This window comes from Panicum virgatum, chromosome 3K (assembly GCF_016808335.1).
Source record: "Panicum virgatum strain AP13 chromosome 3K, P.virgatum_v5, whole genome shotgun sequence".
In the NCBI taxonomy this organism is placed as follows: Eukaryota; Viridiplantae; Streptophyta; class Magnoliopsida; order Poales; family Poaceae; genus Panicum; species Panicum virgatum.
The window spans coordinates 3,595,965-3,730,268 of record NC_053138.1 but is presented as its reverse complement, the minus strand read 5'-3'; the positions used below and the strand labels follow the sequence as shown (position 1 = coordinate 3,730,268).

Sequence of the window (134,304 nt, the reverse complement as noted above, 5' to 3'; positions counted from 1 at the left end):
GTCGCCGATCCATGCATATCCTTGACAATTAATCAGCGGATAGAGTGGATCGGGTGCACCCGTCTCTTTCGATCACAGTACTAGTGCTATCTCGATACTGCTACTGCCTACTGTAGAGCTTGGCAGTGCTTCCTTTCCCTTTCCCCCTACCTTTGCCTTTGGTTTGGATCCAATCACCTCTCCGCACAGTGATCGATCACCACCCACTTGCATTTGCATCAACTAGCTTTAGCGAGCCCGCGGACCGGCCGTAACACACGGTTAAGCCTGGTCTCCGGGTCTCGTCATTAGACACTAGCAGTGCTGCTGTAGTGCTGTAGCTAGCTAACGGATCATCTATCGATGGTCGGGCGCTCGTGCCTCACGTGTGGCTAGGGACGCGTTATATACATCATTATCATATACTTACAAGCTATTTGGCCCGTTTTTAGGCCCGTGCGATCGCATAAGGTCTTCAAATTTCAGGGCCCCCAGACTATAATGAGTATAATAGATATAGTTATTTAGTAGTTTTTATTTTAGTTATTTTTTGTTTCAATACGAAGCTAACTATGGCCCAATTATGTCAAGGAAGAGGTCGTCGTTGTCTATCGATCCAATCCACAAACCGTTGCGCGATCGTTTTCTTTTCCGCCGTCACCGCTCGTCAAGCACAATGCGAGTCGCAATGTTTGCACTTCCGCCTTCCGGACTTTGCTGGCGCGGCACAGCCTCCAGAATTTTTAGTACGGCCCTGCTTACAAGCATATGCTGGGCACGCGCGGTGACCTGCCTCTGCCTGCACTACAGCGCGTATACAATACTACTACTCACTACAGAATATATAAGACGACTCTGGCTTTGACTCCAGGTCTAGGTTGACTTTGACACGGCTACTGGGTTGACCTGCCCTTTGTTTTGCCATTTCCGTTACGATTTTCGGCGCCAACTAACTTTATACCTACACGGATCTAGATCTTCACTTCAATTTTTTGGGTCTTATACTTTTGATTTTTTTCAAGATAAAGCTTGATTCATATCAGGCTACGAGTTTCGACAAGTTACTATTATGTTACTTCCTTTATCCATCACTGTATTTCTCTTTTTTTAGGGGGATCTATCACTGTATAATAAAGCTCATGAAGCGAGCGCTCGCCAAATATCAAATATTCCGAGCGAAACACGCACGTATTTTTCTGTGACATATCAGTGGGCCGAATTAGGCAAGCCAACAGGCCCACCAGGATCTGGAGCATGGGCCGTATAACAGGCCCACCAGAATCTGGAGCATGGGCCGGAAGGAGCCCATGACATCCTCCCAAGTCCCACATGCTACAAACTCCGTGTGCTGCTCTGTTCAGAGACTGCGAGAGTGACAGGCCTCCAGGGGCCTACCTACGTCAGGACTCAGGACTTGAAACTTTCTTTTTCTTGACATCTGTAGTTCAATTTTCATTTTTTAACCCAAAATCACATTTTATTTCTATCCAAATTACATGACTGAGCAATTGTCTCCAGTTTCTACATAAACGAATTTTATCCAAATGAGTTTTTAATCGGATGGTCTGTCTCTCTTTCAAGTTTTAGAAAGTAAAAGGAAATATATATACACTGCGTTCGGCAGGCTGGAGCTGGAGGTTAGAGTGGTGTGAGAGAAAAACACTATTACCTGGTTGGTGGCTGGAGGCTGGAGCTGGAGCGATGTGAGAGGGAGAAACTGTAGCGCTGGAGGGCTAGAGACCAGCCGAATGCAGTGATAGTTTGGTGAAGACTGTCCTTTTAGGCTGCAGGCTGCAGCAGCCTCAAGATTCCAAGTCTGGTAAATAAACCCATGACTTCACCTAGAGCGGCATAAACTAGAAGAAAAAAATAGGTCAATCCTTTGACTCCATTCTAGACGAATGCACACGTCAAAGGCAGGGGTTTAGTCAAAGTTTTTCACCTCAACTCGTTAAACAACTGTAGTTTAGTTGCAACGGCACGGCAGATTCTACAATTCACTGCCTATCTAGCTCAGAAAGTTAGAAATCTTTTTTTTTTCTTGTGGAGCACGGGACTGCATAATATTGTGGGCTTCACAATACTGCGCCGCCAGCTCTCTCAATTGATTTTTTTTTACATTACCAACTATCTTTTTCCAGAGCTCTTACTACACGATCGAAATGCTGCCTATCTTTTCAACGGGAAATTATTACAGTTTTGTTCCTGAAAAGTAAGTCATTTTCTGTAATCTATTAAATAGCTAAGAAGAAACATTACCACGAACGTTGACGCATATGCCTTTTTTACAATGCACAATACTGTCATTTAGCAGTATGTAGTATAGAAAAGATCCAACCGTCCATTAGAAGGAGTAAGGTAGTAGATTATGCGCCATAAAAGTTCTCCAGATTTAAACTTGATAGTTATTCAAAACCGACACATGGAGCTGAAACGAGATCGAAACCAAGAACAAAGCCCTCCAGATTTAAACTGGATAGCTTTTTTTCACTAAGAAGATGACACAAGTCGAGCCGAAGAGAAGTTTGAATTTGGATGCCGGAGAAACCCCATCAACCGAGACAAATGATGCAGTTGATCACTTCCTGTGTGTGTCTTTTGGAGGGCACTGCAGTGGATCTCTTTAGAAAGCACCATTTGGTCATGAAGAGCAGTAATCTCTAACTAATTGTTATCTCTCCTGTGAGAAAGAAGGTCAACCACTCAAATTGTGCGATCTAGGATAACGGGTATAATCAACTATTCAACTGTACTGCGATCCGTGCCTTTTGGAATTTATAAAATAACGAGACACGGTGCCGTCAGTGTAGTCCTGAGATCGGGCGGCTGGAGCGTCAGGTCGCGCGCGGCGGCACCGCTGGATGCGACCGCCCGCAAGCCCGCGCAGCGCAGCCCGCGTCGTCCCGACTCCAAACACCAGGAGCCAGCAGCGGCAGCGATTTTAAAATTCCGGCGCCCGCGCAGCCAGCTTCGATGCCACGGCGCAGCGGCCACGAGCGGCCTCCCTCCCATACTTCTCCCACCTCCTCCCCCAGCCCGCATATAACGCAACCGCCACCGCCCGTCCTCCTCCACTCATCCAGCGAAGCAGCAGCGCGGTGCGGAGCAGAGCAGCGCGCCGGGCTGCAGGAGCAGAGGAACCAGACAGCGCGAGGGATCGACCGCGACCGACCAGCCATGAAGCTCAAGCCGCTCTCCTTCGCGCGCTTCGCGCCGTCGCCGCTGGGGTGCGCGGGCCTGGGCGGCGGGAGGAGGAGGACGGTGCTCGTGGCGCTGCGCCGGGACGCCGCCGGCAGGGAGCTGCTCACCTGGGCGCTCGTCAAGGCCGCCGCCGCCGGCGACCGCGTCATCGCACTCCACGTCTCCGCCACCCACTCCGCCGCCGACGCCGCGCCGGAGGAGAAGCTCAGGGCCCGCGACTCGCTCGCCTCCGTGCTCGGCGCCTACAGGGGCTACTGCGAGCGGAACCAGATCGACCTCGAGCTCAGGCTCTGCGAGGGGCCCTCCATCAAGAGGGCCCTGGTCGCCGAGGCCACCTCCTCCGCCGCCGCGCACCTCGTCCTCGGCGTCACCAACACCTCCAGGCCTTCCGGGTGGGTACCTACCAAACCTCCACGCCCTTCCCCGATCAGGAGTTCGTTTCCCTGAAACATCCTCTTCTCCAGTAATCAGTAACGCTACCTGTTGGTGATCATCCACAGATCGTCCGCCACCGCCGTCGCGAGGTACTGCGCCAAGAGAGTGCCGCCGAGCTGCATGGTCACCGCGGTCAGCAACGGCGCCGTCGTCTACCGCAAGGACGCCGTGCACCACCACCAGCTGCTCAGCCCCTACACCGCAAGTACGCACCTATCACATTGTTCCATTTCATCTGAATTTAGCCGCCTCTTTCAGTTTAAGCTCATCGAAAATTCGCTTCAACGAAACGATGCAGTGGTGGAGACGCCGCGGCGGCTGTACCGCAAGATACTCGACGCGAGGAGGACGACGGGAGACAAGTCCCAGGACGACATGCTCATCGGCGACGGCCGGTCTCTGCGCCGGAACATGTCCGTCACGATGAGGGCCCTCGTCTCGCCGAGGGTCACCTTAGCGCCGGGCCCGGGGAGGTGTCACGCGCTGGAGTCGCCCAAATTGGCTGCCGGCTGTCCTCTCCTAAACAAGGCTTATTATTCAGACAAGGCTTCCGATGAAGGGGACGAGGAGAAGCAACTTCCAGAAGAGCTGGTTTCACTCAGAGACAAGTACTCATCCAAGTACACAATTTTCAGTTACAGGGAGCTAGCCAAGATCACCAATGGCTTCTCTCCAGGTATATCTCCATTTTATTCTGAAAATTTCTCACAGATCACGACCGATCTTTTTTTTTTGTTTCTGATGAAATCCTATTAATTAGCTAAATGACGATGACGAATTGATTGTGCTGTGCAGATCGACTGGTCGGGAAAGGCGGTGCGGGCCGGGTTTACAGGGGCTGTACTGAAGAGGGCAAGGAGCTCGCAGTGAAGGTCCTGAAATCTTCGGACGACGTGACCAAGGATTTCATCTCGGAGATCGAGATCCTCAGCTGCGTTGAGCACAGGAACGCCGTGTCCCTCGTCGGGCTCTGCATCGACGGCGGCAAGCTCATGCTCGTGTACGACTACATGCCGCGTGGCAGCCTGGAGGAGATGCTGCACGCCGAGAAGAAAGGCAAGGGCGCCTTGGGCTGGCCGGAGAGGTTCAAGGTCGCCGTCGGCGCCGCGCGCGCCCTCGAGTCCCTCCACGGCGGCGGAGACCACCGCCCAGCCGTGATCCACAGGGACATCAAGTCCTCGAACATCCTCGTCGCTGACGACTTCGAACCGAAGGTGACGACAACGTCATTTCCCACATTTCAGTAGTAGCAAAAATTCTTCAGTATTCAGTATATATGGTCCTCTGACGGCGGAAGAGTTGTGAATTTGACATCGACTGAGCTCCCTCTTCTCTGTGCAGCTGTGTGACTTCGGCCTCGCGATGTGGGCAGACGAAGCGGCGGCGCAGGTCACCGGCGACGACGTCGCCGGAACATTCGGGTGCGTTTCCGCTCTTGTTTGATCATGTCGCCGAGAGGACGTTTTTTTGACGCTATCGCCTGACAAATTTGGTGACCTCTATCTATCCTGTTTCGTGGCAGATACCTGGCTCCGGAGTACTTCATGCACGGAAAGGTGAGCGACAAGCTCGACGTGTACGCGTTCGGCGTGGTCCTCCTCGAACTCATCTCTGGGAAGAAGCCGGTGAGCGCCGGCGGGCCCAAGGGCAGCCGCAAGGAGAGCCGCAAGGAGAGCCTCGTGATGTGGGCGAGCTCCGTCATACAAGGAGGCAAGCTCATGGATCTCGTCGACCCGAGCCTGCCGCTAGCCGACGGCGACGCCGGCGAGGTCGAGCGGATGGCCCTCGCCGCCGCCCTCTGCATCCGGCGAGAGCATCAACACCGGCCGAGCATGATCAACGTAACCACCTCTCCACTCTCTGAACAAACCGAACATATGCATTGTCCATTACTCCATTTATGAACTAACGCGCCGCTCCTGAACGTCAGGTGGTGAAGCTGCTCGCCGGCGACGGCGACGCCGTCAGGTGGGCGAGGTCGCAGGTCGGCGTGCCAGGCGACGACGACCATGATGGCTGCGGCGTGGCGACTTCGCCGGACAAGAAGGACATCGAGTCGTACATCAACCTTGCGCTGCGTGACGTCATCGACGACGACGCCTCGTCCGTCGGCAGCGCCGACTTCATCGGCGCCAACATGTCCTTGGAGGAGTACCTCAAGGGGAGATGGAGCCGGTCCTCCAGCTTCGAGGGCTGAAGGCTCCACAAGTGCGGCGATCGCCATTTTTGTGTGCATAGAGCATTCTTTTTATTCATTGTTTTTTAGCAACAGATTCATTGGTGTATACTAAGGAGTAAGTTTTATCTTTGTTTGTTAGATGGGAGGTTGCACATGAAAATATTCAAAAGCAATGCAATCCTACAGTTTTGACCTAGCAACTATCACCTCCATCAAGATTCATAAAGGTTTTAGAATTTTCACCAGACGATGAGATTCAAAGTTTTCTTTCTTCATGCGGGAGGGTGAAGTTCTTTAACTGGAGCACTAACCTTGATCGTAGGGATTGAATATAGCCTACTCAGATTGACGATTGCAGCTGCGCCATCTCTACCGTTCGTAGGGATTGAATATAGCCTACTTTAAGATATAGAAACGTAAAAAAAAAAAAGGATGTCCCGTCCGCGCACGATGCGATTGAAAAGTACAATTGATGTCAACAGGTGCAGGCGTGAAGTACAACAATGGGGAATCTGAACAGGCCAGTCCCAGAAAACTCATCACAAGTCAACGGAAATGGGAGGCAAATTGTTGTCTGATTAGGCCTTGGAGGTGCAAGTTGCACAAGCACATGCAGCAGAATGATGTGGGTACAATCATACAGCAAGCACGACCTTCAAGCACATGGATGGCAGTTGCATATCTTGCGAAGCAGAGGCCATCTTCGTAGATTGATTTGGCCTACAGTATTTTTGAAGCACAGCGCACGCTGACAGGAGGCCATCTTCATAGTTTGATTTCAGGCGAGGGGCAACCTGGGTGAGCTGGAAGGAGACATACACAGAGGAACATGCATGTGTAGTGCGTTCTCTATGAAAAAGGCAGTAGTAAGAGACATACAATCATGCACCGCTAGATGAAATCTAACAAAAAATTTGAAACAAAAACATTATAGATCCAATCCACACCAACGTACTAGTTTTTGGTCAACAGTTATATCGCTTCAAATATCTGACAGCATCACAAGTTCATAGCATAGATGCAACATGCACGGCACATCAAACGTCCTTTGTTCATGAGCAAACTAAATTAACATTATCTCACAACCAGCTTCTCCCGGTACAGAAGAAACAGCATACCACACACTATCATACTAAGAAACAGGTGATTGTGGAGCATGGCGTGTTCTCTTTAGTTTGTATCAGTCTTCTCCAATGCTGAAAAAAAAAATTGAGCCATTTATGCATGATGTATGGTAAATGAAAATTTTAACTTGAATAGAAGCTCAAAAATCAACTTACTGTTGTAGTTGAGCAACTTTTCAATGAGATCAACATGGGTCATGAGCATTCGCCTGCAGCAGTAGCGGACCAATTCCAAAGCATCCAGAGCATCTCTGGCAATAGAAATCACCAAAGAAAAGCATGCTAGTGAGTAATAACTTTCCAAATAATAACATATGTTGATACAGGCTAGAAAGTACAAATTGATCAGTTTGTTCATAAAGAAGGACAATAAGCCCTTCAATGCTCATAATTTTCAGGAAACTGAGCAGCTTAAAAAAAAATTCCTCAAAAAACACAGGAGAGCTGCGCATCATCATATTAAGAAGATGAAAAAAGGGAAGAGATCCCAGCCAACACGAAACACTCACAAAACACGCCAACACACACAAACAGAAAAACCTCAAGAAGCAGACACACCCATGTATAATTTAAAGACGACCCTAAACTAAAACTAGGAAACTATTCCTGTCAAGAAGGAAATTCCTCGAGCCCCTGCCAACGACCATAACTTTCGCTCTTCACTGGATATGATCAGGGCGTCATCCATATGAGGTGCACCTCCATCAAAAACACACCTGTTTCGTTGAGTCCATAGCGTCCAAGCCCCGAGGATTATGAGAGAGTTGAGTCCTTGTAATATGAGGCCACTAGCACCATTACTCACCCTTTCCCACCAATCATAGAAGGAGATTTCTGTGGACTGAGGGGAGAGGGACTGAAGGCCAACCAGTGAGAGAAATCGGTAAGTATTCCCTTGCAAAGATACAGTGGACAAGGAGGTGATCAATGGTTTCTGTTGCTTGGTCACACATAAGACAGCGCGTGGGATGGGGGAGACCCCGGCGAACTAGGCGATCCACTGTCCAACATCTCTTATGGGCCACAAGCCACATAAAAAAGCGACATTTGGGTGGTGTCCAAGTCTTCCAAACTTTCTCCCATGGGCCGAACCAAGTCGAACCAAGAAAGAACCCCTCATATGCTGATTTAGCAGAGTACTGACCATCAGCAGATTAAAAATCTTAACCCATTGCGACGCAAAGCTCAAAGTTTTGATACTAACTAGCACATTTATTTTTTTATTTACAATTCCAAATGGCAAATGGTAAGGATTTAGGCATCTGGTCAGTATTGAAAATATGCAAGTTGCACAGTCAGTGTCATAACTAGTGCTGGTTAATCACTGACCCATATCACACATGACATAATGTACAAGTGATCTTGTGTGCCTGATTTCCTCACAAACGCTAATTAAGAGCTGCTGTATCAGAACTAAATAAACACATTTCGAAGGAGAAGCATGGCAAATATATCATTTTCGCTTATCTTGACTTGTGTAGTCGTATTAACTAGCCCAGGAGCATCACATATGTTGAGGGCACCAAATGTGTGTGAAAATTTCTACTATTTTAATAAGAACCCCCTACTGACCAAGCAGCTCAGCAATCCAAACATTGCAAACTTGTTGCCCATAAACAAACACAGCACAATCCAAAGCAAACACTTGAGAGATGCGGCAACAAAACTGCCATGTAGGATTCCATGAGCATAGGCAAGTTTACCCCTCCGTATAGTCGGCCTGGAGGAGGTCCAGGTAGAGGTCCCACTTGTTCCCAATCACCTGTAACGGACAAAAGAAACATATTTTTAGTTCACCTCGCCGTGGCAATAATCCCCTTGAGTGAACGCAAGATTGACAGAACAGGAATAAGCCTTTTTTTTAAACAAAAAACCAAGACCCCAGTGAAGGTGCTCACAACCAAAACCTAAGGCATGCCCCCCAAACAATTAACGAAATAGCACAAAAAATCAGTACCCACAAGCAAGAACAAATAAGGGAATTAGTTCCATAACCAACACTGGATAAAATGGAGTTATTTTAAAATATTATCCCACGGATTTTTCGGACTAATTACTGGTCCGAAATTTATGCTAAATGCCAAAATTGCTAAGTACTTCTGTAATGCCAACTGGAACGATTTTTCCATAACCAGAGCCTAGAAGAGGCGGCGGGTACCCCGAGCAAACGGTGATATCGAATCGTGGCGTGCGTGGGCGCAGCAGGCCCGGAGAGGTGTTGCAAGCTGTCGCTGGAAGAAGATACTCAAACCCTAGGGCCTAGGTGAAAGAGAAACGCAACACAGACCGGCCCGCGCGGCGGCCGCGTGAACAAGAGGAGAGCGGGGAGGGGCGTGTTACCTTGCCGCAGGTGAAGCAGCGCACCGGGATGATCATCTTCGCCGCCGCCGCCGCCGGAACCCGGATGAAGAGGGGAAGGGTTTCGGCGTGGAGAAGGCCCGGCTGAACGAAACAATGGAGAGCTAGCGAGAGATGCAGCCAGGCTCGCAGCGACCGGCGGCGGCTAGGAGTAGTAGTAGCACATGAGATGGGCCTTTGGGCTGGATGGTTGGGCCTGATCTATTTCTGGACCCTTCTTCCATCTAAAAGCCTCATGCATGGCCCATACTCCATGGACCGGAACACTTGGGCCTTTCTGGATCCGGCCCACTACTATTTTTCTCTGCCAAGTGTCACCGCTTCTCTTCTCTCATCTCTCAAAGAAAAAAAGAAAAAAAAGGAAACCTCTGCCGACACCGTCGCCGCGTCGGACCGGAACGCCGCCGTCGGTGGTGACTGGGGCGGGCGGGCGTCCATTAGTTCTGGTCTTCAGGAATTCGGCCTCTCACCACATGGATCCCCCTCCTCCTCCTCCTCCTTTGCAGCAGCAGCAGCAGCAGCCTCCGCACCCTCGCAATCCTCGCGGTGAGGGTCACGGCGGCGTGGAGATGCCGTACCAGGACGCGGACCACCGGCTCCGCGCGCTCGCCGGCCGCGCCGAGGGCTTCGGCCGCCCCGCCATCGGCGGCCTCCACGGGGCCGTCTACCACGTCACGTCCCTCCAAGGTGCGGCGGCGAGACCCCCCCCCCCCCCCCCCCCCCAGTTCCTGTAACGAGCGATTGGTTTCTGAATCGACGCGGGGTGTCGGGAGTTGAGCGCAGACGACGGCCCCGGGAGCCTGAGGGAGGCGTGCCGCGCGGCGGAGCCCCTGTGGATAGTCTTCGAGGTGTCCGGCACCATCCGCCTCCACTCCTACCTCCGCGTCTCCTCCCACAAGACCATCGACGGCCGCGGCCAGCGCGTGGTGCTCACCGGCAAGGGGCTCCAGCTCAAGACCTGCCACCACGTCATCGTCTGCAACCTGGTGTTCGAGGGAGGCCGGGGCCACGACGTCGACGGCATCCAGATCAAGCCCGGATCCACCAACATCTGGATCGACCGATGCACTCTCGCCGACTACGACGACGGGCTCATCGACATCACGCGCCAGAGCACGGACATCACGGTCTCAAGGTCTCCTACCCCTCTTTAATGGAGTCTTTAATTCCATTCCTGTACTTGGTGTTCTAAAGTACCACGGATCTGCAATGCGATCAACGAACGATCCATGGATGATCTCGGAGCTCATGAACCAAAACACCCAAACAATACAATTGGTTGCTGCAGGTGCCACTTTGCCCGGCACGACAAGACGATGCTTATCGGCGCTGACCCCACGCACGTCGGCGACCGCTGCATCAGGGTCACCATCCACCACTGCTTCTTCGACGGCACGCGGCAGCGGCACCCACGCCTCCGCTTCGGCAAGGTCCACCTCTACAACAACTACACGCGCAGCTGGGGCATCTACGCCGTCTGCGCCAGCGTCGAGGCTCAGCTAGTGTCCCAGTGCAACATCTACGAGGCAGGCGGAGGGCCCCCGAAGAAGACCACCGTGTTCAAGTACATGCCGGAGAAGGCCGGCGACCGAGAGGATACGGTGGCCGGGTCCATCAGGTCGGAAGGGGACGCTTTCCTCAATGGGGCGCTGCCCTGCCTGGTCGGTGGCCCCGGTGGGGCTGCACACGAAGCTGTCTACAGACCAGAGGATTACTACCAGCATTGGACCATGGAGCCAGCGTCGCCGGCGCTCAAGGACATCATACAGCTCTGTGCCGGATGGCAGCCGGTGCCAAGGCCTCCTGATGATTGCTAGACTTCATTCTTCTGTTTCTTTTTTCCCCCCCATCACGGATTGCTTCTTCTTGGCAGGAAAGTATTCAGTTATCAGTATTGCTCTGCAATTGTATGTATGGCATCCCTAGGGAATTTAACCTTGTTTGTCGCTTGTGTCTTCTTCCTCTCACGACATAGTCTTGAAAGTGAGTTGGATACATGTAACATCGAGTTTAAAACTGGTAAACAAACTGCTGGAAATTTTAAATCCTACACATTTTCTTTTGTTTTGATGAAACAGTTGAACAGAAGTACAAACCATCTCCGAGGATGAACTTGCTGTCAGCTTTGTCCTAAATATGGAAGCTAGGAAGTGACAATCTAGGCGGTGTTGTTAACCACTATGCTCAGGGATGATGCATGTAGCAAGTGCGTCCTAATTCTTTATTCTTCTACAGTTACATCCTGCCTTTTCTGCAGCTAATGCCTGTTTGTCTGCGTTGTCTTTTTCATCGAAATCATCAAAGAACACATTGTCTCTCAGGTGAAGCATCTCTGAGAGAGAGTATTTTGATTCTGCAATTCATTTCCAGTGTTGGCATCTGAAAGACTCAAGTTACAGAGCCAATACCCATGGATTAAAGTGTTGAACACCATTTCCGACGAGGCAACGAGGACAGCAGAGTAAAAGAAAACCATCCATCTGCTGCTTATCAGTTCACAGTCCGAGCATGATAATTGGGCGATGCTAACCCTATACAATCCGATTTGATTTCACTAGGCTTCCTGGACCTCTACGTCGTTCAATTTTTCAGGTCAAGTGGATAAATAAACTTCTATATATGCCATGTTTAGTTCCTAAAAAATTATCTACATTACCCGTCACATTGAATATTTAGATATATACGTAGTTGAAAAAATAATTAATTATATAATTTAACAGTAAACAACAAGACGAATTTTTTAATTAAATATTAATTATTAAATAATAACAAAAGTGATACCGCTCGATAAACAGAAGCGGCCAACGTAACTGCTGACGAGGAATGGCACGACAGAAGTCGGTCTCGTCTCTTCCCCCTTGTTTATTTCGCAACCAAACAGACCGACATTATATAACTGCCCCGCGGCCGGACCACGCGGCGACCGCGCCTCCACGTCACGCGCGCCGCCGCCCGCCGGAGAGGATCCGCTCTTCACCTAGCAGCCGGAGCGCCCGATGGCGCCGGCCCCGGCTGGGCACGCCTACCGTGCTTCGGCTTCGGTAATCAATTAATCACTTGCTCTCTCCATTCTGCTTCTGCGGAGCTCTATTTTCCCTCCCTTTCCCATTCCTCCTCTTCTCAAAACACTCTTCCTTGGCTTACTTTACTTTAAGCCGTGCGAATGATAGTGTGCGGATTGACTGCACATGGTGGATCAGTGCAGAGGTTAACAATTTATTTCTCAGCTGAGGCCCGACCGCCCGAGCCCTTAGAGGATTTTTTTTTGAAAAAAAATATCAGGAGCCTTGATAGGATTTGGGGATAGGAATGGGGCAGGAAGGACTGTCGTGCTGTTTAATTGGAAGAATTTCGTTTATTGAAACTGATCCGCAATTTCAGAGCTTGATGGCAACTCAGAACAAGATTTATAAGCTGACATTGGTATGGGTTAGTATGCGCTCATACTTGTCCCAAATGGCTCCCTAATAGACTGATGGACATCCCCAAATGGATTTTTTGCGGCATGCAACTTTGAACCCATTTCGTCAATGAGTTGCCAGTTGGCAATGCAAACTCCAACAGTAGATAGATACAATTGGTATGAGATTGGACACCTCAAACAAGAATCCATAGTCAAACTAGGGAAGACTGTGTGTCACTTCCCTTCACTTGCTCATCTGCGGCACTAAACTCATGACATAGCAGGGAACAAAGATCGTGTAAAATGACCCACACTTTGTTCATGGGTACCGCTGTAACTGAATTCTCTTGGAGCAATTTTAGGTTATATTTTGGCTAGTCATGCACCAATGCAATTGCATTTGTAATTTCTAAATATAAATTTGTTTGACTGGATAGGTTGAGGTTTTTATGCAACCAACTTACACATGTAATGGAACTCAGATATTTGCAGGCCTAACAGGTGCTCTGCAGGCAGCATCTAGAGGCAAGTTGCTTGAGAGGAATCCTTTTTTAATGGGGGTTTACTTAGTGATTCTTGCTTTTGTAATAACTACTTGAAATTGGTTCATATCAGGATCGTATGCTCAGTTCTGCAATTTCCAAGGATTAGTGAACAATGGACTTTTTTACAGAAGGGGAAACCCTCTCCCCTTGAGATACTCTTTTCGCTCCTTGCAAGCAAGAAATAACCATTCATCAGCCGTTGCACCTAAGGACTATTGTGAAACTTATATCCATTTTTTAAGAGATAAACGTATAGTTCCTGATTCAGAACCACCAACCTCTAAAGATGTGGACCTACTGTATCGGTTTATCGATAAGAGGTAAGACCCTCTGTATTTGAACTTCCTTGTCATGTTTCTGAGCTGTGGTTGAAGCGAAATGAGGTTCATTACCTTTTTCTCTCTTCAGTAAAAGGCTCATGGTGGTAACTGGAGCAGGAATGAGCACTGAGTCTGGAATTCCTGATTACAGGAGGTACATGCATTGCTAGATCTGTCATTAAACCATATTATCAGCCTTCCCATTACTCTCTATGTTCTAACTAGCGGAATTCTTGTTTTATGGCAGTCCTAATGGTGCATACAGTTCTGGTTTCAAACCACTTACTCATCAGGTGTGCCTAGCATTGCTTGTCAAATGGCATCTCTTGTTGACACCTTTCAGATTTCCCCCATTTTGTTGGTACAAGCTTACTTAGATTTTTATTTCTTTCATTATGGATCCATTTTAGAAGGGGCACTGATATCTTTTATAAAGTTCTTTGAATTACAAGCCTGATATTTTAAACTTGCCTCTTAAAAGTAACAGACTGTGTAATCTGTGTTTATTTGCATCCATTATCTCTGCGCAAGACTCCTAAAAAGAGGCTGCTTGCATTGGTTATTGACTTATTTCTTGCGTTACAATAAGCTATATTACATAACAAGTTATCTCTGTTCTCCTCACTTCGTTCAGCTGTATAACTATCTGGAGTCATGATTTTTAGATAAGGTGCTATTCAAATCTTAAGCCTGTAGTGATGTTTTATCAATGTAGGCCTCATGAATTATCATTGTTCTGCCATGCTCTGTAACTGTAAGCTGTGTATAACTTGTGGGATCCTTTTATTTTTTTACCTTATATTTACCTCAATTTTTTGATTAGTTGAACCTTTCAATTTGAAATCATTCTTACAGTACTTCATTCCTCCAATCAATTTACCATGATTGTTTTATCGTTGCTTACTTATCACTTGAACATAATAGGAGTTTGTTCGGTCTATTCGAGCTAGGAGGCGGTACTGGGCTAGGAGCTATGCTGGGTGGAGGAGGTTCACAAGAGCACAACCAAATGCAGCGCATTATGCTCTTGCATCTCTAGAAAGGATTGGTCGTGTTCACATGATGGTTACCCAAAATGTGGATAGGTATTGAGCTGGGCTGTGTTATTGCTAATGGCGAACGTAAGTGTACCTTTTCACCTTCAGATTTTGCACATGTGACTTAGGCTGCATCATCGTGCTGGAAGTAAACCACTTGAGCTGCATGGGAGTGTATATGAGGTAATTTGTTTAGACTGTGGTACATCCATCAGCCGAGAGTCATTCCAGGAGCAAGTGAAGGACCTCAACCCAAAGGTTTGTTGTCCATTTGATACTTACTATATTTCTTATTCAAGTTGATGATTGTATTTGTTTCACATGAGCCCTTTAGAATTGTATTGGTCTCACATTAGACATAAAGTTAAAGAGATGATGATGTTCACTTCCTTGTAAAGTTGTTGACTCAATATAATAAATTTAATATATGTTTGCCTTTTCATTTTGAATTATTCAGACATGGTTCATCTGTAATTATCATTTAGCCAGCTCCGACAAGAGATGGTATTGTTGATCACTAGAGCAATACATTTTTCTATAGATGATTGATGCTACTTGCTAGTCAAATCTTATTGTGAATTATGCCTATTATTTTTCCTGATTTGACCTGATGGTTTCAGTAGCCCTGGAGGGCTAACTATTACTGTTGTGTCTGCAGTGGGCTGAAGCTATCGATAGTTTGGAAGTGGCACAACCAGGTTCAGACAAAAGTTTTGGAATGCAGCAGCGACCTGATGGTGATATTGAGATTGATGAGAAGTTTTGGGAACAGGATTTTGAAATTCCTAATTGCCATCAATGTGATGGAGTGCTAAAACCTGACGTGAGATTCTCTTTACCCTGATACTCGTGGAATCAATTTCTTCATATAGTAGTATGCTGAGTTGTAGTTTGAACTATTAGAAGAATGATACTAAGCCACATCTAGCCATCTAGGTTTAGTATCTTAAATTATTTGATAGCAGCAAAATTAATTTTATTTTCATCAAATATGATTTGTTTACTCTTAGTGACCAGTCTTACCGTCAAGCGATGACTAGAAGTGGAATTAAAGTGTCAATATTTTATTCAATTTCCTGGCATTCTTTCTCAAGTCAATGTGATTTTACTAATGAGTGAATATGAAAATTCAAAGTTATTTAACATGTTATTTCTGATACTTGAAGGTTGTGATGTTTGGTGATAATGTTCCTCAAGAGAGAGCTGAGAGCGCTAAGGAGGCCGCAAGAAATTGTGATGCACTTTTGGTGGTTGGCTCGGCACTAATGACAATGTCGGCTTTTAGGCTGGCAAGGTATCATAATAAATAAACAATGATTTTAACGCTTATGATCCAGAGCCTGCCATCATGTTTGCGGAAATTTTCTTCTTTCATGACTAATCTCTAAAAGTCAGACTAAATTATATTGGACTGATAATTCCAAATTCAGGCTTGCGCACGAAGCAAATGCTCCAATAGCTGCGGTTAGCATCGGGGAGACAAGGGCTGACAGCATTTTATCACTCAAAATCAATGCAAGATGCGGGGAGGTTAGAGCCTCTTCTTACTTTTAGTTTATGTGTCACTGCATATGACTCACTGAGGATCTCCTTTGCTTTGCTGCAACACCTTCAGATATTGCCCAGAATACTGCAGATGGGAAGTCTAGCTGTACCTAACATAAGCTGAACATTGCTGTTAAAATATCCAAGTCGTCTTGTCTGGTGAGACGACTCTCGTCGGCCATAAGCACAACATTTGGAAAACACAATTAGCTGTGTTGAAGACAAGGGGAAACATGTGGCTATCTGTGAGATGTCCTAGGAACGCGAAGGTCAATGACATCATGGTTTGGGCAGGAGCATTAGTACCCAGAAAAGGTGATTTCCAAACTGATCATAGGGAACAAGTACAGTAATCATTCCCGGAACCATTGTCAATGTATTTCCTCAAAAAAGAAAACAATGTTAATGTGTTGTAACATGTAAAGAAAGAATCCAAGGTCGTTAGACAACATCATCACGATGCTTGTAACCAGAGCAATGTTTTCTTTTAAGAAATAAAATTTACTCAGTGCTGCCCCGAATGTTACGGAGTCAGAAAATTCCATCGTAAATGGATCCATTCAGAGTAAGTTTGTGGCTTTTGTGCTATGTCATGATATATATCTAACAAACATAAAACAGCTTTTGTTTTATGAAAAAAGAAGACATAAACAAGCGCTTTTCAAGAGCTACAATCATGCCATTTGGTTTCTTGAGAGATCAGAAATGACAATCTCTCTCTTTGAACAACAAACCTTTAGAGTTTTTGTTTTGGCGAGATGCTTTCGAGTCGCCAAGAAATCTTTATCAGCGAGTAGTACAGCAAACTAACACTACAGACACGAGTGGCTAATGTTTCCAGGAAAAAAAGTTTGGCTCGTGATCGTGAGGAGGAAAAAAACAAAGAACAACAAGGGAAGGGAGATAACGCCCTGGGGACCTGCCCACTGCCCATCGTCTTTCCCGCACTGTCCGTCGGACGCTTGAAACCCCTCTCGAAAACCCCCCACGAACCCCACCAACCCAATGGCGACGCCACCGCTCTCGCCGGCGGACGCGGAGGAGGAGGAGGCGCGGGAGCTCCTCTACGAGGCGTACAACGAGCTGCAGGCGCTGGCGGCCGAGCTGGGCGGCGCCGCGGGGGCGCCGGCCGTCGTCGTGGTGGGCCACCAGACGGACGGCAAGAGCGCGCTGGTCGAGGCGCTCATGGGGTTCCAGTTCAACCACGTCGGGGGCGGCACCAAGACGCGCCGCCCCGTCGCTCTCCACCTCCGCTTCAACCCGCGCTGCGACGCGCCGCAGTGCCGCCTGCTCGCTGGCCCCGGGGACGAAGATGAAGACGCCGGGGTCGCGGGTCGCCCCATGCCGCTCGCCGACATCCAGGTGCGTATGATCGGTGATGGCGCGCGCGCCTTTGCGGAAATGGCGCTGCCTGGTGTTGTGTCTGATTGTATCCATCCGTATCTGTAGATTGCAATGCACCCCATGTGTTCGTGACATTGCCGGTGTCATGTACTGACGAAGAAGGGGTTTAATCAAGCTAACATCTGATCGGGGGATGGGGTTTACACAATGCGTCCTATGATTTTGAGAATTGCCTGTCGATGTTGACATCCAGACTAGCATGCTAATAACTATTATTATGATTGCTACATGGAGTTACGTAGAACAATTACCGTAGAGCATCCGTTTATACATAGTTTATGAAATCATTGAGCATACACAAAGTCGAAGATGAAGACGCTGGGGTCGCAGGTCGCCCCATGCCTCTCGCCGACATCCAGGTGCGTATGATCGGTGATGGCGCGCGCGCCTTTGTGGAAATGGCGCTGCCTGGTGTTGTCTGCTTGTTTGTATCCATCCGTGTTTGTAGATTGCAATGCACCCCATGTGTTTGTGTCATTGCCGGTGTCATGTAGTACTGACAAAGAAGGGGTTTAATCAAATTAACATCTGATCGGGGGGATGGGATTTACACAATGCGCCCTGTGTGGTTCTATGATTTTGAGAATCGCCTGTCAATGTTGACATCTGGACTAGCATGCTAATAACTAAGATTATGGTTGCTACAAGGAGTTACATAGAACAATTACCACAGAGCATCAGTTTATACATAGTTTATGAAGTCATTGAGCATCGAGCACGCAACTATATTGTTTGATTAACCAGAAATAGACATTTTTGCCCCTTCAATATTGTTGAATGTTAATGTCAAGAAGGTTGGACCACTGTTGCATTTGATGATATAATATTCCTCTAAAACTTCTCTGTGGCATGAGGACACAATTAATAAGCTCAACTACTGTCAGGCATATATTGAAGCTGAAAACATGAGGCTGGAGAGTGACCCTTGCCAATTTTCAGACAAGGAAATCATAGTAAAGGTAGAATACAAGCATTGCCCCAATCTCACCATTATTGACACTCCAGGTCTCATTCTTCCAGCTCCTGGCCGTAAAAACCGAGTTTTGCAGGTACTTTTTTTTTACTTTGGTCTCTCTATCAGTCTACCTTACTTATTTTATCCTTTTTAAGTGCCTTTGGTTCCTCACTGAAACTGCAACTTGGTAATCTTTGCAACCTGCAGAGCCAGGCTTCTGCTGTTGAGAGCCTTGTTCGTGCTAAAATCCAGCATAAAGAGACCATTATACTGTGCCTTGAAGATTGTAGTGATTGGAGTAATGCAACTACACGGAGAGTGGTGATGCAGGTTGGTTCTTTAAGTTATCTTCTTATATGCATAAGTCCTCTATGACTCTATAACACTATGATATTTTGCATACTTTTCCACCATCTGTTCTCACTTATTGGGTTGCCATACATAAAAGAAGACAGCATTACTTTCCTGAGTGTTAACTCTTCAACCGGAGCTCGACTTTGCACAATCCTTATGTAACTGATAGATTGTTTCCACTAAAAGCAAAGTATTTTGTTTCCTTTTGGTACTGCAGGTTGATCCTGATCTTGCAAGGACTGTTCTAGTTTCCACAAAACTGGACACTAAAATACCGCAATTTGCCCGACCCTCTGATGTTGAAGTGTTCCTTCACCCACCGATTTGTGTGCTAGATGTTTCTTTATTGGGAGATTCTCCCTTTTTCACATCAGTACCTTCTGGTAGAGTTGGTTCTTGCCATGAAGCAGTGTTCAGATCAAATGAAGAGTTTAAGAAGGTATCACAAGCCAGTGCCACCCGAATTCTTTTTTATGTTTGTGCTTTAGCCTGTGAAGTGTCAAGTTATATAGTGTATAGACATGCTTGAAATTCAGTATTAAGTAGACCTTGAGTTTTCTCCCTCTGCACAAGCAAAGCAACTGATCATCTGATTTCATTATGTGCCTGGCAAAACAATCAGGTTAAATTCAAGAGCAAATGTGTAAAGTGTGATGTTATTTCCCTTTCAAGAGAATTACAACTAGCTGAAAACCTGTAGTTTCTAATAGCATTTTAAGGAGTCTAGTTTACTTATGGAAGCTATAGAGTAGTAATTTCTGCACTTTTTTAATTTACATACTGATTTCTTTTAGTTCAAATATAGAAAACATGTTTGTTTGACTTTTGAAGCTTCTCTGACTCCACTACAAAGATGCCATTCCTGTAGCATGTGCCCATTTTTTATCTCTTTTTTATAGGGTAAAGACACCTCCAGGAATAATCTATGACTAACAGAAAGGGTTGTACTTCCTGTGGGGGTCAAGAATGTAAATGAGAACACTTTGAATTTTGGAAATATGTGTGCTACTGTTGGATTTATGATTACTATTTGAAAGATCAATGAAATGTTTGAGTATGTGACTCCTTTAACATGACAATATCCAATAAACAACGTTTATCATCAGTGTTCACAGTAATATATTAGTTAAAAGTTTTTCAAAAATATATTTTGAAAGTACTGTCTCACAAAAAAACAAATTTTATTGTTTCCTTTAACAAGACAATATCCAATAAACAACGTTTATCATCAGTGTTCACAGTAATATATAGTTAAAAGTTTTTAAAAAATTATATTTTGAAAGTACTGTCTCACCAAAAAAACAAATTTTATTGTTTCCAATGTCTAGATTACATCATGTTGCCAGTTTGTAGTTTATTTCATTCTGTGTACATAACCTCCCTTTATTTTATAACATATGCTGTGATGAACTCCCGCACAACTTTTAATCCAAAACTCAAAATATTCTGGATGGATGGAATAATATATAAGGAAAAAAACTGCTTTAGTAACATATGAAATGTTCTAACTGAACTACAGAACACCATATATGTGTTTTAGTACAGCCTTTTTGCGATCATTGGCCCATCATATATCCAAATTTGGGCCTTTTCTCTTATGTAAAAAAAAGCAGGCAGCTTTTCCATAAAACTGCTAATTTTTTCTTTTACTATGTTGTTGTGAAGGCCATCTCATCAAGAGAGTCTGAAGATATTACATCTATTGAAGACAAGTTAGGAAGGTCACTTACAACAGAGGAGAAAGAAAGAATCGGAGTGGGTAACTTGAGATTGTTTTTGGAGGAGTTGCTGAGGAAGAGGTATTTTTGTGTATTATCTGTACTGCATATTTTTTAATCTTTCTTGTGAAATAATACAAATGATCTTATTATTGAAAGGTATATTGAGAGTGTTCCACTAATCATTCCACTTCTTGAGAAGGAGCATCGAAATGCAACAAGGAAATTGCGTGAAATCAGTCAAGAAATCAGGTTATTTCTTAGTTGATTGTCCATGTTCCCTAAATTATATGGATTCTTTGCTTTAGTAAGTTATCTGGTATTTCTGAAGCTCAAAGCTTTGTAGGAAAGCTGCCTTACGTTCTTCTTTATGTGGCTGGCTTTACATGCTTATGAAAATATATTTGTTATTCAAGATGTATGATTTATGTTGACATCCTACATCTGAACAGTGATCTGGACGAAGCCAAACTGAAGGAGAAAGCTCAGCTATTCCATGACTCATTTTTGACCAAGGTGCTTGCAACACATATTATAAGGCAGACACTACATTTCTTAGATGACACAATCTTCTTGATTCACATCATTTTCCACGACTAGCTTAGAATGTTGTATTCAGAAATTGAAAGGTGCTTCAGATAAACTTAAAATTGATGCTGTATTATTTCGTTTCAGTTCTCTTTGCTATTGAAAGGCATGGTGGTGGCACCTCCTGATAAATTTGGTGAGTGTTTTATGACTTTATCTCCTGGGAGTGGTTTTCTGGTGGTCTTGAGGTTATTGCTACATTTTACTTTGTTATCACTTTTTAAAACTGTTGGACCACAGGAGAAACTTTAATTAACGAGAGGATCAATGGAGGAACATTTACCGGAAGTGAAAATTTTCAGCTCCCGAACAAGATGATGCCAGTAAGTTCTGTTTTTTGGTTTATGTATTGAAGATGCATCACGACTAGCCATTCTGTCCTAGTTTAAGCTTATAGTGTTTAAAGGAGCTGGATTTCCCTGCTACACAAAGAGTGATGTGATTGTGTTAAACATGCTTTCCTGGAGGGTTTCCTGTCAAACCTTTAGTCAGTTAGGAGTAAGGAGTGGGTGTTGATCTAAGATACTTCAGTCTTGACACCCCCCGCCCCCCTGACTTTTTACCACCCTTTTAACAGTAAGCAATTTCTACAGAAACTAAAGGGTAAACATATTTTGTCCCCACTGTTGGTGTATATGTGAGCCCTTGTATAGAGTCCCATCTAGAGGCCCATTGTATAGGAACTATATATCCCATCCTTCTAGGGTTTGGAGGAATACAAGCCATTATTCTCTCCTACATGGTATCATTAGCCTAGATCCTCTCTTCCCTCTCCAGCCGCCGCCGCCGCCGCCTCCATGGCCGGCCGGCCACCGGCGCCGCCGGACTTCCCTTCCCTCTCCTCCTTCCCTCCTCTCTCCCCTGCCTCTGGATCTGGCGTTGCGGGCCATGCTCCGGCCGCCGCTAGCTCTGCTCTGGCCGCCCTGCCCTGGCGCGCCTCTGGCGCCGCCGGGCCGGCCTCTGGCGCTACAGGCGCGGGCCCCTCTGCTCCGGCTGCATCTGCCGCGGCCTTCCCTGCTCGCGCGCCGCCTCCTCTGCTTGCGGGCGCTGCGGGCGCCGCCTCCCCTGCTCGCGTTGTGCCTGCGGGGCCCGGATCCGCCTGCCGCCGGCGCAGGCCCAGACGCGGCCATCCGGGGCGCGGACGCCCCTGCTCGCGCGCGACCTCCCCTACTCGCAGGCGCAGCGGGCGCGGACGCCCCTGCTGCCACCCCTCCTCTGCCCCAGGGCGGGGCTGCCGCTGCTGCCGCCGGGGCGCGGCCGGCGCGGACGCAGTCGCCGCCGCCGCCCAGGCCACTGCCGATCTAGCCTGCTGGCCAAGCTGGCTTGCTGCCCCGCCTGGGCTCCCTCGCAGTGAGCTGGGTGCGGGCGCGGCCTGGCTTGCAGACGCGGGCGCACCCCCCGCGGCCTGCCCTGCTGCCCCCGCGGCCCTTGTTGCCGCGGCCGGCGCGGGCCCGGCTGCCACTCTGCAGCCGCTGCTGCTACCCCCGCGGGTGCGGTCGCCGCCGAGCTGCAGTGCGCGCTAGCAGTCGCGCGCGCCGCACGCGCACTCCAGCAGCAGCTACGCGGCCCACCTCCTCCTTGGCGAGGATTGGCGATGCCCCCTGCGCCTGTGGCCGCGCCCGCGGCGCCCCTGCCCGCGCCCACGACGGCCGCGCCGGCCATGGCGTTCGGTATGCCCCTTCGGACGCGCCGTTCGCCGTCGCCGCCTTCCGCAAGCAGCAGGCCGCCGCCGACGCTGCTACGGCCGACGCCGCTCTCGCCGCGGCCCTCCTCGCTGCCAAGTCCGAGGCTTCGACGGCTCAGGAGCGGGCCCGCGCGGCTGCTGTCGCTTGGGAGCGTGAGCGCTCCGCGGCCGACGCTCTCGCTCGTTGGGTCGCCGCGGAGAAGCCCCACTTCCTTGTCCCCCCCGTCGTTCCCTTCACCGAGCACGGCGCTTCGCCCTCCCACCAGGCTCCTCCCTCTGGATCTGGACCCCGGATCGACCCGCCCGACCCCCTCCTTGGTGCTCCTCTCACCGACCAGACTAGGGGTGGGGGAGGCCGAGGGCGTCGGCGGCGGAGGGGACGTGGTGGTGGTGCCTGGGGCACTCCGGACCCGACTCCGGCTCCCACTCCTGCTCCTGGCCCTGGAGGTACGCCCTGGCCATCCTTCAGCGCCCCATGGCCAGGGCGCATCCCGATGTGGCCGTTTCAGGGTCAGGGGGGGCCTCGTCCTCAGCCCCAGCCGGCGGCTATGCTCGCCGCTGCTGCTCCCCTGTTCGCGCCGCTCTGGACCCCGCCCGCTCAACCCAGCCAGCAGCCGACCTGGCCTGGGGGGTGGGACCAGGCCGCACTGACGCAGTCTTTCAGCGCCATGGGGCGGACGCCGCCGGTCAGCATCGAGTGGATCGTCGACTCTGGTGCCTCCTTCCACACCACCCCACATGCCGGTATCCTCTCTTCTGTCCGACCCCACACCCCTCTTGTCCTTCTTCCATCATGGCTGGTGACGGGTCTTGCCTTCCTGTCACCGCTGTGGGTTCTGCTCCTGGTTCCTTTCGTCTTCCCAATGTCCTTATTGCTCCTCAGATGGTTCATAACCTTCTTTCCATTCGTCAGTTTACAGCTGACAATTCTTGTTCCATCGAGTTTGATTTTTCTGGCCTCATTGTAAAGGATTCGGCCTCCCGGCGTCCGCTACTCCGGTGTGACAGCACGGGAGGCCCCTTTACACCCTTCGCCTTTCTTCTTCCGCTGCATCACTCTTGCCTTCTTCGCCATGGCCGTCTTGGTCTGACGCTTTTGCCGCGACGCCGTCTTCCATCACCTGGCACCGCCGTCTTGGTCACCCTGGTCGCGACGTTCTGGCTCAGCTCAGTCGTAGTACCGATGTTCCTGGTACTAGGGCTCCTGCTGAGCCCCTCTGCCATGCGTGCCAGCTCGGTCGTCATGTTCAGCTCCCTTTTTCTTCTTCTTCGCATGCGACGCATGCATTTGATCTTGTTCACTGTGACCTGTAGACCTCTCCTGTTCTTAGCCTTTCTGGCTATAATTACTATTTGGTTGTGGTCGATGATTTTTCGCACTACTCTTGGACGTTTCCTTTGCGCGCCAAGTCTGAGACCTTCCCCACCCTCCTCCACTTCTTTGCCTGGGTGTCCACTCAGTTCGGCCTCACTGTTAAGGCCGTCCAGTATGACAACGGGCGTGAGTTCGATAACTCCATATCCCGTTCCTTCTTCCTCTCTTGGGGTGTTCAGCTACGTATGTCTTGTCCGTATACCTCTCCTCAGAATGGCAAGGCTGAGCGGATGATTCGCACGACGAATGACGTCGTGCGCACCCTTCTGATTCAGGCCTCTCTGCCCCCGCGCTTCTGGGCTGAGAGCCTCCACACCGCCACCTTCTTGCTCAACCGTCTTCTGTCCTCTGCTTCTCCTGCTCCCACCCCACACCACGCACTTTTCGGTACCCCTCCTCGCTACGACCACCTTCGGGTCTTCGGGTGTGCGTGTTACCCTAACACCTCCGCCACTGCTCCTCACAAGCTGGCGCCCCGCTCGACTCGGTGTGTTCCTTGGTTACTCCCCTGACCACAAGGGGTACTGATGATTTGACCTCACCTCTCGTCGCGTCCTGATCTCCCGACACGTCGTCTTTGATAAGTCGGATTTCCCCTACTCCACCTCCTCCGCACCTTCTCCTGACCCCGAGCTGGAGTCCCTCTTTCGACTGACCCGGTGGTTCAGCCACCTTTACCTGTCTTTCCTTTCCCTACAGGTTTTTTCGGCACACCGGCACCGCTTCCGGTGATCCCTGCTGCGCCACGCGCGGCCCCCGGACCTCCGGTCGTGCCGCGCATGGACCCGGTGTCTCCTGCTGCGCCACGCGCGGCCCCGGTGCCTCCCCCTGCACTTGCGCGGTGCGCTCAGCCGGTGCAGGTGTACCAGCGTCATCCGGTGCAGGTGTACCAGCGTCATCCGGCGCCGACTCCGGCGCCGCCGTGGTACGCTCAGCCGGTGCAGGTGTACCGGCGTCGTTCGGCGCCGGCACCGGCGCCGACTCTGGCTCCGGAGGCTCCTCCGACGCCTACACCGTTGTCGTCGCCGCCACCATCTACACCGGAGCCGCCGCCGCCTCCGCCGACTCGCTCTTGAGTCGAGCCGGAGGTGTACCACCCGCCAGTCGTCCACCGGGATCCTCGGCATATCCATCCCATGGTGACTCGGCAGATGGCGTCTCAGGCCGCGACTCTCCGCCACCGAGGGAGAGCCGCGGGTCTCTCCGGTACCCTCCTCTGTCCGCGACGCCTTGGCGGATCCTCACTGGCGTCGCGCGATGGAAGAGGAGTACGCGGCTCTTCTCGCCAACCAGACGTGGGATCTCGTGCCGCGTCCGTCTAGTTGCAATGTGGTGACTGGCAATTGGATCTGGACGCATAAGCGTCGGGCTGACGGCACACTGGAGCGCTACAAGGCTAGCTGGGTTCTCCGGGGGTTCACCCAGCGGTCTGGTGTGGACTATGATGAGACCTTCAGTCCAGTGGTGAAGCTTGCTACTGTGCGTACGGTCCTCTCGCTCGCACTCTCGCGCTCCTGGCCTGTGCACCAGCTGGATGTGAAGAATGCCTTTCTTCATGGCACTCTGTCAGAGACAGTGTACTGCTCTCAGCCAGCGGAATTTGTGGACTCGAGTCGTCCGGATATGGTCTGCCGGCTCAACAAGTCCCTCTATGGTCTGAAGCAGGCTCCTCGGGCTTGATACTCTCAGTTCGCCACATTCTTGCTGACTTTGGGATTCACTGAGGCCAAAGCTGACACTTCTCTGTTCATCTACCGCCGTGGGGATGAGACTGCCTACCTGCTGCTCTATGTTGATATTATGCTCACCACCTCCAGTCAGCAGTTGCTTGAGCGCGTCATCTACTCTCTGCAGCAGTAGTTTGCTATGAAGGATCTTGGTCAGCTCCACAAGTTCTTGGGCGTTACTGTTGAGACTTGCCCGTTTGGCCTGTTCCTTCATCAGCGGCAGTATGCACTCGACATTTTGGAGCGGGCTGGGATGACTGATTGTAAGCCATGCTCCACTCCTGTTGATACTCAGGCGAAGCTATCTGCTGATCTGGGTGATCCCGTGGGTGATCCTACTGTCTACCGGAGCCTTGCCGGTGTCTTGCAGTACCTGAACTTCACCCGGCCGGATCTCACCTATGCCGTTCAGCAAGTATGTCTTCACATGCATGATCCCCGGGAGTCTCACCTGGCTGCACTGAAGCGTCTCCTCCGCTATGTCTGTGGCACCGTTGGCTTCGGCTTGGTTCTTCACCGCTCTCCCACCTCTGAGCTGGTGGTCTACACCGACGCTGACTGGGCTGGCTGCCCGGACACTCGCCGCTCCACTTCCGGCTACGCCGTCTTCCTGGGCGACAACCTGGTCTCCTGGTCGTCCAAGCGGCAGCCGGTTGTCTCCCGCTCCAGTGCTGAGGCGGAGTACCGGGCTGTCGCTAACGGCGTGGCGGAGGCGTCCTGGCTCCGACAGCTCTTGGCGGAGCTCCACAGCCCGTTCTCCAAGAGCACGCTCGTCTACTGCGACAACGTCAGCGCCATGTACCTCTCCACCAACCCCGTTCAGCATCAGCGGACGAAGCACGTGGAGATCGACTTACACTTCGTGCGCGACAGGGTCGCCGTCGGCGATGTTCGGGTACTCCATGTCCCGACCACCTCCCAGTTTGCCGACATCTTTACTAAGAGACTACCCTCTTCGACCTTCTCGGAGTTTCGCTCCAGCCTTAACATAGCAGGTGGCTAGTTGTGGCTGTGGGGGGGGTATTTGCCCTTTGTACTTTTTTCTTGTCCAGTCTTGAACACCGCTGCGACGGTAGTTCAAACTGCGGGGGGTGTTGGCTTTCTTGTTGTCCAGTCTTGAACACCGCTGCGCCGGTAGTTCAGACTGCGGGGGGTATTGGTGTATATGTGAGCCCTTGTATAGAGGCCCATTTAGAGGCCTATGTATAGGAACTATATATCCCACCCTTCTAGGGTTTGGAGGAATACAAGCTATTATTCTCTCCTACACCCACTACTCAGCTAGTTGTATCAGTGTAATGATGTGCAGCTCTCCTGTGTATTCGTGAAAAAAAGCTACTCTTATCAATTTCTTTGTTTCACATCCACCATATATTACGGTACCTTTAATTCATATAATTATCTTATGGTACTTTTAATTCATATATGACATGTTTCAAAATGACCTTGTTTGCAGAATGCTGGAATGCGGCTTTATGGTGGTGCGCAATACCATCGAGCAATGGCTGAATTTCGTTTGGTAGTTGGTAGTATCAAGTGCCCTCCAATAACTAGGGAGGAAATTGTCAATGCTTGTGGTGTTGAGGATATTCACGACGGGACAAACTACTCCAGGTACTCTCTTTCTCAAGGGTTATCATTATGATATGGATCCTAGGATCCTATATTCCCACGATCAGTGAGCTAAAATGACACAATGGTACATAAATCTAAATCTGGTAAGATTGAATAGGATCTTGTAGGTTTGTGCTAAGGGTATGATCATTATGCTGACAAGAAATTCCATCAAAACTCAAAACGTGATCCAAGGAGTTGTTAATCCAAGTTGTATTAGTCTAAATTTATTTCTTTCAGATTTTTATGGTTTCTTCCTATATTGGACATTCTAATTGCTAATAATGTAGACTTGTATAAAATTTAATGTTCATAACCTGACTTTAGTTAATTTTCATGAACTGGATATAAGGACATTCTTCATTCAGAAATAATACATTTGCACAGTATATTTCAACCTGAACAATTTGTGGTTTTGTTAGGACTGCTTGTGTAATTGCTGTGGCAAAAGCACGTGACACATTTGAGCCATTCCTTCACCAGGTTGGTGAGTTTGTTGCCTCAGTGTGGGCTCATGTTTCGTTTGCAGATATTTGTGATACATTTGTATGATTATGGTAGATGCATCTTCTTATTTAGGCTTCTTGTGCCAAATATTCCCTACTAAACATTTGGTATCATTACATAGCTAAGTATGTTTAACAAAATAATTCAAATAGTTGAGCTACTCTATTTGTGGTTAGATAAGCTTTGATCTTGATCTGCTTACTATGTTTCTGAGATTAATATCTGTTACCTATTCTTAATACAGTTGGGTTTTAGGCTTTTGTACATATTGAAGAGGCTGATCCCAATCTCTGTTTATCTGTTGGAGGTACTAACTTGTCCTTAAGTAATCCAAATGATATGGTTTATCTTTTATTTTGAAAAGATTTACACAATACTCTTGATGGACCTCTACAGAAAGATGGTGAGCATTTTAGTGGGCATGAAGTACTTGTAAGGCGTGTCCAAGCGGCATTCAGGAGGTTTGTTGAATCCACTGAGCAATCATGTCGAGAAAGGTAATAACCTTCCTGATTCTGATACTTATGAATGGCTTTCTTGTTTATTTGCTTCTGCACTCTAGTCAAAATACAGTTATCTGTGCTAAGGCAACCCTTCCATATTGGAACCTTGTATCTAGCACTTTTGATTTGAAACTGTAGATACATTTTCTAACATTTCGTGTCATCAACAGTACTTGTGCTATCTATGGACCTCTTTTGAGAACATAGCTTGGCTATTTGGTTGTATCTATGAAATGCTAGAAACACTTTTCTTCTGGTTTACCTAGTTAGGCAGTGTCACTTTCCAGTTTTCATTCGAACTGACAGGTATACTTTAGGATTGAATATAATAACACTTGATGGAAAGGTCTATGCTTCATTTCAGTTCTAGTTTCTTATCTAATAATTGTCCACCTACCACTCATAACACTGGTGCCGAGTGAATTGACACATTAGAATGCAAAGTCATTATGTTTCAAAACACTTATGGAATGACAGAGCCATTTGGTCTAGTAATTATCTCTATTGAAGGCATTTGTGAACTAATCATGATGAATAGAACTGCATTCATCAATGAAATGCAAATGTAGAGAGTGGATATCCCAATTCTAACCATGATAACTTTTTCCTGTCTGTTGATGTTAAATCCTGTCCATATGAGCATTTGTTTTAATCAGTTATTTGAGGTATTTTTGTTTTCGTCTAAGTGAATTAGTGAAAGAACTAAATACAGCTGCTATGAGAAATATCTACTGCTGAGTTTTTTGTAGTTGTTCATATTCGCTCCTTACTCCTTAGTCATAACTGCTAGATCTTATGAATTGTATTTCTACTGACATCCTCCAATGGGCTATAATCCTATGTGTTAATGCTACATGGCCATACGGATTTTTATTTCTTTGCATGCTCAAATGTCCAAATGCAGGTGTATGGAAGATTTAGAGAGTACCACTCGTTATGTCACTTGGTCCCTTCACAACAAGGTGCGCTTATTTAAACATTAGAAATTTTGAATATGTTCTATCAGCGTGCTTAACGTTTTGCTCTATTGAATGCAGAACCGCGCTGGGTTGCGACACTTCCTCGATTCATTTGTTGCACCGGAGCAACTATCAGTAAATACACTGCACGAGCAGTTGCCTGGGTTGAATGACAACAGACAGGACAGGGCAAAGACCGACTCAAAGTCTAATCATTCATCAGATACAAATTCATCGGGTGCTGTACCAGAGACAAGGCTGGTCGATCTGTTGGACAGTACACTCTGGAACAGAAAGCTGGTTCCCTCATCTGAAAGACTTGTCTATGCATTGGTTCACCAGATTTTCCATGGGATCAGAGAGCACTTTCTTGTCACCACTGAACTGAAGGTGCCCATCATCCAAAAGACTTAACTTGTTTATGCACTGCTTCATTAGATTTTCTTACTATACTGTTCCTTTTTCTTTGTTTATGGCTAAATGCTTTGGCTCATTGTGAAACTGCAGTTCAATTGCTTTCTCCTCATGCCGATTGTCGACAAATTACCTGCGCTTCTAAGACAAGACCTTGAATCAGCTTTCGATGATGAACTTGATAGCATCTTTGATGTCACTCAGCTGCGCCAGTCGCTTGGGCAAAAGAAGCAAGAGATGGAGATCGAAGTGAAGCGGGTATGCTTCTTTCTTTTAAAAATCGAGCAGTTTTTAAGACTACCATGTTAAGATAATTGGGAATAATTACTATTCTTTTGCTGGATTCAGGTCAAGCGTTTAAAGGAGAAGTTTGGGGAGATAAATAAGAAGCTCAATTGCCCTCGTGTTAGGCAGTAGGTCAGTCCAAAATTGAACAGTGGTTTGCTAGGCTAGGACTCCAGGTAGAGTGTTTCTATGCAATACTTTGCATAATTAAATAAGTGGAATTGAGCAATAGTTTGCTAGGCAGTAGGTCAGTCCAGGTAGAGTGTTTCTATGCTGTATTGTGTGACTTCTTGTTGTAACTTTAAAGTTGTTAATATGAAGACTTCATGTCTTAATGTATGATATTAGTACATGATTTTCCATATGGCCAATAAAATGATGTATCCCTTATCGAGTTCTTAAATATGAGCTGTTGCTTAGCAACTGCAGTTTGCTGCCATATATGAGATGATTTGTTATTGAACTGGTAGCTTTAGCTACATGTAGAGAGCAAGAACAGGAAGCTCCAGTCCCAGTTGGAGATGCATTTTCTGCTGGAGGGTATGCTATAGTGAGATTGCTGGACATGATTCAGGCTGTTTCATGGACGTCCAACATGAGTTGACTGTTGACATCTTCGGAGCAGAATATTCATCGCATATAACATGAAAAATCAAGTGCCGCAGAGTACACATGTAACTTTGCCTAAATGATAAGCAGGTCACGCGGAAGGAAAATATTTGCTTCAATTCTGTGGGAACATGATTATTTAGTTAAGCGTAGTGCATTGCCATATTACCATGCAACATCCAAAGTAGCACTGACTGATGCTGCTTTTATTCCTAGTACAGTACACAACTCAAAATGGACATGCTGGGAAGAATAACTTCTTTAATCAGTGAGTCCAAATGGAGCCCTCATGCTACCAGAGCAAGTTATGTGAGCAAAGTCTTCGAATATGGTTGCACACAACTAACAGGTTCTTGTTTTGTTTGCTCGCCAAAATCATTTCAGCTGCAGCTGATGCTAAAGCTACCCAAGTGAGATACCCTGCAACATTCCGATGAATAACATGTTACATAACCTAACAATATAATTATTCAGTACCTATCAAGAATGGGAATTGTCTTAATTTCCATTTACCTTTGGTGGGTCAAACTTTGCCCCGAGATTGCTTAATTTAGCATGAGCTTCAGCGTAGTCCTTGAAAAAAGCATCCTGGCCCTCGGCGTATTTTTCAGCATAGACCTTCAAGCATGAGAAGTCTTCATGAGACTTGGTTCACAGTATAAGCTAGAGATGTGCAGTTTCTTGCAACACAAGAACCTTCACTAACCTTGAATGAGGAGTCCTCAAATAGCACAGCATCAGTAGGCAGAACTAGAAGGTCCTGATCCCGCCTTTCTTTGACATCCTGAATTTTATGCCCAAGTTACTGCAATGCTACATGATTGCTGATAATCCCTAGAGCAAATTAGGTAGCCTACCTTGAAATAGCTGTTGTCAAACTTGAGCCACTGAGATGTCCAAGACTGCCCTCCAGGTGCACCAGGTCCATCTTTCTGGCATATCAAACAAAAAACCAATTAATTAAAAGAGTGTGATACACCAATTTCAGCACCACTCAGCAAGAACTTTATGAAAGTATAGATATGCTAATACTAGGTACTGTACACACAAAGGTCATATTCACAAGAATAATAATTGAGAAAATAGAGATAAGATCTGTATAAAGAAAAGCTTGCAGTAATGATACTTATATAGGATATTCAATCTAAGATGCACCACATAGCGAAAAGCAATTTCCAGGGAAGAGATTAGTCAAGCATGTCTTATCAGAAAATCAGCACGAACAGGTGATCAAACATGGTGCTTATGCAGCAAGCATGCATGCAAGGACCAATCGGTACATTTAAAGGGACAGCCAAAGTGAAAGTAACTAGCATGAGTCGGAAATATTGGTTACACTTATAATTTAGTGCCTAATGAGTAAGTATGAAGGGCAGACATGCAGTCATGCAGATGCAATAAAACAATCAATAGACAATGAATGTTTAAAGCTGTAAGTTACATACAGTGTATTTTGTTTCTGGTTTTCCCCAGCCACTACGCTCTGGTCTTGCCCGTCCAAGTGTATGAGCTCCTGACAGTGCAACAATTTCCTACAGAGTACAAAATAATTGTGAGTAGAAAATCCAGAATTCTGCCGTGTTTAATTCAAACACCGCATTCTGTGCACACCTTGTCGTTCAGGCCCATTCTATAGAATACTTCACGCAAATGTTCCGCAGGTGAAGGTGGGCCAGCAGCTGAGTGGGAAAGGAAATAAAAATATGAGTAACCTTGGGGAAAAAAAATCTTCTGTACAAATAAAACATTGGTACACCAAAGAGGTAAGGAAGTAGAGACAATGTATAACTTTCAAAGTTAAATAATTATGACATAGGAAGAACTCCATCCAGAACCACCAGATTGGGGGTGTTTGAAAACATTGCAATGCTTAGGAAGGTAACACGCAGTGGTCTAATTCTATGACCAAAAGACAACTGTATGAACATGATTCCATTCCAGGTGGTGCAGATTCTCAATATCTGTCACATTGTAGGATGCGGGCAGTTAGAACACTTTATCCTGTGCATTCTGCATAATAGTCATGTGGTTTGACCAGAGTTTAGACCTCACAATGGTAATTTTAAAAAGGACTTGTTTTATATATCACATAATACTGTTCAATGTTCTACTGCTTTAGCTTGTTTCTACCTCCAATCTTACTAATATTAAAAAAATATGGATTAATCTGCCCTACCAATCTCAGAAGGTTGAATTTGGAGGCAATACAAAGAACCCAACACTACTAGAGGGAAAAGGGAAAAGGCTAATGCTGTGATGATAAGGGATAACATTAAAAGTTAGCAGGGAAGTATATGCTGTATCTGGGTCCTCTACTTGCAATAGTGCATCATATTTTGTTTGTGTTTTAATTTGGTGTGCCAAATTTGCAGATTGCAGACAAATAAGCATCAGGTGAAATAAATCTGATAAGATTTGTCTTAGCTTGAAGTGGATGATGTCCAGGACACAGTATATTTTCTGTGATATGAATCATAAACTTTTGTCATAGCAACTTGTTGAAGGCTGGCAGTGTACTGAGATTGTAAGCTTTTGTAAATAACTAAGCAAGTAAACACAAGTCAAACATGCGTTTAAATTCAGTATTGATTTAATAAGAGATAGTTTATCAATGTTTTAATCAGGGAGTTAGCTGAAGTTTGCTACATGGTGGAAGTCTGAGAACAACTAGAGGTAATAAAATTAGATAGTGATTCAGTGTTTCTATCACTAAGCAATGATTGCAACAATATGCTTAGATTAAATGAAACTAAAATGGCAACCTAAGATTCTGACCGAGTTCTGGGCTCTCTAGATTCTGAGTCAGGCTCAACATAATTGGCATAGGAAGTAAGATCTGTCCAAAATCCATTTACTGACCAGGAAGCCTCCCCTCTGGTGGGCATTGTTCAGGGGCTGTAACATCAACCCTTCCATAGATCATGGGAATTTTGGGGCCACCTGCTTCCTGAAATGAAAGAAATCAAAACCATCAGCATTATTAACAAGAAGCACTTTAAGAATGATCATCACTTAATCAGTAGGCACGAGCGATTTAAAGGACCTCAATGGCTGTGGCGCTGGCTAGCTGAAACAGATCTGCATATGTGACACCTGAAAACTTATCTTTGATTGGCTGGATCAGCTTCAAAGCATTCACAAGACCTGTCGCAAAACTATATATAAGAATGGCCCTTCATCATGAACCTACAAATGATCGCCGGAGGAGAAGCACTACCAGCATTAGCCCCATGCTTTAACTCGATTTCAAATCTCAAGCTACCATTAGCTCCTCCGCACTTTGGCCACTCCGCAATGTTCTTGTCATAGGTACCAGCATCATGCCACCCCAATCGAACCTGTACCAAAAGATAACTCATCACAAAATCATATGCAACCAACTGAAAGGTGGAATGCCGGAATCATCTAATGTTGAATTGAGAAGATGGAAAACAGCCAAGTGCACACAAAGGAACAAAGACCAACATTGATCTAGTCTAGCATAAACATATCAGTACATCTGCAGAACTACTGTAATTCCAAAACATATTCTCTTGCATAAACAGTTGTGTGGTCAGTTGAGGGAACATACACACCGAGTTCCTACCTTCCCAGAACAAAATGTTGCAGTATTGGTTCATCAGTTGCACGAAACAAAAGAAAAACTTAAACTTTTGTACAGATGCAGAATTCCTTCACAGCTGGATGGATAAATAAGGAAATCCAACACAGTCATCTTCTGCTCCAACCACTGAACCACAGGGAGCCGCAGATTTTGCACAAGGAGCAATACCGTACCAGGATGGGATGGCAGAAGGTGGTCTTGAGCAGCTTCTTCACGTCCTCCCGCGCGCCCCTCAGCTCGGCTGCCGCGTCCCCCGCCGCTGCCGAGCTCAACGGACGCCTTCCGATCTCCTGCGCCGCCGGGGAAGAAAAGGACAGCTGAATGAAGATTGAAGAACCAGTATGACCGCAAGAACAATGGGCAAGAACCAGTACCTGGGAGGCGAGGAGGATGCCGCGGATCGAGGACCCGCCGGAGACCCCGCGGCGGAGGAGGTGGTGGACGGCCATGTCGGCGCCGCAGGGGTTTAGGCTGCGATAGCTACTTGGCCCGCGTAGGTGGTGGAAAGTAACGGAATGGTGGACCAATAGGGAATTTTGCGCTGGCCGGGGGGTGGGGGTGGGGGGGGGGGGGTGTTGCAGGAGAAAAGGCTTGGAGAAATGGAACCCTCGAGTCATTTTGCGTTGAAACCCCACTGACTTCATGGGCCCACCATGCAGTCTCGCTCCCTAATCTCAATCGAATTGAACTAAACCAAGTATCGCTCATTCCCCAACCCCAATCGCCAACGGCCAATCCCATGGCTGCCCTCCTTGTCGTCGCCTGAACAGCCAATGCCCAACCAAACAGGAAAGAGGTGGAAATTGGAGACCGTGGGCAGTAGTGTAAAACTTACTCCCTTCGTCTATAAAAATATGCACTTCTCGTTTTTTTATAATTCTAACGGTTTGAACTTTGATTAAATTTATATAAATAATAATAATATTTATGATATAAAATAAGTACCATTAAATTAGTTATAGAATATATTTTTATAATAAATTTATATAGAGATATAAGTGCTAATGCTATTTACTATAAAGTTGATCAAATTTAAACTATTTTGACCAACATGGATCGCATGGTTGTATTCTTTTATGGACGGAGAAAGTACTGAGATTTGATTGGTCCTAAAATTCATCAGTGGCGTAGTGTAAGTTAAAATACAAGCTGTTCATTTTGTATACTATACTGACCGTGTGGTGTAGTGTAAGTTAAAATACAAACTTTTTACTTTTGTATATTACATTGATCGTGTAAGGGGGCGGAAGGAGTACTCTGAACAATAGTATCAAACCTACGTATAATGTTGTGAATTTTATACTTAACTAATAAGGATCACTAGTTGTGTGATTTGTGCCTAGGTATTGATATGTTGTGTATGCTGTGCGCGCACCTGGATCAGAGGCGCATTCTATCTCTAAGGAACTTGTTTTTTTTTTCATGTTTACGCTCTGTAAGGCTAATTCTAATGGGTGGTTTTGTTTGGTTGTTTTCAAGAGTGCCACATCACTAAAACGCAAATGAAACCATAGATGAAACTCACCTTCACAATGCATTGTTTTATGTTTGCTATTTTATAGGCTCTCATCCTATTTAATTTTAAAACTCATCAAGTGTTGGTAACTATGCATATATGGTTTCATCTAGATGAAATTCATTTCATTTCTCTCCTACATCATCTAAAATGGTGACATAGCACCCTATTTAATGTGCATGAAACTCTCATGAAACCTCCACTGAGACTGGTCTAAGTGTACAGTGTACCACTTATAGCAAGTGAATCTATATTTTTTATGGATCAAATGGCTCTAGTAGCATTTCTCATATCCTAGGTTTGACTCTGTGTGGGAGCGAATTTTAGATTGGGGTTTAAAAAATCCCTCCTTCCATTGCTAAATTTTCTCGGAAAACCGTTTGCCCTCGTAATGAAATATGGTGGGACCATATACCTCGCGATCGAGTTTTTATATTTTTTTATAAGAAAAAAACTGAGTGAATCACCTCCACGCAAAGTTGGCACGAGGATGGTGCCTCAAGAAGTGCATGCAACAAAAGGTCGTACTGAGTTTTTTTTTTCTAACTTTGACCATCAGTGGCTAAAAAATCGTATAGACTATCAACAAAATGGCAGCACTATCAGGTATAGCCATGATGGCATATCATAGAACGTACTGTCTTGGAGACAGTAAAAACAAATTTCATATCCTTGCCAATTTGCAAAGGCCCGCCCGTGTATTCCCACGCATGGCAAAGGCCCTGCATCGCCATGCATAAAACCGGGGAGGGGTGTCCGTGGTCGCCTCTGTTTCTCATCAGTTGCCGCTTCCCCGGCCTCTCCCTCCCCTCCTCCATCCAAGCTCACCCACTAGCCAAGACACCAATTAAAGAAGCAGCGGCAGATCGGTGCATGGCCCGGTTGCGTGTCGCTGGGAAATAGAACGAGGGTAGGTTGTAGATTTGACGTTGCTGCATGGCATTGGCATGTCCGACTGACCATCTGCTGCAGATTCAGAGGCATTCTTGATCCCGCTTTTGCCTGCCACCGGTCTGCGCTTCTGTTGTTTCTCTGGTAATAATCTTCCTTGCAGCTTCATCAATTTGATTTCCTTTTTTCTTTTTGCGACTCAGTTTCACATTTGGGCTTTTCCGCTTTTGTATCATTGTGAAAAGAGTACCATTGTGCAACTGCATGTTCAGATTGCACATTGAGATCCCATTGTGAAAAGGGTACCATTTGTAATTCCAACGCTTCAGTGCCAGATGCTAGTTACATGAGATTTTCTATGTAAATTAAGCCGCGGAATTACAAATCAGTATCCAGTTGAACAAATATTTTTGTCCTAATTAAAAGGCCCATTCCTGTTGCATGAATCTGCAGGTAGCGCCAGCCTGCTCTGCATGAGCTAGTTGAAGAGGGGAGCCAAAGATGCCGTTGTTCGAACGGGATCGGTACCAGAGGCTGGACGGCGGCGGCGCCGCTGCCGCCCGGAGGCCGCCGTCCTCCTTCTGCTCGTCGGCGACCATCGTCTTCTTCGTGGCGCTCTGCCTCGTCGCCGCGTGGATGATGGCGTCGTCCAACAACATCGCGGTCACCGTGTCGCCGGAGAACACCAAGTCGGGCGCCAAGGACCAGGATCGGTCCGTCGACTTCGCCCGGAGCGGTGACGCCGTCAGTGACACGCCGCAGACGGGAGGCCAGGTCGGGGACGCCGTCAGGAAAGATAACGTCGACACTGGCGGCGGCGTCGGCACGACGCAGACGAGGGACGAGGCTGGCGACGGCGACACGTCGGAGGACGGCGCTGGTGACTCCGGCAAGAAGGACGACGGCGCCGGCGCCGCGCAAACGACGGGCCCTGCCAGCAACGACGTCAACCGGGGCGACGCCGCGGTGACGTCGGATGCGACAGGAGGCAACACCACCGCCGCTGCCAGCGCCACGGTGGCCGAGGGCGAGACGCCGTCGAAAAACCAGACTTTCTCCGACGAGAACGGCAAGACGGAGGGCGGCGAGGTGGCCAAGCCTGAGGACCCCGACAAGAAAGTTGAGCAGAGCGCTGAGCAGGAGACGATCGACGCCAGCAACACCACAAGCAGGCAAGCCGAGAAGACCAGCACCGACCAGAGCACGGACGAAACCGGCAGCCAGGCAGACAAGAACAACACCGAGGAGACGACGTCCACCGATGCCAAGGACACACGCAGCCAGGCTGATGACAAGAACGCCGAGGAGGCGTCCACCGACGACAAGAATGCCGGCGGCCAACAGGCTGACAACAGTTTCCAGGAGACATCCACCACCACCGACGCTGACAACGCCGGCGGCCAGTCCAGCAATAGCACCAAGGAGACACCGGCAGAGTCAGAGGAGGCCAGTGGTGGCACGGCCAAGAACCAGACGACCTTGGACGACGTCAACGGCAAGATGGTGAACGGCGTGAAAGAAGACTGGACGGCCGGCGAGAAGAACTCCGATGAGTCTGCCAGCAGCGACAAGGTGGACGACGACACGAGCACCGGGGCGGCATCAAAGGACGCCACTTCCGGAGGCCAGAACGTCGCGGCCGAGACCATGGCCGCATCTGCAAGTGCGGATGGCACCAACGGCACGATCACGGACAACGACTTGGCAATGAACAGCAGCGCCACATCCCAAGACAAGAAAGACAAGGCGGAGCTGCTGCCAAGCGGGCAGGCCGAGCTGCTGAACGAGACGGCGTCGGCAGTGGCGGAGAACGGCACGTTCCCGACCCAGGCGGCGGCGTCGAGCGAGGAGAAGAAGAAGAAGAAGAAGGGCAAGGAGGACAAGGGCGTCTCGACGACGTACAGCTGGAAGGTCTGCAACGTGAGCACCGGCGCGGACTACATCCCGTGCCTGGACAACGAGGCGGCCATCAAGAAGCTCAAGAGCACCAAGCACTACGAGCACCGGGAGCGGCACTGCCCCGGCGCGGCGCCGACGTGCCTGGTGGCGCTGCCAGAGGGGTACCGGCAGCCGATCCCGTGGCCGCACAGCCGCGACAAGATCTGGTACCACAACGTGCCGCACACGGGGCTGGCGTCCTACAAGGGGCACCAGAACTGGGTGAAGGTCTCCGGCGAGCACCTGACGTTCCCCGGCGGCGGCACGCAGTTCAAGCACGGCGCGCTGCACTACATCGATGTGATCGGGGAGGCGCTGCCGGAGGTGGCGTGGGGGCGGCGCAGCCGCGTGGTGCTCGACGTCGGCTGCGGCGTCGCCAGCTTCGGCGGGTTCCTGTTCGACAAGGATGCGCTGACCATGTCGTTCGCGCCCAAGGACGAGCACGAGGCGCAGGTGCAGTTCGCGCTGGAGCGCGGCATCCCGGCCGTGTCCGCCGTCATGGGCACCAAGCGGCTCCCGTTCCCCGGCAACGCCTTCGACGTCGTCCACTGCGCGCGGTGCCGCGTGCCGTGGCACATCGAAAGCGGCAAGCTGCTGCTGGAGGCGAACCGCCTCCTCCGCCCCGGCGGCCTCTTCGTCTGGTCGGCGACGCCCGTGTACCGGAAGGTGCCGGAGGACGTGGAGATCTGGCGCGCGATGGCGGCGCTCACCAAGTCCATGTGCTGGGAGATGATCAAGAGGACGAGCGACACGGTGGACCAGACCGCCATGGTGGTCTTCAAGAAGCCGACGAGCAACGAGTGCTACGACGCGAGGCCGCCGCGAGCGGAGCCGCCGCAGTGCGAGGCCTCCGACGACCAGGACGCGGCGTGGAACGTCACCCTGCGGGCGTGCCTGCACCGCGTGCCCACCGACCCGTCCGCCCGCGGCTCGCAGTGGCCGGCGCGGTGGCCGGACCGGCTGGCCGCCACGCCCTACTGGCTCAGCGCCGACCAGGTGGGCGTGTACGGCAAGCCGGCGCCCGCCGACCAGGAGCACTGGAGGAAGGTCGTCGCCAACTCGTACCTCGACGGCATGGGCATCGACTGGAACAACGTCCGGAACGTCATGGACATGAGAGCCGTCTACGGAGGGTACGTAATAAGCAATCATCGATGAATGAGATCCGGTGTTCGTTCCCGTTTCCGATCGAATCGACTGACCTGCACCTGGATTATCATGTAGGTTTGCGGCGGCGCTCCGGGACATGAAGTTGTGGGTGATGAACGTGGTGACCATCGACTCGCCGGACACGCTGCCGGTCGTCTACGAGCGCGGTCTCTTCGGGATGTACCACGACTGGTGCGAGTCCTTCAGCACCTACCCGAGGTCCTACGACCTTGTGCACGCCGACCACCTCTTCTCCAGGCTCAAGAGCAGGTCAGTGAGCACAGCCACCAGCAACAATTTTTTGTATTCATCATGCCCTGAGCCCCTGACCCGACCTATGGTGCAGGTGCAAGCTGCTGCCGGTGATGGTCGAGGTGGACCGGATCCTACGGCCGGAGGGGAAGCTCATCGTCCGCGACGACATGGCGACGGTCCAGGAGGTCCAGAGCATCGCAACATCTTTGCACTGGGAGGTGAGGATGACGGTGTCCAAGCAGGGGGAGGGGCTGCTCTGCGTCGGGAAGACGATGTGGCGGCCCAAGGAAGTTGAGACGCCGAGCTAGTGCAAGTTGATGACCCATGACTGCAGCAGCTCTTCTTCCAAAGAGAATGGTAGCACCTAGCAAAATACAGAATGGCATTCCTGCCACATTACATTGCAATAATCAAGATAGCCATTGGGTTGTATACAGTGTCCCTGTTACCGAGTTTCGTAGCTGTAAGTACTAGCTCTATTTAATTCACATCAGTGTTTCAAGCATTGACTGCTGAAGGAAAGTCTGAAGAAACAAAGATGGCTATTAATTTCCAAGAGATGGTAACCCCAAATCATCAGCATTTTGCACTACACCTGCCACACTTTGATAACCCGAGCCCGATCAGACTTGGGCTCGCTCCCGATTCCGACGCGGAATTGGCCTGCTGGGCTGGGGCCACTCCGACTCCGACTGGCGCCTTGTTCGGCTGGCAGCTCCAGCCAGCCAGCAATAGTGTTTTTCCTCTCACACCAAATCAGCTCAGCCATCTGTCAGCCAGCCAGCCAGCAGTATTTTTTCCTCACAATAAACCAGCCACCAGCCCAGCCACCAGCCAGCCGAACGAGGCGTGGGCCTCAGGCCGCGGTCGACCCCGATTCAGCCCACCATATAAGGTAGCACCGGAGGAGGTAATAATGCGTTTTTTTATTTTTATATTTTTCAAAATTATTTTTTACAGAAATATATTTTCGATTTCATAATTTACAGATTTATACCCCTACCGCCCGGCTACGGAGCGGCCGGCCCCCTGCCGCCCTCCCGCCGGGCGGTAGAGACCTTTATATAAATAAAATTTATTTTTAATCGCATTTTGGCCCATATGGGAGGCTGCCTCCCGGCAGCTGGGCGGCAGGTACCCGCCACCTAGTGGCGGGGCGGTAGGCCAGGCAGCCGCCCGGCAGGGGGCGGCAGGTGATTGGCTACATTTCGACGACCACGATCTGCCCAATGACGTGGAAGGAATCAGGCTGGGCTTTGATTCAAGCTACGGGGAACTTCTTGAGCACATCGACAAGTATGCAGTGCTACCACTACATCATCCATTCCATCTTAGCGATTTGGCTGTTTTGCTAGGAAAATTTTGTTATTATTTGCCTTTTGCTATTCTATTGAGGCCACAACATAGTAGCAGAAGTACTTGCATTTGGCCCACTAGAAGATAACGGATCTGCATCTCAATTGACAGGCAGAAGATGGCGTTTGGCTTACCGATGCTGACAAACACTTACTTCGCCCTCGTAGCATATGATGGTGACCTGAAGAGGCTGAAGAAGGCAGTTGCCCATATGATCATTATGTTTTGCGAGGCTGTCAGGTTTGAGCTTCTCTTTCAGGAAATCCTAAAGATGATGGGGGCCGGTGCCACTTTACCTCTTCCACCTGTGATGTGGTACTGGACAAACAACTGGAAGGTCTTGTCTGGCTTCGCTCTGAATTGCAAGCAAAGGGAGGAAACATTGGAGATGGCTGATGACCCCGAGCTGCTTCTCAAGGTCAGGAAGTTTGAGGTCAACAACAGAGACGACATCGCAAAGCTTATGGGCCTCATCATGTGCAAGCAACCTTAGTTTGGTTCAGGGCACGTCTTTTTGGTTACCTGATGGTTGGGGTATGAGGTGTGTTGGATGGCCGTAGTTTGGTTTGCTAGCGGGGCTCGTTTATCACTGTGCTGTGCCTGTGCTTAAGATGACCCTGTCGTTTTGATAGCTAGCCTGATGGCTCAACTGTGTTCTAGGCCCGGAGAATTTATTCCACTAATATGATAATTCGTTTTTAGGGATAAACTTGCATTGCTCTGTTTTTATATCAGAGGAGGATTTGTTTAATTTGGAAGCCACGTCAGATTCTTGCATCCTAACTACTGGGATATCATCAAGGTACCACAAAACATGTAACAGTCAGCATCCAGAGGCAACAGCCAGAAATACTGCCCGTTTATTAAAAAAAAAAGAAAACGGAAACGGACCACGAATGCAGAGAGATCAAAGTCATAGGAACCCTTTCCTTTTTTTTGGGGTACCCTTAGCTTGCTTTGGATTTTTGGATCACGGTAACATATCTGGTGCAAACTACAATTTCGTGAAAAATCGTACAAACTACAGCAAAAATGTCGTCTAAATTCACCAAAAAAATCTAGCATGTAGATGATATGATGATATAAAATGATGTAAAATATCTTGTCTAAACTCGAATTCGTTTGTGAGATATAAAAATAACAAATTTCTAACAAATCATCTGGACAGCTTTCTGCCTTGAAATTTGTTATTTTTATATCTCACAAACAAAGTCGAGTTTTGACAAGATATTTTACAAGATTGTGTACCATCATATTATCTACTTGTATGATTTTTTGGTGAATTTAGACGACTTTTTTTTGTCGTGGTTTGTACGGATTTTCACGAAGACTGTGGTTTGCACTAGATACGTTCCCTTTGGATCACTCAGTATTTTTTTGGCTACATTTAGCATGCTCCATTACCATTATTGGATACTTCTTATTTCCTTGCTGGTGGAGAGCTACTAGGTCACATTGCCGCAAGCACCACCTATTTCGTTCTTAGTTGCGTATGTGTATGAATTGCTAAGTTATACTTTTCATATTCATCTACTTTACTAAAGGTTTTTTTTTCTATCCAAAATATTTAAAACCACATCTAATACCGCACTGCCGCACTGACGGTCAATGTTTAACCTACGGGAGGGGCCTGCCGCCCCCTGCCGGGCGGCGGGTCCGCCCCGCCACTGCCGCCCGGCGGCAGCCTCCCCCAGAGGCCAAAATGCGATTAAAAATAAATTTTATTTACATTAAGGTCCCTACCGCCCGACAGGGGGCCGGCCACCCCGCAGCCCGGCGGTAGGGATATAAATCTGTAAATTATGAAACCAAAAATATATTTCTGTAAAAAATAATTTTGAAAAATATAAAAATAAAAAAACGCGGTAATAATTGTCTTCTTTCCCCCTTCTTTGCCCAGCTACAGGAGAGAGAGGGCGACAAAGGCGATTCGTGCTCCGACGCTAGATCCCGTCGCTTCCCCCTCCCCTCTGCCTGCCTCCCCGGCGGGGGGGGGGGGGGGGGGGGAGCAGGGTCTGGTGGCCGGCCTGTATAGCTCTAGCTTGCTTAGTAGTTCTAGGTAGTTAGGTGCTAGGTTTTGCCGGTGGAGCGGGTGCCGGCGGGTCTGCCCGGTGCGGCGGCGGCGACGGCACGTTTGCCTCCATGGCGGCGTCTTTTATGCTGCGGTAGAGTTGGGGGGTGGAGGCGACGGTGGATGGTCCTGGTTGTGTTCCGGAGCGGCGGACTTCTTCGGTTTCTTCTTCCCCTGCTCCGTCGTCGGCGGAATAAGGTGTGGTTTCCACCCTTCTTGTGAAAGGGGGGTGGGTTCTTGCGTTCCTGGGGATGCCCTTGCTGTCTACGCTGCTGCTATGGCCAGCGGCGTGCGACTTCCTTTCCGGTCGCCGATGGTGTCTGCGACGGCGGATCTTGCCCCTTCTTCTCTCTCTGCAGTCGAAGGTGGCTTCCTGCGGGTTTCGGTTCTTGGCCTTCTGAGTTGCTTATCTGTGTTGCTTATCTGTGTTGCTTGCACTGTACTCTGCTTTGTCTGGATGGGCGGTGGTTTTGCGGAGGATGAGGGGCCAAATCAAGGAGCCGACGGTTGATGGTCTTTCACCGAAGATTTCTTGCAGCTTTCCAATGCTTGGTGTCCGTTCTTTGATCTGGAAGGGAGAGGTTGGAGGCTGGTCCAAGCACTGTGCAGGTAGGAGGACGGGTGAGCGACGATGGCGGCTGGAACTGAGGAAGAAGAACATTTGAGGTCTTGTTGTAATTTTCCGATTCCTCAGGGTCCTTTTTGTAAAAAAGGATGTACTGTGCTACTGTTCTCGTTTATATGATACATTCCTTTCTCGCAATATATATGTATGTGTGTGTGTGTGTGTGTGTATATATATATATATATATATATATATATATATATATATATATATATATATATATATATATAAGGTAGCACCGAGTGCTGGCTGGCTCCGCCGATTACTCCGTCAGGCTCGATTTCAACTCCACGCCGGCGAGCTCTCCGTCTTGGACACCGCGAAAGAGACCGAAGATCGATCCTCCCGTCGCGATGGCGGCACCATTCCTGCAGCCTCTGCCGCCGGGCGTCTACTTCAACCCGTCGGCGGAGGAGTGCGTGCGCGACTACCTGCGGCCCTGGAGGAACGCCGGCGTGCGGCCGGCGACGGACCGGATCATCGTCGACGTCAACGTCTACAGCGACAGGCCCGACACGCTGCTGCGGGGGCGGCAGCCGGGGTTCTCGCGCGGCTTCCACTACAAGTCTACAAGTGGCTCATGCTCACCCACTGCGTCCGCGTGTGCGGGGGCAAGAAGGGCCGCGCCACGGCCCGCGCCCGGCGCAACGTCGCGACGGGCGGCAACTGGAAGGTGGAGCAGAGGGCCAAGGGCGTCGCCGAGCACGCCGGCGGCGAGGACGACCCGTCCGGCGGCGGCGACCGGAGGCGCACCAACGGCTTCTACCTCGGCAGCGGCAAGGGGAAGTGCGTCAAGACGCCGTGGCTCATGGAGGAGCTCACCACCGAGGAGGACGAGGCCGACGCCGCCGCCGGAGGCTGGAGAGGCGAGACGTCTCGCCGCGCGCGTCCGATGAGGAGAAGCTGGCCATCTTCGGGGAGGACGGGGTCCCCTTCGACCGCGACGGCAAGGCAAAGACGGTCATAATGGTCGACCTGCCCGCGGACTTGTTCGATGCCATCGCCGAGAGTGTATACGGAGCCCAGGGCCCGGCGCCGCCGCCGCCGCTGCCGCCGCCAGCGCCACGTGTGTTTGGACTTCAGCAGCAATGCCAGCCCGCGGCACCGCCGCCGCTCCGCGTTCAGTACGGGCAGGCCGCTCTTGGACATGGCCATGGCCACGCCGTGCTGCCGCCGCTCGTCCACGCTCATCAACACGGCCACGGCTGGGCTCACGCTCATCCGGGCTTTCTTGGTTACCAACACGGTCAGGGCGCGCCGTGTCGGATTCAGGGCGGTCCCGGTCAGTACTGCGCCGTCGAGGTGCAGCCGCGGTGGCGCCACGTTGTTGATCTTTACCAAATCCAGGGAGCCTCGCCGGGCTTGTCTGGGTATTATTACAACCGCCAGGACGAGGCCCTTCTTTACCAGTATGCATCGCCGTCGTTCGTCCGTCTTGATCCAGGCGAGGAGGAGGAGGTGATCCGCACGCAGAAGAAGAAGCCGCGGCTGGAGTACGATTCGCAGTCCCATGGCGGCGGGCACAGCGACAAGTCGAGCTGCGTGGTCCAAGCTTCCACACCCCAGCAGGAACAAGGCGTCGCCGACGCCAAGGTCTTCCAAGAATCAGCAGAGCACGTCGCCAAGCCGTCGCCGCCGCAACCGCAAGAGATCCCCGGCACGGCCACGGGACCGCCGGCGGAGTCGAGGCGTGACCATGACCGTGACTTCATCGCGGACGTGGACCTACAGGAGGAGCAGCTCGTCGACCATGTGCCGGACATCCTGATGCGCGGTGGCGACGAGCCGCCGCTGCAGCTGGGTTTCGACGAGTTTCCATTGGAGGATTTTATGAAGGACGTCCCTGACTTCTGGCGGCAGCCCGGAGCCCCGGACTGACATTAGTGTTGGAGGATTAATTTGTTGCAGTTAACCGACCCTAACTTTAGTGTGACCGTGTGTTGGAATTAGCATAGCATAGGGTAATCTTTGGATTCCTCTTTGATTTGTCTGGATACAATAAATAACAGATTTTCTCCTCTTCAGTCGATTGAGATTTTGTCTTTCCCTCAATCGACGATGTGATGCGTTGGATCAGATATCAGCGGTCATGAGTGATTCATGTATAATTGTTGAATGGTGCACCCATTTGACTGTTATTGGGTTCAGTCCTATCGCCTAGTTACCAGGATTGCATTTATTTCCTTCCCCTCCACTTCTCTCCCTTTCTTCTCCCTCTAGCAAGTCCAGCGCAGTGGTGGGGATCTCCCATGGCGTTGGCGCACCGCAGCGGCGGGGATGTCCCACGGCGCGGCTGCGCGGGCGCCGGGGTGTCAGGCTGCATCTGGGTCCTTCCTCTATTATCCCTAGATGAGGTCCGCTTGCGCCGCACTGAATGAATCAATTAGGAGGTCGCTCGGGCTTCGTTCTTCGCTAGATGCTCACAGCATTGAGCCGGCTTATGGCGCTCGCGCCTCGAGCTCGTCGCTGTGAGGAGTCTTCTCCGCTAGCATTATTTTCTCCATTTCTCATTGGTTTGTGTGCGAGATGGTTTTGCTAGGGTTGATATTTGGTTTTGTCTGTTGATTTGCAGCTATAGCCATCCAGCTCTTGGCCGGCAGCCCACTCACCGCCCTTGAGATCCAGGCTGCATGTGAGCATTTCCGATTCGCTCCTCTGTGTATCTCGTGCGCCCATATGGATCCCATGGTTGCATTGCATCATATTCCCCCTCCATTTCCTGGAGTAAGCAATTCCAACTTCTTTCCTGGATCTCGATTTTTATTGTTCTGTACTTGTTTCCCCCGATAAATGTGTAGCCTACCTCGATTTGTGCTGTTCTAGAATTTCCTCTTGTGTTTATGTGTGATTTGCACCTGTGCTATTTATAACTAGGCTTCTGAATAGGTATAAAAAAATTCTCACTTATATAATTAAATTTGATTTATGTGCTATAATTAAATTGTCTTCCAATGATATCGTGATAGAATCCTCACTTTTATTTCATTTTAGTGTAATTTGTGCATAAGACAACTATAAGAACCTCAAATCGCAATATTTCACTGTATTTCACAGTGTAATTTTTCTCCATTGATATAATTCTAGGATAATGCAAGTGCCCCTTTATCACTGTGTCTTTTATGTGGTCCCTTTGCCTTGTGTTTCTACTTTCACGATTCTTTTAGCTAGAAGGGGTTAGTTTATTCCCTCCAATTTTTAATTATAGTGACTATATATGCGTCCAAGTGGAGCAAAACAAAATCACTTTGCCACTACTGCGAGGGATTAGGATCCTACTTTTGCAAGCAAGGTATTTTTCAAGTTTCTTTCCCGATTATAGTTTAAATATGTTACAGTTACATAGAATGATTTTGTTGTATCTTATGTTCTTGCTGGATGTAACCTTTTAGTTTGAGGGGTATAATCGGACCTCTTTTATTCAATATTTAGTAGCATCTGTTCATATATGCATCTTTGTAGACTTTATTTTTTGTATATCGACTCATGCCTTTTCTGCTAAGATGTGCCGGTCCTTTCTTGGACATTTATGAGTTACTTTTTTTTTGTGTGTGACACTATATTCTGGTAGTTGGACTTTTTTTTATTTCAATTAGAGTTGTCTAATGCTGTACTTACATAGTTACACCCAAATTTTGGTGTATCTTGTATGTATGGCCACTATGATTTAAAAAAAATATGCGTGCAACTTACATCAATCATTTCTTTTATTCATTATGCAGCAACCATGTCTGGGTACTATGCATTTCTATTGCTTTTTCTATTGCTTGTTATCAGCCTAAAAATTGTACCTCTAAACCAATGTTGTAAGCTGTGTTTTTTCTTGTTAACAACCAAAATTTGCACTATAAATGTGTGTGTTTCAGATGTGCTTTTTTTCCTGTTGTCAACCAAAAAGTTGCACTGTAAATGTGTGTTTTTCAGATGTGTTTTCTTTTCTTGTTATCAGCCTAGAAATTGTACCTATAAATGTGTATTTTCTTGTTTAGATATGTGGCTTTTTGCTTGTTATATCAGCTTGGAAATTGTACCTGTAAATGTCTAGGGTAAATGTAACTTTATTATCCACAAAAAATTGTACAAGTATTTTTTTGATATTTTCTTGGTGTCAAACGATTGAGATTTTCTTTATCTTTCAGTCGACACCCTGTCCTGTCTGTTTGTAGCTGGATGACCAAGATAGCTCTGTATGGAAAATATGTTTGCAGGCCCGCTCGCAAGCAAATTATCTTGTTAGCTATTATCGGGTCAGTTTTTGCTCGACCTGTTAGCTGCAGCGGATCACTCCGTGCCTGGATCCATTTGGGCTTTGTTCTCATCACCGAGCCAGGCCGAGAAGAGGAGTTGAAGCGTTGGGGGCCTGGGGCGATTCGGCGACCTCATCGGCTCTAGCACCTGCGTCAGGCGTTGAGGTACCTATCTCATCACTAACTCGATTCGATTGTGATAGGATTACCTTCTGTTCGATTTAGGGTTTGATTTGTGTTCACTAACTCGACTCGGTTGTGATAGGATTACCTTCTATTCAATTTAAGGTTTGATAGGATTACCATCATAAAATTTTAGGTATTTTATTTTTGCTTTGTCGGAACAATGTGCTTAATTTTTATAGAGAGAAATTTCAGTTCCAGTCCATGTTAGTGTGTATCTGTTGGTTTTCACCCTTAGGTAGCATTACATCATGTTTAGGACCACAAATTTTAACGGTTGAAACTGGCTCTTGATTAGTAGAAACTGTTTTAGATTGTAGCACATGTCATTAGTTTAATGTGTAATCAGTTGGTTACAATATTTAAATAACATAATTCACAACATTGAAATTGTGTAACTTAGATTTAGTCTGGTGTAAGTTTTTCTGAATAAAGTTAAAATAAACTTTGTACATTCTGCCTTAAGGACTTGTATCTTTTTGCAATTGTAGGTTCAACTTGATATAGATTTGTTCGGTTATTTTAAGAAAAATTAAATGTCAACTATTGCACTATCGTCTCTTGTTTTCTCAGGTGTTTGTGTGCTTGCAGGTGAGCCAGGGGTCTAATACATTTTGCCTCCAAGTAATATAAAACCAAGAAAGAAGGTGTTTGCAACTAAGCATAACATATGAAGGTATTTTGTCTTCTCTGAGTGTGTCTAGTTTGGGGTTTTCTTGTAGGTTTTGTGTGTCTATAATTATTCAATTGAGTGTATTGTGGCTTGATTTGTTGACTTTTCTGTAGGTTTGTATCTGATTTGTTACAGTGTAAATAGAGTAATGTTTCGGTTAAATTTTTTTGTGGCAAAAATTTTATGGTCTATTTGTGTGTATTTATTCTGCCCCCATTGTTTGTTTTAAATAAAAATCATAACCATGTGTTGGTTGGTAGCATGTACTTAATAGTTATACTTGGTTGTCATTTTCCATTATTTCTAAATTATGTTAACCATCAATTAAAGTGCAGATAGTTAAGAAAAGGTTTTATGTATGTGAGAATATGCAAATATTTCGATTCATTCAATGGTCCTAATTATTTATTTTCACAATGTTTATATCATTGTAGTTTTTCTATTATTAAAGTGTAATTAAATATGTGTGTGCATGCTTTTCGTCCATGGTCCATTTTTTCATGGTTGTCCTTTTGTAACTAAAATCCTAATGTGACAATTTCTTGTGCAATTGACATCATTTTTGTTTTCTTATGGTTTCATGCATTCACAGGTTCATCAGTTATGCTCAGAATCTTTGTGGACATACATTACAGATTTACAGTTGCTCTAGATATAATCATGTTTGAACATCCTCAACATTGATCTCCTTTGTCATTGTTGTGGTATCATAGGTAGCTTTCTTCTGCTTGGTGTAAAGATCGATCTAGTAGCCTCATTCAACATCTTATGCATGTACTTAATATCTTAATTTCCTTTCAGGAAAGCAGAGCCTCTTTTCTGCATTTGTCTTTTCCTTTGTGATATAACAAGACACAAACTTAGGGAAATTACCTATTTGATTTTGTTGAAAATTTTCACTGATGCATGTAAATTGAAGTTCCTATCTGTTTGTTTTTTTATGGAGTTTCACATTTGTAAAGCAATTTATTTCAAATACAACAATGTAGTGCATGTATTTCTTAAAAACATTCAAAACAAAACAAACAACAGTTGTGAGTGCCGATGGTTCAAATATTCAAAAAATCTGTTAGTCAACTGAGGCAACAGCCAAGTCAAAAGACCTACGAAGCCTAATAACGGGTCCAACAGCTATAATAGCGGGCCCGTTAACTTGATGTGAGCGGAAGCAAATAAAAAAACCACAGCACACAACACATCAGAAGTTGGCAACGGATCTGAGCTGTTGATCTATCCAATGGCTGAAAGGAGTGTCTGATGGATAAGCTAAAAATCAATCGATTGACAACGAGACACACCCCAATAAATAAACTTTTTTAATTCTGGAATTACAGATTTGTGACCTTTTCGTTTGATTTGGCAAATTTTGGTACAAATACAAATCCGATCTCACTTCACTTTAGCAGAGATGCATCTACGATTCTACATGCCCACCATTGGGGTGGCACTGCCTAGTAGCTACATACAACACGCAATCTCGAAACAAACAATGGCACCTCTCCTCTGCTCGATGAACATGTTACATGTGTACACGAAATCGACTCAAGTTTACAAGTCAGCAATGGCCAAAAAGGATGCTGTTGGCGCGCAGATGGTTGATCCTCCGGCAGCAACGATCAAAGTGATGATCAGTAGAAGAGGTTGCCCTGGCCTTTGATCCTGAATGGCATCCCAAAGTTCTGGTACACCCTGATCTCCCCGCCCAAGCTCGCCGTCACCACCACCAGCCCCCACGCGTTGCCGCCGTCGCCCTTGCCGCCGCCGCCGCCCGGCTTGCTGGGCTCGGCCGGGTCCCCGCCGCCCTCCGGCTTGGCGGCGACGCTGCAGGACTCCTCGTTGCAGACCACGCCCTGCGGGCTGCGGGCGGAGGGGCTGCCGTCGCCGGCGCCGGGCGGGGACGGCGCGTTCTGCGTCCAGGGGACGGCGGCGGAGACGTCCTTGCAGTAGAAGTTCTCGTAGGAGCGGATGGTGCACCAGGTCTTGGGCTTGATGCCGATGCCGATGGCCGGCGCCGGCGCCACGCGGGTGGTCCGCCACAGGTACACGTGCGAGTCCTCGCTCGCGCACAACGCGTACCGCCCGTCCGACGTGTAGGCCGCCGCGATCTGGCTGCTCGTGTTCTTGAAACCTTTATTTTTTTTTAGAAGAAACGGGAACAGTTTCTCAAGTTCGGAGATCATCGGATCTTTCTTTATTTGACAAAGTTTTGAGATGTGATGTTATCCGTACCCCTGAACTTTTGAACCATGGTCACGTTATCGAAGACGCGGATCTGCGAGTCGGCAGAGGTGACTAGTACCTCGGCAGGGTTCCCCGGAGCAAACTGAACCCAACAAAAGGCCATGCATGACAAAGATCATCACTGCACCATTGTCATGTACTTATGCTGCCTGGATGCTTACTCTATGGGATGGGATGTATGTGTACCTGGAATCCGGTAATCTTCTTTGCTTGCGCCTTGCGCTTCTTGTTCTGGATATCGATCTGCGCCTCCGCGCTAAGCTTGCAGTCTGTTGCAATGGCGAAACGATCACTGGTAACAAACAAACTGCACATTTCCCTGCAACAGCGAGCAACAGTACCGATGATGCAACCAGTACAGTACCTGTTGTCTTGTACAACCGGCAGCTCCCTTTGTGCGAGCCGATGATGGCACCCTTCAATTCAGCCATGGATGCCAATGGCCACGAGTCAGAATTCAGAAATGAATGAAGATACGTGATAATAAGCATGTGAAATGTTGGTACTACTAGCGATCAGTGGTCGGACCTGGCCGTCAGGGGTGTAGGAGGCGGCGGTGACCATCTCGTTGAGGTCAGTCCAGTCGACGACCTGCCGGTCGGGGATGCTCCATAGGCGCACCTTGGCGTCCAGCGACCCGCTGATGAAGTACCGGTCGTCCACCGGGTTGAACTGGATGCAAGTCACTGCATAGGAGGCAATCAGGATTTTCAACTGGTTGGCAACAATCAGCCAGCCAGGACCAATCAATCAATCATCAATGGCTAGGCTAGGCTAGCAATCGCTCACCGTAGTCGCTGTGGGCAAACGTCTTGAGGCACGCCTTGCTCTCCGTGTCCCACAGCCGCACCGTCTTGTCCATGGACGACGACAGCAGCTGATCGGACTTGGACCAGGTGAGGTCCAGCACGTCGTCCTTGTGTCCCTCCAGGACGCACGCCGGCTGCTCGGCGAGCGCGAACACCTTGTCCGGGATGACGAGGTGCTCGGGGAGCGTGTCCCTGCCGCTCTTCCCCTTGGTCGACTTCTTGGACATCTGTGCCAGCGCCGGCGTCGACGACCCGTCGGTCGCCGCAGGGGGCGGCAGCGGGGCCAGCGGGCCTGACTTGCCGCTGCCGTCCAGCGCCAGCGAGCTCGGCGGCGCGTTGGTCTCCACCACCTGCCACACGCGCACCACGCTGTCCTCGCCGGCGCTCGCCAGCCGCCGCCCGTCCGCGCTGAACTTGATGCTCCAGATGGACCCCTCGTGCGCCTGGATCTCCTGGCACATGTACAGCCCGGTGAGCTCCTTGCTCGACTTGCCGGACTGGTGCACCTTAAGCCGCTCCGACGAGGACGCCGGCGGCGGGGCCCCGGCCCCGGCGGAGGCATTGGTGGAGACCGACTTGGGCACGGCTGCCGCCGTGGACGCGCCCGACTTGGCGGCCGTGTCCTTGTCCTGGATGAAGCCGATGGCCACGGACTTGATGTTCTTGAGCCAGCCGCCCTTCTTCTTGCTGCCCGCCGCTTTCTCGGCCTTGGGCGGCACTCCGGCGGCCGGCGGCGCGGGCTGGTGCTGGCTCGTGCCGCGGCGCATCAGCTTCATGATGGGGGTGTTGCCGATGAACTTCTCGAACTCCTCTAGCCCCAGCACGCCGGACTGGGTGCTCGACGGAACGTCCTTGGGTGTGGCGGCGACGACGACGGCAGCCTCCTTCTCATCGCTGTCCTGATTCTTGGCCCCCTCGTCGGCTTTCTTGCCGTCGCCGTCGCCGTCGCCTTTGCGGCCTTTATCCGCTGGGCCTGCCGGCAGTGGCACGACGGGCGGCAGCTCACGTGAAGCCGCAGCTTGAGGCTTCTCGAGGGCCGCTGTGCTGTCGCCGGCGTCGGGCCGAGCCGGCAAGGAACGGACACGACGCAGAGGCTGCGACGGTGGCTTCCCCGAGACCGACGCGCCGTCTCGCACGACGACGAGGTTGCTGTCTGAGCGGCGCCTCGTGATGGCCTTCTTACTGTTCGGCGGCGCGGCGGCCACCGCTTGCGCCGCGGTGCTCACGACGGCGGCATTGGGGGCCGAGGCGGCGGGCGGGGGCGGCGATGGCGATGGCCGCGGCGGTTGCCTGGACACGCTCCGCGACAAGCTCCGGGGCACATCGGCGGGGCGCTTCTTCATGCTATGCCGGCGCAGCGCGAGGTCCCGGCTGCTGGCCATCCCGAGCCCCTGGTGCAGGCGGCGGCGGCGCTCCTGGATGGACATGGGCTCGTCGGACATCCACATGTCGTACTTGGACGGGTCCTCCGCCTCCTCCTCCTCCTCGTCCTCGTCCTCCTCCTCCAGCACGGGCGCCTGGTACTTGCGGAAGCTCTGGAAGCTCTGGTCGCCCATGGCGGAGGCGAAGGAGACGCGGACGTCGTCGTCGTCGTCGTCGTCGTCGTCATCGTCGGAGGGGAAGTCGGCGTCGAGGTGCAGGCCGGACGGCACGCGATCCAGGCAGTGGAAGAAAGCTTCCTTGTCGCCGTCGCCGCGACCGCTCATCTCGACGCCGTGTTCCTCCTGGTGGTGCGAGATGCGCCGAGCATTCCAGCGTTCTTCCCGCGCGCGCGCAAGCAGAGAGAGAGAGATAGAGAGAGAGAGATTTGCTATGTTTAGATGGTGATGGATTGAGAGGTTGCAAGGAAGAGAGAGGGACAGGATAGTGTGCATAGGAGGGGAAAGGGATACATTGGAACTTGAAAGGGTCGTCGCAACTCACTCACAATGTGCATGTGTCTCCTGGTATCCTGATCTCAAGCGAAGACATGGCATCATTTGAAGTAGTAGCAAACATTTTTTAATTTTTCACTTCAATAAAATACTGTCACCAATCATTGTTTATAATGCAGCAAATGCTTGCTTACTAGTATGTTTTTGGTTCTAGTAAGTATTAACATAGCACATCATTGTGAGCACTGAAATGTGAAATGTTATGTATTTTGGAAACACGGGTACAGCGACATATATACTATGTATATGCGATCGATGAATACGTTGTTCTGAAGAGATAGATGAAGATGAACTCATGCCCATCCTGTACACCCTAGAGCAGCCTGAACCATGGCCAGTGGGTTCCCCTTGAGCACACCCTTGAGGATCTTGAGCTTCCCCCGCGTGTATGGCGGGTACCTGGCCTTCGCCTCGCCGGGGAAACTGCGGTCCAGGACGGCCTTCCTGTGGGTGAAGGCGTCAAAGCTGAAGGTGCCATGGTAGGCGCCCATGCCGCTCTCCCCAACTCCTCCGAAGGGCAGGTTCTGATTTGTGAGCTGCAATGTTGCAACCAGATTGCAAGGAAGCGAGCATTTCGATCAGTCATGAAAGCAAATAAGATGTGCAGTTCAGAAACACTTTGCAGTTGAGTCTGTGCAGATGCAGCCGTACGTGGATGCCGGTGTCATTGAATACCATCCCTCCTGCAGAAACGTTTCTCTCAAACTGGCGCTTGAGCTTGCTGTCCTTGCTGAAGAGGTAGGCTGCCAGTGGCTTGGTCATGGAGTTGATCAGAGCAAAGCTCTCATGGATCTTGTCCACCTAGAATAGAAGCAACAATATAAAGAACAGGATGGGATTCAAAGAAGAGTGGCAATAAATTGCACAGCAAGGCTCATGTTTAATCCAGCATGGCTAAGAGGACTTTAAGTTTAATGCAGCAAAACATTACTGTTACAGGACAATGTTGTTTTCTTTACCGTGATTATTGGAAGCAGGGGCCCGAATATTTCCTCCTTCATGATCGCCGAGTCAAGTGGGGCATCCAGCAACAATGTCGGGGCGATCTTTCTGCAAGGCAGTGAAGAAATGATGTGAAAAGATCAGCTAGCCATGGTTGTGATTCTGTACAAAATCACTCACAGCTGCTGTTCATCACTCTGCCCGCCGAACACGATCTTGTCAGAGACCATCTCCTCGTCCATGAGGGCCTTCAATCTGTTGAAATGGTTGGAGTTGACGATGCGTGACAAATCCTCTGATCGCAGCGGGTCTTTCCCATAGAACTTGTTCAGGACTTTCTTCAAGGAATCCAGCTATCAAAGGTTCACATGCCAAGGACCAGAACAGAGTCAGTTAGCCATGGATCTAAGTATTTTGAGTAGGAACTAGGAAGCGCTCACGGTATTTTTCTTTACCAGCTTTGGTGCGAATGACTTGGTGGTTATAATGTAGTCCGGTGAGATGCAAGCTTGGCCGTTGTTGCAACCCCACTTGCCGGCAGCGATCCTCTTAGTAGCAACCTTTCAACATCACAAACTTACAAGCTGTTAGTGCTATTCCATCCGTTTGAGAATATAATAGATAGGGTCCTTTGTCAAAGGCATGATATTCAAGAAATAACTGTTACTCCGTGTAACTTTCATTTTTTTCATATTATTAGTAATAAAGTAAAGTTTATATATGAGAATAATCTCTGACACGTGCTACTGCATGAGCTAATTAGAATTAATATAAAATTAAGTCTTATAGCTAATAATTATAATTATCCATCTCACACCTTCTTTCAACTATTGAATATTCTAAGACATACTAATACATATTTACCATTATTTAGTTGCAATATACTTCATTTTGCATCACACCTCCATGTGTATTTGATATATATTTAATTAAACTATTTGTTTATTAATTGGTATTCTTATCTCTCCCATCATGCATGAATACATGGTGACACATGTCGTGAGTAGTATTTTTATATAAACAATAGCATTAATAATATATTAATACTGATATAAAGAGTAATTTAAAATTTTATATTAGTATACTTTAATATTTTGTAATTATATAATTTAGAATCAGATTTAGGGGTTATTTTAACTTTTAATAATGATATAATTATAATTTACATGCAAATTTAGGGGTTTGTTTGCATTATTTTTATAGTAATATAGGTGGGTAATTTACACAAATATTAGGGGGTTACTTTAGATTTTTTTAATAATGGTGGAGGTGGATAATTTATTAAAAAAATAACAGATCTGATAACTATTATGATTAGAGTTGTCGAATTGATGACAAGATGTTTTTGATTTTTGTGAGAGTTTCTAGAATTTTTTCTATTTTTTAGAGTGTCCACCTATAATCCTATATTGCCCTCCCCTTAATTTTGTTAGAATTTCTCAAATTTTTAAATATCCACCTAGAATTTTAGGTGGCTTCATGTGAAGGAGTCTCCAATTATTAATATTAAGATAACAATTTTTTCAAGAGATTTGCAATCAAGAGACACGAGGCGTTTACATGGAGGTCGACGTTGGAATCGACGACAACAGGGCATTTCCCACCGAGCTCCAAGACCACAGGCGTCAGATGCTTGGCGGCAAAGGACATCACGATGCGCCCTACCTTGCTGTTACCTGTAAATTTAATTTCTCACAACAAGAGACACTTTAGCAATGGAACTCAATCCAAGCTTCATCGATGATGATGGCGAGAGCGAGGCGAATAGTCACCGGCCGGACCTGTGTAGAAGATCTTGTCCCATTTCTGTTCCAGCAGCGCGGTGGTCTCTGCGACGCCACCCTCGACGACCTTGATGCATGAGCTGTCCACGTACCGCGGCAGCAGGTCGGCTAGCAGCGACGAGGTGGCCGGCGCGATCTCCGACGGCTTCAGCAGCACGGCGTTGCCGGCGGCGATCGCGCCGATGACCGGGTCGATGGCCAGCACTGGAACAATTCAGTTCAACGATCGATCAGTAATCATAAACAGTTACAATTTACATCACGCAGTGAAGCTTAGTCAGTAGCATGTCAATTCGCCGAGCTATTTTAGAAATTAAGCTGCATTTGAAAAAAAAACAGAGAGAGAGAGAGAGAGAGAGAGAGAGAGAGAGAGAGAGAGAGAGAGAGAGAGAGAGAGAGAGAGAGCGAGCGAGCCACACAACGCATGGGTGGTCGGGGCCCTTCCATAAATTCAGAGCAAGTGCTATTAATTTCTCCTTTCCGATTGTGTGATGTGGCTGTTCCTCCGAGAGTTAGTTCAGGACAGTAACTCTGAAACAGCAACTGATCCGATAACGATAGCTTGTCTTCTTTAAACTCCCACCAAGCAAACGGGCGGGCCTCTGAATTGGTTAGGTGCCGCAAGTAGCACTCGTCAGGTTCTGAATTTGACTCATCGTGTGAGCTAGCGATTCGAGTTAAAAAAAATCTCCTCGCTGATGCGGTCCAAGTTCGAAAGATTTTCTCAACCGAAAAGTTAGTTACTTCCTCTAAATAAATTCCTCTAAATAAAGCGGCGGGGCGTCGTGCCCACGGTTGGACGACGATCGGGAAACACGCCATGCCAAAAGCATGAGCCCACGCGTTGACATCACATTGAACTCGATCGATCCTTGTCTCACCGATAGCCTCACGTCAGTCAAGCTCAAGCCCTCCGGGTTCCGGGGTCCAGACTCTCAACTCTGACAAAGACATCGCCCGTATGGGCTTCCAGCGAACATGCCAAAAGGTCACGGGACGAGATGCGGCACAAATGGCATGAGTTTCAGAGGAGTGCAGGGCGTGTGGTGTCCGACCGACCGGCCTGTCTATCTCCTCCCTTCATTACCTCCGGTGGTTGAAGGATCAGGTCATCTCAGTGTCATATTATTAGCTAGTGAACATGTGGTTTTTCAGTTAAAGATGCATGTATTTAGTTTCCGATGTGATGTCTAAGCAACTGCGTGCGGCCAATATAAACAGCTTAGCTTCAGAGACTTACAGAAAGGGTAGTTCCAGGCGGAGACGACGAGCACGACGCCGAGGGGCTCCGGCGTGACCCTCGCTGTCGACGGGAACGTCAGCAACCCGCCGGGGACCTGAAAGAGGAAGTGTCCGATCGATAGCGTTACTAGCTAGCAGTGAAGAAATGTGCATTCATTAGTGCAGTTGGTTTGATTTGGATGGAATGGTTTTGGCAGGGCCTCAATGGATCAGGTACGGTACTGGGAAACGTAACCGCCCAGCCCGAAATAAGTACTAGGATGTCGAGGACCTCACGAAGCACCGAGGTGTTCTCTAGAACGAGCAACAGTGCTGACGAAAGCTATATATACTAGAACGAGCCGACCGAATTCATGGCTGCAGGAACAGATGGCGTAATTAAGCTGAATTGTTCTAGCTAGAATGTGAGCAGTAAAATGTTTTAAGATCTTACTAGACGTCAATACACGTGTAAAATAATTACTTGGTTTGTCATGTGTGGTGTTATTATTAGTTACTTAATATATGATACCAGTACGAGACAAAGGCAGTTGATGCTAGACAACATTCGTGTCAAAAGATTAGAAAATTTTGACTACCAACATCTTTCATAATTTCTAATTGGCATAACTAAAAAAGTATTTCTTAAAATTAATCATAGTCTACTGAATTACATAATAATTATATTATAATAAAATACAATGGTCAAAGCTACGTTTCAGAGACGACATACATGTAGCTTACCGAAAACATAGAGCATTCGGGACAGGAGGGAGCAGTAGGCTTAGCTTGTAATCGCAACAGCAAATATAAGTTTTTCTTGTAAAAATATATAAGTTTTTAAAACGGATCAAAATATGCGTGACTTTTTGTTTCTAGACTAGAATTCTAGGATCTGAATCAATAACCATTCCATCTAAAAATTCATTTAAAATTAATTCTTGCATGCATTTCAAGCATGCCGTAAAAAGCAAAGGGAGGAGTAGCTGGCCAGTAGCACGTTCAGTTGATAAACTCTTGTAGGGTCTCCTCTCCGATTCAAGTCTACAAACGCAAGTACGCATGCATGTATATGTACATGTAGCTCATCAACACAGATTAATCAAGTACAGTACTATCCAGTGACGTACAAACAGATTATTTCACCTTGATCGATCGTGCTGATGAGCTAGGATCTACTGAACCGTACCTTTTTGGGCTCCATCCATTTCTTGAGATTGTTGAGTGCGAACTTGCAGGACGACGTGACCAGCGATATCTGCATCACATCACATCAAACAAGCAGAATTTATGTATATATCTGGTGTCTCAATGCAAGCCTCATCAACGAATTAAATTAGCTAGCTAGTAGCATTCTTGAGTTGATTTGCGCACGGACGGACCTCGTGGACGTAGGACTCGGTGCGTGGCTTGGCGAGGTCGGCGCGGAGCGCGGCGCAGATCTCGGCCTCCATCTCCGCCGCCATCCGCAGCAGCCCGCGCAGCTGCGCGGCCCGCCACGCCGCCGGCCTCGTCCTCCCCGACGCGAAGCTCGCCCGGAGCCGCTCCCTCGCCTCCGCCGCCACCGCCACCGCCTCCATGCCGCGCCGCCGCTAGCTGCTCTCTGATCGACCAGTAGTACGTCTTGCTGCTGGTTGATTAGTTTTTGGTTGCCGATTAATTAGTTCGCGGCAGCGGAGCGCTCCATGAAACAAGGGGAGGAGGTTGGGAATGGGAGGAGGACGGACGGGGCGGGCCGGGAGGGAAGCAGCCACGCACAGCGCGCTTGCGTGCTCGGCTATGCTCTCGTCGGCGCGCCTGTTTTTTGTGCTGGGTTTAGTACGTACTAGCTTGGGTTTTATAGGCAATTCATTCAGTATGAGTATATTCCCTTTTTTGCTGACAGCAAGTAATAACAAAATGGTCGAGAGTTTTATTTATCAGAAGCTGTTCTAGCTAAAAGTTGACGGAGGAGGTCCTGTTCTGTTTGATCCCAGCTGATCGATAGGCTTATCAAACCATCCAGCTAGCAATGCAATTAGCAGCGGTTATAGCTGGTTCATTCCCCGCAGCGGTTATAAGCCTCAAACCTAAGTTTACTGCAGAAGTTGCATCGTCAATGTAATTCATATTCCAAAGTGCTTTTAATATGATATCGATTTTGTAGCTACTAGCAAATTATGGACAGAAACTAAACCACGAAACATAACTTTGGAGATCTTTTCGCATCAAAACTATATATATATATATATATATATATATATATATATATATATATATATATATATATAATGAATAAATCAAGGGAGGGTAGAAGTGAGTAACAATAACTCAATTTTTCTGAACAACAAACTGAGAATGCGAAAACTGCACCTTGTATGGGGAATTTTTGAAAACACCACTTAAACTTGAAGCATAACGCACTTTATAGCCCCAATAAGATCCCATCTCTTCCCTGGGGGGTGGAGGGGGGAACAACTTTCCTTACACAAGCTGCATGCAAGTACAGATGCAGTTACAGTACAATGGCAAAATAACACAGTACATAGTCCAAAACATACATCAAAAGAATAAATTGGGAACAATCAGATTTATGAGCTTTGAGCTGAAATGAGGAACATCGAAATTTGGAATAGGAAGCAACAACCACAGTACCGTAATGAGTGCATATCAATTGAAGGTAACCTTAGGTACATCCCCTCTATTGTTCGTTCAGGTCCATCGATCAAAACTGAAATGTACCTCTACTTAAGTCATGGGATGGCACCACAAAATAGGATACCAGGTACCAACCAGATGATTAGGTGGGAGGGTAGAAAAATAATTTCATTCTCTCGTCAAAATTAGAGCAGAGGGTAGTTTAGACTGTTTAGTACTTCTCAAATATCTTTGTTCCAGTACTACAGATCTTCCTTCTGACTTTCTGAGTATCACAGCTGAATAATATTCATAGAACTTTAACAGCAACTAAGTGCCCCTGGCCCTGCACCTGTCCCTGTTTGCTGCTTGGACTGACGCATGAGTCCCCTGTGACATTCTTCCTCTGACGAACTATATGTTTCTATGCCCTTCTTCCTCTGATAGAGGGAGGGGCCTTTTGGTTCAGCCCTTATCAGCTGCCTATCAGGCACAGCACGGCCTTTCCCTCTTCTTGGCAAAAGGTCATTGATGGATAGGCTGAAGAAGTGAAAGACTGACAGAGCTCTCTAGCTGGAACACCATCAACTCAAGAACACAATGATGAACTCATAAGACATGAGTGAACACAGAGGATTTTGTGCTGCAATGAGGCTGCAGCTTCTCAGGGTGTTCTCTTCTATTTATTTGCCTGCAACCGAAAGAAGGAAAAGGGACGTACAAACACTTCTCACGCCACGCCTCAGCTGTGTCCATCCCCGCAACCCATGTGACATGCATCCCATTGACGATTATAAACCTTTGAGTTCCTGAACTGCTCTTATGAAGATAAAAGGTTCGATTATTTTATAGAGGAGGAACCTAAGGTACCTTCCAAGCACCATAACACTTCTCTTGAAAATTTGCTATAACAGTAGAACCAACAAATGAAAATGCATAGGAATTGCCCTCATCAGGGTTGTCTAGATTACTCAAGATTATAAATTCTTCAGACAATAGAACCAACAAAGAAATATCAATATGGTAGTATTTATAGTAATCCATGAAATAAGTTATTTACCTGTTGTTAGGTCACGATTGGTTCCCATGGCTACAGTTACTCTCTTCCCTGGTTCTAGTATTTGCTCAACTAGAACATTCTACAGAATCATGATGAACTAGAATCAGTATAAATCCATTGCATCGAAGTGTTCGTTTATTTCATACGATATATATAAAATCATTTAAGTGCAGATGAGATAATATACATTGTGCAATCTTGTTTTATCTATAAATGATAAATTGAGACCAGTCAGAATCTTAGGGTTGTTTTGCCCAGCTTCAGCATGTCTTAAAAAGCATTAACGGGACTAGAGAAAAGAACCACCTAACTAAAGCAGGATATATTTAAGGGTTTGCTCAGTTTATATATTCTCAGGTTGTCAGGTCTGATAGTCTCCTCACCTAGAAAGTTTCCTAAGCTCATAAACAACCCCAGAACAAGATCAGACACAACTACTACAAGCCTCTTTTTGGGACACTAAGAAATACAATATTACGCTGATCAATTAGTTCCTCACTTGATTCAAGTTGCTTCAAAGCATAAGTAAAGACAAATATACACTTTCCACTTTTTCCATAGTAACATGTTGCTGCCTACTTTTTCCACGGTAACATGTTGCTGCCTATTTTTTCCATGGTAACATGTTGCTGCCTTAGGAATTTGGAACACTCTAATTTACTGAAGATATGCATTATCAAGTACAACACATGATGTTTTCTAGACTGTTATGTCAAGTATAAAAATATTTACTTACATTGCAACCTATTGCTATTGCAAAAGTTAAACCCGTCCTTACTATAAACTAAAAGGATGATGCAAACCATGAATGCACATCGACTTCTATATAATCTATCTCAAACATAGCCCAGTTCGAAAACAATTAAGAATTGAATAGGTATTTTAATAATCTTAACCTCTTCAACCCAACAAATAATATTTCAATGGACCATTTGCGTCAGATTTTGCTAGCCAGTTTTTTTAGATGCAGGGATCCAGCCATCCAGGGTTGCACAAAAGCTTATTCAGCATATCTTCTAACACCGCAAAAATCTTTCCCCAGACAACTGTTGTGGAGAACATGAAAAGGACGCTAAAAGGACCATACATACCTTGTTTAATCCCACATCAACAAGGGTCCCCTTTGAGCGATCACCCTCCAATGTTACACCTGTCTAAATTCAGTAACATGTAAGCATCTGTTGAATAAAAAATGCCAAAATGTGTGATAGCTGAAGATTATCCAACATGAGTTAGTTGGATATGATGATAAATAAGTGGAACAAACACCTTATGGTAGCAGAGATACATAGTGTGATAGACCCAATTAGATGCAAAGACATGCAACTCATACTACAAATAAGTTCCAAGAAACACAAAGATGTTAGGTTTTTTGTGAATAGTAACAATTATATTTTTCTTACTTGCCAAGGTTCTCGAGGGGGACCAGATAAGGCATTTAACTCCAGGGGTCACTGAAACTCTACTCAGGTTTGAAGCACGACAACTTCTTAGAACAAACCCAAGGAAAGAGCCCCCCCCCCCCCCCCCCCCCCCCCGCGCGGAGTTTTTACTTCCTTTTCGTTTCGTATTTTAAATTGCTCCTATATATTTAAAATGTTAATTCAGTGTAACCAAATTCTTAACTGTACATTTGAATTACATATCTCCCCACCACACTACTAATAGTCAGTTTACTTTCAGCAGTTTATCAGTGTCAAAAAGATCCCACCCTTCACGAAATATACAAAAAGGAACGCCCCTTGGCACCACCATATTGATATACCAACACAGTTTGATTAGCCCTTCCAAATGCCAGAACAACTGAAATGATAACAAATGAATGAAGATGTGCAAGCTCTACATGACCATAATTTAATTTAGAAAATACACATTTATTGTCAGTGTCCACAAAGCATAAAAATTTGGTAATGACTTTGTTACGGCCAGCCGCATGTTTGCGCTATTGTACGGCAGACTAAATTCACCCTCCACCACCGCAGTACAGTGGCACATGCAAGCAATTTTAAAACTAAAAAGGTTGTAGTTCTTAAACGATCCATCAAATTCCGACTACACAATTGTATCTCTTTTGAGAAGATCTTCAGAACAAGACCCCACTTGAATATATTTCGACAATATTTTTCAAAACCCATAAATTGATTTATGTACAATGAAAAAATGTCAAAATAAATTAGTTAAAATGCTCAATCGATCTGTTAAAGTTGCCAATTATTGATCATGCAATCAACATTCACCTACCTAACAAAATTGTTTACCCATATCCACTATGGACACTAAATAGTCTATCTTCATAATATGAACACCAATATCTACTTAACTGAAGTCGGGCATGCAAAAGCAACATTATGTAAACCCATAAACAACTTTGGCAAATACCATAAGCAAATTAGAATACATGAAAAAGTATTTTTTTCTCTCAAAAAATTATATCATTAAAACATAGTGGTGTGAGATCTTGTTTTGAAGCTTTTATTGAAACAAACACACCTGTGCAATATGATTTTGATTCCGATGCTCGGTTTTGAAACTATGATCTTTTTTATTTTAAAATTACGTGCATGCATGTGCTTTTTATTTTCTTCTTGTCCCTCACGTGCATGCACACACTACTGACGAGCCGGCCGTACCACCGGTCCAATTTACGGCCGGCCGTAAGTTAGCCGCGTCCTAAAACTTTAGTGCATCATTCCAAATGTTCAGCATGCCTTGTGAGTTTAGCAATTAAAAATTGAAACCAACAGTATCAGGAGAGATGTCACCTTCACGAAACTCAGACCATTCATGCTTGCGCACATGGTGTGGCGCATCGAGTGGTGGTAACAATCCCTGCCAGACAGTGGCGGAACCAGGATTGAGTCGAACCCCGGGCCGAGTTTTAAGTATAAACGTCTACAAACTCACAGTTCAAAAGATACATGAAAATATAAACGGAAAGATAGATAACATACAAAAAGCGTCATCGCGAAGTAATATATTTATTCTTCTTCAGCAATTGATCCAAGTCCTTCTTCAGCAATTGATCCAAGTCCAGAGGTAGAAACTACTGCAAAATGAAAAAAAATTGGGCCGAACCCCGGGCCATGGCCCGGGTGGCCCGGGGTGTGCATCCGCCCCTGCTGCCAGAAATAGCACAGCATAATTAGCACCAGCAGAAATCATCATTCATCAAATGCCAACAGAACAACATTGCTTGGCATCTCAGCACAAACTTCAGGTTCTTGTGCATCGGGAAAAGGCGCCGGCGTAGGTACTGCGGTGTCTCCAGATACTCCAATATCCGAACAAGGAAACGTGCGCCACTCTCTTCACCATCACCTGTGCCGCCATTCTCTGAAGCGGGAGTGCTGTCAAAGACGACGACCTCATCTATGCGGAAGACGGTTGCAGTGCGGGCAATCTGACCAGCCAGCTGAAATAGGAGAGATGCCCTTTTAAGCTTTGGTGCTGCGAGAATCGTAATCACTGGTCCACCATAATGGGTAGGGGTACGGACCATGGTGGCGAGCTCGAGGGATTGGGCGTTGTCAATAATGGAGCCGGCAACAGCGATGCTCACAGTTGGCTTCTCCTCCCACTCACCTCCATCCTTCCTCTGCTTTTGCTTCTTCTTCTCGTGGGGTGTGCCTTCCTCAGCTGCTGCTGCGCCACAGTTGTCCTCAATGGCATCCTTGCGCTTCTTCCTTTTCTGCTTCTTGTCCTTGTGCCGTGCCTTCTCGGCAGCGGCTGCCTCGCTGTTGGCAGGGTTCATGGCGGCGGATAGGGAGGAATATGGATAGGCCCTGTTTGGAATAACTTTTCTGGACAAACTATTCTAAAAAACAACTGTCTGGAGACCCTGAATGTCAATTGACCTGTATGCCCCTGAACCTGAAAGAAAGACATCATCCCAATCCATTAGGTGCAAACTGAATCATTGTTATTAGAAAATCACTATAAACTGAAATATCAAAGCTACTACAATCTTATTCATCCAGATAACATAAGGCAGGGCAAGAAAACTTAAGTCAGAATGGTCAAAAGATTTTTGTCAGCATGTGTTCCATTGGAGGAGCTGATGAATCCACAAGACTAGGGCCATATCTAAGAGCCCAAACCACCCACACAAGGTCACATACAGCCACATAAATGCATAATCCCTACGATATTTCAATTCCACGCTTAATCATATGATAAATTTGGTGAAAACATAAAACTGATAAAAAACAAATGGCATTGCCTCATCTTTCTGACTGTGAAACATCCATTACCCTCCCTCTATCCCTTCCTCCCACCATCGCCAATGACGGACCCAGGATTTGAACCTAGGGTATCCGTACCAAAAGTTCCAATAAGTAATATGGTATAGTCCAATACACAATCTGGTAACACAATTACAGAGTTTCATCAACCCAATTTGGAACATACAAGTATAATAAAATAACTAAAAGTACAATAATATATTTAAAAGGTCGCATAATACCTTAAAACAAAATGAATAAGTTCGACAGGCTTTAGTTTCAATTTCTAGGCCAGGCTAAGCAATCCCTAACAACTGAATCACATGCCAATGGCCTATGGTCTATGGACACACCAACTAATCAGTGAATCAGCACTTGTAGTTCGCAACACAAAAGTGGGATTGAGATTGGGGAATGCAAACACTGCTCACCTGTCTTGGCGAGGGAATTTGCCGATCGGGGATGTCTCCAGTGCCCCGGTGGAGGCGCGGGTGCCTAGGCGTTGCGCGGCAGCATAGGACCTGACCGCACTCGAGACGCCAAGCGTCGGCCGGTCGCACGACAGTGGCAGGATACCGGCCGCTCGGACGTCGTGGGGTGTGGCGTCGAGTACTCGAGCTCGAGTTCAGCGGCGGCGCCTGGAGCCCTGGACCGGGAGATGGAGAACGCAGCCGAGAGCACAGGCAGCAGAGTGGCGGAGGCCTGCTAGGGTTGATGAGCAGGCCCCCACTATGCGTCGACCTGTTGGGCCAATTCTTCGCTTTGGGCTATCAAATCCAAATCCAACTACTTGAAAACTTTTGGGCGGGGTACATCTTGCAAATCCAGACACGTCGTCAAGCACTGTTGGCACGACCAGCGTGGGGAAATCTTATTGATCGTACAAGTTGTGTAAAATGTTGATGTTAGTATTTCCAAAAAATGTTGAACTAGGTTTTGGAGAATGTTGGATCCTTATTATTATTATTTAAATGTTGAAAAGAGTTGTGTAAAATATTGATGTTAGTATTTGTTTCAAAATGCTGATTTTATTTTTGAAATCCGTTGAATCTGCTATTTTTAAATATTGATATATTTTTTTAAGAATTTTGAATCTAATTCTTTTAAAATATTGAATCTAGATATCTAATTTTGGGTTTAATGGGCTCTAAAGTACGCCAATATTTGGGCGGGGTACGTGATCCAGGCATCATCGTCAAGCATTGTTGGCACGGCCAGCGTGGGGAAATCTTGTTGATCGTACAAGTACAAGTGTCGCCCGGCATGGATGGGGGGTGCTCGCCGTCACCCGCGTGCAAGCTGCTCCCACTCCAGATTTCGTGTTTGGGGCATAAATCTGCCTAACAAATCAGCCCACATGTATATTCAATTATATTTGTTTCAAAGCAATTTTAATTGTTTCAGCAATACAAAAAATTATTCCAGAACAAAAGAGAGTTATTGGGTCTTGTGTGACGATTTAACTACCAGTCACATGATCCTCTTAATATTTGCGGCATGGATGGGCTATGGGCAGCCGGTCCCGCAGCTCCACGTAGAACCCTCTCACTTGTTGATCAATCATCCTCTCGACAAACCCGCAAATTTTAATTACTCTCGAATCCTCTCGTCTTGCTTCAGTCGAGAGAGGCGAAAAGGAGCGACGCAGTCGCCGCCGGCGAGGCCGGCAGTCCCCTCCGTCTCCAATGGCCTCAGGGCCATCTGGAGGTCGCGGGGACCATTGTGCCTGCGCCGGTCGGCGGAGGGTGTGCAGCTTCGGGTCCTGGTAGATTTAGGTTTTTGTTTCCCGTCGTCGGCGGAGAGATGGTGGCGGCGACAGTGCTGTGTGGGAATAAATCCTCTCGGGCTTGTCCTCGTCCCGGTGGCGCTTTTCTCCGGCGTTGCCGGCGAGCTCGTGGAGGTGGAGTCTGGCGTCGCCGGCTCCTGTACAGGAGTTTGCGTCGGCATCACCTCGGCGACAAGGCGCTGCTCGCGACGCGTTTTGTCTTGCAGGCAGTGGCAGCCGCGGGAGATGCGGAGGTTCGGAGAGTGGATCGGCCACGACTTCCCCTCGGCTTCCGTCGACGGCGAGTGCTGATCCAAGTCCGGAGAGGTCCGGGGTGCGTCCCCAGCCGATGTGCCTTCGCCGACGGTTTCTTCCCGCCCATGGTGACGGGTAACTACTGCGACTCGTTTCAAAGCTTCTTAGCGATGGAGCTTCTCCAGATCTAGGCTTCGGGACCTCTGGGCGCCGGTCATGGCCGGCGGCGGAGTTTGCCGATGAGGATGGAGCGCACGGAGGCCAGGGTCCTTCTTGTATTTTCTGCTTTTTCTAGGGGCTTCTTTGCGTGTTTGGTGGTACAGCTGTCTCTGTAACCTGTAGTCACGTATCTGTATTCGCATGTGTCTTTGTACGTCTTCCTTATCTCGTAATACAGATATGGTTTTATCAAATAAAAAATCATCCTCTCGACGCCGTCGCCGCAGCAGACCTCGAATGTCGAAACCGGAAGGAATTCAGGGACCTCGTTTTGTTTCGATGAACACATAAGGAAAACAAGACAAGGAATTCTACTCGGACTCGCATTGTTTGAAATAAAGATTCGAATTCGAGCTCGGATCCGGGTGGATGCAACCTGGCACGCGCACCGTGTCAGATTTGTCTTCCTCGTCTGACTAGGTGGTGAGGAGACGACGAAGCGCCGCGCCCTCGCTCCATTTATAGCACCGACCCCTACCCTTCATCGATCAATACCACAACCAGCTATCACGTCCAAGGCTTCTCGCCGCCGCCGCCGCCGCCGCCGCACAATAATGAGCATCACGACGGAGGTGTCCCTGGAGGCCGGCAACCTGGCCGCCTCCGCCGTGCTCGACGACGACGGCCGCCCGCGCCGCACGGGCACGGTCCTCACTGCGAGCGCGCACATCGTCACCGCCGTCATCGGCTCCGGCGTGCTCTCGCTGCCCTGGGCGGTGGCGCAGCTCGGCTGGGCGGCGGGGCCCCCGGTCATGCTCCTCTTCGGCGGCGTCATGTACTACACCTCCACGCTCCTCGCCGAGTGCTACCGCGCCGGGGACCCCGCCACGGGCCGCCGGAGCTACTCCTACACCGACGCCGTCCGCGCCATCCTCGGCGGCACCAAGGTCACCCTCTGCGGCGTCGTCCAGTACGTCAACCTCGCCGCCATCGCCGTCGGCTACACCATCGCCGCCTCCATCAGCATGCAGGCCGTCTGGAAGGCCAACTGCTTCCACGCCAGGGGCCACGACGCCCACGCGTGCCGCAGCTCCAGCGTGCCCTACATGATCGCCTTCGGGGCCGTCCAGGTCGTCTTCTCGCAGATACCCAACTTCGACCAGATCAAGTGGCTCTCCATCGTCGCCTCCGTCATGTCCTTCACCTACTCGGGCATCGGCCTCGGCCTCGCCGTCGCCCAGACCGTGGCCAACGGCGCGTTCCGGGGCACCCTCACCGGCGTCGCCGTCGGCGCTGGCGGCCTCACCGTCATGCACAAGGTCTGGCGCACGATGCAGGCGCTGGGCAACATCGCCTTCGCCTACTCCTTCTCCAACGTGCTCATCGAGATCCAGGACACCATCAAGGCGCCGCCGCCGTCGGAGGCAGCGGTCATGAAGAAGGCCACGGCGATCAGCATCGCCACGACCACGGCGTTCTACACGCTGTGCGGGTGCATGGGCTACGCGGCCTTCGGGAACGCCGCGCCGGACAACCTCCTCACGGGGTTCGGCTTCTACGAGCCCTTCTGGCTCGTCGACGTCGCCAACGCCGCCATCGTCGTCCACCTCGTCGGTGCGTACCAGGTCTTCTGCCAGCCCATCTTCGCCTTCGTCGAGAGCCGGGCCGCCGCCGCGTGGCCGGACAGCGCCTTCGTCTCCAAAGAGCTCCGCGTGGGGCCCTTCGCGCCCACCGCGCTCCGTCTCGCGTGGCGCTCGGCGTACGTGTGCCTCGCCACCGTGGTAGCCATGGCGCTGCCCTTCTTCGGGAGCGTCGTCGGTCTCATCGGCGCCTTCTCCTTCTGGCCGCTCACCGTCTACTTCCCAGTCGAGATGTACATCAAGCAGCGCGCCGTGACGCGCGGCAGCACCAAGTGGATCTGCCTCAAGGCGCTCGCCGTCGTTTGCCTCCTTGTGTCGGTCGCCGCCGCCGCAGGGTCCATCGCCGGCTTCGTCGGCGCGTTCAAGGCTTTCCGGCCCTTCAGTGGCTGACCCCGCCGTAGCTAGTTGCTGTTTTACGCTTTTATGTTGGTGTATGACAGTAGCCAAGGAAGACGTGTAAGGTTGTAACCCGCAGGCCGGCCGCAGATGTTTACTGCATTAGATTGTTCATGCAATTAATTATTTGTCCTCACTTGGATTTCATTGTTGTAATTGGATGGTGCACCAACAAAAAGCATTTCAAGGCTTGCAATGAATATGAATAACAAATATAACAAACACAATGACTATTGCAAGATATAGAAATTCAGCTATAACAAAAAAAAAACTGTTTTCTGCAACAAACAAGGTGAACTCCGGTAAGAAATACCCTTGCTTAGTAGTAACAGTATACAAGTTTACTTCTGGTCCTGAGAGCATAATCTGATACAAGCTGCTGCCTGACTATTACATATAGTCCCTAGTTCATTTTGGCAACTATACAAGTATGCAACCCATATTAGTCTTGTTTCTTCAATTTCAAAGCACCTGGGACAGGGATATTACATAAATACAGCACCAAGCAAATAATACACAAAGAAAAACTCCAAAAGATTATATACTGAATACGAGCCAGTGTCTCATAATAAGGCGATCATTATATTTCATATGAACATTATGATGTTTACATGTGACTAGCTTTTCCTTTTCTTTTTCCTAAAGAATACATGATGTTCCTAACCCTTTGTTCAGCCTCTCCCCCAGATGACCATCCTTCTTAGTCTTTCATCACTCTAGTGAGCGGTGGCCTTCTCTTGGTAATCATGCTTTATTTGAGGGGTAATAGGCCGGGCAATCTTCGTTCGGAAGACCAATGATCCCAGGGAAATGAGGCCAACAATAACCTTCCTCAAATCCATGAATGGTATTGTCGCTGTTTGAATAAATAGAATTAAATTAAGGGTATTTATGTTCGCTGTACAGGGGGTGTGAAATGATCACAGAAGGGCAGAGGATCCAAACTTGGGGATTCTATCACAGGGTGCACGAATCCATCCAATTTGCCCTCTCTCGTTGTCATAAATCACCATCTGATCCTGCATTGTAACATCTGCAAAAGAAGACAGAAGAATATCAATTGTTATGCAAGTCATGGAATCTGAAACTAGGTTTATTGGTTTTGTCTGAATATCCTACCTCCAAGAATGTTCAGATCCTTGAGACCAACTTCTGATCCATTGAGGATGCCCAAACATGCATTCCCGTATTTCTGGCACAAACACATAAATAAACTTTAGATTTTAGCCACCAATAACTTTCTGTCATTGCCAATAATTCATAGAGTTATGGAGTACTTACAGTGACAATGAGGTAGTTTTCAGGCGGGATCTCCATGAGTGCCTTCTTTCCATTGGCAAAGCTCAAAACCAATGACTTGAACTCCTTTTTCACATCAAGCACAGATTTGAATGGTTTCTTCCCTTTCCAGCACAGAGGCAGGGAGGGGTCAGATACCTCTTTCAGAGTCTTGCTTAGCTCGCTCTTAAGCTGCAAGAGCAAAACCTCAATAGCTCCATGTTTATTTATGAGTCATGTGGTGTTATAAGAGAAAATGTTTTGAAATTTACCGCAGTGACAAGTGCTTGATATGGCTGTGCAGCAAAGTACGTGAATGAACTGCCACTGTCAAAGACTACTTCCATTGGCCTCACACCTAGTGACCGCCCTCCAAAGTACAGACTTGCTGAACCAGGGGAGTAGTAATTCCTGGAAATGCAAGGTCATGTCAAACTAGAATAGTAATTCATGAAATACAAAGTAATGTCAAATTTAATCGGAGAAAATAAGGCCACAATTTACTAGCATATACATCCAGCGATTCCACATTGTTAAAGTTTACCTTTAAAACAATCAACTCAACAAAGTATAAAATATGCAAATGTTGATGATTTTTAAGAAAATTTAGCATGACAAATACGACAACTGCACAATTTTAAAACTTGCTAAAATCCTTCCCATATTAGAAATGATTAATCACTGATGTTTAACATCACTAGTAAGACACAAAAATAGGTGCTTACTTTTGTACACGGGGAAAGTTGCAAACGAGAAACCTCATTCCCTCCCAGATGAATCCAGAATAAAATACAAGGATGATAGTGCTCACCGGAATGCACTGCGAGCCATGGGAGTCCATGTTGCACGCGAATAAGGCACAAGATCATCCCCAAAGAAGAGGAAGCCCCCTCCTCTTAAACTGAGGCAGTGGCCAACGACGTTCTTGGTGATCCCATGCTGCGAGAGCTGCGAGAGCAAACTAATTGATCCACTTCCAAGCCCAAGCACTCCGTCAGTGGGTGCCACCTCACTGCTACTGCCAACATGTTGGTCATACCCACACCTGTACAAACGGAACCAACCACAGAAGAAAAATTGAAGCAGTTGATTTTGCAAAGTTGTATACTGATCGCAAGATGGAAGTAGCATACCCGAAAGCCAGACTGGGGCGTACAACAGAGGAGTTTGCAAGGCGCATAGCGAAGCTGTCATTGACGAGCACACCAATGGATGACCCCTGATCAGCATACCTAATCTCATAGTCACATTGCTGATGCGGTGAGTCACACTTGTGCCTGCCAGTTAGTCCACAATGGAGAGATGCACACAACTGATCCACACATGGCACCAGCTTGCTCTTTGTTGGTCGGTAGAGCGGGTGTGGCACCTGCACCAACAATTCACATGACAGGCAACATCAAAAGCCAATTCCAAGTTGAAGCTACGCGAAGCTTGGTATTTAATTTGATATGTTGTGCTAGAAAGAAATAGCATGTTTCATCAGTGATGTGATGCAAGGTCAGGGAATGACCAGACACCAAATCTTGAAATGGAAACCAAGTCTGACTGAAACAAAACTAACATTTCTTGATCTGAATCGATTGCCATTTATAGACTAGTCAATCAAGGTAAAAACTTTGGGCCAAAATAATGTGAAGATCCCACAATGGACCTTGAACTAACACCTGCACCTAGATTGGAAACAATCGGCAGACGTGAACCAATAACAACTCATGATGGAAACATCCTACTGCCTGCCTGAATCCGAAGTCAGAGAAGCCACGGAAGTGATGGGGGATTGGGGACGGAACGGTACCTTGTTGCAGCTGATGCAGGGCGCGTCGCACTGCAGCCATGTGAGGTCGCTGCCGGTGTCGACGTCCAGGAAGTATGGCCTCGGCGGGTTGCCGATGTTCATAGCCACGTAGTACAAGCTGCGAAGAAAATGAAAATGATCATTTTTTTTCTTTTGTCACGGAAACTTGATCTTACACATCAAAGACATCATGATGCTAAAAAAATACTACTGAATACTGATGCTTCAGGGAGAAGGGAGCTATGGAGTTGCCAGGTGGGACCAAAGATTGCAATCAGTTGATTAGTTCCTCGTGGATCTTGGAGTCAGGCGAAGGGGAATGGGCGGAAATGGATGGCTCCATGGGGACAGAAACAGGGAGAGGGGGAAGAGAAGGAGGGGGGGGGGGGGGGCGGGGGGGATGCACCCGTGCGGGTAGACGTCGCCGTAGAGCGGGAAGATGGCGGAGGACGCCTCCGGCTCCGCGCCCGCGCCGGACGGCCCGCCCCTCAGTGGCTTGTCCCCGCGCACCGCCGCCGGCGTTAGGAGCAGCATCAGAAGCACGAGGCCGGCGGGCGGGGCCCACCTCGGAGCCATGGGTGGGAGGAAGGGGAGCAAGACAGAGCCTGGACCTGGAAGCAGGGGAAGCAGCCTCTTGTCTTCTCCCCCTTTTCTCCTGAAATTGTGAAATCTTTTTCTTTTTTCTCCTCAGCTGTGAGTCAGAGAAAAGGGGGGAGAGAATCGATGGTGAGAGGAAGGTGGTGTGGCGATGGGTCTGGCCGGCTGGTTTTTATAGGGAGGAAGGTGGAGGTGTGTGGAGTTGAAGTTTCCCCTTCCCCGGGGAAAGTCTTTCTTGGATTTGTTGCAGCAGCAAGGAACAAAAAGATGCAATGGAAGGGACTTTCAGTTAACTACTACAGTATTCCCTTTTCCAGGGTCCTTTCTGATGGACCTTTTCAGCTCCATTCATCACTCACCTAGGCAAGGCAACCTCAGCATGGAAAGGGAGAAACGGGGGTCAAGGAACAGTGACTGTTGTGTTGATTGTTTGTGGGGAGAAAGGGAAGGTATTGCCTGGCTCACCGGCTTTGCATCATTTTGTAATGTGTGCATGTGGTGCAGAGGAATTCAGAAAAAAAAGATGTTACTGTTGAGGAAAAAAATTAGTGCCTGTACTTACTGTGCGGAGCTACAGGTGTCCAGTTGAAGAATGATACTTTTCTATCATGTGATTTGCCGAAAAAAGAAAAGTAAAAGGCCCATGTGATACTTGCCACTATTTGTTTTCTCTTTTTTTTTAAAAAAACAAAAGAAATGATTTTCATTTTCACATGGAAGGAAAGATAGGAGATAAATGTTCGTAGCATGTCATCGTCCAAGTGGTACGGATGATGGACCTGCAATGCCGCAATGGGCTATGCATGCTGTCGGTTATCGGTTGACTCAGCCAAGTCTTCCTTTACAGTAAACTCCGAAAAAAAACTTCGAATAAAGATAATGGGCACCTCGGCAGTAGCCATTGAACTTGCCTTGAACTTGCCTGTAAATCAGAAACCTGTTGAGTGCCAAAGTACGCTCACTTAAATTAGCTAGCGTTGCTAAGTTTAGTAACTACTCCCTCCATTCCAAAATATAGGTTGTTTTAATTTTTTTAGATTCATAATATTTGCTATGCATCTAGATATAACATATATCTAAATACATAATAAAATATAATATATGTCTAAGTACATAACAAAATATATGAATTTAAAAAAAGTCAAAACGACTTACATTTTGAAACGGAGGGAGTATTGATTGTAGCCTTGGCCTCCATTGTCATGTAACTATTGATTGTAGCCTGCTGCGCCAAGCAAAACAATTCCTTGTTCTTGACCGATTCGGCTATTCCTCCTCTAGCAGTCTACCTAAGCTAAGGCGCAAATGCTTATTATTAAAAATAAGGTGTAAATGCTTCTTGTTGACTCCTCCATGATTTTTTACTTGACTTTGACTGTACATAACACGCGATGTGGTGATGTTTTGGGGGGTGTCTATTCATAGCACGTGCGACTGGAAGCCATACCATCGTGTTTCGATAGTATGGTTTCTAGTCGCCCTATGAATAGACGTGTTTTGAGGGCTCTGGAGCACTTGGTTTTGCGGGCACATCTTGTGCAACGATGAGCCTTCCCTGTAGAGCAAGTATTATGAGCAGTTGCAAGCGGGCGAGATATTACGTGGAAGAGAGAAAGCAGGAGGGAGTAGAGGGCAAGCGGTTCGCGAGATGCCCGCTTGCTGCTGGCGAAATCCACTGTTTCATCTTTTTTTACTAGCTTCCTCCACTCAAATGCTTCCACGTTGCATATTACCAGTAAGTGATGGATGGGGTCTGCCACTTTTCTTGAGTGATGTGGTGCTGCTCGCCGCCGGCAGCCGGCGCAACTATTAGCTTTGCTCGTATGCTGATGCGATCCGATGAAATTATCCATGGTTGCTGCTGATTTCCATGTGATTGTTGATGAGGGAATCCACCACGACTCCAATAGTATTGTCAGCTACTACTTACAAGATAAGATATATCTTTGTCGATAACATATATACAACCCTCCAATTAACTAGTAGTTATTTGCATGCTCTTAAAATTGGAACTCCAGCGAGAAAAATATCTATTTCTCAGGGCTTGAGTACAAACGTTGAAACTAGATTATTTCACTGAGTTCGAAGTTTTAGTAAGGGAATCTGGTTGAATTTCCACGTCTTTCCCCTCTGTCGAATTCAAAAGTTGTTGAAAGTTTCACCTTTTTATTTTTGGTAAGGTGCCATTTCATTGATGCGTCTACATACTATAGACAATGTGTTTTCGGGTGATGCTTTTGGGTTTGCTTGTGCTCATCCCACAATGTCACGGCTGCTCACATGAGGACCCATCCTACACCAATGGGTACACACAATCTCATAGATCAAAGCAACTCAAAATTTAGACCACGTTGACATCCAAATAGTTACAAATATATAGAATTATAGATCACTTCGGCACACCAAATACGAAACACAGATGATTAGGAATACATGTGGATCCAATCTCCGCGACTTCCTGAGAACTTAGGAACAGTAATAACAATTAGTCAGGACTCAGGATGAACCTCTACATTCTCTATGCATCGCCTATCCACTAGCAACATCAGTCTTATCAGACCAACCACATACACCCCGTCCACAGCCTACAGAGTACAGACAATGGAAAACCTATTGCTGGGTACCAACCAACTACCTCTATATGTGATTGTTCAATTGAATTACAATAATGCTCAAACATCAGAATCAGGGGCTACATCCCAGGAATCTAGATTCAGGATGGGAAAAAACAGTTATCTCATTAACCTACATTTGAATTGTTCCCTGAGGGTGGTCTCAGCAGCGCAGCCGAGTTGGGCATACCAGGGTTGAACATCATACTGGGCGCCGATGAGGATGATGTGCCAGGGTGGATTGCTGACAGCGGCAGGCGAGGCCCAAACGAGAGCATCTGTTGCCGCTGTTGCAGCAGAGCAGCCATCTGGGGATGCCCCTGCATGTTGTTGGCATACATCGCCGGCATGCTGGACTGCGGCATCGAGACCTGCATCATCTGCGGTCTAACGCTGGTGGCCTGATTCATTGGATTTGAAGACATGGTACTGCCACCTCCTGGTAGAGTGCCACCTGCGGAGGGTAACCGGGTTGATAATATTCGGACACGCTGAGCTGCCAGCTGCTGCCTCATCAGCTCAATCCGTTCACTTTCCTTCAAGAGCAAGGTCTCGACCTCCGCAAACTGCTTCAACTTCAACTCCAGTCTCTTTAACTGCATGTCCACAAAAATGGCAAGCTGAAAGTGAGATCATTTGCTTTTATCCAGCATTACAAGTATAAATTTCAAAAAGTTTTATCGAAGGAAAATGGTCCTGAGGCCTCACCACATTTAAGAAAGGTTTGTGAACAATAATTGGCCCAGCTGGTTAAAACAAGTTCCAGGGCAGTTAGAGTTTCAAAGCCAAAATCCGTTTAGTAAAGGTTTGAGGACGACAATTGGCCAAGCTGGTTGAATCCTCATGCTTGTTAATAAAAGATGATTTTAAAGAGTGAGATATAAAGGATTTTGTTGAATTATCTATAAATACTGTCAGAACAGTTTTTTCCTTGGAACTACGAAATACCAAGAATTGGTCAGATTAGTCAAGAACTGACCAGCTAGGCAAATGCCAATCCTAACCTAATCAAAACTCTTTGTTTTTTCCCAGTCTCTATCTCATGCTCACAATCTCATTGTTTATTGAAGTGTAACCATCACTTCGAAATACCAAAACAAAAGACAAGGCAGGAAATCATCTGACATTCAAGGATGCTCGAGATTCATTATTTTATCGATGATTACAAAAGGTTGCCTGGAGAACCTTTGATGCTGTGAACTTAACTCTCTTCTGAAAAAGTTAAGACTGGGGCACCTCTGCCCTAAAACTCTAAAAATCCAAAATATTATGCCAGAACAATTGCTTTCCTTCAAACTATAAAACCACTGAGAATCAGCAAGATTAGAACTGAACTGTTAGGCAAATGCCAAAACTTGACAAATGGGAATTTGTGTTTTTTCCAGTGGATCTTTCATTCTAAAAAATTTGATCAATGTAGTTCAAATGCAACTATGACATTGGAAGTATAATATCAAAATATGCAACCAACATTATGTCAAGGATGCTTAAGATTCAACTTTTTATCAACTACGAACAAAAGGTTCTTCCAGAGATACAGCCAACTTAACTCAGAATTAGGGTTTCTTATTTCTTATGTCATAAACATGCAAGCACTGACACAGTAATGGCGAACCAATGCAAAATAATACCACAAAAAGTAGGCCAGACATCAACATAACAAAATTGCAACACCCATAAATTTGGTACGGCAACAAACCTGATGATTTATGATGGTTGCAGCTAATCTCTGAATTTCACGCTCTTCCTGATCTGCAAAAAGTTTGGACTTTGTTGCGGCTGCTGACAAGCCACAAATGGCAGCATGTTTGACAGTTTCAGGAGAGATGGATGACGAGAGTCCTGTTTCAAATAAGATTGCATTTTATAATATAATATCTTGCAGAATATGATCGTAAAAGAAAGGGAATTACTAATTTGTGGAACAAAACACTTACCATAATTTTGATGGGCAGAATGACCCATGGCATTGATGCCTTCTGAACACATCCTTAACAGAATGGAAAAGACCATATTAAAATATAGTTCCAGTAATGTGAGACCAAGAGAGAAAATAAATCAAGTACTATTAAATAAAAACTATTTATTGCATTCTAGGTATAAAATCAACATGGCAAATCAGAATCAGCAAATGTTCATTAACTACATCACTAGACATCCCTTATTGAAGCCCAGGTTGCTTACATGGAATCATCTATTGTCAAAACTGATAATGCTGCACTCGCACAGGCTGCGGCAACCCTTGGTCCTACTTCAGAGGCCAAAAATGCAACCTGAAAAACATCTCTGAATAAGTAAGACTGGAGATAGATAGATCTCTGCAGCAGATTGACCAGTGTTTTTAAGGCGTCCTTAAGGCGTCGCCTAGGCAACAAGGCGATGGTGGCTCACCGCGCCTAAGGTGTCACCTTAGTCCGCCTAGGCGTCACCTAGGCGATAAGGCGGTGGTGGCTCACCTTGGCTCGCCTTAATGCTTTAAAAACCATGAGATTGACCATTGACAAATACAATAAAAGCAGTGGCGAAGCTAGAGCAAATTGAAGGGGGCGGGGTGCATTAGCCTTGTGGGTGCATAGAGTTGAGCTGTGTGGGGTGCATATATGGTGAAAAATTAGATCAAATCATTGTCTTTGCAAAATCTTGTGGGTGCATGTGCACCCCCAAATTTGTATGTGGCTTCACCCCTGAATAAAAGCACAAAACTGCATGTGCTGGAGTACAACCATAGGGCGTACCCAGTGCCTAGGCTTCCCGCACTGTGCGGGGTCTGGGAAAGGGTTGTTTTTAAGCCCCAAGCCTGGAGTACAACCATGATCGTCAAAAAAATTTTAACCTGTTTATTCCTTTTGTTCCCTTAATATATGGCTTCCAACCCACCCAGTGGTACATGTTCAGAGATACCATCTTCACACTAAATGTAACTGCACTGGATATCTGATCAAGTGTACACACATGGATTTCCAAATGTAAGAAAGTAGGATGCGTGTCGATGTATTGCATTGAGCCCCTTGGGCGGTATATATAGAGTACAGAGACTTGGGGGGTAAGGCACCTCCCCGATACATATGGCAGTCCGGGATTACATATCCTAACCTACCAAATATACTCTAACACCAAATATCAGGGAATGGCCCTTATGATCAAGGTTCTAAAAAACGCTAGACGCTAGGTGAACGCTTGCCTATGGTTTAGAGTTTTTTGTGATTAAACGTAGATTGAACATGATTAAACGTGTGTTGTGATTAAACGACACTGTGATTAAACGCAACGCTTGGCCACCGTTCAGCGTTTAATCAAGATTAAACGACGTTTAAAAACGTTTTTTAGAACACTGCTTATGATTAAACGACTGGTGCCCTAATCAAGTTTTTTGTGAACTTGAGCAGCAAATTAATAACTATAAGACAAATGTGGGTACAGCTTTCCACCAGAATTGTATGTCTTTTTAATTTTGATGCCTGATCAGCTACCAATCAAACTAGCTGCAATAAACTGTCTAGTCCCTATCGAATCAATTTCTAAGGTAATACAGCATAGAACATGGATTAGCAAATAGCAACTCCAGAGTCATGGTTGGCAACTACATGCACACGGTATTAAGTTCACAGATAATTTTTCTTTGAGATAGTAAGGGTTTGGTTAAAAAAGATCAGACGTAAGGGTTTGGTTAAAAAAGATCAGACACGGATTGCACATTGCTGGACCATATAAAAGACCAGTGAAGACAAGTGTAGATGCATTCAGACATTTCAGTATCCAAATTCGAATATAGAAGTGCATAACTTTGTAACCAACAGGTCAAACAAATAGTGTATAATGACTCACCAGTGACATGACCGGATTAGCAGAATTAATGAATGGAATCTGGTTTCCAGATTGGCTACTTTGACGTGAACAACCTAAGGAACAAATCATCAGCCAAAAATAAAGGAGGCGGATAAATTTTGCGATCATGTATACCAGAGTGTAATAAAAATGAGAAAGGTGGTTTAACAAATAGAAAAACACACCTGAAGTACTGCCATTGGAATCTGAATGCAAAAAACCATTGCTTTGCATTCTGGATGGTAGGGATGCTTCTGGCACTTCAATGTTCTCCAACAAACCATCTTCCACTGGGAGACGAATAAAATGTTGAATACATTGTGCCTTTGACTTTGTTCTGACATGCCCAGCAATATGATTCCAGTTATCATTGAACTTCTCAATGCCCTCCAACAACAGTAAAGTTTCCTGATCAGTCCATCTGTCCCCATCAGTGTCTGATCGGTCCTTCATCCCATCCACTATCTGAAAATCTAAGCTTGAATGCCCAGTAACAAATCTTGCATTGTGGAAGCAATCTGAACAAAGAGCAAAGTCTGCCTGCTCCACCAGTTAAAATAAGACCAACTTGTTAGTCTCATTTATATGCTTCATTGATGAAAATATCAAATTTACAAAAGAAATCAAAATAATTATATCAGTCCTAGTTAACAGAACGACCGCATTAAAAGGAGTATCACTCTTAAAATATGAAGCTTCGAAATAAAGCACATATATGTATATAATACACTAAAATCAAAAGCTCAATCAATTCAGAAAGATTATTAAGCAAATCAAACAATACATAGCAAGTATAATGTAAATAAAGCTTCGCGGCCAGCAAATGAACTCTTGGTAGTCACAATAAATGCCGTTAATCAAAATGTTCAGCTATTTTGAATAGTGAGTCATGTGGTAAACAAATGCTAAGTTTTGAATGTACAATAACCAGTAACTGTATCATTCTACATAGTTAATGATCAACAAAATAGACCAACATGAGGGTATGCATGTGAAGTGGATTGCATAACCAAGAGTCCTGACGACGTAATGAAGGAGCACCAAAATATGAAGAATGAAGTAGGACCAAGTATAAATTTTATATTGTGCACACACCTCCTTTTGTGACTCGTAATGTAAACTAGGCAAAGGCTGTAAGCAGAAACTACAAGAAGCCTCTGATAAGCGCTCCCAGATCTTCTCGTCCAAATTAGCAGAATCGGTATCACCATTTGCCACCGCGGAAGCAGATGAAGTTGACACCGCAGAAGCTATATCATCTGCCCGGACACTGCATTTTGGCCGATCAAACAAAACCAAACCATCAATCGATTTCATAGGTGCAGATACCAGTTGCAGCTCCCCTGTTGTCTCCTCCTTGATTAGTGATGCTGCCATCCTGAGGCCACGGTGCACAGACCCTGTTGCAAGGTAATTAATGATCCCCCAAGATTCCAGGAACCTAACTATCCTACTCAGGTCATACAATTCAGGTGTGCTTGTGACAAGCCCCTGGCACTCAGCAAACACAAGTCTTTTCTGAGGACGCTCCAAATACTTTGCAATCACCTTATTCCTCAACATCATATACTTCTCTGGTGTTTGCCCCTGGGATTTTCCAGAGAAGTACTGTGGCACAACCTGCCTCTCCAATCTGTGCACCGTTGTTGGCACGAACCAATCTACAATCAGGAATGAACAAATGCCCCCCAAAAAAATCAAATTAATAGTTTGTTCTACCAGGTAGTGTCAATGGCAACAATTATTTTTAGTGCCAAGAAGAAACCTGAGTGCCTGGGCACGATGTGAAGTTTGCCGTAGAACTGCTTGTGCACTCCACATCCCTCCATGAGTGGAGGTGGGGTGCAGACATACGTGGACGGCTTGTCAGGGTCGTGTGACAGGGACGGGTGGTCGGGCAGCATCGCCGAGATCACCTGGAGCTGACCGTGCGAAATGTTCTCGAGAACGGGTACCGAGGCTGGGGCGGCCAGAGCACCGTCGGCACCGGCCGCCGCGCGCTCCGCGTCGACGATAGCAAGTACCGAGGGGTGCGGCCGGCCGACGGCGCGGCGGACGGCCACGGGGAAGGAGGAGACTGGCTCGGCCGGAGAGGAAAGCACCTCCGCCCCGCGGAGGTCGAGCACGGGGTCGTCATCGCCGCCGCCGCCGGCAGCTAGGGTTCCGACGCCCCCGTTGGCAGAGGCGCCGCGGGGCACGTCCTCATCGCCGTTCGCCGCTGCGGCGGAGTCGGAATCGTCAGAGTGGTCGGCCTGCTGCTTGGACGGGGATGGGCTGGCGGCGGCGCGCTTCCGCTTCCGCCACTTGGCCCGCGCATCTGGAGTGGAAGAGGGATGGAGTTAGGGTTCTGGGGGTGCGGGAATTGCGAGGCGCAAAGAGGGTTCGGGCGGGGCGCGTACCTGAGGTGGAGGAGGCCTTGCGCGGCATCGTCGCCGGCGCTCGCGGCGGCGGAGGTGGTGGGAGCCCGGAGAGTGTGCCCGCGAGCGAGGGGACCACGGCGGTTGGTCGGAAAGCACGTGCAAGGGGAGTGAGCCGATCGAGGAGTACTTTCAGCTCATTCGAATTTCCTCCGAGGCCTTATTTTTATTTAATTGTCTTCAAAATTTCAAAACTTTACAAAATTCTCTATCATATCAAATTTTTCTACGCATGCATGAAGTATTAAATATAATTAAATAAAATAACTAATTACACAATTTAATTATAATCTGCGAGACGAATTTTTTGAGCCTAGTTAACCTATGGCGGGACAATAATTACTAAATGCAAACGAAAGTCTTTACACCCAAAATTTTATGCATCTAAACGGTGTCTAAATTTGAATTTTGTTTGGTACATGTAGGGTTCAACTGGTCGGGATAAATTTTAAAGTTCAAACCTAAATATTAGGTTTAACTTAAAATGTTTCTTTCCTAATAATCTTATAAGTAGGCAAAACACATACAGAAAAGGAAGGGATTTGCGAAATGGTGAGGTGGCAATTGTGCAACTCCAACCGTGAATGATGGCTACTTTGGTTGAAGTACGAGGTATTGAGTAAATTTTAAGATGGTAGCACTGTATATGTATAGAAGACGGATTATAATTTATATACATCAATTGCTTCTATATTTGCATAGGTAACTACGTAATTGTGGATTAACAATTTTGTAAGGTTTTTCGACACAATTTCTACAGGTATTAAATGCTTGACTAATGTGATGAAAATACGTTAGGTAAGAGGAAGAAAAGAGAGCAATATCTGAGCACACTATGCATGACTAAAAGCATCTAACTTAGCACACAACCTTTAGTCTGCATTGATCCAGTATTACAAAAATTAGGGCACATCGCGCATGATGACCAATAGGCATTTATGTAAATATGTTGAGTTCTTGGAGCTAATTGAATTCAGCAACTAAATTTTGCCTTTTGAATACATGAATTATGTTGTTGTGTTCCTCTTGCCATACAATTTTCCTAGAGCAGTTTTGCTTTCTCTAGTTGAAAATGCGGGTGTTTCCCATTAAATTGCTTTGTCACTAAAAACAAGAGGACAGTTGCAATCTCTATCCATGATTCCGTTAGAGAAGATCAAGGATTTGTTCATAAGGAGGTAGCCATTTTGGGTAATAGCGTGTTGTCATGTGAAGCCCAATCCTTATAGGGCAGACGAGCGCATCAACTCGATGCATTCCGGAGTTTGTATATCTCCAAAAATTGAAATGCCAATGCTAGGTTGCTATCTGCCATCATCATCAATGCGTCACCTCATCAGGGATCAAGAAAGGAAATATAATGCACATGAAGTTGAGAAATGTTCCGTGCCATACTGGACATCCACAGGTGCAGTTCAGTCAGAATTTTAGGGCGAGTTCATCACATTTTAACCCATCACAAGTCTACCGGAAACGCAGTGACAGCATAGCGATGCAGATTAGCCTTGTGCAGCATCTCAGAAGCACGAAGAAAGACACCTTACAGGGCTTGCAAATGTTCATAATTGGTCACTACCAAAAGCATTCCTCTTCGCAAACTTCTCTCAGAACACCAACGTTTGTGGCATGTTGAAAAGAGCACGAATAGTCTCGCTGGCAACATCCAAAAGTTGAAGATACTCATCTGCACCATCGACCAAGCACTGCAAACTCCCCACGAAGGGAGAAAAGAAATGAGAAAATGTAATGGAGACATCATTCGGAAGGCTCAGTATTTTGTAAATGTATGGATATTGTAGTGGGTGAACACTACATGAGAATAAATGGAACTCCAAAATGGCAGGTTTCAACATTAAGGTACCGCTCGACTGGCCATGCGTGAAGAGAAAGTTCTCTAAGTTTCCTTTACAATAATGATAACAAGAAAAATGTTGAATTAATGTAGTATGTAATTTAAGTCGGACAAACCTTATCAGTTTCCCCAAGCTTTTTACATATCCTTGCTTTTTGCTCATCTGGAATATCATCTGCGCTAACAATCACATCTAGAAACTGAATAATTACTTCAGTTAGCGGCAGTTATAAGATGACAATAACTAGAGTGACATCTAGATACCAAAATAAATAAATGACCTGTGCCATCAGCTGTGAAACTGGATATCCCTCGGCGATAATATTGCTAACTTCTTTGTTTGCCACATCAAATTCACCAGACCTGCAGGCTGCAAGTAGTGACTTGACAACATCTTCCGGGATGACCTGACACAGGGAGGCCAACATGATGAATGGTAGAGTTCAGTTCCCAAAGAAAGCTAGGCAGTTTCTAAAGGTTCGCTCAGACCTTCAATTACTTGCATGACAAAAGTTATATGGCATAAATTTCCAACCAAAGGACAATAAAAAGTTTCCTTTATATGTAAACATTTGAGCACTCTGTGTGCATAACCTTACTGAAGACAAGAACAAGATTCACTTTACCAAGTTCTGTAGAGAGAAACCATAAAAAATAGGGTAAAGTCCATTTTTAGCCATCCAACTCTTGCCTCGGTTTGGTTTTGGCCATCGAACTCCAAAACCGGGTATCTTCGACCACTCAACTATCAAAACCGTTCACATTTGGCCATCCGGCTGTTTTGGTGGCCGGTTCGCTAACATGGACGCCGCGTGGCAGTGGGCCCACTTGTCAGCGTTACAACCCCTCTCTCTTATCTCTATCTCCCTCTTTCTCTCTCCTATCTCATCTCCTTCCTCCTCCTCTCTCCTTCCTGCTCGCCGGCGCGGCCTCCCCCGGCACCCTCCCTCCCTCCCTCCCCTAAGCGGCGCAACGACCCCGTCCTCGACGGCGTGGTCGGCCGGCGGCGGCAGGCCCAGCGCCCTCCGCCTGTCCTCCGCGGCCCGCATCGCGCCCTCTTCTTGAACGTCTGCTTCCTCCTGCCAAACGTGTCGGCGCCGCCGCCCCTTGTTGCAGCAGGCGCCGCCACCGGGGCAGGGGAGGAAGGAGGGAGCGGCGGTGGGGGCCGCCGGGGCAGGGGGTGCGGCGGCGTCGGGAGGAAGGAGGATGCGGCGGGAGGGGGCCGCCAAGGCAGGGGAGCTGCGGCGGCGGTGCCCAGGGCTGCCCGTCCGCGCTCCCCGGCCCGTCCATGGGGTCCTCCTTCCTCGACGCCGTGGCCTCCGCAGTCGCACGCTCCACCTCGTCGGTCTCGAACGCGTCCGGGTGCCCGACGAGCTTGGTGGTGCGGTCTCCGCCATTGGGCGCCGGCGCCGCGGGCGCTCCACCTGCACCACCCGCGTCGCAGTCGATGGCGCGGAGCTCGTTGTCCGCGACGCTGGCCTTGTCGCCCAGGCCTCCTCTCTGTTGCAGGGAACCACGGCCGCGGGCGGGGCGGACGCGCGGCGCGCGGCGGCCAGAGCGGCGAGGCAGTGGCGCTCGCAGGAGGGCGGGGAGCGGCGGTCCTCCACGCCCTTCCTCCTCCTCGCCCACGGCTCCTCCCCTGCTCCGGGCGGAGCTCGGCCGTGGTCCCCTGGTGGGCGCTGCGGGTGACGGCTCCTTCCCCTGCTCCTCTGCCACCCGGCCCGCCCCCACGGCTCCTCACGCGGCGGCGCGGCAGAGGCCCTTGCACGGCTGCTCGGCGGAGGCCCGTGCGCTGGCGGCGCGGTGGAGGCCCGTGCGCTGGCGACGCGGTGGAGGCTACACGGCGGCGGAGGCCCGTGCGCTGGCGGCGCCGGCGGAGGCTCTGAGCTCACATGGTGGGGAACGGGTCACGGCGGCGTTGGGTTTGGTCTGTTCGAGGAGGAGCACCACCGCTGGTTCGCCTGCACGCCGCCGCGGACCACGCCTACGACGCGGAGCACGCCCTGCCTCCCCGCCGCCCCGCCTTGCTCTGCCGGGAACGGCTCCGCGGCCGGAGCCGCCATGACCGCCGAGTAGAGGAACCGGGAGAGAGAGGAGAAAGGAGAGAGAGGGAGAAAAAAAAGAGGAGAGAGGATGGCTGACAAGTGGGCCCCACTGCCACATGGCGTCCACGTCAGCGAAACCGGCCTCCAAAACAGCCGGATGGCCAACTGTGAACGGTTTTGATAGTTGAGTGGTCGAAGATAGCCGGTTTTGGAGTTCGATGGTTAAAACCAAACCGAGGCAAGAGTTGGATGGTCAAAAATGGACTTTATCCTAAAAAATATGAACTTCTCTAACCCATGCACCAAGGTAAAATAATGTTACTATCCAAAACAAGCAAATTTGTAATCAGGTAAGTTAGCGTCATCACATCACAGACAAAAGAGAAGAAAAGTGAATGGTGGTGTACCCCAGAAACACTGATCAAGTCAGAGGAGGAAATAGAAGATCCAAATAAGCGGGCTGCACTCTGCAAAAAGAAAAGGTATATGAAGCTAAGGTCAACTGAGAACCTACTGCTGCATTATGATAAAGAGCAGATTCAGAAAACTTACCTGAAGATAGGTTATAGCACGACGAAGATCACCTTGAGAAATGGCACTCAGTGTCGATAAAGCCTAATTTGAAAATTCAAAGCATCTCAACATGAGTAAATCATTAGCCCAAAGAATGAGCGAAATAGTTTTTTTTCAGGGAAATGAGCAAAATAGTTCACCCTATTATCATAATAATTCATGACGCAGTTAAGTATGATCTGACCCATCAGGAATGAGCCTAATTTAAATAATACCTGAGAATCAAGATTGAGACCTTCTTCATTGCATATATGCATAATGCGGCTGCTCATCACTTCTTCTGAAAGAGGCTTAAACCTAAACTTTGCACATCTCGATGCAAGTGGTTCTATTATCCTGTAACACAGATTAACAATAACGAATTTCAAAATATCAACACTTGTACCATAGAAGAATATAAGAATAAGTTGACAAAATACCTGCTGATATAGTTGCATATAAAAAAGAATCTGGTCACTTTGGAGTAAGTCTCCATAGTACGCCTCAAAGCATTCTACAGAAGGATATGAAATATCACAAACTTACCATATGCAATAGCTCTGAATCATTACAAATAGATGAGTGAGTGTGTGTGACAATATACCTGGGCATCTTCTGTCATTGAATCGGCTTCATCAAGTATAATAATCTTGTAAGGTGGGCAGGGGTAACCACTAAAGTACATCACAGCAAGAAAACTAGTCAGGAATTTAAAAATCAAATGAGCATTGAAAATCTTTCTAATTTTGATGAGCTTACGCTTTCCGTGTAGTACCAACAGCAACAGCAGCAAAGTCCTTGATTTTCGTCCTCACCACATTAATTCCGCGATCATCACTAGCATTGAGCTCCAAAACTCTCGACTTGTACAGCTCTGGACTGCGTTATGGAAAGAGGACCGGAAAACTGTGAGTCCTTAAACTTTCTCAGAGTAGTGTTGCATAGTTTACTTTAAAAAACAGTTTCTAATGCCATTTCTTTATTTACTTGTCACGAATACAGAGATTTCATGAATAAATAAGATAAATAACCATCACGTGCCTAAAACAGATAAAAGAGGCGAATCTAAATTGGTTGACAATCATTCTAAATAAGTTAAGATATTTTTGTAAGTTCAAGAGGAATTGGAGCTTTGCTATTTTTGTAATAATTAGAGCTCATTCTAAATGGCTGTTTTAAACACATATAGTTTTATTTTTTGCTGCTCTTCAGTTGCATGAAAGAATTAACTTGAGTTGCAACTTAACTATGTATATTCAACTCATTGGGCTGCACAAACATATATATTGGCTAATGACCGTGGCATGTCTAGGAATCAACAATGACCTTAGAAATAAAGATTTACATGTTCGATTCAATTCTTAAGATTGTACCATTAGCAGCTTGATTCATAATAGGCAACCAAACCGAGAAGACAGAAACCAAAGTGACAAAAAAAAACGTCAAGGAAGAGTGTGTACCCGTAGAGCTGGAAGGCGATGGCGAGCGCGGTGGTGGTCTTCCCCGTGCCCGGCGGGCCGTAGAACAGCATGTGCGGCAGCTGCGAGGGACCAAACAGCAAATAAGAGAGATCTCCAAGGGGTTCTCGCGAATAGAAAAGAAGTACTTGGGGGACCGGAGAAGGGGTTAGGGTTTAGCGGTCGCTCACATCGGCGGTCTGGAGGGTGTTGGTGAGCACCCGAATCACCTCCTCCTGGTGCGCGACGTCCTTCACCTGCCTCGGCCGGCTGCGGTTGCAGGAGGAACCGGCGCGATTAGAGCGAAATCACGGGGGCTCCATTCCGAATCCGGGGAAAAATTGTGAGCAATGAGCAGGGCACGGGTGGGGGACTTACTATTTCTCCACCCATGGCTGCGACATCGGCGCTAGCGGGGCCATCTCCTAGTCACTCTTCCGCCGGAGCAGCCGCCGCCGGTGGTGGTTGTCGTGTGCCGCTGGCGGCGGTGGCGAGTGGGCGGGCTTCACCTGCGTTTTCGCGCGCTGCGATTTTTTGGGTTCTCTCGGCCGAGGTCTCGGCCTTTGGGGGGGGGGCTCGAGAGAGGCCAGAGAGGAAGGCCCAGAAGATGGGTTGCCAGTCAACAGACAAGTGGGCCAATGTACTTGTGGCCCACAGTTCAGTGATCTGAGAGGCTCAGGTCACTGAACTTATAGCTTCTTGTAGAACTTGTAGCAGTGTTCCAACAAATTCCAGCGCCCTATAAACAAACAATTTGCTACGGATAGCAGCGGGCGAGCGGCACATCCTCAAATTCACTTGAGCTCGTTTTAGCACCGACAACCCAACACAACCTAATTTGTTCCGGATTTCACGGTACACCGCCGCGCCGTGATGGTGATGGACGACGGCGGCAGCGACAGGAGTCCGTCGCCGGTCGCCGGCAGCCTACGTCCCTTTGCCGCTTCAAGTCCGTCTCCCGATCCTGGCGCGTCCTCATCTCTGACCCCGCCAACCGCTCTAGGCTCGCGCAGACCCTGTCCAGCTTCTTCTTCCATCCCGCCGCCCTCGATGGCCCGCCCTGGCGCTTCTTCGGCCTTTCTTCTCCTAGATTCAATCGCCCAAGTATTTTCCAAGAAATATCTTCAACGTTAGGATTCAAGCTAGCTAGATATGGCAAGCAGCGCTGCAGTGTCCAGACATCAATTTATTGATCTACTTATTGTACTACTCCCTCTTGTTAAAAAAATGTCATTTTTAAAAGAATTTTGCCGGTCGATATTTTTATTTTTTACTATCGGTGTATAAAAAGATAAGTGAACTCACCCATGTGTCCCGTAGACTTAAAAAGTATACCAGGTAAGTATAAACATATAAAGAAAAACCGCAAAAAATTTAAACCGCACACACACACGCCTGGTGGGACTCGAACCCACAATCGTCTGATTAGAAGTCAGACGCCTTATCCATTAGGCCACAGGCGCCATTTGTTTCTTTTGTAACTTTTCTGCAAGATATATATGTGGCCCTGCTCAAGGCTCCGTCGTCATTCACAGCACCATCTCGAGATTCAGACATCCATCGCCCCACAACCCCCAACATCAGGAACGCGGTGGGCCGCCGCACCAGGTCGCCGGAGTCAAAGGAGAGTGGCGCGGGCAGAGCACGATGGAGGCGGCCAAGAAGCTCAGCGCCGGAGCGGCGGGGAAGAGGAGGCACGGGTCCACGGCGCTGTTCGTGGCGGTGGACTACGCCTTCCTGCTCGCCTTCGCCGGCTTCCTCGCCTACCTCGTCGGGTCCCGGATCCTCCCCTCCCTCCCCTCCGTCGCCTCCTCCGCCTAGATCGGCTCCCGCCCTCCGCGGATCTCTTCTTTCTCTGCCGCCCCCTGTATTTCGTTTGGATCCAATGTTAGACCGATCCCGAGATCTTTCCCCGGGCGGTGGATCTTGTCTCGTTGTGATGCATGAGGCTCCTGCGGTGTAATCCAACCCCTATTTTGATGGCAAGGGAACTAGAGATGTTTCTTGGCAATTGGGATGGTAATGTGAGAAATCTTTGCTTGTTGCCTTGTTCAGTTGCTGTATCTGTTCGTGTGCTGGGATTGCTTAGGATCTGATCCAGCTTCTGTGCGCCGATCTGTGTGGTTTCTCCTTGCTACTGACCTGACGCCGACTGAAAGTAATTCCATCAGGTTGATCTCATGCTTCATTTTCGACGAATGATCTGTGAACTGTGATCCAATACCTGAAGTTGGTTTCTATGCATTTACTGTCTTCTAGATATCTACCATTGTACCAGTGCTCATCCTCGCTCTCGCTGAACGCATATAGTTGAATAAACTCTGTATTGTTAAACCAAAACTGGATGGGAAATGAGCGTTGAGATCAACTGTGCTTTCAGCATTTCGGTTATCTTCAGTTATTCGGAACTTCATATTTTGCATTTTTGCTTCAACTTAGGATAACATTTTTCTGGAGGAATGGTGCGACGCCAGTTATGAGTTTTCCTTTGCCAGTACAATGGAAATACTGTTTCTCCTTCGTCTCAGTGTTCTCAACATAACTTTTCTGTTCTTTTCAAAAAAAAAAACTTTTCTGTTCGTAATGTCAAACTAGACTCTGATTTGGGGCACAAGAGCTCTGCTGCTTGAGAAAAAAGGTTGAGACAACAATTGGTTCAATTCCACCAAAATACAGCAGTTCAATTCCATTGCAAGAGGAAGAGATCAAGTCTTTTTAGCATCTCCACTATATAAAAACCCGTACCATACATACAGCATGTTGCATCAAAAGTGGCATTTATCTGCCTGACTACCAATATATGATCGAGGAACACTTCAGGAGGCTACTGCCTGAGTGCCTGACATCGATGATCAGTCAGCACATTCACATCCTATTCCTTGATAGCTGCTGTAGTTGTGCTCGTTTAGGAGCTGTGGCATACAGATGTTCACAAGTTTACGACACTACACGGATGCCTGCGACTGATGGGATTTTCTCTCGGAGCTTCTGACTTAGCGCCACTCTAACAGTCTTCACACCTGCAGCGCTGCCTGTGAGCCGGACTTTCACAATGGGGCCAATGATATTGACGAGCTCGAGCTCGCCACCTCCTGTGCCAGCAAGGTATGGTCTGATTTCAGCTAGTACCTGAAATTTAGTTTAATGGAGACAACAATACTTTTTAGCTATCCCTCTTTAACATTTTTATATCTTAAGAAGGTGAAAAAGGTAATAAATCATTCAATGGTGTATATAGTCTAGAGTGGTGCCAGAAGGAGACGTGGTATAAAGTATAATGTTGCAAACAGTTATTGGCACGATGGTAATAGAGAAATGTCACTTAATAATAAAGATACGATGTTTCATCAATTCAGAGTTTCAGGCACACTCCTCTTTCCTACTTTACACAGTAGAACATATGAATTTCGGTATTTCATATCTGATATTAATATAAGCTGGACCTGGAGTATTATTAGAGAAGGAAAAGTATTGCTTCATGGTAAAGGACATTTTTCTCATAAGATACAAAGTTCAACAAAAACAACATTATTTCAGTGTATAGAAAGGCTGCAAATCCAAAACAATGCCAATGCTTGAACGGTGTTGCAACCATTGTTCCTAAACTGTTACTTAGCACTACCTTGCACAAATGATGGTTGATCCGGTAACAATCAGATATATTTGTTCATACGAGTCTCTAGTTTCAGAACATATTTATATTTCAGTTTTTACATGTGCGAGGTTGCTAGTGCTGCAACATTACCATATTATAGACTAAATTTGTAAGATGGATCCATATGTTCATATTGTTTAGAAATAGGCTGAGCATAAAATTTCAGTACAAACATCCCTTTAAGAAAATATTCAGTGCCAAGCAGTTCTAGACCTATCGACCATATACAAATGCAATCACCTGCTGGTTTAAGCGATCACTGCTATTCCTGCAAATCATCTAACTAGTGTACATCATTCAGGAATAAGAAACAATACACAAAATAGTGGACAAATACCTTCTGCACATTTGCTTCATTTAGTTTAAGCCCCATCTCCCTGTCCGAAACACGTTCGACTGCACTGATATCTGGTATGTTCTCCATTAAGCGTCTCTGAATGCCCATCTTCATTGTCGTCACTGAGCTTGGACACGATCCACATGCTCCTTGAAGCTTTAGCCTTACCACATTCCCATCAATCTCATGCAAGGCGACGTCGCCTCCATCTGCTATTAGATAAGGGCGCACTTTATCCAGGACTGACTCGACATTTCCAACGGTTAATGGTAATTGAACCACTGTATGCAGGTCGGCGACAGCTCGAACAACTGCAACAAACAAAACAACAGCTGGTGAAGGTTGACCTCTTAAAAGGCAGAGTTCTGAATTGTTCAGATTATTCAGAGGAACCGACTCAATTAGATTCGCCGCAGAATTTCATCGAAATCGCTTGCTCGATATAGATGCAACGGAAGCATGTAACTATGGATCTTATCGTTTTGAGTCTCCAAAATGTTAGAAGCGACGGCGAATAAAACGATGAAAAATAGAAAGATCAAACCGCAGAAAGACACGAAGATTTAACGTGGAAAACCCCTCCAATGCGAAGGGTAAAAACCACTGGCGCCAGCTAGCAAGAACTTCACTATATCGGGTGTTTGTGTACAACGCCTAGCGGCGGCTTACAAGAGGAATAATAGGATTGATATTCTCCGGTGAAGCCTATGGGTTAGATATATAGGAGAGTCACGTGGTCTCCTCAACTTCTACTAGCAATGTGGGATTAAAAGTTTGCACCACATGGGCCTTAATGGGCCAAGCCCAAATTCCAACACTCTCCCATCAGAATTTGGATCACAATATAACATACTCCACCTTGAGACAAATTCCTTCTTGTAGCATATCAAAATCATCACCTGAACACAACAAAGAACAGAACTTCTGGCGCCAAATAGCCTCTTGGGCTAAACTGTCAAACCAACTAAGCTTGAGCAAAGCTCAAACTTAGCTACAGGAACTGGTTTAGTCATCATATCAGCTGGATTATCATGAGTACTGATCTTGCATACCTTCAATTTACCTTGTGAAATAACATCACGAACATAATGGTACTTGACATCAATATGCTTTGTCCTTTCATGAAACATCTGATCTTTAGTGAGGCAAATAGCACTTTGACTGTCACAGAATAGATCAATGCAAGAACCAACTCCACACAGCTCAGTAAACAAACCTTTCAGCCAAACTGCCTCCTTGCACGCTTCAGCAATAGCCATATATTCTGCTTCTGTGGTAGACATAGCAACAACAGGCTGCAAAGTAGCCTTCCAACTCACAGCACAACTGCTAACAGTGAACACATAACCTGTGAGTGACCTGCGCCTATCCAAATCAGCAGCATAATCTGAATCCACATAACCAATGAGTCCCTGATCAGTTCTCCCAAACTTCAAACAAGAATCTGCTGTTCCTCTGAGGTACCTGAAAATCCACTGAACTGCCTTCCAGTGTTCTTTACCAGGATTAGACATGTATCTGCTAACCAAACTCATAGCATATGATAAATCTGGGCGAGAGCAAACCATGGCATACATCAAAGAACCAACAGCACTAGAATATGGGACTTTTGACATGTATTCAACATCCTCCTCAGAACTAGGGCACTGAGCAGCTGAAAATTTAAAGTGAGGTGCAATAGGAGTACTAACTGGCTTTGAATCATGCATATTGAAACGCTGAAGAACCTTGTTAATGTAATTATGCTGACTAAGAAATAATAAACCAGATTTTCTGTCTCTAGTAATCTCCATACCTAGAATTTTCTTAGCAACACCAAGATCCTTCATATCAAATTCACTACTCAACAATTTCTTTACTGTAGTGATTTCTTTTCTGCTCTTGGCAGCAATAAGCATGTCATCAACATATAACAGCAAGTATATAGGTGATTCCTCAACAATCTTAATGTAAACACAGCTATCATATTCAGATCTTTTAAAACCATGTAACAACATAAATGAATCAAACCTCTTATACCACTGACGAGGAGACTGTTTCAAACCATACAAGGATTTCTTTAATTTGCAAACATAATTCTCTTTGCTTGGCACTATGAATCCTTCTGGCTGATCCATGTAAATTTCCTCCTCAAGCTCTCCATGTAAAAATGCAGTCTTCACATCTAACTGCTCAAGCTCAAGATCATGCATAGCAACAATACTAAAGAAAGTCCGAATTGAGCTATGCTTCACAACTGGAGAGAACACATCATTATAGTCAACACCAGGAATCTGACTGAAACCTTTTGCAACTAACCTTGCCTTAAATCTTGGAGGCTCACTAGAAGACAAACCCTCCTTTCTCTTGAAGACCCATTTGCAGCGAACAGTCTTCTTTTTCTCAGGCAAGCTTACAATCTCCCATGTGCCATTCTTCTCAAGAGACTGCATCTCCTCATGCATAGCTGAGATCCACTTCTCCTTATCAACTGAATCAATGGCTTCAGAATATGTTGCTGGCTCACTAGCATCCTCCACCTGTTCAGCACAACTCAAAGCATAATAAGTCAGATTACACTCCTCAATTAAACGGTTTGGAGGTCCACAACTCCTCTTTGATCTGCGAAGAGCAATAGGTAAATCTACATCCTCCTCATGCTGCAAATCAGACTGTGAAACTGGAGGTGAGTGCTGAACAGTATCAGGAACACTATCTGAAACATCATTACCAACAACTTCATTTTCCTGGTCATCCATAAGCTCCACCTGCACACTAATTTGTGACTGCAATTTCTCAACTAAAGCATCATCTGTGGACAAACTGTCAGTAAACATCACAGATTCATTGAAAACAACACTTCTGCTCATAAAAGTCTTTCTAGTTTCAGGATTCCACAATTTATATCCTTTGACTCCCGAACCATAACCAAGAAACAGACATTTAATAGCTCTAGGCTCTAATTTTCCATTATCAACATGAGCATAAGCAGTGCAGCCAAAAACTCTCAAGTGTGAATAATCTGCAGGTGTACCAGACCATACCTCAATAGGAGTCTTCTTGTTGAGTGGAATAGAAGGCGATCTGTTGATCAAATAACATGCTGTATTAGCAGCCTCAGCCCAAAAACGCTTGTTCATATGGGCATTGGACAGCATGCAACGAGCCTTCGAGATGATAGTCCTGTTCATACGCTCGGCCACACCATTCTGCTGAGGAGTGTATGGTATGGTGTGATGCCTAACAATGCCTTCTTTTCTGCAATAATCATCAAAAGCATCCGAACAGAACTCTCCACCATTATCAGTTCGAAGCATCTTGACCTTCTTCTCAGTTTGCCTTTCTATCATAACTTTCCATTCTATAAAAGCAGCAAAAGTATCATCTTTGCTTTTCAGAAAATAAGGCCAGACTCTTCTAGAGTAATCATCAATAATGGTAAGCATATAACGAGCACCACCATATGAAGGCTTACGTGAAGGACCCCACAAATCAGCATGAACATAATCAAGTGTACCTTTTGTGGTATGAACAGAGGTATTGAATTTGACCCTCTTATGCTTACCAAATACACAATGCTCACAGAACTTCTTGCCACTCAGAATGCAGCCATCCAGTAGGTTTCTCTTCATCAATTCTGCCATACCGAGTTCACTCATGTGTCCAAGACGCATATGCCAAAGGTCAGTCTTACTAGGTTCAGCATTAGCAACATTAGCAGCAGAAACAGAACCATGCAAAGTACAACCTCTGAGAACATATAAATTTGAAGGATTGAGATCACCCAGCAAACATACAAGAGAACCTTTAGATACCTTCACAACTCCACCTGAACCGGTGTATTTGAGTCCTTCTTTATCAAGTGTGCTCAACGAGATCAGATTTCTTTTCATCCCTGGTATGTGCCTTACATTCTTCAGTATGCGAATCATGCCATCATGGGTCTTGATCTGAACAGAGCCAATGCCAATAATCTCACACGGGTTATCATCTCCCATGCGCACAAAATCACCGTTCTGCAAAGACTCATAGGAACTGAACCAATCTCTATTAGTGCAGATATGAAAAGAACATGCAGAATCAAGAATCCACTCATCATGACCAGCAACACAACCAGCAAAGACAACCAAACAATCTGACTCAGAGTTTTCACCAGCAGAAGCAACACTAGCCTTACCATCAGATTTATTTTTCTTCTTCTCCTTATTCTGCAATTTCCAGCAATCCTCAATCATATGAGATTTCTTCTTGCAATACTTACAGAATTTCTTCTTGGGACCTTTGGACTGGGAGCGGCCTCTACCGTCATTGCTCTTGCCACGATCGTTGTTATCACTTGAGGATCTTTGCTCTGATCTGCCTCTGACATGCAAAGCGTCGCCCCTAGAGGACGAGCCATCTGTCTGCACCATGCCTTTCATCTTCTCCTTAGACTGGAGTGCCTCACAAACTTCCGCAAGGGTTAGTTCATCACGGCTTAATAGTATGGTGTCACGGAAACTTGCATAAGAACTTGGCAAAGAGCATAATAAAAGAAGACCTAAGTCCTCATCTTCATACTTAACCTCCATCGACCCTAGGTCAGCAACGATCTCCTTGAAGACAGATAGGTGACCCATCACCGAATCACCCTCCTGCATCTTAAGCGTGTACAGCTTCAACTTCATATGCAATTTACTGGTAAGATCCTTCGACATGCAGATCGATTCCAGTTTTAGCCACAATTCTGCAGCAGTCTTTTCCTGCAGCACTTCTTGTAGAATATCATTAGATAGATGAAGCTGAATAAGAGAAAGAGCCTTACGGTCCTTGCGCTTCTCCTCATCGGTCCACTCATCCTTCTTTTTCTTCCCGAATTTTTCCAGCGGCTCATCAAGATCATTGGTTTGCGCCAGAATAGCTCTCATCTTGACTTGCCACAGCGAGAACCTTATCTTGTAGTCCAACATCGGTAGATCATACTTCATCGACGCCATCACGAAACCCAAACTTGAAACCTCGGCTCTGGTACCACTTGTTAGAAGCGACGGCGAATAAAACGATGAAAAATAGAAAGATCAAACCGCAGAAAGACACGAAGATTTAACGTGGAAAACCCCTCCAATGCGAAGGGTAAAAACCACTGGCGCCAGCCAGCAAGAACTTCACTATATCGGGTGTTTGTGTACAACGCCTAGCGGCGGCTTACAAGAGGAATAATAGGATTGATATTCTCCGGTGAAGCCTATGGGTTAGATATATAGGAGAGTCACGTGGTCTCCTCAACTTCTACTAGCAATGTGGGATTAAAAGTTTGCACCACATGGGCCTTAATGGGCCAAGCCCAAATTCCAACACTCTCCCATCAGAATTTGGATCACAATATAACACAAAACCACATTATGAGCCATCCGAAACAATGTAACTATATTCACCAAAATCAAGTAAAAATTTCTCGTCCCTGTTACAGCTATGCGAGCGTGTTCAGGGAACATCTGCTAGAAAGCTTTACAATTGGCAAATACAACGCCATTGAGAGGGGGGCCCTCACCTTGGTGACGCCGGCCAATGGACGTGGTGGCGACCAATCTTGGCGGAGAGCTCCCACGCGACCACGACGCGACCCCCACCTTCAGAACGGAGGATCTCAATTAGCATTGTCACATTCCCAAAGAAAATATGGGGAAATACAAGGAAGAAGATGCCTTGGCCAACCATGAACGAGCAGGTGGATGACGAGGAGGAGGTGGACGGCCCAAACTGCGCCACGACCGCCGCCGCCGCCGCCGACGTCGCCATCTCCGGCGGCCCGACTGGAACCTGCCCCTCACGCCTGAGGGCGAGTATTCCAATCGGTTGGCGTGGAGGGTCGAGAGTCGAGACGCTCTCGCCCACCGCCCGCCACCGATGTTCCTTGGTGGTGGCTGGCGGGGTGATTTGTATCATGCTTCATTTGTGTGCTCGCCGGCTTTCTCTCTCGGACACGGCCCGACTCGCCCGGGCGTCCATTTCGCTGGCTTCCTGCCAATTTCGCGCGGTGCTGATTATGGGAGCTACGGGCGTGGCTAAGCGATAATCCCACTGAGGCACTGTCCATCATTTGAGAAGAGCATGGATTAGATAGGTGTGTGTGCATGCATGTTAGCAGCTAAAAAAAATATAGTGTGCGCATGCAAAAAAGACAATGATGATATCGGCCACATGCATGTAAATTTTTTACTAAAAAATATAACTATTAAATCATAAAATTAAATTTAGATTGCATCATTATCTTTCTTATTATAAGATTTTCAAAATAAGACCACACTTGCATATATTTACACGTTATTTATTTAATACTAAATAATTAATTTAGCAACCAAAACAAATATTTTAACAACACGAACAAAATTATTTTCTATGAAAAAAGTAAGTTAACACACAAATAATAATATACTATGAATAAAATATTAAACATGATAATATTTGAATACGAAACAAACATGGTTGATATGAACTATAAAAATGATAAATTACAAGTTCAAATAAAGAAATTTGGTGTATAATTAATAAAAATAAAAATTACCTTACAGATAATGAGGGAAACAAAAAATATTAAAAAAAGAAGAGAAAAAAGACATCAACTATTAATATCTTTTTAGCACTCATGCACATAGTTTTAAAATATATTAAATAAAGATATATGAATTAAAAATTTAAAATATATGAATATTATATATAATTTTTTTTTTTAAAAATAAGTGGGAAAACTTGAGTTGCTAAGTTTTCTAAATACGAAAATATGAATTTTTCTAAATAAGAAGATAATATGAATATTACATTAATCACATGTAATCTAAATAGAATTCCAAGCTGAACTAAAATCCTTTTGGTCAGAACCATACTTTCATGCTTGGAGTTGTTGAGTTCCATGAAATTTTGCTATGAAATGATCTCATAATCAATAAGATCTTATAAAAGTATTGGGGTATTTTGTTGAGCAAAGAAAAGAAGAGACTTTGTATGAGCAAAGTGACAAACTATATATTATAGCGAAACACGAGTCGTCAAGTACTCAAGTATTTAGCACAAACAAAGTCATCAAAACGCAAAAGTGTGATGTTATTCAAAAACTAATGCGAATAGGTTTGGCAGGCATATAAGAAACTTGGAAATTTAACCGGCCACTGGACAGTATCTGAAAGTCAACGGTCCACGGATCCCATGGCAGGATCAGAGACCGTCCAAACCGCCGAGGGAAAAGAAAACAACAACCATCTCCAGGAATCCACGGGCAGCAGCTGGGGGCTGGGTGAGTCTTGCCGTCTCGGGCCAACCCGAACCCCAAGGCTCGCGACCGCGACACTCTCCCTGTCTCCTCCGCCTCCCTCCTCAGATCTCGCCGCCGGCGGACATGCTCCCCTCCTCCAGCGCCGCCCGCGGCCGTGGCCTCGGACGCCCGCTCCTGCTCTGCCTCGCCATCGCCCTCGCGTCCCTGCTCGCCCCCGCCTCCGCCTCCGAGTCCGACCACAAGGTACGCGCCCGTCTTCTCCTTGTTGCACCGGATCCAAGTCTACGCGCCGCGCTTGGGTTGGATCGCCCGAGTTCCCCCGGATCTAGGCCGCGTCTCCGGTCGGATCTCTGCGCTGCTGGGTTCGCGGCGGCGGCGGTTCTCTCCCGGGGTGGTTTTAGTGCGCGGTTTGGTTGTTCAGACTCTTCAGATGGAGCGGATGTGAGAAGAGAGTTGTCAGTGTTCGACGCATGCGGCCCGGTTGGCACGGATTTCCGAGTTAGGACTTAGGAGGTTTGCTTGAGAAAGTAAGGATCGACGTGGGAGTGCAGGCAAATGGGCGTGCTAGGACTTCGGCACGATAGCTTAGTGGCTCATGGGTTTTGGATTTCAGTTGATGGTTACTACTATGGTCACATTTGGTCTGAGTTCCAATGCTTAGAAACATATATAACTTACTGTCAGTACTCAGTAAGGAGTAGTCTTTTACATTTGGGTTTAGCAACGTCATTATGATTTATGTGCCCCGTCACCGATAATTCACCAATATTGTGTTATGTGCTGTCCTGAAGCTATGGATTCGTTTGGCCGGAATTCTATACTATTATTGTTCACTCCGCTTTTATCTATGTTCTATCAGAACGTCACGGACTACTATGTTCACTCAGGTTTAATTTTGTTCACATTAAGCTAATATTGAGGTAGCTTGTGCTTCATATCGGAAACTGAAAAAACTTCCTGGTAACTGTCCGTTTGGACTCAGTTTATAAAAAAAATATGTTATATATCACACTGGTGGCAACATCCAGCACATTTTTTATGTTTCAGTGCAAATGTTGCCAACATCAGTGCATGTTATGTAGAAGGTGCAGAAAAACATCATCTATGTGCCACCAGCAAATTACTAAGTCTCTGAAACATGATAATGCTGCACCGGTGTAACAGTTAATACTATGGCATTGTCATTGATAGCTTAAATACTGTCAGAAGCACAGTCTTTTTCCAACACTTTGATTGAAAAATTATATACAATTTTATTTAATTATTTATCCTGCAAAAGTTGGTACTTCCGGGTGTTTCTGTTTGCATCACTGCATATGTAGGACATCATAAATTCACAATGCTGTTTGTATCATCTAGCTTTTAATTTTGGTTTTCGAATGAGTGCTGGAACCAACTAACTTCGATGCAATATGAAGTTTGGAAAATTTTATGCTTGCCCTTGATTTCTTTTATTTGAAAAAAATAATACTATCTAGTTACATGCAATCTAGAATTTGGACATTTTAAACAGCTCAAAATTTGCAGTTCAAATGTTGCAGTTACTGCTGTCATTGTTGAGTGCTTAGGATACGTGAAGAACTTTTTTCTGAAACCTAGCAAGTCTGAATCCCATGGCTTCTTTGTATAAATCTGGATAGAATTACATCCATCGATCCCTGAGAAATAAGTCACTACAGAAACTTAAAGCGGAAATCATCCATAGCATCTGACGGATTTGCTTTATGTAGCTTGAATGTTGTTTTCCTTGAATAAATTATGCTTCCTGCATACTGTACAAATATGGTCTAAACTCAAAAGTTCTCATCATTTTCTTATGCTTCTTTGATGCAGTACAAAGCGGAGGAGCCAGTTAAGCTCTGGGTGAATAAAGTTGGTCCTTACAACAATCCTCAAGAAACTTACAATTATTACAGTCTTCCATTTTGTCAACCATCTGAGAACCCCATACATAAATGGGGTGGTCTTGGAGAGGTCCTCGGTGGAAATGAGCTGATTGATAGCCAGCTTGAGATGAAGTTCTTAAGTATGCTGTTATTGTTATCACTTCATCCTTGTCTTTGTTTACTATTTACTTATTTAGTACAAAGTCCATCTATTATAATATTATGTCCTTTTCCTCTAGGTGTACCCTTTCTGTGTGTCTGATTGTATAAATTCTACTTTTGGTCTAGGAAATGAGGAGAAGGGTTTCATTTGTACACTTGAGCTAGATTCTAAAAAGGTTCAGCAGTTTGCTGATGCCATTGAGAACTCATATTGGTTTGAATTTTTCATAGGTATGTGGATCCACTTTTGATTCTGTACTGTTATGATGATTTGGGATTTGCTTCTTATTGCTGACACTGATGCTTTTCATCTTTGTCGGTATCAATTATTTTTGGTTGCTTGCTGCCACACTCTCCTAAGACGATCTGCCTCTTTGGGGTAGGTTCTTCTCAACTAGTATTCCAATTCTGCAGTTTTTTGTGTCTACTTCTTTTGTCTGACATGATAGTTGTCATCTGTTTTGAACAGGTTTTGTTGGGGAGACTGACAAGAACAGTGAAAACAAGCATTATCTATACACACACAAGAACATCCTTGTTAAGTACAATGAGAACAGGGTATGCTATTATCTTTGATCCAGAACATTAACACATTAATTTCATAATTTGAACACAACTAAATAATCTGATCTGATTTTTGCTTTAGATAATTCATGTAAATCTCACCCAAGAGTCTCCTAAGCTTCTTGAAGCTGGTAAAAAATTGGATATGACATATTCAGTGAAGTGGATAGCAACAGATGTGTCATTTGCACGTCGTTTCGAAGTGTACCTGGACTATCCTTTCTTTGAACACCAGGTAATACTTTATCTGTACACTGGCAGCAATTTTCTATTCAATCTATCAATTCCAACCATAGGGAGCTTTGTCTTTCCTCTTAACTAACTATAAGTTTCTAAGTTCTGTTCATATTACTCTTTCAGATTCATTGGTTCTCCATCTTCAACTCTTTTATGATGGTTATTTTCCTAACTGGTTTGGTTTCGATGATATTGATGCGGACTTTGAGAAATGATTATGCCAAATATGCTCGTGAAGACGATGATCTGGAGTCCCTGGTGAGCATCTGAATTCTGGTGCACATGCTGTTTAACTGTATAGTCGACAGCTAGAGAAATTTCTTTCACTAGCTTTTGCCCACTTCCCAACTCAAATGATTGCTCAAGTCATGACATTACCTTGGTAGGAGAGAGATGTTAACGAGGAATCAGGATGGAAGCTTGTCCATGGTGATGTATTTCGGCCTCCCCAAAGTTTGATGTTTCTTTCTGCACTTGTTGGAATTGGCACCCAGCTAGCAGCTCTTATCTTACTTGTGATTGTGTTGGCCATCGTTGGCATGTTATACATTGGGTATGCTCAACATACACTGCCCTTACCCTTCTCCTTGCATGCAGAACATATAGCTTGAAATATCTGAGAGTAGCCAAAAATCCATCTCCATTGGGAGAAGAACATGTCTCTCTAACTTCAATTGTATGGTGTTTGTCAGGCGAGGTGCTATCATCACAACGTTCATTGTGTGCTATGCTCTTACATCGTTCATTTCTGGATATGTTAGTGGAGGTCTTTACTCGAGGAATGGTGGTATGGTTCTGCCAATTTTCTATTTGTTATACTGTTTGTTTGCACATTTCAACTTTCTTTGCAGTATCTGTTCACAACCTATTCCTTCATGCCGTTCTTCTCTCTTTTAAAAGGACTTTACTCACCTCAATCTATGGCTTATCAAATGCACTTCTTGAATCCATGACAGGCAAAAACTGGATTAAGGCTATGGTCCTTACAGCATCCCTCTTTCCGTTCCTGTGTTTTTCAATTGGCTTTGCACTGAACACAATTGCTATCTTCTACCGCTCATTAGCAGCAATACCATTCGGCACGATGGTTGTCATGTTTGTACTTTGGGCTTTCATCTCCTTTCCCTTGGTGCTTTTGGGGACCGTTGTTGGTAGGAACTGGAGTGGTGCTCCTAACAACCCCTGCCGTGTAAAGACTATTCCACGGCCTATTCCTGAGAAGAAGTGGTACCTTACACCTTCTGTCATCTCGTTGATGGGTGGGCTGCTTCCTTTTGGCAGCATTTTCATTGAGATGTACTTTGTGTTCACATCATTCTGGAACTACAAGGTAAACAATGAAATGCTGATTAATATTTTTGTACTCGTCGATATTCTCGTTTTACCATTATACGATCTTAATACTGTAAGGGTGTGCATGATTGATTATTTTTTAAAATGTTTGCTGCTGATTATAAATGATGTCCTTGCTTCGTACTGGATTTTGTGCACGAGCTTGTCTGAATCCATATTTGCAAATTTTATTTCAACGAGTGTGAAACTGTTGCAATTTTCGGCAGGTGTATTATGTCTATGGTTTCATGTTGCTGGTCTTCGTCATCCTTCTAATAGTCACCATCTGCGTCACAATTGTGGGTACCTATTTCTTGCTGAATGCTGAGAACTATAATTGGCAGTGGACTTCGTTTTTCTCTGCAGCATCAACTGCTTTGTACGTGTACCTATACTCCATCTACTACTACCATGTGAAGACAAAGATGTCAGGCTTCTTCCAGACAAGTTTCTACTTTGGCTACACATTGATGTTCTGCCTTGGTCTAGGCATTCTTTGTGGTAAGTTCTCTTTTTTAACTGAAGATTGTGCCTTTGCAATATGTGGGACTGTTTTCAGTTTTGACATCTCTTGCTTTCTTCTTTTGTGATTCAGGTGCTATTGGGTATGTAGGGTCAACCCTGTTTGTAAGGAGAATCTACAGAAATATCAAATGTGATTAAATTCCTGCTACTCACTAGCAGCAGAGAGATCATATGTATTGTCAGTGCGGAAGCAAGGCCTCAAAATGGATTAATGGTAGATACTGAATAGGTTTTTGAAACTACAGAGGACATGCTCCCTTTGTTCACTATTATACGCATTTTTTGCTTGCCTGCTTATTCCTGTGGAATCATCGTCATAATGTATACCTATGTAGTTGAGGATTAGCCTAAAGCACCGGTTTTTATTCTTTTTCTTTTTGTATTTTTGTTTGGTAGAATGTAATCAGTGAATGTTCATGCGGCGCGAGCACAATTGTCGGGAATTTTTTCCCTCCTATGCTTTATGCATCATACCATCCCGTTCAAAGTTAAAGTTGAGGAGTGCTTACCGCCTGAGCAGTCTGAACTTGTATTCCACTCGTTAGGTTTTGGAAAATGCCTTTGCGACCATCATCACTCCCTACTAAGTGGTATGGTGTTTGACACCCATCTGGTCATATGCTGCTAACATCGGGAACGTTGTGATTTCGCGGTCTGTTTGTTTCAGTATTGTCTGGCGGCAATCCAGCACGGTACATCCAAGTTCGTCTAGTTTGATGACTAGCTAAAGTGTGTGCTCGGTTTGTAGTTGTACTAGAAATTGCTTTATTGCAACTTTTCTTTTTGTGGAGTGATTTGAAGAATTTGTGAGAAATGATATATGGCCTCTGCTTGGTTGGAGTTGGAGGTACCAGGCTCTAGCTAGGCGGGCTGGGCGAACAGGCTTGGTGTGGTATCAGGGTTGGGCTGAACAAGTCGAGGAAGGCTTAAGTATCAAAAAAAAAAAAAAGTCGAGGAAGGCTTCATCACATGACATAAGGCCTGACACCCCCAACATTTCGAACCGCGTCCCGCATGCAGCTAACTGATGTGAACGCAGAGATCCCTGTGAAAAAGAAACGATGAAACGTCGGTACACAAGCATACACAATGCGTCGGCGTGTTGTCATCCGGAACAGTTTACCAAGAAATTTGATCAGCCTTAGCTTAGGCAAAATGTCTGACTGTCAATTTATGCATGACAATAGTACGTTGACGTATCCCCATTGTATAGAAGTGACACATTTACAGAAGCATCTTACAGATTTTTTTTTAAAAAAAATCTTTTTTCTCGACCAGATTAACAACACCGTGACGCACGCAGAGGCTTTTTTTCCTTACACTTACAGGTGCACATATATATCTTGTCGAATGTCGATCTTGACGTGCTAATAATATATAATAATCTGTGCATCGTAATGTGAACACAGAGATTCTGATAGGGGAAGCATTTTTCCTAATAGTTAATCATGGTGTATCAGTATCTTTCCAAGCTAGCTATAGATCGAATGGCGATGCATATAGGGTTGGTGAAAAAAAAAAGAGACAAGAGCCAAGGACGGATCATGGACGGACGACTTGTATGGGCTGTGACCTTTTTCTGCGTGAAGCTCACAATTTCTCAGCAAATATTTTGCATGCAGGATTTGGTCCAAACAGGCATATGACTGTCAATTTAATTTGAGCAATTCAATTCTCGATAGATTTCAAACCTAGCTTCTACTCTTTGAAACTTACTCCCTCCATTCCCAATTTATAATTAGTTTGACTTTTTTATCCCAAGTTTGGCCACTCTTATTATTCAAAAATTTATGCAAACATAGTCAAATTTAAATCGTTGTTGGAGAACTTTTATTAAAAAAACAAGCCACAACAAAAGAAGTGATATTTTGCACAAATTTTGAATAAGATGAGTGATCAAACTTAGGGCTTAGAAAAGTCAAACAAACTATAATTTTGAACGGATGGAGTACGTTGATCTCACGTTGATTAGAGACAAAGCAATGCGTGCAGTAGTACGTTGTTTAATATAATTTATATTATATTAGCATATGAAAACACCAGCTTTAATTTAGTTATGTGCAGTAGTAATCCATTTGTAAATTTTGATTTACTAGCTACTTCCTCCATACCCAAAATAATTAATGTTTTGGACAAGCTTTGAGTCAAACCTTGAGAATATAAATCATGAATAACTCTCAAGTTGTTGAGTTTGAAAATATAAAAATTATATGAATAGATTTGTCTTGAAAAATACTTTTATAAAAATATATACATATATCACTTTTTGATAAATATTTTTAGAGAAATTGTAGCAGATCCGCCTAAATTAAACCGGCTTAAGTGCGTTAACTATCATCTTAATGAGTAATAAAGTTACCATGCACTTAAAATGGTGTAATCCGGTAGTCCGTAGGGTAAATCCCGATTAAACTACTGTTCTCCAGGATCACATTTGCACTGAAGTCTCGCACGAAGACGAGCACAGGTGATACAAGCATACAGAGATACTCAAATTAATTTACAACACATGTTTACATAAAAGCTTTAAATACAAACCACAGAGTTCAAATACACAGCGGAAGTTTAAAACCGAGTTCGAAATACAATAAAGTACTACGGACAACGATAAAGGTGGCACTCACATCTTGCCCACGATGTGCTGCCAACTGGCCCGAACTTCATGGAGAAGACGGGACCCACTCGACAGTCCACCTAGGAGGAAGTGGTTGTCCAATCCAGGACGCACAGACCTCCTCGAAGTCAGCAGCGACACAACCTACTCAGGAGGGTTACAACAACCACCCTGAGTATACTAATACTCAGCAAGGCTTATCCGACTATGGGTATACTTAGCCCATTAACTAGACATGCAAAGCTTTTTGGCTCTGGAGTTCTTTTGTTGAAAGGCTGCTAGCAGTGAATCCTTACTTTCAATATTTTAGCCCCATTTAGTATATCAAGTATTAACTAAATTCGCCTAAGTAACTAGAGCACACATGGTGGATCAGGTTATCCTTCAATAAACACAATCAACTGTTTCATTTCATTCTCACTTCCATCCTTTAGTACGATGTGACAAAGAGATCAAGGTTCTCTTATTCGAGAGAGACGGTGAATCGATCCGATTTAACCTTACAAGGTGGACCTAACTCACATGACACGTGAAAACCCCGTCGGGCCGCACACGTCAACTGTTCCCTTCGTCACCCCGACGTCTGAATCACGCCTGCCAAAACTCGGGTGAAGGGCCCCTCACGGCGAATTCCCGGAGAACCCGGAGGCGACATACATTCCAACACCCGCCATCATCCCACTCCCAGAATAGCAGGTCGCGATTCAAAGTATCGTTGCAATTCAAGTAATTAGCTTACCGATTTCGACTACCTCCTACTCCCGGCATGTGGTCAGTACTGTTCAAGCCTCGATCAATGTGCCAATAACGGTACGGTCCTCAACCGACACAGACGGAGACTTACTTTCCATTCATTCCAAATCCTTACTTCAACTTGTCTCCGTCCGGTCTCCACTTTTCTTTCTTTCCGGGTTTATACTCGAGAACTTTAACAAGTAGCATAGCCCTATCTCTCGCGAGTGACCGGATATCACTCGACTGCTATCGCATTCCTACTTAGCAAAGCATTTCTAACGCCGCCTACAAGCTAGTAGAAACTCACAGGTACCTATAGAAATATGCAAACTAGGGTTTCATACAATTCCTATAGACGTAAATGCACAATTACATAGATAAACATGGAATACTAAAAGTAAAGGTTATGCTCCGGGGCTTGCCTTGCAGATCAGCGGGGTTAGCGACTTCTTCGGAAGTGGGTTCGACTGCGCCCTCCTGCTGCTCTCCCGCTTGCGGCTCCTGGATCGGCTCGGCAATCAGCTCGTAGGCGACTTCGGTTTCAGCATCTACATGAATAAAATATGCCATGCATAAGACTCATGAAAAGATGCAATGCAAAGCAACACACAATGAGAGGCACGGACCAAACTCTAAAAGCATTTACGGAGCAACCTCACCACTATGGTTACGACAGAAATGGTTTAGAACTGATGTGCAGTCTTTGGTTCTAATGCCTTTTAGCCTGAAGTGTTTCCTTCAAAACAACAACTACTAAACTTGCTTCGGAGGATTAACACAACCCTAGAGTAGCATGGATTAAGACAGGAGCTTGTTTTGTTGAGATTACACAAGCATGAAAAATAATTAATTAACCACAATTATAAAAGAAAAGAGCATAGCTAGGGGCAATTTAAAAGCAAAAACCTAACTTGCATATACTCTCTCCGTCCCAGAATACTAGTCACCCTGGAAAATTTCAGACAAATTAGTGGGGAAGTAAAATGACCGTGCAACCCCTGCCGGTTGAGGGAATCCCGCGCGCCCCGCAACCAACCAGCCGAGATACTGCATGGTTGCATGCAGCCGCCGGGAGCTGTATTTTATTTTGGCGCCATCAACTGCACACTTTTAATTAGCGCCATGCGTGTGCATGTGGATCTGTTGCAGCCCGAATTGAAAAACGAGCCGGCTCAATTGTTTCACCAGGCGCCAAAAATTTAATTTTTTTAGCCAAAGTTTCACCCGGCGCCAGAACTGCACGCGTGGCCTATAAATCTAATCCATCCAGCGGCGGCGTGTTCCATTTGGCTTGTTCCATTTCTTTTAGTCACATCGGCATGCATCCTTTTGACATGAACTTGCATCCTTTCGACCTGAACTTTGTTGGTGCCGAGGAAGAAGAAGAATTTATCCCAAATAAATTTCACATCGATATGTACTAGTACTCCTAAATTTCACATCGACATGTACTAGTACTCCTAAATTTCACATCGATACCCATGCCCAGACTAACATTTGAACCTGTTGCATGTGACGTCCATCCAGGAAGCAATGAGCATATCATTTTTGAACAAGATGACCATCATCTACCAGCACATCAAGGTAATTAATCATCAAAACTGTTTAGTTTCCCATGGATCTGTTTTCAACCATTCACCTGAAATAATCTGCTGTTGCAGAATCTGTTTATGGGTTCCAAGATCTGGAGGATGATATCCGGGACTATTGTGTGTATTCTGAACAAATTGATATAGAATTTGATCAAGAAGAATTGCCCGTCTCAGAGGAAGAAGTCCATGAGAACCATCCATATCGGAGAAATAGGATCAAAGATTTAACAGATAGAGAAAGGCAAGACATATACGAAGCTTTGCTTGAGGTAAGCAACAACGGAAAATTAAAAAAGAACAGCACATCTATGTTAGGTCCAAGAAACCAAATAACTCTGTTAGGAAAAGGATAAGTGTGGAACTGTCAGAGGTTGCTAGAATTCCATTACATAAGAGGACCACTATTAGGTCCTTAGCAGAAGATCTGGGTATTAAGAAAAGCACATTGCATAGATGGTTTAGAGAAGGAGAGCTAAGACGGCACTCCAGCTCGCTCAAACCTTTTTTGAAGGAAGCAAACAAGATTGCGAGGTTGAGGTGGTGTCTCTCTATGTTAGACCAGCATACTTTGCCCAATGATCCAAAATTCATTGAAATGGAATATATTATCCATTCAGATGAGAAGTGGTTCAATGCTTCAAAGAAGAGGGAGACATATTACTTGCTACCTGATGAAGAGGACCCACATAGGACAGTGCAAAACAAGAATTCAATTGAGAAGGTTATGCTTTATTCAGTAGTTGCAAAGCCTAGGTTTGATGCATCTGGTAATTGTACTTTCGATGGCAAACTCGGTGTTTGGCCTTTTGTAAGAAAGGTATCATACTTACTTTTGGTTTATTCAAGTCTCATCCATTATTTAAACTAACTTGTATCATGTACTACCTGGAACTAGCAAAAAGGAGAAGTGGCAATAGACCAAGAGGGACACTTGTGACCAAGACCATGAAGGTGGGTAGAGACACTATGAGATCTTATATGATAACTAAATTACTACCAGCTATTAAAGCTAAATGGCCTAAAGAGGATGCAAATAAGACCATATGGATTCAACAAGATAATGCACCGTCGCATGTACCACCCAATGATGAATAGTTTGCTGCTGCAGTTCGTGAAACAGGCCTAGACATACGCATAATGAATCAGCCTCCAAATTCCCCAGATATGAACTACCTAGATCTAGGCTTCTTTGCATCTCTTCAATCAATGACAGATTGGAGGGTATCTAGGAATATTGATGAGCTCATACAGAATGTGCAGTTAGAATTTGATGAACATAGGCCAGAAATTCTTTACAGAGTCTTCCTCACACTAAAAGGATGCATGACTGAAGTAATGAAAGCAAGAGGAGGTAATAAGTACAAGATCCCTCACATGAGCAAGGAAAAGTTGGAGGCACTCGGCATGCTACCAAAAGCATTGAGTTGTGACAGGGAACTGTATGAGAGCTGCATTCAGTTCTTGGCAGCACAATCTTAGCATTATTTTGGTAGTTGCTCAGTTGGAATAAACCATTATGTATTAAGACCATATTGTAATTGCTACTACTCCAGTTCTTAAACAAATAGCCCTGCTGATTACAACACACAATGACCAATTCATGTTGCACACTATAATTTCACTTTATGAAAAAACTAAAACTAATGATCTGACCTCTTTACAACATTGCCATAAAAAGGGATCAAGGTGCAGAGCATGTCAGTTACCAAGACTTTGAGGTCGTGATCATCCTCAGCCTGGGATTGACCCCGAACATCCATGTCATCTTCATCTTTATAAGGATTAACTCCCTCATCGTCTGTCTCAGCATCGGCAATCGACACCTCAGTTATTGACTTAGTACTCCTATTTCTGTTTGTCGTAGACTGCTGATTCTTCTTCTTCTCGACCACAATTGGGGCTGATGCTTCACTGTCTTCCCCCATCACAACCTGGCTGCAATCTTGGAGCAGGCTACTGGAGATAGGATGCAAGCAATTCAGAAGAAGTATGACACAACACACGTCACATAAATCAAAAAGGAGTAAACAAAATGTCTACACGAATTGTACCCCAAAGAACTTTGGTCGACATCAACCTGACGTTGTTCAATCTGTTCCTCGTCAGCAATATTTTGCACCTCTATCTTCGGAACAATCTCGTCGTCGCCGTCGTGCACATAGGACTGCGATGCACACCCTGAACTGCGATGCGCTTGTAGACCCGATCCCACCAAATACCTTGACGACTTCGATCGCAGCCGCGGCCACAGATGCCGCCGCTTTGAACACCAACCCTCGGCCTGTTGCGGCGGCCACCAACCATTGCTAGGGCTTGCTTCCGAGGAAACGGCGCGAGGGGGGAAAACGGCGCGATGGGGCTTGCTTCGGGGCAAACAACGTGAGGGGGAGGGGGAAGGGATAGCAGTACTAGTTGGAAGGGGAAGGGGTCCGACGCAAATCATGGGCCTGAGTAGATGGATTCTCTAATGATTGTGGGCCCATAGCATTGTCCAAAAGGTGGGATGACATGTTTTATGGGACAAAATTTGAATGCCAGGGTGACTAGTATTTTGGGACGGAGAGAGTATAACCTAGCAACAACAATTTACCAGCTTAACGTGATAGCGATAAAGCATGTCATAAAATTTTTCCAAAATTTATTGATGATAGAAAGCATTTATTTTAACCCTAGCAAGTTAAACTAAACACGATTAGATTTGCACAAAAGTGCACAGCACCAGCACCTGGAATTTTTATAGTGGATTACACATACAAAGATTAGGCCACTGCATAAATTTCATGATTTTTAGACAAACAGAACAACCGATACAAAATGAACTATCTTAAGCACAAACTAAATTTTTAGCACGGGCAAAACTGACATTTCACAAGCATGGCTTTTTTTCCTCTAAAGATCTTACCTTTAGAAACCCAACAAAATTTAGTTTAAATTTTTCTATGTTTTTCTATAAATTTTTCAAAGTTTTCAGCCGAAATAAGTAAATGAAATTGAAAAAAAAACAAAACCCAAAATAGGGGGCTGACGACTAGGCCCCACACGTCAGGGAGCCCAGCCCAGCCCCCCTCCCCTGTTTTTTGCCCGCGCCACGGCCGGCGCGGCCAGGCCAACTCGCGGCGGCGCTGCCCTCGCCGGCGGTGGCCGGCCGGCGGCGTGGCTGGGCCGAGCCGCGGCCAGGGCGGCCGGGGGGTGCAGGGCGGACGGCGGCCGAGCAGGGCGCGCGTGGGGCTGCCCAGGGGCACGCACGGCACCGCACCGGGCAGGGGCGGTGGCGGCACACCGCTGTAAGCATCTAGGCCCTCAAGGTATGTTTTGGTGATTAATGACAACCATTATTGTGACTAATGAGTTTGTGCAGCTTAATAGATCATTATCGCTCATTTGGTCATATGTCAAAAGAGAGACCCCTCAATTTCGGTTATTCTAAAAGGCGATCTCGGTTTTCAACTTATATATGTCAAGGCTAAGGATCTTTCTAGTCCTAAGTGTCACAAGGTTGAGAAGGACACTTAGGTTAGTATAGGTTTTATAGTTTTGTAGTGATCGCACTATTAAGAGGGGTTAAGGCTTAGTAACTTGAGCATGGACATGGTCATTTGAAAATGGATGCACACTATGGTCACTCAGGTTTCTAGAAGTTCAAATAAGTGGTTCTCAAACTATATCTCAAGAATATTTGGATTTCATTCAAGACTCAAAACAGAAAAGACAAAATCAGAAAAAGTCTATACACCGGTTTAACCGACGCTCTCAATTTTCCATACGTCGGTTAAACGAAGTCAGCAGAGTCTGGACAAATTCAATACACTGGTTAAACCGACGTGTTTGAATTTAACGTCGGTGCATTGGTCCAGAGTTGGTTTTTCCAGGGAAATTCAAGTTCTATTCACCGGATTAACCGACGCTGTTTGAATCAAGACGTCGGTGCAATTGACCAGTGAGATGGTTTTTTCAGAGGAATTCAAAAGTTGTACTCACCGGTTAAACCGACGATAGGTTTGAGTTAACGTCGGTGCAGTTGTCCAGAGACTTGATTTTTCAGTGGTTCAGTGGACAACTACACTCACCGGTTAAACCGATGCTACGTCGGTTAATCTGCCCCAGTTGTAACGGCTAGTTTTCAGAAGAGGCAGTTTACATTCACCGGTTAAACCGACGATGACAATGGGGGGTACGTCGGATTAACCGGCGCTACGCAGTTTTCTGGCAGCTTTTCTCCAACGGCTCTATTTGTGTGAGCTGCCTATATATACCCCTCCAATGGGTCATTTCGCCCACTCTTGACACCAGGCAACATCCAAACACTCATACCATAGTCAAGAGCCACCTTGAGCTTCATCATTCACATACTTGTGCTTTCAATCAATCAAGAAGCAAGATTAAGGACTTGAGTAGAGAAAAGCTAGTGTGCATCCGTTCTTGGTGATCGGTTCTTGCTCAAGTGAAGGCCTTAGCTTGTTACTCTTGGTGATTGGCATCACCTAGGCGATCTTGGTGATCGGGGTGTTTCTCGCGGAGCTTGCCAAGGATTGTGGGAGCCCGGAGAAGAAGATTGTACGTGGCTTGAGCTCCACCACGCCGGGATGGTGAACGGAGACTCTTAGTGAGCACCCAAGTCTCGGTGACATGGGAGGTGACAAGACTCTTAGTGAGTGTCACAACGTGGACTAGGGGTGTGTGCCAACACATCGACACCACGGGAAAAATCCGGTCGTCTCTTGTCCACTCTCTTTATTCAAGCATTTTCTTTCATGCAATTTACTTATGAGCTTGACTTAGAGATCATAACTTAGCTCTACCTTGCTAGGCTTTACTTTGTTTTTATCTCTTTTAGCTTGTGTAGGTAGCTTAGTTATCCGGTTGGTGAATTGGTGCCCTACTAGTATTGCATAGGTTAAGGTTGCTTTACCTTGCTTTAGAATTTGAAAAAGGCCCAATTCACCCCCCCTCTTGGTCCATCGATCCTTACAATTGGTATCAGAGCCTCGTTGCTCATTTGGATCATTAGGCTTCACCGCCTAGAGCTATGGCCAAGATGGGTGGTTCGCCGCCTCACTTCGAGGGCAAGAACTTTGCCTATTGGAAAGTTCGCATGGCCGCATACCTTGATGCGATTGCCCCCGAAGTGTGGTTGGCCACTAAGACCGGATTCACCGGAACTCCCACCGCCGAGCAATTAAAATGGAATGCAAAGGCTAGAAATGCAATTTTCGAAGCCATTAGTGAGGAAGTCTTTGCTAGAGTAAATGCATGGACTTAGCAAGTGATATATGGAAAGAGCTAATTGAAATTCATGAAGGCTCCACAAAAGTCCGTGAACAAAAATATCACTTGTTTAGAGCTAAATATGATTCTTTTAAAATGCTTGCTCATGAAAATTGCAATGATATGTATTCCCGCTTGAATGTCATTGTCAAGGACATTAATGCTCTTGAAGTTTCCAAAATTGACAGTGGCTCCATCAACCGCAAGATTCTCATGCTCCTTCCGAAGCCCAAGTACAACATTATCAATGCTATGCTTCAAAAAGAGAATCTTGATACAATGGAAGTGGGAGAGCTTGTGGGCGAAATTCGCGCTCATGAAATGAGTATCCTTGGTATGACAGAAGAGCCAACAACAAGCAAATCAATTGCTCTCAAAACCAAGGTCAACAAGCACCGCAAGCTCAAGATGATCAAGCAAGAATCTAGCTCAAGCAATGAAGAAGAAGATCATCATGAAAGCTCATCCGATAATGAAGAAGATGGGGAACTTGCTCTCATGATGAGAAAGTTCACACGCTTGAGCGACAAGATAAAAAAGAAGGGTTACAACTTTGACCCCAAAAGAAGGATGTTCCGGTATAGGGAAGATGTCAAGTACAAAACATGCTACAATTGTGGGGAAAAAGGACACATCTCTCCCGATTGCCCCAAGCCGGACAAGAGAAAGAAGGATAACAAAGGCAAACATCGCCATGATTCAAGCGATGATGAAGAAGATGAGAAGAAAAACAAGAACAAGAAGCTTGAGAAGAAGAAGAGCCATGACAAGAAGACCAAGCTCTTCCCAAAGAAGAAAGGGCACACCAAGAGAAGCTTCTTGGTGGAAAAACAAGAGTGGGTGACCGATGTCTCATCAAGCGAAGATTCAAGTGATGAAGAAGACATAGTCACCATTGCCCTCACAAATGAAGAACCATCACTACCTCCACCTCCAATGTGCCTCATGGCCAAAGGTAACTCTAAGGTATGTGAGAGTGAAGATGATAGTGATGATGAGCTTGACCCTAATGAGTTTGCTAACCTCATTAATGAGTATACATCCGTCATCAAGAGGGAAAAGGGCAAAGTCAAGATTCTTGAGAGCACTCGTGCAAAGTTAGAGCTTGCCCACTCCGATTTGCTTGGCAAGTACAATGACTTGCTCAAAAAGCACAATGAGTCACTTGTACTTGCTAAGCAAGTTGAAGAGAGCCACAAAAAGCTTAAACAAGAGCATAGGGAGTTGGCTCACAAGTATCAAGAACTTGAATTTGCCTATGAAGCAATTGACCCAAGTCTTGAGAACTTTGCTCATGAAACTATTGAGAAGGTCAATGCTTCTACTTCATGTGATGACCTACTCATTAATGCAAATGCTACTAATACTTTGCCCAAGCTTGCACCTTCTAGGGAAAAGGAATTGATGGATCAAGTTGCAAGCCTCAAGAGTAGTGTGGAGAAGCTCTCAAGAGGAGAATACATCCACAAAGAGATTCTCTTCAACAATGCCCGTGACTATGGCAAGAGAGGTCTTGGTTCATTTCCGGAGCCAAACATAGCTACTACTCCTTCTCCGGAGATCAAGATTAGCTTCATCAAGGAAGTTGGATCATATTGCCAACATTGCCAAGTCACCGGGCACCACACTAGGGAGTGCACTTTACCATCACGTCCTCTTCCTAAATTACCCAAGAATTACTCTTCAATATTTCAAAATAACCATTTTCTCTTGAGTAAGGTGAAGGGTAAGGTGAAGGCCAAATTCATTGGCAAACTCACTAAGGAGTCAAAGAAGAAACTCCCCAAGCAACTTTGGGTCCCAAAAGCTCTTGTCACACATGTGCAAGGCCCAAAGCTTGTTTGGGTTCCTAAAACTCAAAAGTGAATTCTCATGTGTGTAGGTGAACTACAAAGCCGGTGGAAAACATTGGGTACTTGATAGCGGTTGCTCTCAACATATGACCGGCAATGATAGCATGTTCACCTCCCTTGAAGACCCCGGCGATCATGAACATGTCACCTATGGTGATAACTCAAGGGGAAAAGTTTTAGGTTTGGGTAGAATAGCAATCTCTAAAGATTTATCTATTTCTAATGTTTTGTTTGTAGAAGCACTTAGTTTTAATCTTATTTCAATTGCTCAATTGTGTGATCTTGGACTAACGTGTGCCTTTGACAAGAATGGTGTTGTAGTAACTCATGAAAAAGACAAGTCATTGGTATTCACGGGGTTTAGGCATGGCAACATTTACTTGGTGGATTTCTCTTCAAAGCAAACAAGTACCATGACATGCCTCTTCACCAAGTCTTCTCTTGGGTAGCTTTGGCATAGAAGAATTGCTCATATTGGCATGAGCAACCTCAAGAAAGCCCACAAGAGAGGGATGATCACCGGCTTGAAGGACGTCACCTTTGACAAGAACAAGCTATGTAAAGCATGTCAAGCCGGGAAGCAAGTTGCAACACATCATCCCATCAAGACGATGTTGTCTACCTCCAAGCCGCTCGAGCTACTACACATGGATCTCTTTGGTCCAACTACATACAAGAGCATTGGTGGTAACCTCTATTGCCTAGTAATCGTTGATGATTTTTCACGTTACACTTGGGTTATGTTTCTAGGCGATAAGGGTGAAACTCCGGAACTCTTCAAGACATTTGCAAGAAGAGCTCAAAGGGAGTACAACTCCCCAATTGTGAAGATCCGGAGTGACAACGGCACCGAGTTCAAGAACATGAAGATTGAAGAATGGTGCGATGAAGAGGGCATCAAGCATGAGTTTTCCGCCACCTACACGCCTCAACAAAATGGAGTGGTGGAAAGAAAGAACAAGACACTCATCACCCTAGCTAGAGCAATGTTGGATGATTATGGCACGTCCGAGAAGTTTTGGGCGGAAGCAATCAACACGGTGTGTCATGCATCCAACCGAGTATATCCTCACCGACTCCTCAAGAAAACTCCATATGAGCTCATCACCGGGAAGAAACCAAATATATCATACTTTCGAGTCTTTGGTTGTAAATGCTTCATCTATAAGAAGAAAAGGCTCGGTAAGTTTGAAAGTAGATGTGATGAAGGTTTCTTTCTTGGTTATGCATCAAACTCCAAAGCATATAGAGTATTCAATCAAACCTCCGGGTTAGTTGAAGAAACATGTGATGTGGAGTTTGATGAATCTAATGGCTCCCAAGAGGAGGTTGTTGGCTATGAGAATGTAGGTGATGAGGAGATTGATGAAGCTTTGAAGAATATGTCCATTGGGGATATCAAGCCGGAAGAGGTGCATGAAGACAATGATCAAGGGGGAGGACCTTCCTCATCTACACCAAGCACCTCCACGGCGCCCCAAGTGGATGAAGATCAAGAAAAAGATGATACACAACCTCAAGAAAATGTGCCAACGCCAACACCCCAAGTTCAAGAACAAGAAGAGCAAAGTGTTCCACCACAAGCACAAGTCACTCATGATCCACCCCAACAAGCATCAACGCAAGTACCGCTAGTGAAGCATGGTCGCATCTCCAAGGATCATCCAATTGGTCAAATCATTGGTAGTCCATCAAAAGGAGTAAGAACTCGCTCTAAACATGCTTCATTTTGCGAATATCACTCGTTTGTTTCTTGTATTGAACCCACTAGCATAGAGGAAGCGCTTGAGGACTCGGATTGGGTGATGGCCATGCAAGATGAGTTGAACAACTTCACCCGCAATGAAGTTTGGGTCCTCGAAGCTCCTCCGAAAGACAAGAACATCATCGGCACCAAGTGGGTCTTTCGAAACAAGCAAGATGAACATGGGGTGGTGATACGCAACAAAGCAAGACTTGTGGCAAAAGGGTTCTCTCAAGTCGAAGGTTTGGATTTTGGTGAAACTTTTGCTCCGGTCGCAAGACTTGAAGCTATCCGTATCCTTCTTGCTTACTCTTCGCATCATAACATTAAGTTGTATCAAATGGATGTGAAAAGTGCATTCTTAAATGGCGTTATTAACGAACTTGTTTATGTTGAGCAACCTCCCGGGTTTGAAGATCCGAGGAATCCTAACCATGTTTATAGGTTGCACAAGGCACTCTATGGGCTCAAACAAGCTCCAAGGGCTTGGTATGAGAGGCTTCGTGACTTCCTAATCATGCAAGGCTTCAAGATCGGGAGGGTGGACACCACTTTGTTCACTAAAGACGTCAACGGGGATCTTTTTATTTGTCAAATTTATGTTGACGATATTATCTTTGGCTCAACTAATGATTTACTAAGCCATGAGTTTGCTACCATGATGTCTAGGGAATTCGAGATGTCCATGATTGGCGAATTGACCTTCTTCCTTGGTTTTCAAGTCAAACAAATGAAGGAAGGGACATTCATCCATCAAGAAAAATATACCAAAGATATCTTGAAGAAGTTCAAGATGGATGAGTGCAAGCCAATCAAGACACCCATGGCAACCAATGGGCATCTCGACTTGGATGTGGACGGTAAACCGGTTGATCAATCCCTCTATCGTTCTATGATAGGGTCTTTGCTTTACCTTACCGCATCTAGGCCCGATATAATGTTTAGTGTGTGCTTGTGTGCCCGCTTTCAAGCTAACCCAAAGGAGTCACACCTTTCGGCTGTGAATAGGATCCTTCGGTATCTCAAGCACACTCCTAGCATAGGCTTGTGGTACCCCAAAGGCGCTAGTTTAGATCTCTTGGGATACTCGGATTCGGATTTTGCCGGAAGCCGTGTGGATCGCAAGAGTACCTCCGGGGGTTGCCACTTGCTTGGGCGTTCTCTAGTTTCTTGGTCGAGTAAGAAGCAGAATTCCGTGGCTTTGTCCACCGCGGAAGCGGAATATATAGCGGCCGGTGCATATTGTGCCCAAATCCTATATATGAAGCAAACCCTTTTGGACTTTGGTGTGAAACTAGATAGGATCCCACTCCTTTGTGACAATGAAAGTGCCATAAAAATTGCCAAGAATCCGGTTCAACACTCTCGCACAAAGCACATTGATATTCGCCATCACTTCTTGCGTGATCACGAAGCCAAGGGGGACATTTCCCTTCAAGGTGTGAGATCCGAGGAGCAATTGGCGGATATATTCACAAAACCTTTAGACGAGAGTACCTTTGTTAGGCTAAGGAATGAGCTTAATGTGTTAGATGCGGCAAACGTCATGTAAGTTGCCATGTCATATAGAAAAATGCATACATATAGGACACTTGTCTAACCATGGTAAGATAGTGATGAGCAAGGGTTTAGCTAGAGGTGGTGGTCCACTTGTTTTCCTCTAGGCTTGTAGAAAGGCTCATCATGAAGAAGCTTCCCGTGGGTTCAAACTTGACAAGTAGATCTTAATTTCTTGTTATGCATTTCTTGTCATATAGATGTGCACTTCATGTTTACTTTACTTTCGCATGTGGTTGTAGTTTGCATCATCATTGCATGCGTAAGGGTCACAAAGGAGATCACTTGATGAAAATGAGACTTGTTTTCATATACAAGATCTTAATTCATGAAAAGTGAAAAGAGCAAAGTGTTAGGTGCGTTATTGCCTAGTGAGCAATGTCATGATGAGTTTGAAGCTTTCTATCTTCAATATTCCTATGACATGGCTCATACATTTTATTTGGCGCTTTGTCTCTCTTGCGGCTTTTCCTTGTGTTTGAAAAAATTTATTTAAGCAAGTGTGCTATCCTATTTATTTTGAGGGGTAAAGTCGCCTATGCAAGTCCATTGACTTGAGTTTATTTGAATCTTATAAGTTTATTGGACTTAGCATAGAAGAGTGAGCTGAGAGTGGGTTTTTTGCCTTCACCGGTTAAACCGACGTTCAAAGGATTTTTACCCATCGGATTAACCGGCGTTACTAAGTTTCAGCCTCAGCTCAGTCAAACCAGGCGTTCAACCGGCGTATACAAATTTCCGAGCATCGGATCAACCGGTGAACGTAACACAGATCTAACCTATCAATCAACCGGTGTTACCAGCGTTCAACCGGCGAGTTCAATTTACATATCGTCGGATCAACCGGCGTTCAGAAGGATTTTGTGCTAAGTGTCGGGTGAACTGCACCGATGAAATCGACCGGTGTTCTAAACCTAGTCATCGGATTAACCGGTGTTAAGGAAATTCGTGGGGCCCGTCTGTCATATATGAGTCTTGCTCGAGCCGCCGCCTCTCTTCCTTCTCTGTTTCACCCGCGTCCCTCCATCTCGAACCGCCGCCGCGCCCCTAACACGATCCCACGCCGCTGCTCGCCTGCAAGACCACCGTCGCCGCTCCGCCACAGCCCACGCGCCGCCGTGCGCCATCCGCGCCGCCGCTCTGCGTTCGCCCACAGCCGCTGCGCGCAGCCTGCAACTGCTCGCGCTCCACCCGCGCGCAACCGTGCCGCTCGTGCGCCTCCGCCAACGCCGTCAGCGCTGTCCGCGCCGCCCGTGAGCCGCCACCACTACTACTCCGCAACGCCGCCGCTCCTCACCCGCGCCTGCGTCGCCATCACGCCATCACGCCTTGCCAAGCGCCGCTGTGCTCCACGCCTCCACGCCGCAGCCGCAGCCCCACGCCGCAGCCGCAGTCCCACGCCGCAGCAGCACCCGATCAGCGCTCACCAGGTGCTCGACAATTTGCTTGTTCGAGATGGGTCGCGAAAAGAGAAAGGGAAAAGAAGTTGTGGTCGAGAAGCCCGCTCGCAAGCGGACTCGTGCAGAGAAGGAGGCCGAGAGGGCCGAGATGGTGGCGAAGGCCGCCGAGGAGCAGGCATCAGGCCGCGCTCGTCCGTTCCAGATCAGGGAGGACCCCAGAGGCAGAGGCAGAGGCAGAGGCAGAGGCAGGGGCATTGGTAGAGTCAGAGGTGCCAGGGCCACCAGAGCCGCGACGGCAGCAGCAGCAGAGTCAGATCAGTCAGATACAGCTGCAGATTCAGATACAGAGGCAGAGCAGTCTGAGCAGTCTCAGGGGCAGAGCACACAGGAGTCACCGACTCTACGACGGTCTGGCCGCACTCGGCAGACATCCCCAGCAACACAGACTTCACCAGCGACCGAGCGTCGCACTGGACCGAGGACGCGAGGAGGTCACCAGCCACAGGAGCCTCGCAGGTCCACAGCTGCAGCAGCAGCAGCTCGTAGAGCCGAGGCCCTAGAGGCCGAGCGCGCAGTGTTCCGTATGGACACTGTTGTGCGTCTGGAGCCAGGTGTGCTGCTCCAGAACTTGACCAAGGCCAATGCGGCGAAGGTCAAGAGGCTCAGGTGGAGTGTTCAGGAGGAGGACTGGTTCCCCGTGACCCGTGACAGCCGGGTCGACCGTAGGTTCTGGACGCTTCTTCAGGCCAGTTTCTACGAGACCTACCAGAGGCGGGGTCACAGGATCTTCCCGCACAGAGTGCTTGACTGGGTGTCTCTGAGGACAGCCGCAGGGGGAGCAGATGTCAGAGAGCACTTCGCTCACTTCAGGGGCCTGCCCAGGTTACTCCAGATTGAGCAGAACAGATATATTGAGGACTGGGTCAGAGTCTTCTATGCCACGGCCTGGATTGCTCCCGAGCGTCGAGCAGTACACTTTGTTTATGGAGGCCAGGTCTTTGGTTTGTCGAGAGCGACGATAGCAGGGATTCTCGGAGTTGACTTAGTTGACGTCTCGCTGCACGAGATGGTTTACGGAGATGCAGATCCACCGCGCAGAGCGATGATTGGCGGGATTGCACCCTTTCATGAGGCGATCTCTCAGTGTTTCCGCCAGCCGTTCCCTGCCTCCTACGCCAGAGTTCCCAGCCTGCTGACCCCAGAGGCATACGCAGTACACATGGCACTCCGGAGGACTTTGCTACCGAGGAGTGGCTACCCAGAGGGGTTTACAGGACTGCAGCAGCTCCTGCTTCTACACATCCTCACTCACGAGCCGTTTGACATAGTTGACTTTATTCTGGCCGAGATAGAGGATGTGATCACAGACGGGATGGGTGTGGTGCGACAGTTTCCCTTTGCACACTGGATCAGCTATATATGTTCTATGATTGTGCCAGCAGAGTCACCCATCAGCGCTCCCTACCGTCACGACGAGGCTCCCCGGTTCCCAGTTTACCGACCGACAGCTCCACAGGACCGGAGGAGGGGCAGACAGGCAGAGAGAGCTGCCATGGCACAGTTGTCACCAGAGGCACAGGCCCGTGTAGCACAGGAGGACGAGGCACTGCTTGCCGCCGAGGCACAGCTTCCCGGAGGAGAGGATGAGATACACTGGTCTGAGCTTGAGTCAGACTCCTCCGAGGACGTAGAGTACTTCCCTGCAGCAGCCCCAGCTAGTCACGACCACGAGGCAGGGGGGTCTAGAGAGCCAGCTCCAGAGTCACCAGCAGCTGCTACAGTCTCTGAGTCTCAGGTGACTCAGCCGTCCGAGCTCACTTCACTACTACAGCAGCTCGTGACCCAGCAGAGGGAGGACAGACTTGCTCAGGAGGAGGCCAGGCGAGCCCATGAGGCTCAGATTGCTGCTATTCAGAGAGAGGCAGCCCGAGAGCGTGCAGCGACAGAGGAGCGTTTTGTCGGCCTCATTGACAGAGTTTCACAGAGGACAGACGCTCAGTTCCAGCAGATGCAGCAGGGCATGATGGCGATGTTCGGGATGATCTCACAGCTTTACTCTCACACCGGACTCGCCCCGCAGCAGCCAGGACAGCCAGGCCTTCAGGGTGTTGGAGCACCTCAGCTTGCCGTTACACCAGCTCCAGCCCCTACTGCAGCTCCAGCTACCTCAGCGACACCGGAGACCACGTTCTCGATGTCCGCATTACTTGGGTCTGCTGGTCGTCCACTGTTCTCTCCACTGCCAGCGACCACACTCTTTCAGGACTCACCGTCAGCGGTTCAGTCGGTCGCCCTCCCTTCCTCACTTCAGGCAGCACCTTCAGGGGGAGGAGCAGTAGAGGAGTCCCTGCTTCCACAGTCGACGCAGCCGGCAGCCTCAGCAGTCACCTCTTCAGATATTGATACTTCTTCTGCTGACCCGGTTACGACTTCTACGGATCCTCTACCAGGCAGTGCCAGCACGAGAGCCTCCACGACAGTTACTCCCCCAGTGAGCTCAGACCCAGACCAGCAGCTTCCGTCTGTCACCGAGGGTGAGAGTTCTCCATCCGACGACGACGACCCGGATCGCTTCGTCGCCGTACCACGACAGCACGACCCGTAGCTCGCCTTTTGGTGCTTTGATGCCAAAGGGGGAGAGGTGTTAGGGTGAGCACCAGAGTTAGGGGGAGGGTAGAGCTAGAGAGAGCTCGTAGTTATCAGGACTTTGATTCTTTGTATCTCTTTTGGTGTTAGTTCATGGATATGTACATTTGTCGCTTGAGTATGCCGTGCTTTGAGACATATCTATGAATTTCGTTTGAGCCGTTGAGCTCTTTGGTCCTTCTTTTCGAGTTTGCTTGTGTTTATCCTGCTTTATCTTTCTCGCTCTCTCGTTATTTATGTTTGTGTTGTCATCAATCACCAAAAAGGGGGAGATTGTAAGCATCTAGGCCCTCAAGGTATGTTTTGGTGATTAATGACAACCATTATTGTGACTAATGAGTTTGTGCAGCTTAATAGATCATTATCGCTCATTTGGTCATATGTCAAAAGAGAGACCCCTCAATTTCGGTTATTCTAAAAGGCGATCTCGGTTTTCAACTTATATATGTCAAGGCTAAGGATCTTTCTAGTCCTAAGTGTCACAAGGTTGAGAAGGACACTTAGGTTAGTATAGGTTTTATAGTTTTGTAGTGATCGCACTATTAAGAGGGGTTAAGGCTTAGTAACTTGAGCATGGACATGGTCATTTGAAAATGGATGCACACTATGGTCACTCAGGTTTCTAGAAGTTCAAATAAGTGGTTCTCAAACTATATCTCAAGAATATTTGGATTTCATTCAAGACTCAAAACAGAAAAGACAAAATCAGAAAAAGTCTATACACCGGTTTAACCGACGCTCTCAATTTTCCATACGTCGGTTAAACGAAGTCAGCAGAGTCTGGACAAATTCAATACACCGGTTAAACCGACGTGTTTGAATTTAACGTCGGTGCATTGGTCCAGAGTTGGTTTTTCCAGGGAAATTCAAGTTCTATTCACCGGATTAACCGACGCTGTTTGAATCAAGACGTCGGTGCAATTGACCAGTGAGATGGTTTTTTCAGAGGAATTCAAAAGTTGTACTCACCGGTTAAACCGACGATAGGTTTGAGTTAACGTCGGTGCAGTTGTCCAGAGACTTGATTTTTCAGTGGTTCAGTGGACAACTACACTCACCGGTTAAACCGATGCTACGTCGGTTAATCTGCCCCAGTTGTAACGGCTAGTTTTCAGAAGAGGCAGTTTACATTCACCGGTTAAACCGACGATGACAATGGGGGGTACGTCGGATTAACCGGCGCTACGCAGTTTTCTGGCAGCTTTTCTCCAACGGCTCTATTTGTGTGAGCTGCCTATATATACCCCTCCAATGGGTCATTTCGCCCACTCTTGACACCAGGCAACATCCAAACACTCATACCATAGTCAAGAGCCACCTTGAGCTTCATCATTCACATACTTGTGCTTTCAATCAATCAAGAAGCAAGATTAAGGACTTGAGTAGAGAAAAGCTAGTGTGCATCCGTTCTTGGTGATCGGTTCTTGCTCAAGTGAAGGCCTTAGCTTGTTACTCTTGGTGATTGGCATCACCTAGGCGATCTTGGTGATCGGGGTGTTTCTCGCGGAGCTTGCCAAGGATTGTGGGAGCCCGGAGAAGAAGATTGTACGTGGCTTGAGCTCCACCACGCCGGGATGGTGAACGGAGACTCTTAGTGAGCACCCAAGTCTCGGTGACATGGGAGGTGACAAGACTCTTAGTGAGTGTCACAACGTGGACTAGGGGTGTGTGCCAACACATCGACACCACGGGAAAAATCCGGTCGTCTCTTGTCCACTCTCTTTATTCAAGCATTTTCTTTCATGCAATTTACTTATGAGCTTGACTTAGAGATCATAACTTAGCTCTACCTTGCTAGGCTTTACTTTGTTTTTATCTCTTTTAGCTTGTGTAGGTAGCTTAGTTATCCGGTTGGTGAATTGGTGCCCTACTAGTATTGCATAGGTTAAGGTTGCTTTACCTTGCTTTAGAATTTGAAAAAGGCCCAATTCACCCCCCCTCTTGGTCCATCGATCCTTACAACCGCGTTCCCCGCCGGCGGTGTAAGACCGGCGGCGCATCGGGGCGGGCCCGCGTCCAGGGGCCCAGGCGGCCCTGGGGCTCGCAGCGGCGCTCCGCGAGCGCGCGCAGAGCGGCCCCGTCGCGGCGACGGCTAGGCGCACACAGTGGCGCGGCGCGTTCCTGGCGGTGGCAACGCGGGGATCGAGCAGGGAAAGGGCCGGGGAGCATGAGTAGGTCGCGTGGATGCTCACCGTGCACTCGATTTGGACGGAGGAGGGCTGGAGGTAGGGGATCGACGGAGGGGGCAGAGCTCCGGGGAAGAACGTCAATGGCGGCCGGCAGTCTGGGCTCGATCTGGTCGGGTTTGGGCTCAATCGAGCTCGGGGATGGGTGGAGGAGTTGCGGGGCGAGGCTGCGGAGCTTGGGGCGCGAGGGATTGAGGCGGGGTGGCGAGGGGTGGCCGGAGCGACGAGCGGCGGCAGCTCAGTTCATGCTCTGCTCGCGCGAGCTCGAGGAAGAGGATGAAGGAAAGGGAAGGGAGAAGCTTCCAGGGCCTGCGCGAGGATAAGGGCGGCGCGCGGAGGGCGAGGTTCGCCGGGATGCTCGACGCGTGTTGGAGCTCGCCTGTGTCCAGACGCCGGTATGGGCGTCGGGCGAGCACAGTGGAAGCACTGGAGCTGCACAGTAAACTGGTTTGACTATTTTGGCCCAGTTTTTGACACTCCAAAATTTAAAAATTCATATGAGAACTTGAAATTTGGCCAAAAGAGAAGTTGTAGAGAAAGAGAAGATCTACAACTTTGATTTTGGGCGAAAATTGATTTGGAGCTTAGATTAGGGAGAAAAACGCGCTCAAAGCTCGATTAGGGTTGAGTACTAACAACGGTCATTAACCCGCTAACGACATCGCTTAGCCCTAAATAGTGATTAAACATGTAATTAGGGAGCACAAATAACGCAGGGGTGTTACAGCCCTTCCCCCCTTAAAAGAATCTTGTCCCGAGATTCACGCCCGGTAGAAAGGATAAGGCGAGAAGGTTGAAAGGGGAAGTACCTGGATGAGCGTTTAAAAAGTCTAGATACTTGGATCTCAGAAATTCCTCCTTCTCCCAAGTAGCTTCATCTTCGGAGTGATTACTCCATTGGACTTTGTAGAATCGGATGGTTGTGCGGCGAGTAACTCGATCCTTGCGATCAATAATCTTGATAGGATGCTCAGGATAAGTGAGATCAGACTCTAATTGAATCGAGTCACTTCCAACAACTTGTGTCGCAACTCAAGACTGTAACGTCCCGCCTCCCCGAGGCCGGGACTGCTTACATCTGACAGCTTTCTAGGACATAGACTTCCCTCACAGACCAACACATGTCTTTTCTGCAGACTTTGTCCTCACTCGTGCGCACCCTGGAATAATTTCCCGATCGGTCACCTATCTCCAAATTGCTACGGGCCAAGCACGCTTAACCTCGGAGTTCTTTGGAGACCGGCTTGCGAAAAAGAAATTGTAACTTGTTGGTATGAGTAACCTATTAATCCTATTATGCCTAGGCCGGGGTGTCACATACTCACCCCCTTAAGGGACCGACGTCCCCGTCGGTCAATCCCAAGCCAGGAACGTCCTCTCTTGGCCATGTCCCGTACGTCTAGTGCCAACGACCCATGTGCCACGCCCGTGCATCCAGTGTCAACGGTCCCTATGCCACGTCCGTGTGTCCAGTGCTAACGGTGCATCCCAGATGTCCGCGCACTGACCCGCCACGCGCCCATCCATATGCCGGTGGCATCTGTGCCCCCACGCGACCGTGCTCTTGCCCGCGCACTTACGCTCGTACGTGCCTGTGAAACCACGAGAATCGGCTCTGATACCATTCTGTAACGTCCCGCCTCCCCGAGGCCGGGCCCACTTATATCTGACAACTTTCTTGTAACACCCCAAGTGTTAATCACCTGTAGTTAAGGTTAATCATGTGTTTGACATCATCATTAGCATTAATCGTGCTTGTAAAAAAATTTTGGATTAAATTTTTGCTAGCTTGTTAACACATGAAATGATGACTAATTTTCAAATCCAATAAAACATGCTTTAAAAATAACTTTTAAATTCTTGCTCAAATAAACTTTTGCCTAAAAACAAAGTTGTAGAGTTTGGAGTGGTGAAAAACTTTCATGTTTATGGTTTTTCAAGTTTCAGCACAAAATTTGAAGAAAACTTTTAATTTTGCTGTGAATAGGACATTAATGCTTTGGTGTCAATATTTCAAAATTTAAACCATGATTTAATCTTCAAATGAAGTTTTGCCTGAAACAAAAGTTGAAGATCTCAAAATTTTGAACAACTTTGGTATTCAAAATTTTTGGAGCACAGTTCAAATTGTTGGAGAAAAATCGGAGTCAAACGCGGTCAAAATTTTCTCTCTACCCTCTCCCTCTCCCCTGTTCTTGCCCGTCGAGCAGAGGCCGCCGGTGCCGATCTTTTCATCGGCAATTCCACGCGTCGCCGTTCCATTCACCACCGCTTAAGCCATCCATCAAGGCCGATTTCGTTTTCGCCTCTCCACCATCGCACCTCAGAGCCGAGCTCCTCTTCTCCCCGTCGCTCCGCAACTCCGCCGCCCGCCGTTGCTCGCCGTCGAGCCACCTCCACGCGGAGCCCCCCTCCTCCGCTCTTCCTTGCCCCCAACCCAACCCCTAGCGAGCTTCTTCTCGACGTCCTGCAGCTCCTTGGCCCGGCCATCGCCACCCAGACCCACCGGAGCGCCGCCTCCGACACCCATCGCCGCCGCCTCCTTTCTGTTCACGCCGGCGCGCCACCACCGGCCATCTCGGCTCCAACATACATGGGGAACGGGTTCCTTTAGCCCCAGGGAAGCTCCATACTCCGGTCTCCGCCTCCTAGCGCCGCCGGCGTACTGCCGTCGCCGCTCACCGCCGCCGCTGCCACCCCTGCGCCGCGGCGAGCCCGCCTCCGGCCGTCCCGTGCCTAGCCGAAGCCACCATGAGGTAGCCCAAGGTCCCTTCTAGCCTTTCCCCCTCTCCTCCCTCGCCGCCGGCGACCGCCGTCGCCAGAAAACCGAGCGCCGCCCCTCCTCTGTTCCTATTTCCGCCCAGGGGCCTCTCGTGCATGAATAGATAAAAGTACAGGGGTCTTTTTGTGAAGTCATAGACTCATTTGAATAGTGTGGCGAATGGCCTTTTCAATATTTTAGCTGCAAACTTTGAAAATCCGTAGAAAATAGTAGAAAAATGCTAAAAATGCAAAACTAATTTTGTTAGATTCATATTTTTATGCTCTATAGTAGAGAATCATGAAATGTGTTGTTTGACAAATATTATGTGCAGTTTTATTTATGCTAGATAAATGCTTTTGTAGATTGTTAATTGCCTAAATAAAGTTAGGAGCATGAGAAAAATGTAAAACCAGTTGGGTTATCTTTATTCTAACATGTGTAACTTAGGAAAAATATTTAACATGCTGGTTGTTTAATGTATCTGTGATGTTTTGATTTAATCATGAGTAATGCTTGTTTTAGTTGTTTATTTAATATCTGCAGTTCTAGAAGTCAATTTTTTTTGAAATTTATGTAGTAGCTTAATATTTGCATATTTAGTTCACTGTAAAAATTTCAGAATCAGAAGCTTTGTGCATCTTTGTAAACCTATTTTTGTTCTGTTTGTCTTGCTAGGGCTAAATGAAATGTTTTCTTTTATCAATAAATGTTGGAAAAAATATTGTTGCATGCTTTATCAATATCTCATCATGCTGGTAACTTTTGGTTGCTAAATCATGTCCTCAAGTTAAGTTTTTGCATTTGTTTAATTTCTAGCTATATCTTTCACTTTCCAAAAGTATTGCTAAGCCATTCTTTTCTGCATGTTTCAATCCATCAAGATATGTCATTTCTGAGTGAAGTATATTAACTCTTGTTTGACTAGACATGTTTGGCAAATTCTTATTGGTGAGTGCTTGCAATGATTTGAGTTAAGTTAACTTGTATGTCATGTTGGGGTTAATTTAATTACCTCCTATTATCGATAAATGCTGGAAAATCATGATTGCTTGTTAATTCCAACAAATTAAGTTAGTCCTGTATAAGTTATGTTAACCTCTTGTGTTCATGGGTTGCTTTTATTTAGTTTACTTTTATGCCTTGTTGGTTAAATAAATTGTTCTTTGTTGCTTTATATCCTTGCTTAGCTTTTTCTAAGCAAGCTAGTAATTCTTTTTAGTAGGAAACACTTCAGGCTAAAATAAATTGAACATGAATTCTCTTATTGCTGCACCAACCCCTTTTGCCTTTTGAGTTTGTTTGTTGTGTTTACTCGATAAATGATTGCCCAGTCATGTCTTTCCTTTAATCGCATTGCATTTGCATCGTTGCATATCATCTAGGTACACTAGATGTGGACACATGGAACTGGAGGGCAATGTTGAAGCCGAGCCAGAAGATGGTGCACGGGTAGACCAATCCAGAAGACGGAAGGACCGACTAGAGTGCATGCTTGGACTGGGATAATGTCAAGCCGGAGCAAGACTACAAGCTAACTAACTGACTTTGTGTCAAACCCAGGCAAGCCCCGAAGCATAACCCTAATTTTAAGTATTCAATGTTTATTTAAGTATTTCGTGTATTTACATTCTAGGAGTTGTATGGAACTCTAGTATGCATGTTCTCCCTAGGTACCTGAGGTTCTATACTAGTATGCAGGTGTCGTTAGAAATGCTCTGCTAAGTAGGATCTCGGGAGAAGTCGAGTGATTCCTGTCACTCGCGATATTTAAGATCTTGTTACTTGTGGCAGTGTGGTTTGAGAATGAATCAATGAGGAAAGAGAAATAAAGACCGGGCGGAGATGAATTGGTTCTGGATATGAAATGGATGGAAAGTAAGCCTTCGCCTGTGTCGATTGAGGACCGTACCGTTGTTGGCATTGCTGACCGAGTTTGAACAGTACTAACCACATGACGGAAGTAGGATGTAGTCGAAACCGGTAAGCTAAATACCTGATTTGCAACGATACTTTGAATCGCGACCTGCTACTGTAGCGAAAATGGCCTCTCATGCCATATTTCAATATAATGTTTTGGCGATTGATGACACACACAACACTTGGACTAATGTGATTGTTAAGATGACTATTCTCAGGCTTTTAGGTTCAAGTGATGACAAAGAGAAGAGAGGCGTAGCACGGCCCGAAGGGCCACCCCTATGGGGGTTCCGCTGGACAAGAATCGAAGAGACTGTGAAGAAATTCAATACACCGGTTGAACCGACGTTAAGGAAAAGACACACGCCGGTGTAATTGTCCAGAAGCTAGAAACTGAAGATACACTCACCGGATTAACCGACGTTGAAGAAAATGCATACGTCGGTGCATTGCCAAACGAAGACCGATGAAAATACATACACCGGTTGAACCGACGATGCATCGATCAATTGCATCGGTTCAGTTGTCCAGAGAGGTGGTTTTTGGAGGAACGTGAAGAAGTTACAATCACCGGTTAAACCGACGCTAATTTTACATACACCGGTTGATTGCATCGGTTAAAACCGGCGATACACCGGTTAATTGCTAACGGCTAGTTTTTCACGTAGCAGTTTACATACACCGGTTAAACCGATGATGGCTTTTGGGGTACGTCGGATTAACCGGCGTTACACAGTTTTCTGGCAGCTTTTCTCCAACGGCTATATTTGCTTGTGCTGCCTATATATACCCCCAAGGCCGTGTCATTTGAGAGTGCTGGAGTTCAAGGAAGTATACAAGAGCTAAAGATCATCTCCAACCACCATAGAGCTTCATTGTATATCATATAAGCTTAAGCACACTTGTGAGAGTGCTTAGTGCTTGTAATAGGGATTAGTTCTTGCGAGAGCTCCCTTGAGAGAAGTCTTGCTGCGGCAAGCAACTTGTGATCCGTCGTGTGACCCTCCGTCTTGGTGTGGAGTGGCAACGACACTTTGTGCGGGGGAAGAGGAGGCCCCCTCCTTGGTGGAGAAGCTCCGTAGTGGATTTCGGCCGGGTGACCGAGAGAGACGGTGGCGGTGCACGAGACTCGTGTCTTGTGGGCACTTGCCTTTGCTTGCCGGCATCGCCATTGGTGGCGTAGTGCAAGACGGTGATCGGAAGAGCCTCGGTGTCCCGTGGACGTAGGCGTTTATGCCGAACCACGTTCATGACCGTGTCTACTCGGGAGTTTGCATCCCTCTTGCACTTACCTCTTTACTTACCGCATTACGTTTCCGTACTTACTCTACCTTGCATACCTTTACTTTCCTAGTTAGTTTGATTAGGATTAGCTAGGTTGCAAGTCTTTTTAGGGGTAAGTAGAGAGTAGCATAGATAAACCTTAGTCATAACTATCATGCGTAGGACGTGTTAGGTTTATCTTATGCAAGTAGTTTGAGCCCTAGGATAGAAAAGCGATTAGCGACCCTATTCACCCCCTCCCCCTCTAGGGTCGGACACCCCGGTGATCCTTACAGCTACTCTGGGAGTGGAATAATGGCGGGTGTTAGAGTGTATGTCGCCTCCTAGTTCTCTGGGAGTTCGCTGTGAGGGACCCTTCACCCGGGTTTTGGCAGGCGTGATTCAGACATCGGAGTAATGATGGGAACGGTTGACATATGTGGTCCGGCATGGCTGCACGTGTTGTGTGAGTTAGATCCACATTGCAAGGTTAAATCGGATCGATTCGCCGTCTCTCTCGGTTAAGAGAATGTTGGTCACTGTGTCACATCGTAGTAAAGAAGTGAAAATGAGATGAGAAGTATGATGAGATATGTTTGTGATACTCTGTAAAGATTAATGTGATCAACCATGCTTGCTTTAGATGTCAGGCAAATCTAGTTGGTACGTGATAAACTTAAATTGAGCTAAAATATTAAAAGTAAGGATCCAATACTAGTAGCCTTTCAGCAAAACAAACTCCAGAGCCAAAAAGCTTTGCATGTCTAGATAGTGGGCTAAGTATACCCGTGTCGGGTAAGTCTTTCTGAGTATTAATATACTCAGGGTTTGTTGTTACCCTATTTTCAGGTAGCTGCTGCCGGTTGGAGGTAACCAGAATCCATATCGGTGGGCTCGATGTGACATCCTCACGTCTTCGTAGTATCGTGATTTTTAAATCAAACTTCTATTTAATTTCCACTGCATTTTGAACTCTGATATTTTAGATAAACTCAGTTTGTTAAGCTATATTTTGTAAGTTAAATTTGAAAAACTTCTGTTTGCATGTAATCATCTGTGCTCGCCTTCGGGTGAGACTTCCGGTGTTTTCGATCCTTAACACAGCAGGCTGCCGGATTACACCGTTTTAAGTGTGTGGTGGCTTGATTAATACTTAAAATAATAGTTAGCGCACTTAAGCCGGTTTAATTTGGGCGGTTCTGCCACATTTCTAGGACATAGACTGCCCTCAAATACCAACACATGTCTTTTCTGCACACTTTGTCCTCACTCGTGCGCACCCGGAAATAACTTCTCGGTCGCTCACCCATCCCCAAATTGTTTCGGGCCAAGCACGCTTAACCTCAGAGTTATTTGGAGACCGACTTTCGGGAAAAAAAAATTACAACTTGTTGGTATGAGTATCCTATTAATTCTATTAAACTCTGGGCCGGGGTGTCACAGAAATAAGAAGTCAAAATTGTGTTTTGGAGACCGTGTCGCTGTCCTAAATTATTTTGAGTATGGAGGGAGTACATCATCATCGTATTTTGAAAACAGAAGGTGATTTAACATCACATAGCTACAGTTATCAAGAGACAAACCGATCAATAATGAAGTTGGGACGCGTACGTTGAGCGTTGAAAGTTTCAACAAAGACTGAATTTACCAATCATGTCGGAGTTGGACGTAACATATATGCAGTCTGCATCAAAGACTGAATTTGCTCCTGCAGTCCTGCGCGCTTGGTCGTCGTACGTCGTCGAATTAATACTTCCTGCATGCCACGGGCAAGCATTGATTCTTGGAAGCAATACGGCGCGGAACCAGTGCTACAAGGCTAGCTATAGCTATACACATCATATATAGATTCATTTTTTTTTGAAGACTGTCATATATAGATTCATAGACTGCATGCTGACCGCCACGTACGTCCGATGGAGACACGTAGTAGGTAAAGTCGAGAACGCTGAGTATGTATATATGTAGTATACGCCTAGCTACCTGCGTGTCACAATAATACAATCTCGTTAGAAAAAATCAACCTGCATGGACGCGAGC

The 134,304-nt window shown here is 46.5% G+C and overlaps 17 protein-coding genes and 1 non-coding gene across 28 annotated transcripts; 8 read left to right on the top strand and 10 right to left on the bottom strand.

Moving 5' to 3' along the window:
• Positions 1-3,156: 3,156 nt before the first annotated feature.
• LOC120700361 (serine/threonine-protein kinase CDG1-like) lies at positions 3,157-5,911 on the top strand. The gene is made up of 7 exons (XM_039984579.1): positions 3,157-3,617; positions 3,681-3,820; positions 3,914-4,291; positions 4,411-4,829; positions 4,957-5,036; positions 5,138-5,456; positions 5,546-5,911. Exons 1-7 carry the CDS (start codon positions 3,157-3,159, stop codon positions 5,810-5,812), a joined length of 2,064 nt encoding a protein of 687 aa, XP_039840513.1. The 3' UTR covers positions 5,813-5,911.
• Positions 5,912-6,707: 796 nt separating this feature from the next.
• LOC120696868 (DNA-directed RNA polymerases II, IV and V subunit 10) lies at positions 6,708-9,477 on the bottom strand. Its single transcript, XM_039979892.1, has 4 exons — positions 9,259-9,477; positions 8,622-8,680; positions 7,075-7,169; positions 6,708-6,990 (listed from the first exon to the last, which is right to left on the bottom strand). The coding sequence occupies exons 1-4, from the start codon at positions 9,292-9,294 to the stop codon at positions 6,965-6,967; spliced, it is 216 nt and encodes a 71-aa protein (XP_039835826.1). The 5' UTR covers positions 9,295-9,477; the 3' UTR covers positions 6,708-6,964.
• Positions 9,478-9,622: 145 nt separating this feature from the next.
• Positions 9,623-11,351, top strand: LOC120696867 (probable pectate lyase 4). Its single transcript, XM_039979891.1, has 3 exons — positions 9,623-9,963; positions 10,060-10,411; positions 10,565-11,351. Exons 1-3 carry the CDS (start codon positions 9,750-9,752, stop codon positions 11,091-11,093), a joined length of 1,095 nt encoding a protein of 364 aa, XP_039835825.1. The 5' UTR covers positions 9,623-9,749; the 3' UTR covers positions 11,094-11,351.
• An 808-nt stretch (positions 11,352-12,159) lies between these two features.
• Positions 12,160-16,647, top strand: LOC120696866 (NAD-dependent protein deacylase SRT2-like). Of its 2 annotated transcripts, none has more exons than XM_039979889.1 (11): positions 12,160-12,317; positions 13,117-13,204; positions 13,295-13,544; positions 13,633-13,698; positions 13,792-13,837; positions 14,469-14,629; positions 14,710-14,839; positions 15,240-15,404; positions 15,748-15,875; positions 16,012-16,111; positions 16,197-16,647. In XM_039979889.1, exons 1-11 carry the CDS (start codon positions 12,273-12,275, stop codon positions 16,248-16,250), a joined length of 1,233 nt encoding a protein of 410 aa, XP_039835823.1. In that variant the 5' UTR covers positions 12,160-12,272; the 3' UTR covers positions 16,251-16,647. The 2 variants fall into 2 exon arrangements, with proteins under 2 accessions (XP_039835823.1, XP_039835824.1); XM_039979890.1 differs by having other exon boundaries at positions 12,167-12,317; positions 13,162-13,204.
• A 390-nt stretch (positions 16,648-17,037) lies between these two features.
• Positions 17,038-30,616, top strand: LOC120696864 (dynamin-like protein ARC5). Of its 2 annotated transcripts, none has more exons than XM_039979886.1 (17): positions 17,038-17,488; positions 18,415-18,579; positions 18,693-18,815; positions 19,057-19,278; positions 20,505-20,638; positions 20,717-20,809; positions 21,010-21,073; positions 21,233-21,281; positions 21,386-21,468; positions 27,388-27,545; positions 27,968-28,028; positions 28,297-28,359; positions 28,449-28,549; positions 29,460-29,517; positions 29,593-29,904; positions 30,022-30,186; positions 30,277-30,616. In XM_039979886.1, exons 1-17 carry the CDS (start codon positions 17,132-17,134, stop codon positions 30,343-30,345), a joined length of 2,277 nt encoding a protein of 758 aa, XP_039835820.1. In that variant the 5' UTR covers positions 17,038-17,131; the 3' UTR covers positions 30,346-30,616. The 2 variants fall into 2 exon arrangements, with proteins under 2 accessions (XP_039835820.1, XP_039835821.1); XM_039979887.1 differs by lacking the exon at positions 17,038-17,488 and adding an exon at positions 17,742-17,889.
• Positions 30,617-30,905: 289 nt separating this feature from the next.
• LOC120696865 (probable L-ascorbate peroxidase 6, chloroplastic/mitochondrial) lies at positions 30,906-35,031 on the bottom strand. The gene is made up of 11 exons (XM_039979888.1): positions 34,801-35,031; positions 34,600-34,716; positions 34,040-34,160; positions 33,866-33,966; positions 33,682-33,769; positions 32,434-32,501; positions 32,268-32,354; positions 31,680-31,754; positions 31,529-31,606; positions 31,336-31,440; positions 30,906-31,242 (listed from the first exon to the last, which is right to left on the bottom strand). The coding sequence occupies exons 1-11, from the start codon at positions 34,873-34,875 to the stop codon at positions 31,225-31,227; spliced, it is 933 nt and encodes a 310-aa protein (XP_039835822.1). The 5' UTR covers positions 34,876-35,031; the 3' UTR covers positions 30,906-31,224.
• Positions 35,032-37,406: 2,375 nt separating this feature from the next.
• LOC120696863 (probable methyltransferase PMT24) lies at positions 37,407-40,687 on the top strand. Its single transcript, XM_039979885.1, has 3 exons — positions 37,407-39,904; positions 39,996-40,190; positions 40,267-40,687. The coding sequence occupies exons 1-3, from the start codon at positions 37,470-37,472 to the stop codon at positions 40,481-40,483; spliced, it is 2,847 nt and encodes a 948-aa protein (XP_039835819.1). The 5' UTR covers positions 37,407-37,469; the 3' UTR covers positions 40,484-40,687.
• Positions 40,688-44,458: 3,771 nt separating this feature from the next.
• On the top strand, positions 44,459-50,268 carry LOC120696862. 9 transcript variants are annotated; one of them, XM_039979882.1, is made up of 5 exons: positions 44,459-46,695; positions 46,800-48,636; positions 49,246-49,330; positions 49,920-50,040; positions 50,129-50,268. In XM_039979882.1, the coding sequence occupies exon 1, from the start codon at positions 45,194-45,196 to the stop codon at positions 46,103-46,105; it is 912 nt and encodes a 303-aa protein (XP_039835816.1). In that variant the 5' UTR covers positions 44,459-45,193; the 3' UTR covers positions 46,106-46,695; positions 46,800-48,636; positions 49,246-49,330; positions 49,920-50,040; positions 50,129-50,268. The 9 variants fall into 9 exon arrangements, with proteins under 9 accessions (XP_039835816.1, XP_039835814.1, XP_039835817.1 ...); XM_039979880.1 differs by having other exon boundaries at positions 46,800-46,951; positions 47,433-48,636; positions 49,920-50,266; XM_039979883.1 differs by having other exon boundaries at positions 44,459-46,951; positions 47,433-47,516; positions 48,364-48,636; positions 49,920-50,266.
• A 377-nt stretch (positions 50,269-50,645) lies between these two features.
• Positions 50,646-54,149, bottom strand: LOC120696861 (WD repeat-containing protein 44-like). Its single transcript, XM_039979875.1, has 6 exons — positions 52,358-54,149; positions 52,097-52,254; positions 51,933-51,984; positions 51,755-51,837; positions 51,557-51,650; positions 50,646-51,455 (listed from the first exon to the last, which is right to left on the bottom strand). The coding sequence occupies exons 1-6, from the start codon at positions 54,081-54,083 to the stop codon at positions 50,956-50,958; spliced, it is 2,613 nt and encodes an 870-aa protein (XP_039835809.1). The 5' UTR covers positions 54,084-54,149; the 3' UTR covers positions 50,646-50,955.
• Positions 54,150-54,362: 213 nt separating this feature from the next.
• LOC120696860 (aldehyde dehydrogenase family 3 member H1-like) lies at positions 54,363-60,039 on the bottom strand. The gene is made up of 10 exons (XM_039979874.1): positions 59,641-60,039; positions 59,448-59,516; positions 58,278-58,374; positions 57,035-57,241; positions 56,814-56,929; positions 55,709-55,813; positions 55,434-55,606; positions 55,271-55,361; positions 54,963-55,112; positions 54,363-54,847 (listed from the first exon to the last, which is right to left on the bottom strand). The coding sequence occupies exons 1-10, from the start codon at positions 59,836-59,838 to the stop codon at positions 54,605-54,607; spliced, it is 1,449 nt and encodes a 482-aa protein (XP_039835808.1). The 5' UTR covers positions 59,839-60,039; the 3' UTR covers positions 54,363-54,604.
• Positions 60,040-60,606: 567 nt separating this feature from the next.
• On the bottom strand, positions 60,607-65,800 carry LOC120696858 (putative methyltransferase C9orf114 homolog). The gene is made up of 6 exons (XM_039979873.1): positions 65,431-65,800; positions 65,143-65,346; positions 64,697-64,763; positions 63,026-63,084; positions 61,935-62,013; positions 60,607-60,730 (listed from the first exon to the last, which is right to left on the bottom strand). Exons 1-6 carry the CDS (start codon positions 65,683-65,685, stop codon positions 60,663-60,665), a joined length of 732 nt encoding a protein of 243 aa, XP_039835807.1. The 5' UTR covers positions 65,686-65,800; the 3' UTR covers positions 60,607-60,662.
• A 3,147-nt stretch (positions 65,801-68,947) lies between these two features.
• LOC120700360 (amino acid permease 3-like) lies at positions 68,948-70,505 on the top strand. The gene has a single exon (XM_039984578.1). It carries the CDS (start codon positions 68,948-68,950, stop codon positions 70,361-70,363), a length of 1,416 nt encoding a protein of 471 aa, XP_039840512.1. The 3' UTR covers positions 70,364-70,505.
• Positions 70,506-70,811: 306 nt separating this feature from the next.
• On the bottom strand, positions 70,812-74,193 carry LOC120696857 (aspartic proteinase Asp1-like). Its single transcript, XM_039979872.1, has 9 exons — positions 73,852-74,193; positions 73,446-73,563; positions 72,781-73,016; positions 72,459-72,692; positions 71,920-72,058; positions 71,651-71,839; positions 71,489-71,561; positions 71,315-71,402; positions 70,812-71,225 (listed from the first exon to the last, which is right to left on the bottom strand). Exons 1-9 carry the CDS (start codon positions 74,019-74,021, stop codon positions 71,114-71,116), a joined length of 1,359 nt encoding a protein of 452 aa, XP_039835806.1. The 5' UTR covers positions 74,022-74,193; the 3' UTR covers positions 70,812-71,113.
• Positions 74,194-76,396: 2,203 nt separating this feature from the next.
• Positions 76,397-83,004, bottom strand: LOC120696856 (SWI/SNF complex subunit SWI3C-like). The gene is made up of 9 exons (XM_039979871.1): positions 82,879-83,004; positions 82,245-82,796; positions 81,575-82,140; positions 80,665-81,019; positions 80,480-80,553; positions 78,839-78,927; positions 78,592-78,644; positions 78,354-78,496; positions 76,397-77,250 (listed from the first exon to the last, which is right to left on the bottom strand). The coding sequence occupies exons 1-9, from the start codon at positions 82,904-82,906 to the stop codon at positions 76,783-76,785; spliced, it is 2,328 nt and encodes a 775-aa protein (XP_039835805.1). The 5' UTR covers positions 82,907-83,004; the 3' UTR covers positions 76,397-76,782.
• Positions 83,005-84,237: 1,233 nt separating this feature from the next.
• On the bottom strand, positions 84,238-89,392 carry LOC120696855 (replication factor C subunit 2-like). The gene is made up of 12 exons (XM_039979870.1): positions 89,181-89,392; positions 88,994-89,072; positions 88,806-88,885; positions 88,105-88,224; positions 87,950-88,019; positions 87,786-87,859; positions 87,582-87,702; positions 87,346-87,408; positions 87,201-87,260; positions 85,030-85,155; positions 84,865-84,948; positions 84,238-84,599 (listed from the first exon to the last, which is right to left on the bottom strand). The coding sequence occupies exons 1-12, from the start codon at positions 89,222-89,224 to the stop codon at positions 84,501-84,503; spliced, it is 1,020 nt and encodes a 339-aa protein (XP_039835804.1). The 5' UTR covers positions 89,225-89,392; the 3' UTR covers positions 84,238-84,500.
• Positions 89,393-90,192: 800 nt separating this feature from the next.
• Positions 90,193-90,265, bottom strand: TRNAR-UCU. The gene has a single exon. It is a non-coding gene; the product is annotated as a tRNA-Arg (tRNA).
• Positions 90,266-91,453: 1,188 nt separating this feature from the next.
• LOC120696854 (nifU-like protein 1, chloroplastic) lies at positions 91,454-98,760 on the bottom strand. Its single transcript, XM_039979869.1, has 4 exons — positions 98,468-98,760; positions 98,304-98,382; positions 92,795-93,105; positions 91,454-91,931 (listed from the first exon to the last, which is right to left on the bottom strand). The coding sequence occupies exons 1-4, from the start codon at positions 98,696-98,698 to the stop codon at positions 91,740-91,742; spliced, it is 813 nt and encodes a 270-aa protein (XP_039835803.1). The 5' UTR covers positions 98,699-98,760; the 3' UTR covers positions 91,454-91,739.
• Positions 98,761-100,025: 1,265 nt separating this feature from the next.
• LOC120696853 (transmembrane 9 superfamily member 1-like) lies at positions 100,026-105,221 on the top strand. Its single transcript, XM_039979868.1, has 12 exons — positions 100,026-100,265; positions 101,856-102,048; positions 102,197-102,301; positions 102,432-102,449; positions 102,540-102,628; positions 102,717-102,869; positions 102,995-103,129; positions 103,258-103,424; positions 103,564-103,658; positions 103,828-104,201; positions 104,431-104,704; positions 104,799-105,221. The coding sequence occupies exons 1-12, from the start codon at positions 100,146-100,148 to the stop codon at positions 104,864-104,866; spliced, it is 1,791 nt and encodes a 596-aa protein (XP_039835802.1). The 5' UTR covers positions 100,026-100,145; the 3' UTR covers positions 104,867-105,221.
• The last annotated feature ends 29,083 nt before the right edge of the window (positions 105,222-134,304 follow it).

What these genes read in the sequence shown, in the direction of transcription:
- LOC120696867 (XM_039979891.1), top strand. Translation starts at nt 9,750, where the DNA reads ATGGATCCCCCTCCTCCTCCTCCTCCTTTGCAGCAGCAGCAGCAGCAG. An exon ending in CCACGTCACGTCCCTCCAAG is followed by an intron (nt 9,964 to 10,059) that starts GTGCGGCGGCGA and finishes AGTTGAGCGCAG; the next exon opens with ACGACGGCCCCGGGAGCCTG. An exon ending in ACGGACATCACGGTCTCAAG is followed by an intron (nt 10,412 to 10,564) that starts GTCTCCTACCCC and finishes TGGTTGCTGCAG; the next exon opens with GTGCCACTTTGCCCGGCACG.
- LOC120696858 (XM_039979873.1), bottom strand. Translation starts at nt 65,685, where the DNA reads ATGAACCCTGCCAACAGCGAGGCAGCCGCTGCCGAGAAGGCACGGCAC. An exon ending in CCCTCGAGCTCGCCACCATG is followed by an intron (nt 65,347 to 65,430) that starts GTCCGTACCCCT and finishes CTCCTATTTCAG; the next exon opens with CTGGCTGGTCAGATTGCCCG. An exon ending in ATGGTCTGAGTTTCGTGAAG is followed by an intron (nt 63,085 to 64,696) that starts GTGACATCTCTC and finishes GAATTTAGACAG; the next exon opens with GTGTAACATTGGAGGGTGAT.
- LOC120696853 (XM_039979868.1), top strand. Translation starts at nt 100,146, where the DNA reads ATGCTCCCCTCCTCCAGCGCCGCCCGCGGCCGTGGCCTCGGACGCCCG. An exon ending in CCTCCGAGTCCGACCACAAG is followed by an intron (nt 100,266 to 101,855) that starts GTACGCGCCCGT and finishes TCTTTGATGCAG; the next exon opens with TACAAAGCGGAGGAGCCAGT. An exon ending in ATCCTTTCTTTGAACACCAG is followed by an intron (nt 102,870 to 102,994) that starts GTAATACTTTAT and finishes TTACTCTTTCAG; the next exon opens with ATTCATTGGTTCTCCATCTT.
- LOC120696863 (XM_039979885.1), top strand. Translation starts at nt 37,470, where the DNA reads ATGATGGCGTCGTCCAACAACATCGCGGTCACCGTGTCGCCGGAGAAC. An exon ending in ATGAGAGCCGTCTACGGAGG is followed by an intron (nt 39,905 to 39,995) that starts GTACGTAATAAG and finishes ATTATCATGTAG; the next exon opens with GTTTGCGGCGGCGCTCCGGG. An exon ending in TTCTCCAGGCTCAAGAGCAG is followed by an intron (nt 40,191 to 40,266) that starts GTCAGTGAGCAC and finishes CCTATGGTGCAG; the next exon opens with GTGCAAGCTGCTGCCGGTGA.
- LOC120700361 (XM_039984579.1), top strand. Translation starts at nt 3,157, where the DNA reads ATGAAGCTCAAGCCGCTCTCCTTCGCGCGCTTCGCGCCGTCGCCGCTG. An exon ending in CTGACGACTTCGAACCGAAG is followed by an intron (nt 4,830 to 4,956) that starts GTGACGACAACG and finishes TTCTCTGTGCAG; the next exon opens with CTGTGTGACTTCGGCCTCGC. An exon ending in ACCGGCCGAGCATGATCAAC is followed by an intron (nt 5,457 to 5,545) that starts GTAACCACCTCT and finishes CCTGAACGTCAG; the next exon opens with GTGGTGAAGCTGCTCGCCGG.
- LOC120696865 (XM_039979888.1), bottom strand. Translation starts at nt 34,875, where the DNA reads ATGGCCGTCCACCACCTCCTCCGCCGCGGGGTCTCCGGCGGGTCCTCG. An exon ending in GCATCCTCCTCGCCTCCCAG is followed by an intron (nt 34,717 to 34,800) that starts GTACTGGTTCTT and finishes CCGGCGGCGCAG; the next exon opens with GAGATCGGAAGGCGTCCGTT. An exon ending in CCTTCTGCCATCCCATCCTG is followed by an intron (nt 34,161 to 34,599) that starts GTACGGTATTGC and finishes CTTTTGGTACAG; the next exon opens with GTTCGATTGGGGTGGCATGA.
- LOC120696857 (XM_039979872.1), bottom strand. Translation starts at nt 74,021, where the DNA reads ATGGCTCCGAGGTGGGCCCCGCCCGCCGGCCTCGTGCTTCTGATGCTG. An exon ending in CGCCCCAGTCTGGCTTTCGG is followed by an intron (nt 72,693 to 72,780) that starts GTATGCTACTTC and finishes CCGTTTGTACAG; the next exon opens with GTGTGGGTATGACCAACATG. An exon ending in ATCAAGCACTTGTCACTGCG is followed by an intron (nt 71,840 to 71,919) that starts GTAAATTTCAAA and finishes TTGCTCTTGCAG; the next exon opens with CTTAAGAGCGAGCTAAGCAA.
- LOC120696864 (XM_039979886.1), top strand. Translation starts at nt 17,132, where the DNA reads ATGGCGACGCCACCGCTCTCGCCGGCGGACGCGGAGGAGGAGGAGGCG. An exon ending in TGCCGCTCGCCGACATCCAG is followed by an intron (nt 17,489 to 18,414) that starts GTGCGTATGATC and finishes AACTACTGTCAG; the next exon opens with GCATATATTGAAGCTGAAAA. An exon ending in TGGAGATCGAAGTGAAGCGG is followed by an intron (nt 30,187 to 30,276) that starts GTATGCTTCTTT and finishes TGCTGGATTCAG; the next exon opens with GTCAAGCGTTTAAAGGAGAA.
- LOC120696868 (XM_039979892.1), bottom strand. Translation starts at nt 9,294, where the DNA reads ATGATCATCCCGGTGCGCTGCTTCACCTGCGGCAAG. An exon ending in GCTGCTTCACCTGCGGCAAG is followed by an intron (nt 8,681 to 9,258) that starts GTAACACGCCCC and finishes TGTCCGTTACAG; the next exon opens with GTGATTGGGAACAAGTGGGA. An exon ending in CAGGCCGACTATACGGAGGG is followed by an intron (nt 7,170 to 8,621) that starts GTAAACTTGCCT and finishes TTCTATTGCCAG; the next exon opens with AGATGCTCTGGATGCTTTGG.
- LOC120696860 (XM_039979874.1), bottom strand. Translation starts at nt 59,838, where the DNA reads ATGGAGGCGGTGGCGGTGGCGGCGGAGGCGAGGGAGCGGCTCCGGGCG. An exon ending in CGCCTGGAACTACCCTTTCT is followed by an intron (nt 57,242 to 58,277) that starts GTAAGTCTCTGA and finishes GAATTGTTCCAG; the next exon opens with TGCTGGCCATCGACCCGGTC. An exon ending in GGACAAGATCTTCTACACAG is followed by an intron (nt 56,930 to 57,034) that starts GTCCGGCCGGTG and finishes TTAAATTTACAG; the next exon opens with GTAACAGCAAGGTAGGGCGC.
- LOC120696861 (XM_039979875.1), bottom strand. Translation starts at nt 54,083, where the DNA reads ATGAGCGGTCGCGGCGACGGCGACAAGGAAGCTTTCTTCCACTGCCTG. An exon ending in GTTTGCCCACAGCGACTACG is followed by an intron (nt 52,255 to 52,357) that starts GTGAGCGATTGC and finishes CCTCCTATGCAG; the next exon opens with TGACTTGCATCCAGTTCAAC. An exon ending in AGAAGATTACCGGATTCCAG is followed by an intron (nt 51,651 to 51,754) that starts GTACACATACAT and finishes TGTTGGGTTCAG; the next exon opens with TTTGCTCCGGGGAACCCTGC.
- LOC120696862 (XM_039979882.1), top strand. Translation starts at nt 45,194, where the DNA reads ATGGTCGACCTGCCCGCGGACTTGTTCGATGCCATCGCCGAGAGTGTA.
- LOC120696854 (XM_039979869.1), bottom strand. Translation starts at nt 98,698, where the DNA reads ATGATACAAATCACCCCGCCAGCCACCACCAAGGAACATCGGTGGCGG. An exon ending in CATCCACCTGCTCGTTCATG is followed by an intron (nt 98,383 to 98,467) that starts GTTGGCCAAGGC and finishes TCCGTTCTGAAG; the next exon opens with GTGGGGGTCGCGTCGTGGTC. An exon ending in CATTGGCCGGCGTCACCAAG is followed by an intron (nt 93,106 to 98,303) that starts GTGAGGGCCCCC and finishes TGTTTGTTGCAG; the next exon opens with TTGTTCGAGCTGTCGCCGAC.
- LOC120696866 (XM_039979889.1), top strand. Translation starts at nt 12,273, where the DNA reads ATGGCGCCGGCCCCGGCTGGGCACGCCTACCGTGCTTCGGCTTCG. An exon ending in TCAAACCACTTACTCATCAG is followed by an intron (nt 13,838 to 14,468) that starts GTGTGCCTAGCA and finishes TGAACATAATAG; the next exon opens with GAGTTTGTTCGGTCTATTCG. An exon ending in GTTACCCAAAATGTGGATAG is followed by an intron (nt 14,630 to 14,709) that starts GTATTGAGCTGG and finishes CATGTGACTTAG; the next exon opens with GCTGCATCATCGTGCTGGAA.
- LOC120700360 (XM_039984578.1), top strand. Translation starts at nt 68,948, where the DNA reads ATGAGCATCACGACGGAGGTGTCCCTGGAGGCCGGCAACCTGGCCGCC.
- LOC120696855 (XM_039979870.1), bottom strand. Translation starts at nt 89,224, where the DNA reads ATGGCCCCGCTAGCGCCGATGTCGCAGCCATGGGTGGAGAAATA. An exon ending in GTCTCAATCTTGATTCTCAG is followed by an intron (nt 87,409 to 87,581) that starts GTATTATTTAAA and finishes TTTTCAAATTAG; the next exon opens with GCTTTATCGACACTGAGTGC. An exon ending in ACTTGATCAGTGTTTCTGGG is followed by an intron (nt 85,156 to 87,200) that starts GTACACCACCAT and finishes TCCCTGTGTCAG; the next exon opens with GTCATCCCGGAAGATGTTGT.
- LOC120696856 (XM_039979871.1), bottom strand. Translation starts at nt 82,906, where the DNA reads ATGCCGCGCAAGGCCTCCTCCACCTCAG. An exon ending in CATCGTGCCCAGGCACTCAG is followed by an intron (nt 82,141 to 82,244) that starts GTTTCTTCTTGG and finishes TCCTGATTGTAG; the next exon opens with ATTGGTTCGTGCCAACAACG. An exon ending in CTAATCCGGTCATGTCACTG is followed by an intron (nt 78,928 to 80,479) that starts GTGAGTCATTAT and finishes GATGTTTTTCAG; the next exon opens with GTTGCATTTTTGGCCTCTGA.